General features: G+C 43.7%; 1 protein-coding gene and 1 pseudogene across 2 annotated transcripts; one reads left to right on the top strand and one right to left on the bottom strand.

Moving 5' to 3' along the window:
* The first annotated feature begins 54,551 nt into the window (after positions 1–54,551).
* Ptgfrn (prostaglandin F2 receptor inhibitor) lies at positions 54,552–121,853 on the top strand. Of its 2 annotated transcripts, none has more exons than XM_020173125.2 (9): positions 54,552–54,965; positions 83,216–83,584; positions 86,478–86,891; positions 91,713–92,093; positions 99,915–100,340; positions 104,861–105,280; positions 112,614–112,721; positions 116,639–116,944; positions 118,371–121,853. In XM_020173125.2, exons 1-9 carry the CDS (start codon positions 54,587–54,589, stop codon positions 118,535–118,537), a joined length of 2,970 nt encoding a protein of 989 aa, XP_020028714.2. In that variant the 5' UTR covers positions 54,552–54,586; the 3' UTR covers positions 118,538–121,853. The 2 variants fall into 2 exon arrangements, with proteins under 2 accessions (XP_020028714.2, XP_073906776.1); XM_074050675.1 differs by having other exon boundaries at positions 99,915–100,427.
* A 5,165-nt stretch (positions 121,854–127,018) lies between these two features.
* LOC109692490 (uracil-DNA glycosylase pseudogene) lies at positions 127,019–128,310 on the bottom strand (annotated as a pseudogene).
* Between the last annotated feature and the right edge of the window lie 15,869 nt (positions 128,311–144,179).

The following is a 144,179-nucleotide window of genomic DNA, read 5'->3' as shown; positions in this document are numbered from 1 at the left end:
TTTCCTTTTGTTGACCATTTCTTATGTTCTAGACATTCTACTGGGCATTGTAAATGTATTACTGTAACCCTATGAGATCAGCATCATCACTCCCAATTTTCCAAAAGAGGAAACTGAGGTCACAGAGTAACCTGTCCAAACTCTCCACCAATAAATGATTGAGCTTGGATTTGACCCCAGGACTGTGCCTCTCCAATTTCCATGTCCTTATTTACCAGCTAACAGGAGAGAATCCGAAATCTGTATGGCCACTCAATCCTCTTCCCTGGTCTCCAAATCTACATATGCAATCTCTCCATAAAAATCTGGACAACTGAAGGAATCTCTGTGAGGCTTGTTCCCCATAAACTTGCAGGGCAGTCTCCCAGCCTCCGCCAATCAGTCACCAAGCCCCATAGAAACAGTTCAGGCACTGAGTCCTGTCTCCTGCCCTCTGCTACCTGCTGTAGCAGAGACACTTGTCATTTCCTGCCTAGAACTGCCCATTTCCCATGGAGTCAGGCTCTGCACACTTTAGTGCACCAACTCTGCTACCAAATGCAGCTTCTTCAATAAGCAGGATAATCTTAAATACTTTATCTCATAAAGGCTTTACTTTTACAGCTCTTAAAGGAGTATGGGAAATAATCTATGTAAAGTAGACAACTCATGCTAATCCCTACCTTCTTCCAAAATGGCAGTCTCCTAAACGTAAGTCTCTGTGACCTGCATAATAATGTCGAAAGAGCCAATGGCTTCCACTATCCTGACCTGCCTCCCTGATTCCTGCCTCCCTGATTCTTGTCTCGTGCCCCCGGTTCTAGTCTATCAAATTTCTCTGTGCCTTTGCAGTTGGGATTCCCCTCCCCAACTGACCCCCCTAATTAGCACCTTTAACTCTTTAATAAGATCTGGCTGCATTAGCACCTCCCCAGTGATGCTGGTCCTGAATTCCTCCAGACCCTTCTCTGGCCTCCTTTATTTATTTACAATATTGCATTATAATTCCCTGCTAACCTGCCTCCGTGACAAGGCTGAGAACAGGGTCTTTCTTATCCACCATTATATCCTCAATAGGTGTGCAATTAACATGGTTTGTGTGCTAGTAAATACTCATCAAGCCTTCCCCTTTCCCAGAGCAACAGCCATGGAGAAAAGAAACCAAAGCACTGGGGCACAGTGACAGGACACACAAGGTGGGGCTCTGTCTGCATCTCTGCATCCTGGCCTGAGGTGGGAAGTAAGCCTAGTCATTTAGATCCTGAGAAGTTGGTCCCTAAACCTCCTGGACAATTAAGATGATCAAGACATAACATATGCAAGAAGCCAAAATGCAGTCAAGATGTAAGTAGATATGGAACTGCTAGCTGTAGGGTGAGAAACATGGGCTACCTTTCCTCCGCCATCACAAGGACCACAGCTGACACCTCTATAGCAAAAGACAGGTCAGTAAGAGAAAAGCATAACAAATCTATTTAATCAAAGTTTCACATAACATGACAGCCTTCAGAAATGAATACCCAAAGACACAGAGGAAACTGTCCTTTATGCTTAGGTTTGAGGAAGAATAGATAGCCATGTTGAAACACGATTGGATTAAAGGGTGTCCTCCCAGGAAACAGATGTGGAAGGACCCAGCAAGGCTGTCTCTGCAGATCCTTCTTAGCCTCTCTGCATAGCTTCCTTCTTCCTGTGTATGGGACACAGCCCTCTGGAATGAGCTCTTCAAGAGAGAAGAGAGGAGTGACCTTTGAAGGTTTTATGCTGTTTTGGGTGGAGAGGGGTTCTGGTCTCTATGACACACTTTGGGAAAGAGAAGCTTTGGAGGCCTGCCAGTCTCTTTCAGTTCAACCCTCAGCAGACCAAAGTGCCATTCTTTGACATTTCTCAAGCCCAACATAGCCAAAGCCGAAAGAAGAATAACCACTTTCAGAAAATGGAGTGATATCTGGAAAGAATGCAGGCTTTAGAGTCATTTAAATTCACATGGCAGCATACTTAATGGGGAAAAACTGAAACCATTTCCCCTAAATTCAGGAGCAAGACAAGGATGCCCACTCTCCCCACTCCTATTCAACATAGTCCTGGAATTCCTAGCTGGAGCAATAAGGCAAGAAGGAGAAATAAAAGGAATACAAATAGGTAAAGAAACTGTCAAAATATCCTTATTTGCAGATGACATGATACTGTACCTCAAAGACCCAAAAAACTCCACCCAAAAACTCCTAGACACAATAAACAGCTTCAGCAATGTAGCAGCATACAAAACCAACTTACAAAAATCAGTACCCTTTCTATATACCAACAATGAACTGATTGAGAAAGAATATAGGTAAACAATTTCACTTACAATAGCCTCAAAAAAAAAAATCAAATACATAGGAATAAACTTAACAAAGAATGTAAATGACCTCTACAAGAACTACAAACCACTGTAGAAAGAGATCAAAGAAGACTACAGAAAATGGAACGATTGCTCGTGCTCGTAGATTAGTAGAATCAACATAGTAAAAATGGCTATACTGCCAAAAGCAATCTACATGTTTAATGCAATTCCCATCAAAATCCCAATGACATTCATCACAGAGATTGAAAAATCTACTCTCAAGTTCATTTGGAAACACAAGAGACTACGAACAGCCAAGGCAATACTCAGCAAAAAAAGAAATGCTGGAGGCATCACAATACCTGACTTCAAATTATATTACAGAGCCATAGCAATAAAAACAGCATGGCACTGGCACAAAAACAGACATAAAGACCAGTGGAACAGAACAGAGGACCCGGATATGAATCCACACAGCTATGCCCACCTTATTTTTGACAGTCACCAAAAACATACCATGGAGAAAAGACAGCCTCTTCAACAAATGTTGCTGGGAAAAGTGGTTATCTGTCTGCAGAAAACTGAAACTAGATCCATGCTTATCACCCTGCACTAGTATCAACTCAAAGTGGATTAAGGACCTTAATATCAGACCCGAAACCTTGCAGTTAGTACTGCAAAAAGAGCAGAGAATACCCTGGAAATGGTAGGTGTAGGCAAGACTTCTTCAGTAGAACTCCAGTAGCCCAGCAACTAAGAGAAAGGATGGACAAATGGGACTTCATAAAATTAAAAAGCATCTGCATAACAAAAGAAATGGTCTCCAACAGAGTGGGAGAAATTATGTGCCAGCTACACATCAGACAAAGGACTGATAACCAGAATATACAGGGAGCTCAAAAAACTAAACTCCCCCAAAATCAATGAACCAATAAAGAAATGATCAACTGAACTAAACAGAACTTTTTCAAAGGAAGAAATCCAAATGGCCCAAAAACACATGAAGAAATGCTCACCATCCCTGGTCATAAAGGAAATGCAAATCAAAACCACACTAAGATTCTATCTCACCCCTGTTAGAACGGTTATCATCAAGAACACCAAAAACAAATGTTGGCGAGGATGTGGTGAAAAAGGAACCCTCGTACACTGCTGGTGGGAATGCAAGCTGGTGCAACCACTATGGAAAACAATATGGAGGCTTCTTAAAAAACTAGACATAGATCTGCCATATGATCCAGCAATACCACTCTTGAGGATATACCCAATGGAATGTGACACAGGTTACTCCAGAGGCACCTGCACACCCATATTTATTGCAGCACTACTCACAATAGCCAAGCTATGGAAACAGCCAAGATGCCCCACTACCGATGAATGGATCAAGAAAATGTGGTATTTATACACAATGGAGTTTTACTCAGCCATGAAGAAGAATGAAATCTTATCATTTGCAAGTAAATGAATGGAACTGGAGAACATCATCTTGAGTGAGGTTAGTCAGGCTCAGAATACCAAAAATCGTATGTTCTCCCTCATATGCAGATTATAGAACTAAAACAGTAAAATTATTGGACATGGGTCACACGCTAAGGGGAGAACTTGCACGGGGGGAATAGGGAAAGGGAAGGAAACCTAAAACTTGAATGTAGTTGGTGTGCTCACTGTAAAGGAGTGAATAAAGTAATCTTAAGCTGGCAGAGGCCACTATGGGAAGGTGACCAGGAAGTAGTGAAGAGGTCAGGTAGAGATGAACCAACATGGGTTATAATACACATATGCATGGAAGCAATGCTAGGAATCTCTCTGTATAACTATCTTTATCTCAACTAGCAAAAATGCTATGTCTTTCTTATTATCTCTTATGTTTTCTCCTCAAGAAAATAGAAGAAGAGGGTAGAACATGGTGGGGGGGTAGAGGTGGCACAAACAATGTATACACATGTGAGTAAAAATAAAAATAAACAAATTCACACGACAGATTAACATCGCTGCCTTGACACATCTAGGGTTCTTTCACTCATAGGACTTGGCCACCTCGGGGACCGTGGCTCCTGCTCGGCACAGTGTTCAGGGACCCATACTGATGAAGTGTGGCAGATTGAGGTCTCTGAAAAGCGGGCTCTGAAAGGTTTCCCTGAGAACTTCTTAAAGCATAAAAACCAACAAGCAGGATGTTAGTCAGGGAGGCTTCTTGTGGTACCCTTGGGACTGACGCCTGTGAAAATGGGCAGAATGCAATGACTGTGCAGAGCAGTGCAGCCCAGCAACAGCCTTGTCCTCACCTCTGGGTGTCTCTGGAGCTGTCCTGAGTCAAGCCAAGATGGCTAGATCTCATACCTTGCCCTTTGGTGAGATTGCTCTCTGGAGTTGAGGCAGCCTACAGAGACTGTGGCTGAAGATTGACTGCCTGCGGATAGCACTCCCAGTCCCTGGGGCCGCATGTCTTTCGATGAAGGGGACAGGGTCCCTCCCTATATGAAAAGGAATCTTGCCGTGTAATACCTGCACCCAGGGAACACACACCAAAGATCTTCGCTTGGGTTCTCCCAGAGGCTGACCTGAGGCTGGGATGTAGACCAGTAGTCTCACTGGAAATACAGAAGTGAGATGGGAAGGAAAGAAAATCAGTGCAGAATGCTTTGGTGAACACGTCACTGCTGGAGGACTCTGTGGGGCAGAGCAGAACATGTCCCACTCAAGGGATGAAGAAGAGGTAGTATTCATCATCAAATTCTATGTGACATTACTCAATGTCATTCTCAGGGGGAGCCTGAGAATGGTGGTGTTGGGGTTTGAACTCAGGGCCTCACACTTGAGCCACTCTAGCAGTCCTTTTTTGTGTTGGTTATTTTTGAGACGGTGTCTTGCAAACTATTTGCCTGAGCTGGCTACAAATCTCCATCCTCCTGATCTCTGCCTCCCAAGTAGCTAGGATCACAGGCCTGAGCCACTAGTGCCCAGCTAGTGGTGTTTTCGGTTTTTTGTAATGGTCTTTCACAATTCCTAGCTTATAGCAGGCAAGCATTAAATAGTAAATATTTCTATTACTTATGAACAATTGAACATCAACATCACTGATCACAGTGAAAACTGGATTTGGAGCCAGGCATCAGTGGCTCCCACCTATAATCCTAGTTACTTGAGAGACTGAGATCAGGAGGATCATGTTTCAAGGCCAGGCTGGAGGTAAAAAAGTTTTGAAAGACCCCATCTCAATGGAAAAAAGCTGGGCATGGTGGTATGTGCCCGTTATCCCAGTTACAGCAGGAAGCATAAATAGGAGGTCCAGGTGGTTTTGGGCAAAATGTGAGACCCTATCTCCAAAATAACCAGAGGAAAAAAAGGCTAGAAGTGTGGCTCAAGTGGTACGTGTCTAGCAAGCCTGAAACCCCAGGACTCCAACGTCCCCCACTAAATAAAAAGTGAATTTGAAATGTGAGTTGCAGGGATAAATAATGAGCTCTGGGGTTGAGGGATGGGGTGCTGGCCTACGCTGGATTCACCAGGTAAACACAGCCAGGGTAATTCACTAACAACAGGATCCATTTCCTGCTAAGCACTTCCTGTCCAGGCTCCCAGCTGAACACAGGGAAACATGCTTCTTTCTACCTTCTGAGCCATCCAGGCTCCTTGTTGCAATGTCATCAAATGAGGCTTGGAAACGCCTCATCTGCCATAATAAGCTAGATGGAGGTTTTGAGAGGCGAACCATACACAATTCAGAGGAGAGGCTGAAACCAAAGGGACAAGTCACTTTCAAAGCACCACCCCTTCCTCCCCCTTCTATACCCACGCTAAGCACACACATCACTCTTGCAATCTGCTATGAAACAGAATTTTAAAATAAGCCTTCACCTACTCTCCCAAATCAAAATCTAGAAGAATATGGATTCATGTAAGGTGAATTTGTAATCATTAGTTTCACTCACCATATATACACACATACGCCCTCCCCAACTCGTGCTCACAAAACACAGCCCTCCTTACTAGGCCAAATATGGAAAGGACCAGCGTGCCCTCTGCAAGGGAGAAACATGGCTGACTTGGAGGACGGGCTGGGAGCTGCATAAAAAGAAAACACACAGAAGCCAGCAGATAGCACTTAACCATATTTTTCTTATGATTTCTATTAACTGTCAATGAGTCTTCATTCTGTCTTCCTGATAAGACTGAATCAGGATATGTTAATATTGGCACAGTAAGTCATGTTTTCCCTTTGAGAGATTAAACAAGCTTGTTACATAAAAACTCTCCACCTCCATAACTAGCTCTGTTTTTCTCATGCATACATTTATCATAGCACACGATGCATATGTATGCCCATGTATCTCTGTGCCTCCCAGCAGGCCACACTCGATGAATGTATAAAGGAAAAAGTAACACCTTCATTTGTCTCCAGAAGCAAGTCCAAATCAAGGAACTGTTGCTCCTAAAACAGTCACACACACAAAAAAATCCATTTAAACCACATTGTCTGCCAGAAATAGAAATACCTTAGGGAAACCCTGTGCAATTTCCTTCAAGGCTCCTATTACAAGCATTAACAAGGTGCACGACCCTTCCAGGCTGTTCTGCCTCACCTGCCAATTCTCCCTCCTGCTCCCCACACTTCCATAACGCCTCTCTCTTTTCTGCTGTCTAATTCTCTTTCTTTATTCCACTTCTGCTTTCATTCATTTTCCTCTCTCCCTCTTCAACACTGGTCTTGGTTTTCTGAGTCTTGTAAGGACAGATGCCGTACCAGGCAGGGTTCTTAGTTTCTGACACCAAAATTTGACTCTGTTAAGCAGAAAAAAATTTATTGGAGAGCACTCCAATAATTCACAGAATCAACAGGAAGCCTGGAAAATCTGGCTCAGCCAACAGGAGGGAACCAAAGAAGTTGGCACCCAAGAACACAGCCAAGGTCACACCACTGAAAGCCACTAGGTTGTGACCACCAACCAACAACAGTTCAGCCCTGCACAAGCCACTCACTTATTTCAGACACACTTTGTCCTAGACCAAGCAAGGGCCTGCATTTGCTAATGTGAACACTCTTTGTTCTCAGGTTCTATCGACCAATTTACATTCCAGCCCCTAAACCCTCTTCCTGTGACCCCTCCCCCCCCCCATCTTAACCCTTCACAGAGCAGGCCCTCTTTCTAGGGATGAAATCAGTAATCTGACTCCTAGTCCTGTGCAGGGCCTAGCACCCAACCGCCCAGCCGGTCTCAATTATGAGTTGGTTTGGGTAATTTGAGAGTGTGAGGGCCTGCTCAGTAGGGGGAGTATTTTTAAGCACTTACTTTCCCTCAGGATCCGAGGCCCAACTAGAACTAATGGAGCCTTTCATATGCTGAATTATGAGGTGATTTTTGCTGGTTTTCCAAGAAAAGGAAATAAAGTATATAAATAAAGTCACTCGGCCACATGCCTAATAGTCACTACCAACGTGGAGTGAGAAATATGGCAGCTGTTGGTATCATTCTGGCACAGCTCTGACATTGCCTATGTTTCTTGGGCGGATCTCCATTTTTCTCCATGTGTAACGGAGGAACTCTGTGCTGCTGAAGTTCCCTCTGTGGTAGGTGGCACCCTAGGTCTCTGGAGGAACTCTAGTCGGATGTTAAAAGAGCTGCACACAGACTTGTGCTCAGTTTTATGATTTTTTTCAACTTAGTGTTTATTGAGCACTTATTACCTCCAAGACATTGTGTGTTCTGGGAATTTTAAACTGGAGAAAAACTCACAATCTAAGACGATGGATCTCTTTCAGCCAGTGACATTTCACTGGGGCGTGGAAGAGTCAGCCCTTGGCTGGGAGGAGCATGTTGTCACTGATGTTGTTTAGAATTGCCAGGGCACATGGTGATTATACAAACCAGATGGCTTTTAGTTGGTTTTATTATTATTTTTTAACTCTCTACAAGCTAGTACACCCCTTATTGCCTGCACCTAGGCTGGCTTTTCCCACTGGCTCTCTCCCCTTCTCCACACCTAATCACTCCTCCTCCTTTATACCATCATGTGTATTCTGGGTAAGTAAGGGAGAAGTAAACTGCACTTAAAGGCATAATGTCACCCAAACACCAGTACCCAGGGCTAAGTGGGTGTGTCTTCCTTGAATGGCTAATGCCAATCTTTGTTGCTTAGACTTGGTGTTTCTGGGGCCTGAGGCACTCCCTCCACCCACACAAACTGCTCCCAATAAAAAGAGTCTGGGGACAGTCCACTGACCTGGAGACACTCACATGTCCTCGAGTCACATTATCAGCATTTATAAGTCAGCTCCTTTTTCTCACTGTTATTATTTAATAACTGGTCTAAGTGATCTCATTGGTAGAGTGTGGGTAACAGTAGTTTTTCCTGGAACTGTTGTAAGGATTCAAGGAGAAACTATGCATAAAATCACCTAGCAAATGGCTAAGTGCCCAAGGTAAGATAGCCATTATTATATCTTTATGCTATAAGAAGATGTTATAATATTGTGCTTAATTTCAAGGAGCAGTTTTTAAAAACTTTGTATAAAATTCTGCTCAAGCTCACAAATGACGGAGCCCAGGAGATGGCGAGGGTTGTGCACTCAGATCAACTGTATGGATTTGGCAAAGGTGCAATTTACGAGGCACATCATCCACATGGATCTCAACCGTGTTGACCCATATTCACCATCACCCACTGACAATTCTTGCCTGAATCAATTACTATAATGATAGCTCCTTAATGGTGATTTTTTTCCCCCATACCATTATTTATTTTGCATTTACTAGTCCTGCTATAAAAAAAAAAATCTTCATTGGCTGAGTGCTGGTGGCTCATGCCTATAATCCTAGCTACTTGGGAGACTGAGATTGGGAGGATCATGGTTCAAGGCCAGTCCACACAAATAGTTCACAAGACGCCATCTGCAAAAACAGGTGCTGGCGACTCAAGCCTGTAACCTCGCTATTCAAGAGGCAGAGATCAGGAGGATCATGGTTTGAAGTCAGCCAGGGCAAATAGTTTTCGAGACCCTATCCCAAAAATACCAGCACAAAAAAGGGTTGGCAGAATGACTTGGGCAGTAAATCAAATACGAAGCCCTGAGTTCAAACCCCAGAACCAGCAAAATAAATAAATAAATAACCAGAGTAATATGGGCTGGAAGTGCGACTCAAACAGTAGAGTGCCTGCTTTGCAAGTGCAAAACCCCACAAACCCACCAAAAAAAAAAATCTTTGCATTTACTTGTTTGTTTATTAAACTGTAATCTGTATAAACACATGGCCTGGCATCTGTGGCTCACGCCTGTAATTCTAGCTACTCAGGAGGCAGAGATCAGGAGGATCACAGTTCAAAGCCAGGCTGGGCAAATAGTTCATGAGACCCTACCTCGAAAAAGCCCTCACAAAAAAGGGCTTGTGGAGTGGCTCAAGGTGTAGCCCTGAATTCAAACCTCAGTACCGCAAAAATAAACAAACACATGATCGTCTATTTAATTCAGTGGATCCTTATTATTTATTTTGATCCTCAAATTGTCCCAAATTTAGTGAGTAGAAGCCCATTAAAGCTGCTTTCAGAGTCCTTTCAACATATCCTTACCATTCTTGGAAAATTTCTTTACATTCTGGTAGATGAGATGCTCCTGCTTGGACCAGGAGTGTATCTCAGTGGTAGTACTTGCCTAGCATGTGTGAGGTCCTGAGTTCACTCTCCAGAACTGAACGCACACAGAAGAAGTTCCAGGCTCATATTGCTCTTTTTTGGCCCCAGCTATCTATCTGTCTATCTATCTATCTATCTGTCTATCATCCATCCATCTAGCTATTTATCTGTCTATCTATCTCATAACTTATACTAGTAGCTCCACTTTCAATCCATCACCACCAAGTTTGCTTTGGTTTCCCCCTTCCCATATTTATGCCTTCCTCTGTGAAACCTAACTCCCATGCTCTCAATCTGGACTCACCCTCTTTGAGCCAGCACCCTCTGCACTGTCTACTTACTTTGTCCAGGTTTTTCATGAAGAAAGCAAGGGTGCCAATGAATATTTTTAAAAGACAAGAGAAGGGGAAGAGATCAGGAGAAAACAGAAAGGAAAAGGAAGGGAATGGAAGGAACTGAGAAAAAGAAGAGAGGAAAAGGAGAATGGAAAGAGTTGGACTGCATTTTGATTTGTGTTTTTAAAGACATCCTAGCAGATTTTTAGGGAAAGAATTGAGAATCCACAAGAGTGGATTCTCCTCTTACTTCCCATGGTATCCTTAGTGCTTTGTAACCTGTTTTAAGGAAGACACTACATAATGTCTGGAAGGAAGAAGGCATAGGGATAGAAATGAACAGAGGGAGGGAACCAGAAACTTTCCCCGAGAAATCACCACCCAATACACTTGTGACCTTCTTTTCTGTAGTGGGATTTTTTTTCTCTCTCTCTCAATACTGAAGAGTATCTTCCTTATTCTATGAAGAACCTGTTAAGATTCATTGTCCTATACAAGGGCACAATATCATGAAGTAGATATTTCTAGTACTGTGACAAATCACTTAGAATCTTTTAGTTATATAAATGTATGTCAAGTACAATCTTTGTCCTAGGAGAAGTTACAACAAGAGTTTCTCTCTCTCTCTCTCTCTCTCTCTCTCTCTCTCTCTCTCTCTCCATCCCCAGTCACAATCTTCTCTACTCTTTCATATGCAGATCTGGACATTCTAGAAGTTGAGGACCTATTTGTGTGAGAGCCCACTACCTCCTGGGAAAGAGGAGATTAAAATCCAAGACTCTGCTCCCTGAGTTCAAAGTTAGGAGTAGAGAGCATGGTGGTCTGACCCATACTGAAGTTAGAGAGCTATTGAACAAGCAGGTCAGATCCTCATTAAGGCCGATGGATCTACCAGGTGGCAAAACTGGCTCTAGTCCTCAACCTGCCAGTCTGGGCCAGACTGAGACCAGGGACATGGCTGTGTGTTTGTGTGGAAAAAAGACATAGCTACTAAGTGCTATAAACCATTAGTGTTCTAGAGTGGACTCATACTGGCTTGTGTGAACTGAAGTTCTCTGAAGAAACCACAGCTATACTGAAGAGTCTGCAAACTGGTTGACTTTGGCTAATTAGAACACTGTGATTGTGAAAAAATGAAAGATTATAGATGGAGAGCCATGTCAGCTTGGGCTATCATTAGTCCCTTCTAATAGCTAGTTACTGTCAACCTCTGTATCTGACCTACCATCCTCCCTCCTTTTGGAGCTATCAGAACCAGACCCTCTACCAATCCTAAAGTTAAGAATGTGATGACATGAAAACTTACAGAAACAGAGCTGTTATTTTTTTTAATCAACACTTGCAAGAGCTGTTACATTTTAAGGAATTTGGCAAGGTGGCTATTTGTTAAATATAGTTATTATTAATTTATAAATTATGTAAGGTTTCAGTGAAATAATTATATTTAAAACTGTTACTGGAATTGAGGTCCAGTGTCTACCACTTGAAATCCACTATTCAGTAGATGAGAGTTCTGGTTCGTTCAAAGACAGAAGTCTTGAGATTAGGGAGGGGCTCTCTCCCCAAAGGTCCATCTTGGAGGACTGGGGAGGATAAAGGGCTTTCACAGAGAGGGCAAGGAGGAACAGAGCAGGAAGGCTATGTGCTGAGTGTGGTCTTCTTCATCCATGGCATGTGTCTCCTTTTGTCTTCTTCTTCTCTGGAATGTTGCAATGCATCTCACCCTCCTGCTTCTAGTTCATACAGGCTTCTAGAGAGACAGAGAACTAAAGACTAAAGGAGGACATTACAGAGGTCATCAGATGTTCTGAGCCCCACAAATCTAAGGAAAACCTGGCAGTTAACATCTTCACCGTTTCAGTGGCATTTTCTTTAGAATTTCTTGTGATGGGCAGTAGGGAGGGGATGTAAAATGATCAGAGAGGGGTTCAGCCTTGCAAAAGAGCAAAGAAAGGAACTCTTCCAAGGACAACTCCAAGGAGTGGCCTTGTTCCAAAACAAAGGTGATTACTGCAAACAAATCACTGAGTATTTATTTTATCACATTTGACTATTATTCCTGTGCTCTCACAGTTAATTTGCACCTATCATGGCTGTTTGGTGGAAATGCAGTGCATAGCAATGAGCTCCTGAGTGCTCCCAGCACTGCCTTCCATGATATTACATTGGTCGTTTCAAGTGAGTCATGGCGGGAGCATTTACACCAGGAACATTGGCAAACTCTGCCAGAGTCCCTCTAAATCCCCAGGGGAGCCAGTTGTTAAACATTTAGCAGTACATTTCTGTCTGTCACCCTTTAGACTTATTTATTACTTCAGTATATATTGCCTGAGACCAGCTAAATGTGAGATCTCATGACTTAAGAGCACAATACTGAAGGGTCCCCTTTCCTCAAATGGCAGCAAGAAGGCAGTGAGCAAAGGACTTGTGTGCTGCCTCTGCTCTCCAGGCTGGAATGATGCTGAAATTGTTTCAACTTCCTGAAACTCTTACCAACACCAGAAGGCCTCCACCACTAGAAAAGTTCTGATTTACCTTTTCTTCTACCAAGTTGCTAAGTCATTTTGCTCCTCACATCTCTTCTATTAGCTGTGCATAATTTATCTAGCATCCCTTAGGAAAGCAGTAGAATGAGGGAACCCAAGGATGTTTTTCTCTTGAGAAGGTCTGAAAATTTAGTTGAGTCTGTCATTGAGCATGACTCTGGCATGTGGGCCAGCCCTCAGAAAGATGATACCACCAAAGGAAAGCATATCACCTCAGTATCAGTGACTGCTACAGGAGGAGGGAACTTTGCCACTGTGATGTTAGTGAGTCTTGTCAACTTGATCAGTTAAAGAAGACCTCTGGGTGTGTCTGTGAGGGTGTTTCTAGAGACAATTAGATCATGAGGGTTCTGACCTAATGAATGAATTAATCTCTTGATGAATTTGTAGCAGTACTCAAACTGCTTTTGCTGAAAAAAAAAAAAAAAGACTCCATAATTGGAGTCTAACTAGAAGCAAGAGAAAAACTTTCCATCCTGCCTCTATTTTTGAATCTTTCTTTTCTCTGAGCCATTCACCTGGCAGCCACCATGGAATCCAGGAAGGACAGCACTGATGGATGACATCTTTACAAGGAGAGATAGAGAAAACTGTCCTCAAGAAAAGGAACAACAGAGCCTTCTCAGGAGAGACCACCCATACCAGGCAACAATGACTTGCTTATCCTAATCAGGTTGCTCCCCTAAGCAATAACAGCAATAATGACTTCTCCAAAACCCCGCCCAAGACCAGGACTGAGCCAATGACCAGCCAGGCCATATTTTGACCAGGACCATTTAGTCCTTATGCATACCTTTCACCTCCTGCCCCAAGTTTTTTCTCTATTTAAACTTCAGGCTCACATCTGGGCCCAGAAGATGGGGTGAAGTGCTTACTTTGCCTCTTTCCACAGTGAACCCATGCCATGTAAGGCTCTGCCCTTCACCACCACTCATCTCTTTATTTTGCCTATCCGGTCAAGTGGCCAGACCTCACTATGGAATCTCTGAAATTGGGCCTGGGGCCTAAAACGCTGCTTTCAGCTTCAGTGAGCCAGACAGGAGAAAATGTGCCCACTAGCCATTAGCTCCTTACAGCTAGTCAACCCCAGACAGAAAGAAAAGATTGAATTGGTTCCCAGCAGCTGCAATAATCACTGTTATTCCAGGGACCTTATTTTATCTTTCCACTTTGGTCGGGATTATCTGCTTTTTCACCACCATTTGGTGAAGCAAATTCACCATTTGGTGAAGAAATTACCAACGGTAATTTCTCCCTGACTGGTATAACTCAGGCTTTCCTCTTCCTTTCCCTTGTTGTCTGGCAGCTCTTTGGGGCCATTTGGGGTTCATCTGAACTAACTTGGGGCTTTTGCCATTTGTCTAAGTGGAAAATTTGGATTGTTGCTTTGGAGGTTCTTCAAGTATTCTGGTTCATTTTGAAGTAATGTAGGTTTCTGCCATTTGTGACAGGGAAATTTGGATTTCTTTCTGGTAATTAGCAGGGAAGGAATGTAAAATATATAGAGAAACCAGGATGTTTGTGTTGGAGATTTCTGTTGTGATTTGCTTAAGAATGAAATGTGTTAAGTCTGTCTTGGGAGAATTCTAGCTGACTAGTCTATTAAGAGAAAAAAAGAAAAAAGACAAAAGGATAGTTTATCTAAGAGTACACTCTGTTTTAATGTCAGTGTTTTCATGTGTCCTTTTGTGTGTGTCTATTAGCCTGTGTCTATGATGAGTGACTTGATGGAGGCTGAGATTCTGATGGCTGTGGCAACAGTCCTGTTGGAAACTGACCTAAAACATTGACTTTACCACAAACCTGTAACAACACAAGTCCTAAAACAGCATTGGGCACAACTTAATCTCCTCCTAAAATTCCTAGAAATAAGTGAGCAATGTGAACTTGTGGACATTAAATCTTTGCAAAATGCAAAAATCTTGAGCTCATCTATGCATGCTTAAATCAATACTTTTGGCATGCCTAATTAAAACTGTTTTTTGTGAAAGTGTATGAGTTAGTGAATGTCTATAGGATAATTCTTATTTCTAGAGTTAATGTAGAGGAGCTGTTTTTATTTTGTTGTTGTTGTTTTGTTTTCTCTTTTCTACCCTATCTTCTCTTGCTGCTTCTAAGAAAAGCAGTTACTCAAGGTTCTTATCTCAACCCTGTCTAACTAAAATGTAGGCATTCAAGAATTCACACCCAAATTTAGGACTGAAACAAAAAGGATTTCACAGAGAGTAATCTTAAGTGTTTCATTCTGTCATAAGTATACCGTGGATTCAACTTTCTTTTACTATTTACAGGTCTATTAAATATGTTTTTGTTCATTGTTACTGCATAGAAAGCCAATTTGAGATTGCTTTCTCCCTGGGTCTTCATCAAAGTAGAAGGGTACTAAGAGTAATTTATTTTATTTTAGAAAAGAGAGAAACAATTTTGTCTAAGCTCCAAAATTTTACAAGTTAAAAACAAGAGCAAGACAGAAAAGAATGAGCAAATAGGAAAGAATTATTAAAATGAATGGGGATATATTTTTCAAAAAGAAAATACTTTTGAGAGGGAAAAGATTTTATAAAAATAAGGTTTTATTTTAAAAGATTGTTCCAAAATGGAAAAGGATAGGAATTCTGCAAATTCAATAAAATTGAAAACTGTGTGAATAAAAATTAAGAGATATACAAAAGATGGGAACATAAAGCATTTATGTGTGGGATTAAATTGGCTATAATTTAAGAATTATGTAAAAAATGCTAAGGTCATAATTAAATATACTATTGTAGAACCAACACCTAATTATCTGTCTATAACAATAAGGATTTTTTAAGAATGCTGTTATAATCTTCACAATGATTACCAAAAAAACTTGGTTTGTCAGGCACCGGTGGCTCACACCTGTAATCCTAGCTACTCACGAAGCAGAGACCAGGAAGATCACAGTTGAAAGCCAGCCTGGGCAAGTAGTTTGCGAGACCCTGTCTTGAAAATACCCAGTATAACATGGGACTAGTGAAGTGGCTCAAATGGTAGAATGCTTGCTTAGCAAGCATGAAGCCCTGAGTTCAAATCCCACTATTAAAAACCTGCCTGCATCTATTTGTCATAACTAAATAAGTATCATTGTATGTATGAGATGTACTTGTATGTTAGAAAATAAGGCTATTTGTGGTCATTAGCACTGTTCCTTAAACCTGTGCCTAAAGTTTGAAATTTTTTTTGGTGGGACTAGGGTTTGAACTCAGGGCTTCATGCTTACAAAGCAGGCACTCTACCACTTGAGCCACACCTTCAGTCCATTTTGCTCTGGTTATTTTGGAGATGGGATCTCACAAACTATTTCCCGGGGCTGGCTTTGAACCATGATTCCCCTGATCTCAGCCGCCCAAGTAGCTAGGATTACAGGCATGAATCACAGGCACCCAATTAAGTTTGAATTTTTGTCAGTGATGTACAACTATTATCATACCTGACCAAAATTCTGAATTGTATCCCAATGATAAAAACTAAATTAATATGTCTAATGACATCTATATAACTATGATGCTAATTGTTGCTGGCCCCTTTGTGTATTAAATGCATTTGTATTCCCCAAAGATGCAAGCCTCTTAAAATACAAAATTTATGAGAACACTTCACCAATGTAGTGTTCTCAAAATTAGTTGTTTTTTTTTTTTTTCAGTACTAGGGTTTGAAATCAGGGCCTCAATGCTTGCTAGGCAGGTGCTCTACCACTTGAGCCATGCCTTCAGCCCTTAAATTGTTAGTGATGCTACCTTTTTGCAAACTGTGCTCATACTTTTCTAATTATAACAAGAAAAACCGAATGGGTCTGATGTAATGCTATCAATCATAATCACTATTATCCTAAAATGCTGTGTGCAAGGGAAATGACCACATTCTTCTGTCAGTTGCTAAACAGTTTTTCAAAATTTTAACCACAGCTATTCTTAGTTTTTTGTCCTTCTCTGGAGCATTTACAGTTGAACTCAGAGAGGATGACTCTTACAAGTACTTGTTTGTCAAATAAGCTTTTTAAATATTTGATTTGTTGGTTTTGTTTTCTATTTTCCTTGGAAAACTCTATAACTTGTCTGTTCACATTCTGCAGAAGTACAACTTCTAACAATAGCAAGCTGGGAAACATTTTTGTTTTTTTCGAGATGCTTGGGCAAACAAGTAGAATTAACCTTAAGAATGGACATAGATAAGCCCAGTCTTACAGCCCCTCCATCTAATCTTTTATTGCTTAAATTTGGCTGAAAAGGTCTTGTTAGCACTGACTCCCACCTGACTTCTCTATTACCTCCCCTCTGACATAGGATCAAATCAAATCGTCCGGGGAAAAAAACATCCTGCTGATGAGGGAGCATTAAAGCCAAACCACAGAGTGGTTAATCACTGGATATCTTCTGAGAAAACTTCAGAAACAGGTTGAAAAAAGAGAAAAGGAAAAAGAAAAAAATCTCAGAAAATAGGAGATGTTGTCAGAACCCAAAGAGTCACTTGTGCCCAATGTTCCCAAAGTAACCATAGCTGAGAAATTGTGAACAAAGGGTTGATAAGCATGGATACCTCTGATTCTAAAACTCTTCTAGGGAACTCTGACAGAAGGTAAATTCATAGTTTTGACCAAGGCCTTCTACTGAAGTAGAGACAAAAATAACTATTTCCACTGGCTCCAAACATATCCTTTTAGTAGTCCATACTCATGGAGTTATTTAAAAGAAGATTCCCCCACAGAATTCACTTCATTGGATGTCTTCTGACTTTCACTCCCTCTTGTATTCTGTTTTATAATGGTGTTTCTAGTTTTAATCTTAAACAATGGGTTCTTTTGACTCATATACATCAGCTATTACAATTTGTCCCATTTTGTGAACTAGTTTATTCCCAGCCAGGAGAAAGCCAGATTGGCTGACACCCGAATTTCCTCAAGACTGAGGAATGTTCAAGCATGAGGGAGAATTGTAAGAGGTACTTCAACTGCTTTAGCTGAAAAGCACTGAGTCCTATTTGGGCCCATGAATTAACTAAAAGCAGGAGGAAAGCTTGGCACCCTGCCTCCGTTTTTGACTCTGTCTTTGCTCTGAGCCATTCACCTTGCAGCCACCTTGGAATCCAGGAAGGACAGGATCGATTGATAACATCTTGTCAAGGAGGAATGATGGTAACTGTCCCCAAGGAAAGGAACAGTGGAGCCTCCTCAGGACAGACCACCCTCCAGGCAAGGATGACTTGCTTATCCTGACCAGATTGCTCCTCTCAAGTGATGACAGTGACAACAACTTCTCCAGAACCCCTCTCAAAACCAGGGCTGGGATAGTCCTGACCAACCAGGCCACACTTTGACCAGGACTGTATGTATTATGTATTACATGTATTTCCTTTGCCCCTGCCCCTAATTATTTCTGTGTTTAAACCTAAGGCTCATATCTGTCCCAGAAGACAGGCTGAAGTGCTCACTTTGCTTCTTCCCAAAGTATGCTTGGGACATATGCCATGTAATGCCCCTCCTTTCTCTGTTCTCCATCACGACTCATCTCTTTATTTGGCCTTGTGGGGTGAGTGACTGCACCAGACATGTCCTTGGAACCCCTGGAGTTGGGCCTAAAACTTCAGTTTCAGATTCACAATATAGTGGCATTATTAGGAGATGGTACAAAGTCAGAGGCGTGGCCTTGGGAGGAAGAAGGCCCCTGGGGGGCATGTCCGTGGGGTACATCTTGTCCTGGCCCCTTTCTGTATTTTCCCCTTTCTCTGTCAGCTTCCTGGCTGCCATGACATAAGCTCCTCTGCTCTACCACACTCTCCCTAACCATATACTAATACCTCTGAAACCATGATCCAAAATAAATATTTCTTCCCCTTATGTTGTTTATGTCACAGCAACACGTGAGTAACTAATACATCCTCTTTCCATGTCTTAACTATGACCCACATTAGCCAGCTTCTTTCTATTCAGCAGCCAGTATCTCTCTGCCAGGTGAATATATGAAGATAGGAAAAAACTGGACCAGATACTTGTTTGTATTCTGGGATTCCTAGACATAAATGGTAGCTATAGATTTGAAGGGGGAAAGGCTGCCATCCTTCTTTGGAATTCCAGCTATTCCTGACATGTGGGGTCCTGAACCATATGCTCTGGGAACTGACTGCACACATTGTGTACATCTCCAAGTGGGAAGAGAGATATCCCACTTCGATAGAAAGGAAGGAAGGAAAAGAGGAAGAGAAGGAAGAGGATGAACTAGGAGATTTGAAGAGCCCCAGAGATTCTCCCTAGACCGTTCCATCTAGATCAATGGTACCATCTTTTTCTTGGTACCATCTTTGACTTCTCTGTTCCTCTCCCAATCCAAATTTAACCCATCACCAATCACACTTTCGAAATGAACCCACTACTTAGTTCTATCCCCACCCAGATCCAGGTCATCTTCTCTCCCCTACACTGTCACGTAATCTCCTAGTGGGCCCCTGTTTCTACCCCTGCCTCCTCTTGTTTCAGATTTAACAAGACCAGAGTGATCTTGTTAATTCATAAGCCAAATGACATCACTCCTCAAAGTCTCCCAGTGGTCTGATCTTTTCCAGAATGAAGGCTGAAGTCCTTCCCCAGACCTTCAAGGTCCTACCAATCTGCACCCCCAGTCTCTTTAACCTCACCTTTTTAACCACCTCCATTCACTCAGCCCCAACTATGTTGGTCTCTTTGCTGTTCCCTGACTAGACCAGACATGATATCATTTCAGGGCCTTTGCAGTTACTATTTGGTCCCCTGGATACTTCTGCCCCAGATAGCCAAATGGCGAATATCCCACTTCTCTTCATCAAAAGATGACTTGAAAATCATCTCAGTGAGTTGTTTCCTGGCTACCCTATCCCAAATTTCCCATTCTCTGCATATTTCATACCCCCCTTTTCCTTGGCTTCTCTCTCTCTCTCTCTCTCTCTCTCTCTCTCTGTGTGTGTGTGTGTGTGTGTGTGTGTGTGTGTGTTAACTTTCTCTCCCACCAGCATGTGGTTTGTGAGTACACTGACTTGCTTTGCTCATTCTGCAGATTCTAGAACAGATCGTGAGCCTGGGATGAGTAAGTACTCATCTTTAGCACCATCATAAACCATTCTAAGAATATAGTGACTTCAAACAATAGTTTATTATAATCTCACAATTCCATGGGTTGGGATCAGTTAGGCAGTTCTTCCTTGGGAATTTCTATGTGGTTAGAGTCAAATGGCAGCTGAGACTGGAGTCACCTGATGGACATAGTTGTCACAGGATGCTGGCTGTTGACTGGGAACTCAGCTGGGGCCGCTGTCTACAGTGCCTGCTATAACCCAGCCAAGTTCCTTGGGGGCACCATATTTAAAGATTAGGTACCACAGCATTCAGCGAGAATCTGTGAGAGACAGAAAGGCAGGAAGGGAGGAGAGGTGACACCAAAGAAGAAATTGGGAAATGTAGAGATTAATGAGGGAAGGAAGTGGGGAGGGAGCAATGGAGGCATGGATTCCTTAGTGCAATGTTACCACAACGCTCCTGGAATTCAGCTCATCCTTGCCTGCCCAGCTCTCCTTTCCCATCTCCATCTCTTTCAAGTTGCAGAATGACCTGGTTTAGCTGCAGAAACTCATTTGATGCCGCACATCAGAACTGGAGTACTCTTGGCGGAATCTTTTACAATTTATACCCCAAATTCAAATTTGAGCCAAGGCATCATTCCAAGGGAAGAACAACACAGCACTTTATCTTAATGTTGCTCTTTCCCCTTGGTAATTTCAAAGAAGTTTTATAAACAACTGTTACCATTGTACAAGAGAGGAAACGGAAGGGAACTGGTAATATTTAGGTAAAAAACCCAAAAATCTTCGAATCAATATTATAATGAAGCGATGAAGTAATTACGTTGGATGGGAGGCAGTCTATAACTGCATCAAATTAATAGAATATAATTTGGAAGAAATAAAACACAAAAAATTCCACATAAAAACTGGAGTTGGTCAGGGAATGGAAGGAGCTAGGAAGTAAAAATAGACTTATTACCAGACTCAGTAGGACAAAATTTAAGTGGTTGCTGGGATATTAAAAATGGATTAAGTTTTAAAAACAGTTTGGAATAATTTAGTCATTTTCCAGAGCCCCAGATATCCTGTGCCATTTGGGCACTTCCACCTAAACCAACCTGGCAGGCAGATGTCTAATAAGAGGATTTGCAGGCCTGCTCCTGGCTAAAACCCAGGGAAGAAAGTGAATTTGGGTTTTGGGAGTTCCAGGATCAAAATGCAAACAGGGATGGATATTCATTTTCCCATCAGGTGATATAAATTGTGGCTTAGTAGAACACAAATTTCTCAAGCTTGTATTTGTAACTCGTGTTTCCTAGGATAAGGTGGTGTTGTGTTTACTTCACTTTGTGGCCTTTCTAAGCCACTCTTTGTCCTTAGTGCCCCAAATTTGCTCATTTTAGAGAAACTGGGGTAACTCAAAAAAGCAACTTTTCTTGTATTAAGAAGGGGGGATGGGAGGAAAGGGAGGGGGCAGGTGGGGAGAGGGAGGGGGTGGGGGGTAGGGGGGTAGGAATGGCCCAAACAATGTATGCACATATGAATAAATGAATAATAAAAAAAAGATTAGATTTGGGGCTGGTGGAGTGCCTCAAGTGGTAATAGCGCCTGCCTAGCCAGTAGGAGGCCCTGAGTTCAAACCCCAGGGCCTCCAAGAGAAAAGATTAGATTTGACATCTCCCTCCCAACCCCAGAGCACCCCCAGAAAACAGTGGATTAAACAACATAGAGGACTTTCTCTCTCTCTCTCTCTCTCTCTCTCTCTCTCTCTCTCTCTCTTTCTCGGCTTCACCCTTGCAAAGCAGGCACTCTACCACTTGAGCCACACCTTTTTGCTCTAGTTATTTTGGAGATAGGGTCTCAAGGACTATTTGCCCAGGCTGGCCTCGAACTTCGAGTCTCCTGATCTCAGCCTCCTAAGTAGCTAGCATTACAGCATGAGCCACCGGTGCCCGGCGATTCTCCCATACAAGACTGGATAATAGTTCACAGGTTGTAAAGTGCACCACAGTGTCAGGCACTCGGATTATTTTTTCTTATTTTTCTGCCTTATCTGAATAATCTTCACTTACTAAATCGTGTCATGGGCCAAAGTGACTGCTTTAGCTCAGCTTTCAACCTTCCTATTCCATTAAAGAGAAAGAAGAAAAAGGTAAAGGAAAGGAAATGCCTCCTTCCTTTAAGGACACTTGCTAGAAGTTGCTCACAGGACTGTCCTACATCCAAGTGACCAAACACCCAGTCACGTGACCTTACCTGGGTAGGGAGGGCATCAGGAAGCCTGGGAGGCGGAGTCTGTCTAGGAGCATAAACCTGAATAAGCATTAATCATTCTAGTACCATGGAATAGAAAAAAATAAATGTAGGGTAAGTAAAGTCTCTGCCACAGGTTACCCCTGTGTACCCCACTTCCCCCACAGGGACACATTCTCTCTTCAGTGGAAGAAACCACGAAATCTTACCAAAGGACCGTCTCTGCTAGAAAATCAAGATTTCTACGTGATGTGCTGTCTTCCCCTTTGAATCCAGACATGAGGTCATACACTCTTGCAAAATGACAATACCTTAAACTAGGTAACTTATACACAATAGACATTTATTCTAGAGGCTAAGAAATCCAAGATCAAAGTGCCAGCAGATTCAGTGTCTTGATCCATCCTCATATAGCAGAAGGACAAAAAAAGGGGGCCAAGCAGATTCCCTTAAGCCCTTTTTATAAGGCTGTTAATTCCATTAATAAATACAGAGCTCTCATAACCTAATCACCAGCTAAAACTTCCGCTTTTAATGCTATTGCATTAACCGGGCACCAGGTTCACACCTGTGATCCTAGCTACTCAGGAGGCAGAGATAAGGAGGATCATGGTTTGAAGCCAGCCTGGGCAAATAGTTCTTCAGACCCTATCTCAAAAAAACCCATCACAAAAAAGGGCTGGTGGAGTGGCTCAAGGTATAGGCCCTAGTACCACAAAATAAATAAATAAATAAATACTATTGCATTGAGGATTAAGTTCAACATGAATTTTGGAGAATCTTCACACCATAGCACAAACCATGAACAAAAAGACTAGTTATCCCCTCCCCCCAGTCTACTATGGATATATGATGGAATAAGAAGCAGAAGCCCACAATTAAGACTCTTCAGAGAATGACAGAGAATCAGTAATATCATATAACATAAGATGTAAAGGGGGGTGGGGGAGAGAAGGAGGGGGTGGAGTGGGTGGTAAGGGAGGGGGTGGGGGCAGGGGGGAGAAGTGACCCAAGCATTGTATGCACATATGAATAATAAAAAAAAAAAAGATGTAAAGGTAGAGGATATGAGGATGTGTATTGAAAACTGTTGAAAAACGGGGCGGGGGAGGGTAAAGGGGTAAGGGAGAATAATGGAAGGAGTTGAACAGACCAAAGTAAAGCACACCCACAGAGGGCATGCATTGAGACACCCCTTTGAATGTCAACTTAAATATTAATAATGAAAACCAGGACTGTAAAATAGGCATAGTGTGTGTGGGCGAGGCGGGGAGCGAGGGTGAAGGAAGGAGATTAAGATGACGGTGTATGGTAGATGGACTCCATATACCTAAATGAAACAAAGCTAAAAAACCTCTTGCAATTGCTCTAAGGGGCATGGGGGGGAGGGGGAGAGATGACGGGGTTGATGAAAATAATGTACAATAATGATCAGAATTGTCACTGCAAGTCCCTCCCGCCCATATAATAAATAAATCCTAATAAAAAATTTATAATAAAAAAAAGAAAGAAAACCCGAGTGGATCAAAACTATAAGGAAAAAAATGACTAATGATAAAAAAATTCCACTCCCTCTCAAAAACCATAACTTTATAATTTAGCATTCTTAATTATTTCATGTCTAATAAGTACACATTACTGGTATACTATAATTAATCCTGAATAAGATATAATGTTTTTAAAACACTATACTTCTCTAAGTAACTAGTAGGCCTATTTAAAACAAAAAACCTCTTCAGAAAAGTGAACCCTCAGAAATCCCAGCCTAAAATAATGATCAGATTCTGCTGAACAGAATGGACTTTTCTCTAACAGAGGGGCCAGCTGATTGTCCTGGGGGAGGTGTGTGGGTTCAGGGTCCTCCACTGCTGTTTCTGAGGCAAGAACTACAAGTTCACTCCCTGGGGACTGCGTCACCCTTCAGAGCCTCTGTCCTATTGATACAGGTTTGTAGGCCCAGGCTAGAGGTGCTAAAGAGTCTTAGATTTTAACATACTGGCTTTATGGATTGGAGGCCATACAATTCCTCAAAACTCTGGTGGCATCTCTGCCATTTGCTCCTTACGAGTTTTGTGCATAAGTAACAAGAACTGAAGATCTTATCAAAAATTGTTTCTAAACTTACAGACTTAGGTCTTTTGCCGATAGACCTTTGTCCTCTGCCCACTACTTCTCCAATTTGATGGCAGTGAGTTGAGACTATCTGCAGCAGTACGTTGTGCAAGGAAAGCAACGGTTTTAACTGGGCAGTTGCTACTTAGCTGTCACCCATTGCCTAGCAGAGAGCTTTTAATGGCCCTTTAAGGAAATTTCGCTTTGGAGCCACTACCTATGAATGTATCTGTTCAGGGTCATAAAAGGATTTTTCTCTCTCACTTTTAAGCTCCCAGATCACTGACCTGCTAGTCAATTTAGATGGCAGACAAAGGCAGAGAGCACAGTCCACGTCACTTCCCTGGTATCTTAAAAATCGGGTAGACTTAGCTTTTGTTTCCTACTGTTTTGCTGTTCATAGATTTTAGGATTTCATCATGATACTTCTTTATCCATATTAGGATTGTATAATGATACTCCTCCACCCCACACCTGATACAAATTCATGCTTCAGTTAGGATAAGCTAAATTGCTTCTAGTAATAGACTAAGAATTAGTCACTATAATACAAAAGAAAGCGTAAGTCAGGCACTGGTGACTCACTTACACCTATAATCCTAGCTACTTTTGGGAGACTGAGCTCTGGAGGATCACAGTTGGAGGCCAGCCCCAGGCAAATAGTTCAAGAAACCCCATCTCCAAAATAACCATAGCAAAATGAACTGCAGTTGTGGCTCAACTGGTAGAGTGCCTGCTTTGCAAGTACAAAGTTCTGAGTTCAAACCCCAGTCCCACACTCGCAACCCCTAAAAAAGAAAAGTATGTCCCTTTCATGTAACTTTTATATCCCGGATAGATGCTCCAGAGGTTCAGAGACCCTGACTCCTTGAGTCAATGTCTTCAAAGCAAAGCACCCATCCTAATATGGATTGTCCAGTAAAGTACTCCTGTTATGAGACATGATCTGCTGAGTACGGCGGCTCAAGCCTATAATCCTAGCTATTTGGGAGGCAAAGATCAGGAAGATTATGGTTCAAGACCAGCCTGGGCAAAAAGTTTGCAAGACCCCTATTCATCCCACAGATGAATAGTTGCATGACAGGCATGGTTACATACCTGTCATCCCCACCTAAGCAGGGAAACACAAATAGGATCACAGTCCAGGCTGGCCTGGACAAAACGTAAGACCCTATCGCAAAAACAACCAACACAAAAAGGGCTGGCAGAACAGCTCAAGTGATAGTGTGTATGCCTAGCAAGTTCAAGGCCCAAAGTTCAAACTCCAGTAGTCAAAACCAACCAACCAAGCAAAAAACACAAGTGAAATTCTGTGATCTACCTAGCAGAAAAATAAATTTTGCTAGGTAGTCAATCCTCAAGAATTTTTGATGACTAGAGTTCTGTTTTTGTGATAATGTGTCATCTGTACACTCATTTAATTAAGGCTTCTCTCAGTTCCCACAGAATCTAAGCCCATGGCCCTGTGGCACTGCCATGAGCTCTACAGACCTGGATTCAAATATTTCTCACTTTATTACTTACTACCTATGACTTTGGGCAAATTACTTACCATTTCTGAACCTTTGTTCTTAACTATGGACTACAGATTAAACCTACTTCCTGTACGCAGTTGATATAATACTTATCAAATAGACATATCAGTTTGGCATTTAGTAGATGTTGAAGAAATGGTGGCTCCATTCCTTTGAGGCCCACATGGTGACGATGTTAGAACTCAGGTTTGAAGTTTTACAGATCAGTGTTCAGCTCCTCATTCATCTCTCACTGTGAAACTAATCTCTTCCTTGTCACTTTCCTCATCTGTTAGATGGGGACCATAATACCTATCTCAGTGTGGTTGTGAAGATTAAAAGACTCCTCATACAATGAGCACAGAACAGTCATTCGGTACAAGGTTTTCATCTTGTTTTTATTTTTTATTGCTTTCTTTTCTGATTAAGAAGGCGACATGTGTTAGATTTAGAAACATAAAAACTTATGAAGGAGGAAAAAATCTAATAAACACCTACTCAATGACACTGTTAGGATCATACATGGTAATTTTATACCCATCTTTCTTTTTCTATTAGCTATTATTTTTAAAGCTGAGGACCATGGGATTTCCTTTGGTTCTACCCACAGAGAGTGCTTTGCACTGAGTTATGAAAGAGAAGCCAGAAATCTCTGCTGGTGTAGAAATAACTACCAAAAGACTCCAGTTAATATAGACTGAGCATGGAGTGAAGAGAGAACAGTCCGTCTTCATTTCGTCTGGAGTTGCTGCCATCTTGGAAAGAGGAAGCAGCCCCTGTGGAATAGGATGGAGGCTCTGGGAAGATCCAGGATTTGAGAGACTCTGGGGCTTCTTGAAACTAGATACTTGACCCATTGCAGCCTTGCCCGGGGCTGGTTCTGCCAGGGGAACATCTAGTACTCATTCCAGTCAATGGGGTGTTTAGTCAGAGATGGACTGTGAGCATTGGCAAAGACCACAAAGCAAAAAGCAGAGACACTTATGAATGGCAACTTTGAATGGGGTAGAAATAAAACCCCAAACTCTGATTCACATATTCTGTCATATCTAGTCGGTCTGGGACAAAGATCAAAAATTGAAAGTAGACAGCCACCAACCAGGACTAATCTCTTCCCCCAATAGGCTATGTAGTATTGACAACTAAGGATTCTTTTTTATGAAAATCAGTGAGAATCTGATAATAGAAAAACAGACGAACTTGTCATTTTTAGTTTTAAATCTCCCTTCTATTATCACCTCCTCAACATTTTGCATTAGTCTTTAGAATGTAAATTTACCTACAGTGTTCCTTTCTCCTAATGCCTGTCAAGTCGAGATGAAAGAAAGCTGTACCAAGGCAAATCTGAGATCTTCCTCTCAATCAGTAAAATCTTTGGTGGAACCTTGCATTACTCAAGCAAGACAGATCTGAGCTCTTGATATAGTTGGAAGATGTGACCTACTTTAAAACCCAGCAGAGTGTGTGTGTGTGTGCGTGTGTGTGTGTGTGATGAAATGAAAGTGAATTGTTTTGCTGAAATCTGACACTAAAAATAGGGCACTGGATCCTTCCCCTGCTGAAAAAAAAAAAAAAAAAGGCATTAAAATGAGTGTGTGTCTGTATGTCTGGGAATATGTCTCCATAGCAACCATTGTCCCACCTCCCCTATCATCGGCATTACCCCTCTCTACGGAAGGAGGGCATGTGAACGCCTTTTCCAGCACCCTCCCAATCCCTTACTCCATGAAATCTAATTAAAGAGTGAAATGAATTTTAGTGAAGGTTCTAGAGGCTGGGAGAAGCCCAAGGTTGGGGGTGGGGGGAGGGGGAAGAAAGGAGCACCGAGGGGAGGGACAGGGAGACCTGCCCTTCCACATTGTTGCAGCAGCATGCAACTCTGTTCTCATTTTTAAAAAAGAACTACAGCTCTCACGCTGAGGAGCTGCAAGGGAGTGATAAACCTGCCATGCAATGATGTTATTACTTTAATGGATACAGGACTGGCTGGGCACTTTATTTCCACCAGGGCTTTTTACTTTGCATCTTCTTTCCTTTATACGACAGACATCCACTTTTCCTCAGACCCCGCCCCCTTTATTAATGAACGTTGTCCCCATTTCTCATCCCTCTCGGGTTTAGGGGGGAGTGTCATTTGAGATAATAGGTCTGTCTTTAGGGTGAGTCCATTACATGTGGGAACCACCCCAACCCCCAACCTCAAACACCCCTTCTGTATAGATTGAGAATAGGAGGGCACAATGGTGAGGAAGTCACTCTGGGGAGGTGAAAGCTGATTTGGGCAAAGCAGCTTCAGGGTCTTTTTTTAGCAGCTGCTGGGGACCTTCCTTTGGCCCTTCCAGCAGCTGCTGCCCCTCCTCCCTCCTTCACCCACCTTCAGTGTCCAGTCAACAACAGCTGAGTACCTCCCTCTCCCTCCACTCTGGCCATCCCTGCCCCTGGCTGTCTGCATCCAAATCTTTTCTGCAGGTTGGCTCACAGTCTGGCTTTGTGCTGCACAGGTCCCAGTGGAAGCAGAATTGCCCTCACACAAGCATTCAGTCTTGTCTGGGCTTGTCGCTGTGACAAGCAGGAGGTGGTGGCAGGAAGCCTGTGGGGTCTCCTGGGGGAGAAGGGAAAGTTAGTTGCATACTGTCTCCAAGCCAGCATGTTTCAGCATGGAGAGGAGGGCCACTACGAAGAGCAACTTGCTGTTCCTCCCTTAGCCTTGACCTCCATCCTAGTGTGGTGCATTGCAGGCTCGTGACAAATCAAAGATGTGCTCTCATCCAGGACTGGGTGGCAGGACCCAGAATCACTGGCATGGGGCAGCCAGCGTGTGACTCTGGGCATCTGCAGGAGACAGTCAGCTGTAGCTTGTGCAGTAGCAGCCACCTCAGCTGCCAGCCCTGCAGCTGCAGCACAGGCGCCTCTGTGTCCTTGGACCGGATACCCAGTCTCCCTGCCGGGGGTAGGGCCTTCCTTCTTGCCAGCCAGCTGAAGCACGAGGGCCTTTTGCCTGCCAGATACCCCTGAAGCCTCCTGGAAAAAATCAGGGAAGACCCACAAGAATGGGGTCACTGTCCAGCCAGAGAGATGCCTGTGACTTCAGGGCTTTTGTGCAGGCTGATGTGGCTTAGGGCACAGTGCACATCCTCAGGATAATTAGGAGAACTAATATTTGCCGAGTGCTTGCTCCGAGCGAGGAGTTTTTCGAAGTACTACACATGCTAACTCTCTTAGACTTACAAAAGCCAAGGAACTAGATATCATTCTTGTCTCTGACAGACAAGGTAAAACTCAAGGTGATACAATTAGAAAGCGGCAAGGCCAAGGTCTCAATACAGACACTTTGAACCCAGAACCCACACACTGGCCTCAGACTAGAACCTGCTCATTTGGATGACAAATCTCCAGTCTTCGTCAGATAATCTTTTTTTTTTCTCGAAGTGCTTAGGAATTTTTTAAACACCCCCAAATTCATTAAAAGCATGTTTAAATGAGAAAAAGAAGTCATTGCTAAGCTTACCACCCCAAAGCAACTGATTTTATATATACATGTTCGTATTGTTTTTTGGGGGGCCCTGCATTCATGTTTCACCTAGTGAAATACAATTCTTTAGTCTGTTTTTTTCTTGGTTTTATAACATTCTATTGTAAGCATTTTCAGAAGGTGATTTTGTTCTTTTAATTGCAACAGAGCTTTCCTTCAAGTTGCTGTACCGTAATTGACTTAGCCAGTCTCTTTCAGATTGTTTCCAGTTTGTCACCATTTAAAAAGTAAGAAAAACAAACCCTTTGCTTCAATTCTTTTTCTTTTATGGATTCTTTCCAGACAGAGGCAGGCCAATTAACCTGGACATTCAGGACTCTTTTGATAACCTTTGGCCTATAGTCAAGGTTTACTCAAAGATTAAAAGGATGTGGGCTGGAAGGATTTCATGAGGTGCTGCTCTTTGCTGAAGGACTTGGACGGAATGAAGGAAGGAGTGGATGGAATTTTGCTCAGAGTACTGCTGCCAGTGTGCTAGAAATGGTGTACGCACCAGACTTGGGCCAAGGAGACCAAGTAGCCGTCTTGCACAGACATTTAAATGGTAATAGATGGCCCATTGGCCAGAGCTCAAAAAGCCAGGCAGGGCTCCTTAAACGAATAGGATACAGGCCTGTGGTTCAAATGCGCCACGTGAACTAACAGGTAGCAGTAACACAAGGGCCTAGGCTGACCTCCTTTTATGACCAGATGGAACACAGAAGTCCACATATTCCAACGCCAGGCCTAGGCACAAAGGACCAGGGAGCCCAGAGCGGGACTTGAGGAAGCTCTGGCACTTGTGTTCTTAAGCCTGCCGAGAGGATTAGCATTCAACAGCTGTGCGTATTCACACTGCTGAATGCGTATTACACAATATTATCAGACATGCTCCTACGCAGACCAGCAGTATTGGCCCATCGGGTGATTTACCAGGTTCCAGCACAAGCCACCAGAGAAAGGGAGCTATCAAGATTTGGGTGATGAGAGAAATCGTAGCACATTGGTAACAGAGGAAGACAGACTGGGTATCTTTTCAGGCTGGATCAAGGAAAAGCTTTGTCAGAATGAGACATGATTTTCCTTTATTTGAAGTATTACAGGTCCACAGATCTGCAATTTGTTCAGTGTAATGGAATAACACAATGAGGATTCCGCCCCTCAACAGCCAGGAAAGGAGATGGGTGAAAACGGGAAGGGGTCCAGGTGAATGCATGCTTAAATAATAGATTCTCTTGGTAACAAAACCATAGAGAGGGCAGAGCCTGCCCAGGTGTAGTCTCCCCCGCTTACATTTCCTTATGTGCCACTGTGAACAAGGCTACTCTAAGTACAAGACCCTGAGAAGTTCTCCTGTTGTCTGAACCAGTGGCCTCCAAAGTGGGATGTGAGCACACAAATCTTCTGAAGTGTAGAAAAAAAATGAGAATTATCTTTAATAACTATCATTAATACTTATTCCTCCTCATCTGTCTTAATCTCTATTCTTTTTTTTTGTGTGTGTGGTACTGGGATTTGAACTCAAGGCCTGCACCCCTTGAGCCACTCCACCAAGTCCTTTTTGTGATGGATTTTTTTCTAGATAGGATCTTGAGAACTATTTGCCCAGGCTGACTTTGAAGTGCGATCCTCCTGATCTCTGTCTCCTGTGTAGCTAGGATTGTAGGAGTTAGCCACCAGCACCCATCTTAATTTCTTTTCTTGAATAAATTTTATAGTGTGCATCATACATTATATAGCATTGATGAGTACTCATTTTGACACGGAGTGCTTAAGAAAATTTGTACCAATGAGTTGCATGAGCTGGAATGTTTGGAAGTCACTGGTCTACATAAGAAGATGAAACCTCTTAGTTTGATGATCCAAGTCCTCTGCAGTTTACCTGGTATAACTTCTTCCTGGTTAGTTCACTTCTTGGACCACTCGCCACAATAAAATGGATGTGGTTATACAGCAATTCCTCTTTTTTTCTTTCTTTCTTTTTTTTTTTTTCCAAACACTTTATCACTCTGAGTCTTTGCTGGTGGAACTCCAGAAAATGAAGTCACATTTATTGGGATACATTGAGCTTCCAACTATTTTACTTGCAAAAATTCTAGTCCTTATTTAGGATAAGCTCCCGTTAGAAGCATGGGGTAGCTACCATGTTCCTGATTCTCAATGCTAGAGAGGGTGGCTCAGGTGTAATCAACATTAGGACCACTGCCTCCCCCACCCAGCACTAGACTACAGACCACTGGCATGATTGTCTTAATGCTGAGCACCCAGCCAAGACCTTGGTCATGCAATGTAAAAATGATTCCAGCAAGTATGGTATACAGATCCATGAAGCAACCCCTGGCTCTGTCATTCTCAGCCTGGGTTCATTCCCCCAAAACCTGCTGGGAGTATGGGGGTCATGTTTTTGCATTGTGGTCTCCAGGCAGGTGACGGATTGAGACCTCAATCTATGAATCTTTTCACAGGATATCTAGAGGCAGATTACATTTTTCCAAAGATGGCCGCCATGATGTTTCCTCGAATCTTCTACCAATGTGACGTTGACATTCTTCCCATGGAGTGGCCCATTCAAATGTCCCTTCTCTTTTAACTTGAGTTTGGCAGGAGTAATGGTTTGTGACTTCTGAGGCTAGGTCATGAAAATGTCATGACATCCACAAGGATCTCCGCTGATATGTTATCATCTGTGACATCAAGCATGGATGTACCAGATGAGCTGTGTGACTGCAGGCACACTGCTCAAGTCCTTTAATCCTCAATTTCCTTATCCATAAATGGGATAATATTAATTCCTGCTTCATGAGGATTAAATGAGGTAATCCACACCAGCATGCAGTATACTATTTGCATAGTAAGCACTCAATGTTAGCAATTCTTATTATCACCACCTAACATTTCTTAGGATGGTGATTAATATTTGTCCATTGTTGAATCACATTGTGCTCTACATAGACTGAAAAGGAGGTGAAGATCCAACCCAGTAGCCTAGAAGATTCTTCGTGTCCAGGCTCCGTGAATGTCTCCATTCTCAAGCCTTGTGTGTACCAGCAGCCCTGGACAAACGACTAAAGGACGTCCACTGCTCACCCCATGCCTACCCGAGTTTTCTCTGCTCTTGCTCTTGAATTTCATTTTACCTCTCAGGATTTCTTTTGCAGCTCTCTTTTCTAAGATGCTCCCCTTTCAACTAATTTTCACTGCTACTTTAGCCCTCAGCCTGGAGGACATCCTTTGGAAGCCTTTGAAGACTCCCCCAGGTTAGATAAATCTCTGTCCATTTGCCCTGTCATGGCAATAGGTGACCAGGGGCAATTGCTTACTATCTGTCTATTCCCTCATCTCAAAGCTCCTAGAGGGCAGGATTTGGTTTTTTGTTTGTCTGTGTTGTCATCGTTTTACAGTCCTAGGGTTTGTAAACATTTACTAGGTGAGTGCTATACTACTCATGCCATGCCCCTAATTATTTTGCTTTTAGTTTGTTTTTCAGAAAGCCCAGGTTAATTCTGCTCTAGCTGGCCTTGGGCCTCGATCTTCCTACCTGTCTCCTGAGTAGCTGGGACTACAGGCATGTGCCATCATGCCTAGCAGAGGACAGGTTTCATGTAATCTTTACCATCATATTCCTAAGAGTTAGGAATGTCCAACAAATAGTAGTTACTCAATAGACACTTGTTGAACAATGGTTGCAAGTGAACACTTACTCTGAAACAGCACAGAAAGGTAACAGTGTTCATTACCATCACTTTAAGAAAACAGAGATCCATGTAACACATTTCATAAAGATTTCCGTCAAAACTGGTTCAAATATAATCTTGGCACTTAATGTAATAAGGTTCGGTTATCTGGAAAAATAATTTGCTTGCAATACTTTAACAGAAGATGTTAAATGAATGGGAATGTTGTTTTCTAGATTTTTCATTGGCCTCTCAAATAAACTCCTCAAAGGACAGGGGACAGGAAGAAGAATCCATGTCACAGTGCCAAGGTTTGTGCCTTGAATACTTAGCTGCTCAATGAATATTTGGTGACAGACTCATAAATTTAGAGCTGAAAGAAACCTTGGTGACTGATTGAAGATTGATTGAAAACTGAGCCATTAGGATTCTGGGGAATGAACCACAAGCTGCTTTTCAGTAAAAGAAGGGAATACCTACTGCTACTCCAAGGACCCAGTCCCAGGGGTCTACACTGAGTGGCTTCCAGGAAGCCAGCCATCCCCCCATCCCAGCCAAGACTGCATATTCTGGTTTAACTAGAAAGACTTTCTGTATGGAACAAGAAAATATCTGCAATGCTTTTGCTCCAAATGTGTTTAGTACAGCATTCTGTAATGTTCCTTTCCAAGGAAAGCACATCACACTTTTCATCTGGGAAAATGCCCAGAATTTTTGTTGTGATAGGATGTGCCAGGATGAGGCTAACAGCAATTTCTAATGTAACCAAGGGCACTTTAATTTCTCACAGAAAGGATTCCGCCACTCCAGACTCCGCCCTGGTTTGTGTGGCCAGAACCTGTTGGAGCACCACATGCCACAACCTGTGCTTTTCAGCCTATTGCTTGTTCTTTATTGAAAATCCCAAGACGATGGCATAATGGCAGTGACCTTCAGAATGAAGGTCTTCACCAGGACAAGGCATGTTGATCTGGGAGGGTTTAGGTCAAGCTTTTTCTGCCATCGTCCACTCCTAGGCTACACCCATCACTTCTAAACCTTGCTCGGTTTCTTTCCAACAATTCATAGCTCTAATGACATTCTCACCCAATGAAGTCTACTACAGGAGATTCAAACACACAATCAAGTTTTAGAACAACATGGAGAGACGTGAGGTCCCCAGTGACCAGAGCTGCTGTGTTTCATGACTCCACCATTCACACATGGTTATTTTGAAAGTTCCTAGAATTGGTTGCTTTACTTTATTTTTCGGTTCTCTTGGCACAAGTGTAAAGTCTCAAACATCAGGCTGCTGACTGTCTCTGTTGTTTTCGTCTATAGCCCTTTCTAGCTGACCCCAGGTATCGACATTTCTTCTGGTTAAGATAATACTACTTACTTTCATTTATAGTTGACAAAGCACTTGCAAGTACTTTATATCATAGGAAACTCAATAATCTCGTGAGGTGTCTGGCAGTTATTAAGGGTATGTTTTACAAGGTTCAGAAAGATCATTGGCTTGCCAGTGGTCCTCCAACTAGAAATGAGCAGCGACTCCTGACTCCTAATGAGCAAATGAGCTTTGGATTATAAACAGAATGACACCAAAAATTCTATTGCTGATTCTCCAGTCAGCCCCAGTCTCTCCTCCTTACTATTATGAACCCATGTGAACCCCTGACCAAGACCTTTCAGCTGCCAGGTGCGATCCTCTGTCCTCCTCTTCTCTTGTCCCCATCAGTCCCTTGATGCTACACAGCTGGGGCCTGCAGCCAGGAAGACAGACCGATTCTCAGCATCAGAGCCACTTCTGGGTCAGTCAGCTACCCTATAGGGAGAAGGGGGAGGGGAGGGAGCAAGGAAGTATCCTCAAAGCCTGTCCTGTTCTTGGGAGGTCCTGAGCCGAGTTTATGTGTCTGACTCTTTCTTTAGGGTGAGTCTCTTTTCCACAACTCTCTTTGGTCTTTCCTACATATAGCGTCCTGGGGGCCTGCCCCTTTGATCTTCTAAGCAAGCCTGGATACATCTGAATTCTAATCAGACCTGGATTAAAAGATCCAGACACCTAACTGCTCAGGGCACCAGAACATCACTGATGTAACTTGTAACAACTTCTGTTTAATTCTGGTTCCCTGCCAGTCACATGAATATTGGTTTCTCTACTCTAGGAGCTACTCTAGACCCAGCCTGTGATTTGCTGAGGAATTAGGGAGGAGCTTAACAAATGTCTTTTGACCCATGATCTTTAAAATCAGATGATTCATTGAAGCTCTACTTGAAAGAAGTAGACAGTCAGTTGGAATTTAATAATTTCTTAGGCAAAGGATTTGGCCAGGACAGCATTGTTGTGGTGATAAGATTTGATCTGAAGAAGCAACAATTGTTGTGTTGTCCCACCTAAGCAAGCTGAAACCCTCTCTTTACTCAGCTCATTTTCTTCATTTCTTGCATAAGCCCAGTTCAGGGCAAAAGTGGGGGTGAGAGAAGATGTTTCCAGAAACTACCATTTAGGATCTCCTCAAAAAAGACTCCATGAAAAGTGTGTGCGTGAACTCACACCTCCCCATCTGTGCTCAGCCCCGACCTGAGCAAGCCTTGAACCCAGGGCTTCACAGGTTGGAATGTGTATCCAGATCATCTGGGGATCTAGTAAAAATGGGGATTCTGGTTAAATAGGGCTGGGTGGGACCTGAGAATCTGCACTGCATATCAGCTTCTAGGTGTCACTGATGCTGCTGGTCCAAGACTACACCTTGAGTAACCAGGGCCTATCCCACACCCTCCATGTCACACAGGAATACAGCATTCGTGGAAGTAGGGCCTAGAGATGGGGTGAATCAGGAAGATCAGAGTCTAGAAGAGGAGATAAATACCAATGATTACAGTACAATGTTCTAAGTGTTCATACAGGTACAAGTAGATGAGTGTCAGTCTGGGAAAAAGGCACTATAACAGATATCTAGAGACTGCTTTTGCTAAAAAGCACTGATCCTCACTTGGACCCACAAGATAACTAGAAGCAAGACAAAGCCTGGCATTCCTGCCTCCTTTTTTACATCTGTCTCCTGTATCTTTAAACTTGGGGTCAGGCTCCTGCCACTTAACCCTGCAAGCAGGCATATTAGACACTCAGCAGTGGCTCCCTAAAAACTGGTACTACCTAGCTAGGTACAAAGAGTAACTGAGGCATCTCACCGCCAGCTTTTATAAGGTCCTGTTCCAGAATGCCCAACGGCACCTGAAAGTCTCCAGTCATTGTCCCAAACCCACAGAATTTACCTTGGATTCCAGGAACATCAGAACCTTAAGACAGATCACTCCGCAATCAGGTCACTCCAGACAGAAGCAATTATCTTAGGGGAATGGGATTGCCTCTCAAGCAGTAAGGACTTCTTTGAACTACCTTATAGAACCAGGTAATGGTTCTATAGATAATGATCAATTAGGGTCACATTTTGACCAAGGCTGTTCAACTGTGCACAGCTCTCACCCTTTGCCCCAATTCTTCCTCTATTTAAACCTAACGCTTGTGCCAGTACATGGAAGATGGACTGAAGTGCTACTTTCCGTCTTCCCAACACTGTATGTTGAATAAAATCCTTTTCTGTCTTTTCATCATTATTTCCATTTGTTTTCCTTGGGATAAGTGGCCTGACCTGACATGTTAGAACCCCCAGAGTCAAGCCTCTGGCATAGGAAGAAAAAGTCTGGCAGAAATCAATGGCTTTCCATTCGTGGATTCTCTTGACAAGGTTTAGGAAGGAAATGAGGGCAAAACCATATTTCATATCTTGGAAAGTGTGTTAGCTAGCTTGCTGTCGCTATAACAAATCACCAGAGACTACCAACTCATAAAAAGAAAGGGTTTATTTTGGCTCAAAGTTTTGCAGGTTATAGGACTGCATTGCTTGTGGGTTTGTGGAGAAGCAGTACGTCATGGTGGGAGCATATGACAGACCCAAAGTGCTCACCTCATGCCAGGAAACAAAAGAGAAGGTGAGGAAGATCTGAGGTTGCACAATCCCTTTCAAGATCTTGACCCCAATGACCTAAACACCTCCCGTTAGGCTCTACCATATTTCCATCACCTCCCAATACCACCACCCTGGAACCAAGCTTTTCAGGCCCACACATGAGCCTTTGGGGGACATTCAAGAGCCAAATTATAGCAGATGGCAGCCTCCCTGGGAACAGCGATATTGTTTAGTCACTTTGCATTCTCTGCCTAGTGTTGTGCTGGCATATATGTGCTCTATAAATGCTTGTTGACAGAATGAATAAATCAGTTACTTATTACATTTCATCTAATTCTTTTTATTATTGTAAAATATCATAAGATAAGTGTGGATAAGTGTATAACTCACTGGCATTAAGTACATCACATTGCTGTATAGCCCAATACCATATCCATCCCCAGAAATTTTTCATTGTCCCAAATTGACACTCTGTTCCCATTAAACAATAAACCCCTGTTCCCAGACTCTGGTAATCATTATTCTATTTTCTGACTCTGAATCTGAGTCTTCTGGAGCCATCATGTAAGTTCAATCCTGCATGATTTCTCCTTTTATGTTTGGCACATCTTGATTAGCATGTGTTCACAGGTCATGCATGCTTAGCATCTGTTAGAATCTCATTCCCCCCTAAGTCTGAACACTGTTCCGTTGTATGTACACACATGCCTACTGTTACCATTCATCCACTGATGACTACTTGAGTTTCTTCCACCTTTGCACTGTTGTGAATAATACTCTATGAACTTGAGTGGAGGAATATGTACAAGTACCTGCATTGAATCTTTTCCCTAGAGTCCTAAAGGTGGAACTATTGGATCATATGGTAATTCTATATTTAAGTTTTTTGAGGAAATCCTTACTATTTCACTTAAATTTGGCTTGGTTTTAGAATAGCCATCATCAGCAACACCACCAACAACAGGTGTTGGCGAGGATGCGGGGAAAAAGGAACCCTCTTACACTGTTGGTGGGAATGTAGACTAGTACAACCACTCTGGAAAAAAATTTGGAGGCTACTTAAAAAGCTGGACATCGATCTACCATTTGATCCAGCAATACCACTCTTGGGGATATACCCAAAAGACTGTTACTCCAGAGGCACCTGCACACCCATGTTTATTGCAGCACTATTCACAATAGCCAAGTTATGGAAACAGCCAAGATGCCCCAGCACTGACGAATGGATTAAGAAAATGTGGTATCTATACACAATGGAATTTTATGCAGCCATGAAGAAGAACGAAATGTTATCATTCGCTGGTAAATGGATGGAATTGGAGAACATCATTCTGAGTGAGGTTAGCCTGGCTTAAAAAACCAAAAATCGTATGTTCTCCCTCATATGTGGACATTAGATCAAGGGCAAACACAACAAGGGGATTGGACTATGAGCACATGATAAAAGCGAGAGCACACAAGGGAGGGGTGAGGATAGGTAAGACACCTAAAAATCTAGCTAGCATTTGTTGCCCTTAACGCAGAGAAACTAAAGCAGATACCTTAAAAGCAACTGAGGCCAATAGGAAAAGGGGAACAGGTACTAGAGAAAAGGTTAGATCAAAAAGAATTAACCTAGAAGGTAACACCCACGCACAGGAAATCAATGTGAGTCAATGCCCTGTATAGCTATCCTTATCTCAACCAGTAAAAACCCTTGTTCCTTCCTATTATTGCTTATACTCTCTCTACAGCAAAATTAGAAATAAGGGCAAAATAGTTTCTGCTGGGTATTGAGGGGGGGAGAGGGAGGGGGGGAGTGGGTGGTAAGGGAGGGGGTGGGGGCAGGGGGGAGAAATGAACCAAGCCTTGTATGCACATATGAATAATAAAAGAAAAATGGAAAAAAAAATTTGGCTTGGTTTGGTTTGGTTGGGTTTTTTGAGACAGGGTTCCACTACATAGCCCAGGCTGGCTTTGAACTTGTGATCCTCCTGTCTCTTCCTCCCAAGTGTGGAGATTACAGGCATGTACCACCATTCCTGGTTCTCATTTAATTTAAAATTTTTAAAATTTAAGGTTTTGAGTAGTACAGGAGTTAAGAATTTCACAGCTAAGTGGGATGTGCTAGTGCACCTGTAATCCCAGCTGCTTGGGAGGCAGAGGCAGGATTGCATGTTCAAGGCTAAGCTGGGCAGATTTAGACTCTGTCTCAGAAACAAACACACAAACAACAACAAAAAGGCCTGATGTTTGCCTTAAACTTTAGAGCAGTCACCTAGCATTCAGGAGGCCCTGGGTTCAATCCCCAGCATGGGAAAAAAAAAAAAAATTGTGATCTGGTTTTTCCTCGCTTGGAGTGCAAGGCAGTGACCTTGGAACCTGCTGATTTACAAAATAGCTGTACCCTCTGATGAGATGTTGTCATGGTGAAGCTTGAGGGAGGTGCATGTCACTGTCACATCATTTCATCTACACTGAAAGGACCACTGCACAGGACTGTTAGGCCTTCAAAGTTCTGGGTGGACCAGGCGAGGTCTCTGCAGTCTCTCTGCTGACCCTGCAGCCAGTTGCAGAGAGCGACAACCCCCCCTCCCCACCCCCACCATGCTGGGTGGGCTTCTCTACACAGAACACGGGTACAGCAAAGCTGGCAAGGGCCCTAGTATGGTGCCCTGGATGGTGACACTCGGTAATATTTTCCAGGGGCCTATCTACTCAGAGGCCGCCAAGCCTGGGGAGCACTGGCTGCCCAGAAGCAGAGCTCAGGGAGAATGAGGCTAAGGGCAAGGCGGGAAGGGCTGGTCTACAGCTGGAGGCTGTTAAACTGTGGCAGAGGCTCCCCTCTTTGTTCTAGGATCAATTTAAAGTGCTACCAGCCTGCAGGGCAGGGAGTGAGATTCCAGGAACAGGAGACTCAGGAATATCCAGACAGAATCCGGACTTTCAAACACAGGATGTCGTTTTTTAAAAAGCTATTTATTGAAAGAACAGACTTTTAAAAAATCATCTGCTATCCCACCCCCATAGCAAATTAACTGTTTGAGTTTTTCTGGGTTCTCATCCATAACTAAAGCCATTTTTATTGCTTTTTGGGTTTTTTTCAGCACTTAGAGAGGAACTCAGAGCCTTGTGTATTTTAGATTTCTCCTGTCTCCTCCTTCTGAAGGTGATTCCACCCCAATATTGCTATTTTTCAGGATTTTGGGATTGGAGGGGAAAAGGTGAGTCTCCTTCATGTTTGATAATGTGTTTTCATTCACCCAAGTTCATTACCAACATCTATGGGAAAGGCACCACGTATGAATGCAAATGTGCCTTTGAACCTTCTGCCTGTTCTGGTTTTGTCTGACTTGAGTCGATCATTGCAAAAGCAGGCACAGGTGACGTTCACCTGGCAGAGCTCCAACACTGGGCGTTTTTACACTTGCCCAGTAGAGTCCTGTCTGTTCCTGCTCCTGAGTGAGTGTTCTCTCTCTCTCCCCCCCCCCTCTTCCTCTCCACTGATGGTAGCTTTCAGAAGTTTCACTTGCACTAAGTGGCTGAGGTAAGGCTTTCCTAGATTTACAATATTTATACCCCACCATAACATTTTTCACATTCTCAGTCTTAAAACTATAGTTTTCCTAGCAGAGATGGAATAAGATTTAGGGGCCACAGGCTCTTTCCAGCCCTCTAAACTAAGGTCGTTCAGATTCTTGCCCAAAGCAGCAGAATATGGGTCTTGAGCCTTTTCCCCAGCAACTTCTGTTTCTGTCTCCTGTGTCACTGACTCTGACCTGAAAACTTCAGTTCAAGTGGTGCTGGCGCTTCTCCCTGGTGGCTTGTTCTATCCTGGCCATGCCTCCAGATCTCTTGCCTCTGGGGACCTAACTTTCTTGCTTCAGTTTTCTGTTTCAGGTACTCTTCATGATTAAATTAAAAAGTGCACAGTCCTTTTTCCTTAGAAACAGGCAGAGGAAATTAGGATGAAGGACCAAGGTTTGAACTTTCTCTTTCCTGCTAACTTTAGGATAACATTCAGGAGTCCCTGATCCCCACTCACAGGGTAGATTTTTTACTTTTTGTTTCTTTTATTGGTGGTGTTGGGGTTTGAACTCAGTAACTTGTACTTGTGAGGCAGACACTTTACCACTTGAGCTGCACCCCCAGCTCCTTTTAAAAATGAAAGGAATTATGGTCTTAAGTTATGGGACTTAGGAAGACTAAACTACAGTATATCTTTGAAAGTAGAGAGGCCTGGCTATGCCATAGGTTAAACTTTGTAAGTTTGAAAATATACAGGTTTTCTTAGCATTAAGTTTGGCATCTGTAACATGGGGTTAATTCTACTAGACTTGCTGTGACATTAGGTTAAGACAGTGTATATGAAACTCTTAGTATAGTACATTTAGAGCACAGTATTCTATAATTGCATTTAAAATTTTTCTGCTAGCTGAGTGCCACTGGCTCACACCTGTAATCCTAGCTACTTGGTAGGCAGAAATCAGGAGGATTGCAGTTCGAGGCCAGTCTGGGAAAATAGTTTGTAAGACCCTATCTCAAAAAAAACACAAAATAGGGCCGGCAGAGTGACTCAAGCGGTAGAGCACCTTCCAGGCGAACATGAAGCCCTGAGTTCAAATTCTGGTACCACCCCCAAAAAAAAAACAAAACCAAAAACCAAAAAAACTTGCTAACAAGTACTGAGTATTTACTATTGTTGAATCAGTACACTAATTTGTATTAACTAGGATGATTTCAATGGCAAATAACAAAAATCCCAACCCGAGTAGCCTAAAAAATTAAGAACTTTCTTTTTCTCATGCAGCAATAATTTTCCCAGCAGGGCTATCTCAGAACTGCTGGATTCAGTGTATCCTCAGTGTCTTTAAGGATCCAGGTGATTTCCACCTTTGTTTCCTGCCATTTCTGTCATGCTGGTTTTGTCTGCAGGACAACTCCCTTCATCCCTATAACCTGGCTTACACACAAACAGCATTACAACTAGACACAACAGCCTCCAAAAAAGAAAAGCCCATGTAAAAGTAAAAGTACTGCTTATCAAATTTGCCCTCCTGCCTAAACAACTAGAAAACTAGATGAAATACATGAAATGATCATTCTCCACATCATTCACAGACAGTTCAGGGTAATCCCTGACAAGGGCAACAAATTAGATGAACTCTCAATTGCCCAACTTTCTTCCTGGAGTACTTTCAGACCACAGAAGAGCAGAGAGACCCAATTAGAGCATGGCAGGCTCTCTGAGGTTTGGAGACAGAGATCAAAGCTTGGGAAGGTAGAGGTTCAAACTGTGGGGCAGAATCTATGAGGAGGAAGCTTCACAGAGAAGGAACCCCAAGAAATACACATAAAATGAAGCTGTGAGTGTTTGGATGAATAGGAAACTGTCTGGCTCAGATTAACACTGCACAAGATGGGACAATAAAACAAACCTGATGACTTGTGAGCTGAGCAATTCTCCATGGTCACACAGGAATGGGAATTGTTTGGACTTCAGCCATATAGAAAAGAGAATTTTCACTGAACACTGGCCATACAGTAGAGGCCCCAGAAATACTTAGATTAAGTTAACCCTAGAGTAAAGGTGACCTGCCTCCACAAAGCTTAAAACACAATCTTGAAGAGAATCAAGAAACTGATCCACAGGTAACTCAGCTGTCTACCCATACAGAGCCCATCATTCTTGAAAGGAAGACACCAAAATTCAGATCTCCAACAATATAATAGTTGCTATGACTAGCATCCAATAGTTACTAAATATGTGAAGAAGTGTAAAAGTATGGCCCACACAAGGAAAAAAAATCAGTCAACACAAAGACTTGTAAGTGACAGTCATGGCAGAATGTTCCAAAAAGGGGTTCAAACAGTCATTATATGTTCATGAATTCAAAGTAAAGCATGAAGATTACGAAGACATAAATGGAGACTATAAAAATCATGAAATTGAACTTCTAGTTCTGAAAGTAAATACGATATCTGAAATGAAAAATTCATTGGATGGGCTTAACAGCATAGTCAACATTACAGAAGAAAGAATCAAGGAATTTGAAGACATAGCAATAAAAGCTATCCAAATTAAAACAAAAACAGAAAATAGTGTGGAAAACAATGAATAAAGCCACAGTGACACATGAGATGTCAAGTGGCTAACATACATATAATTGGAGTCCTAAGAAGGAAAAAAAAAAAGGTAATGGGAGCGAAACAATAATAAGAAATGATTGCCAACAAATTTTTAAAGTTCATGAAGTCATAGAAAAATATAATAAAATTGCTGAAAACCAGTGATAAAGAGGAAACCTTAAAAGTATTCAAAAAGAGAGACACACTGTATGTGGGAGAACAGAGATAAGAATGATGATTGACTTGTCAGAAACATTGCAAGCCAGAAGACAATGAAATGGTGCCTTCTGTAACAGAGAGAGAGAGAGAGAGAGAGAGAGAGAGAGAGAGAGAGAGAGAGAGAGAGAGAAAGGAGGGGGAAGGGGAGAACTTACAAGCTATAACTCTATATCCATGAGAAATATCATCCTTCAAAAATGCAGATAAAATAAAGACATTTTCAGACAAACAAAAGCAGAGAGAAGTTATCATAAGCAAATGTTAAGGAAGTTCTTCAAGTGCAGGGGAAATAATACCAGATGTAATTTGGGAACTACACAAAGAAAGAAAGAGCTCTGGAAATGTAAACACATGAATGAACATGAAAGACTTTTTCTTAGTTTTTTTTAAAAAGATAATTGATTGTTTAAAACAAAAATAACAATAATATAGTGTGAGATTTATATGTAGACGAAAACAGCACAAAGGAGGGAAAGAACAAAAGGAGTAGAGTGTTGTAAGAATCTTGTGTTATATGTGACCTGGTATGAGCTGATGTGGAGGTAGACTGTGACAAGTTAAACAGAAACCACTCTGGTAAAGGATAGCAAGCTGAGCACAGTGACATATGTCTAATCCCAGCTACTTGGGAGGCAGAGAGATAGGCGGTTCAAGGTTTGAGGGTGGTCCTAGGTAAAAAACACAAAACCGTGTCTGGAAAATAGCCAAAGGCCAAAAGGGCTGGAGGTGTGGCTCAAGTGATAGAATGCTTGCCTAGCAAGCATAAGTAAGGCCCTGAGTTCAAAACCCTAGCACTGCAAAAAAAAAAAAAAATAGCAAAGTGGGATAGCTAAACGCCAAAATGAAATACTTAACAACAAAACAAAACTCAATAAAAAAAAGTCAGAAAAGGAGAAATGAAACAAATAGTAGACTCCTAGACTTAAACCCTCAACTGTATTGAAATTACATTATACGTAAATGTGCCACAACCCTGGTTAAAAGGCAGAGATTATCAGACAGAGAAGGAAGCAAAGCAATGATATTTTGCCTACTAAAATTACATTTTAAACATAAAGCCATAGGTAGGAAAGGCAAAAGGATGAAAAAAGACATCCATACAAACATGAATCTAAGAAGCATACCTGCAAAATGTGCATCAGATAAATGGTTTTTGTTGCTGCTGCTGTTGTTGATTTGGGCTTTTCTGCAGTGCTGAGGACCAAACCTAGAGCCTCACAAATGCTAGGCATACATTCTATCACTGAGCTATAACCCAACCCCCTGACAAATGGTTTGCCTTTGAAATATGTAATGAAAGCTGTGTGTGGTGACACACACTTGTAATCCTAGCCCTTGGGTGGTTAAGGCAGGAAGATCTCAAGTTCAAGGTCAGCCTGGGCTACATAGGAAGCCCCTGTCTCAAAAAAACCCATATATATGTGTGTGTGTGTGTATACATATATGTTCAGTTATTGTATATCATACATATAATGAACTCTTAAATTATTAAAAAGCTAAAATTAAAATGAGAAAATATTTTAACAGGCATTTTACCAAAGAAAAATGTGTGGATGGCAAATAAACGCATGAAAAGATGTACCATATAGAGAGGGTGGAACAGGTTCTGCCTGGAAGTGTGGGGTGTTGGGGTGGGAGGGAGGTGGCACAAACAATGTATACACATGTAAGTAAATGTAAAAATGATAAGATAAAAGCAGAAAAAAAGATGTACAATATAATTAATCACTAGAGAAATACAAATCAAAACCACTACCCACCCACTAGGATACCTTAAAAATATCTGACAATACCAAATATTTTCAAGGGTGTAGAGGAGCTGAAACACACAGATTTTTCTGGTGGAAATGCCACATAATATATTCCAAGCTATTACTTTGGAAAACAGTTGGACCCTTTCTTATAAATTTATACATATACCTACAATATGCTCCAATAATTCCACTCCCAAGGTATTGTCCTTAGAGAAAGAAAACATATGTGCACAAAAAAGCTTGCTTGCAAGTGCTCGTAGTATTTCTATTTATAATAGGTTAAACTAATGCAAATCTGCACCAACTGGTAAATGAATAAATAAATTGTGTTATAGCTACACGATGGAATACTGCTTAGTGCTAAAAAGGAATGACTTGCTGTTACATACAAAAACGTGCCTGAATTGCAAGGCCAAGATGGCATGTGAAATAAACCATCTCTCTATAGGAGTCAATTTATATGATATGTTAAAAAAGGCAAAGCTATAGTGCTAGAAGGCAGGTTAGGAGGAAGGGTATTGACTATAAGGAAATTTGGGAGCTTTTTGGAGAAATAGAAATATTCTTAATTAAAATTGTGGTGGAGGTTGAGGTTATGGGACTGCCAAAACTCATCAAACTGTACGTTTACTTTTTTTTTTTTTTTTTGGTGGTACTTGGGTTTGAACTCTGGGCCTCATGCTTACTAGGTGGGTACTCTACCACTTGATCCACTCCTTGCCAGTCCTCAAATGTACATTTAAATGTCTGAATTTTATTGTATGTAAATTGTACTCGATAAAACTTAAAGATAAAAAGCAGTAAACAAGTAGTCATCATAGGAAAGCTGAAGTGGCCATACACTATAAAACAAAGCTCTTTCTAAGAATCCTAATCCTTCCTTCAATACTTCTCCTCAAATCTCATTGGCCAGAATTTCCTCAACTGTCCATGCTTAAGCCAATCACTGACAAGGAATGAAACTTAGGAGGCTTAGAATTTAGAATTAGAGCAATCGGGAATCACCTGTTGGGACTGGGGATGGAGCCAGCTTCCCTTGAATACAGGTTCATGGATCCCTCGAAAAAATGTTAGGTTCTGTTAGAAAAATGGAGGGTTGTTTTTTAGGGTAACTACAGCAGTCAAAACAAGTAAGGCCTACATTTCAATTGCTTAACACCTTCAAGACTGTTTATCCCTAACATAACAGAACAATGCAGGTATTCTTGGTTGGGGACAACTCTCATAGGTGGAGATGCAGGGACTTACGCCCTGTCATCGTAGTCCTCTCCTTCCACCTAGTAAACAAAGGCAAGAGAGGATGGAGAAGCCACAGTTACTTAACCTGACCCCTCGCTGAAGGGGACATGTAATTTCCACTCATGATTACTGGCAAGAGCGAGTCATGTAGGCACAGCTAGATGAGAAGGGAGCTGGAAATACTGGTGAAGACCAGAGAGTCCATGATCCCCAAGGGGAACTGCGCCCTGAGGAATGGGGCACGGATTTTGGCGGATAGCTGGTTGTCTGCCATGGTGGGGGTAGGGCAGGTAGCACTAAGTGTTGAATAACAAACTGACAGCTCCTCTAACAGACTTCATCCTTTCTCAATGATCCTCCAAACAATCCTTGGCCATACATATCATTAGTGTCCCTATTTATAGACATGGGACCTTGACCCGGAAGAGCTAAGCCACTTACCCAAAATCAGATAGCTTGTGTAATTAGCAGAGCTGGGCTGTCCCCCCAGCTGCTAGGACCACAACCTCGCCATTTGTCTTCATCATTTGACTTTATGGTTTCTTCAGGTGAGTGTCAGAAGGAGCAGGTGTAGGTGTCTGTCTCACATCCCCTAAGTACCTTCTTACCACCATATCTTGGATTTATTTTTCATTTATTTATGGGTGTGTTTTTTGTGGTGGTACTGGGGTTTGAACTCAGGGCCTCACATTTGCTGGGCAGGCAGGTGCTCTACCACTTAAGCCACTCCACAAACCCTCATCATCGTATCGTGGACCATAGAAACATTACACCAGCCCTTCTTTCTACAGTAATGTTGACCCACGTCTGGGCAAATAAGGAAAGTTTAGTATGAGTATGACTGTTCAAACAAATCCTAACTCTCATTTGGCAGGAATGGCTAGTTCCCATGACTTGCAGATTCCCCCTCCCCCAATCAAGTGTTTCCTTGTCTTTTTTTTTTTGATTAGCATGTGGTGAGAAGTCGTAAACTTTTTAGTCATCATAATCTTTGAGTGTTCCTGGCATTCTTTCAAAGGTCACAGCAGAAGGACCATATAGCAATAAGAAGAGAGAAGGAAGTGGAGAGGGCTGGTAGAAGGCTCTTACAATTTATTGAGATAATGGGACAATCCAGACTTCGTTTTTCATTAAAAACCAAAACAGAACTTGTCCCATAGTTGCCATTGTCAGCTGAACAGGTGGGAGGAAGAGAATCCTAAGTGAGTGAATTCTGATTCAAAGTCCTTGGTATATTACCTGAAATGTGTTTACAGAGGGTGAGTTTCTTCCACTGGAAGGGAGAGCCTCGCTCAAATTGTTCACCTCCTTAATCAGAACTAAGGAACTTTCCAAGTTAATTTATTTTAAACAATTTCCTGCTGAAAATTCAGCACAGCGGTGGTCAAACCCTCCATCTGAAGTGCCAATAATTCACATTACAGCTCTAGTTGGCTCCCTTGTCTGCATTTGGCATACTTTGTGGAATTGTTTTAATATTCCATAATTGCTTTATTATACTGTGTAATCTTGGACAAGTTACTTAGGTTCTCTGAGCCTCAGATTCCCCATCTGTGAAATGAGAGGGTTGGGCTAGATCAGTGGTTTTGGATTAATTTTTCCCCAAATAAAATTTTCGGTGGCACTCTTATATAGTAAAGTGCTAAAGGTACAGTGCTCTTAGTTGGAGCCAAAGCATTTATTGAGTGGACCTACTGAGTGTCTGGCACTGTCCTGGGTGCTGGGAACACAAAATTCATTCTAGAGGAGCAGATGGATTAGTCAGTTTCTGGACTGACCAGTGCAGACCAGAGGGCAGAGAGATCAGTGTCCCTGGGGACCAGCTCAGGGGTGAGGAGGATGCTCAAGGATCAAAAACCCAAGCTCCTGTCCCTTGTGGGACAGCTCTAGAGCCCGTTCCACACAATTTGCCTATGTAGCCTCACACCTGACTTTCTCTGTTTTCCCTGTTACCTCATTGCTGCCTTCTGAGATCACTTCCCAATAAAGGGCTCACATCAAGTGCTGTCTAAACTTCGCTTTTCAGAGAGCCTCATCTAAGGGAATGGCCATGTGAAGAAGGGTGAAAGGTATTTTCGAGGGAGGGGATGGCAGCAGACAGCAGGACATGGGAGCAACAGACTATTCTCACTCTGTGTAACCAATGGCCCGGGATTGAGGTAGACTGCCATCCATTGCCCTGGCCACTCTCAGACCACGCCAACCCCTCATCCATTGTGTGCTTAGAGAAAATACGCTACTTCTAATATTTGCCCATGCCAGGCAGAGGATCCTGGGGTTAGGAGGAGAGCAGCCGCTGTCTGCTGCTCCTGGAGACGCCGTCCTTGGACTGGAGCTCCTGGGTCACTGTGGGTCCCAGCACCCTCCTCATCACGTGGATAAGCAGAGCAGGCTTTTCATGGGCACAGGGCTCATTGTGATTATGACCTCATTGTCTGCAACCTGCAGATGAAGAGCTTGCATTTAAAATATCTCTTGAAGGGCAGGAGCTGTGCACTGGAATTTTGCATTAGGGCAGATAGGAAAACAGTTCCTACCTGGTGAAACTGAATGAACATAATAAAGGAAATGAAAATGAGAGAAAAGGAAAATAATATGGCAGCATAAGGAGGAGCTGGAAGACAGGTTCTGCAAAATTCATGCTGGAAGTCCTGTTTGCCTGCTAGAGGGAAGCAACAGCTTTGACTGTGAGCTTGCTAACCACTGTGTACCATGAAAAGGAAAACACTGACAGTTATATTTACAGAGTCCACAAGGTGGAAAGAAACCAGTCGCTAAAGAAAATCGTAACTATTTGCAGGACTGAAACCTGAATACAGTTTCTCCATGGTCTTAAGCAGACAGGCTGCTGGCTGACATAATGAAGAGCATCTGTAAACGTGTCCTGGGCAAAACACAATGACAAAGTACACAGGGCTGTTTCTTAGGACATCCTTCAACACAGGCTGATGGCGTCATGACAAATTGCAATTCAGTAAACGCAACTTTATGGGGATGCTGATGTGATGTATTTGGGTATTAGGCTCCCTGACAGTCTGCTTAATTCATAAGTCAGGGTAGATCTTAGGACTTCTAGAAGAACATACAGGCTGCATTTTCTTCAGGTAATCTTCCATAAATATTGTTTTCCTCTGCTGAGCTTTAAAAAAAAATATTGAGAGACGGTAAGTTTGAAGTTGTCATCCGGATGGTGACTGCTCTTGGTGGTTGGTTAAGCACAAAACCACCTGCACTGGTGATCAATCATGCCAGCGAGGCAGATCTGACATCCTCTTGTGAAGGGCCACATGAGGACAGCCAACATGGCTCAGAAGTGGACCACCCATGTTTTAGTGGGTAAGATGTCCCAGGTTATCCTCAGAAAGTAACTATGCACTCTGACTTGGAGGTTGATGGGTGACCAGACTTCATAAGATTTGTTTGATAAATGGTAGATACAATCATTTTAGGTTGGAAAAAACACTAAGGCAGGTGCAATAAAACTACTTCTGCTCTGTGTGTATGTGTGTGGTGTGGGGATGGAAATCCACTTAATACAGTGCCTGTGAAGTGGCTGGCTGTGTAAAATGCCACTTCTGTATACCCTCCATGACAGACAAAACTATAAAATGTACCCTGCAGCTAAGGGATTGCTGAAGAGGATTCTGAGCTGACAAGTGGATAAACAATGGGGAGATATCTATCCAATATGGCACGTGGTTCTAGAACAGTAATTGATCCATGGGTCCTCTCCAGTAAAGAGCCGGTCAGTAGCAAGGTGGCAATCTCAAGTTTTCACAATAAAGAGTGGCATCTCCATATGTGCTTCCCTGTTCCTTAAGTTAGGGCAAAAAGAAGAGATTTAACTTTGAAAGAGGGACTAGAAAAGACAGTTGGCACCACTTGAATGACTCACAGATCTGGAGGTTGGTAGTTTGTCGTCTGTGCCCCCTCTGCTCTCTTTATTTGTAGGTGTTTAACCTCTGGCTGGATGATTTAAAGAGGAAGAGTCACCATGGTATAATGTAGCTCTCTTCAGCTATGAGCTAACTCTGGTTATTACAAACCAGGCCAATTCTCTCTTGGCAATTTTTACACAGTGATTCAAAGGAATTCCCCCAAGCAAAGTCTATTCCTTCTTTAAAATGCAAAACTTCACAACAATTTGAAGGTAACTTACTCAGTGTTCCACATTGGCTTCACCAATTCTTCCAGTGGAGTTTATTTCCTTATAGGGTAACTCTTCACTGGGTGAGGGTTTCCAGAGTGAGCAATTAGAAATATTAGGATATTCAGTTGAACTTGAGTTTCAGATAAACAAGGAAGCCTTTTTTAGTATAAGCATGCTCCATGTAAAGAAGTACTCCTTATTGATTTGAAGTCCAAATTTAGTGGGCAACCTATATTTTAGCTAGCAACCCTACTCTGGGTGCATTTTAGTTTGTAAATGTCACTGTGATGACATAGTGCCTGGGACTTATAGATCAGTCAAACCCAGGAGTTTGATTGGGGTGGGGGTGGAGAGGAGGGCTGTGAGAAGGGCTGATGGGGAAAATGGAAAGAGAACTCCCCACTACACTCTTTCTATCTCTGTACCCCCTTAAGCTTCTTGTGAAGACTAGCGAAAAGACCATCCTCAGAGGACATAAAGCTCTGTCCTTGGCATACCAGGCTGGCTCCCAGGGCACAAGATTGGCCAGATAGGACACCAATCACCACCACACTTGGGAGCCGTGGCCTGCTTCCTATCCCCTCCCCTCCAGCTATTTCTAACTTCTGGTATATGGCAGCACTTCTGTTTCACCTTTGACTATGGTGCCTCTGTTCATTTTAGGAGAACTTTTCAGCTCCGATGATGCCATTTGATGCCTCTCTTATGTGCCTTCCTTTCCTTTTATGTTCCTTTGCCCTTCTGGTACCCATCTTCTCCCCATCCTTTGCAGCATCTCAGGTCTTCTGACGGTAAATGAGACAGAAGCTCCTCCAACAGCGGGACCATGTGTACTCTTAATAATATGGCCTTGGTCTTTCTTACAGAACGCTTTTATTGCAAAAGTTTACTCTCATTCCATGTCCTGGTTTTCTCCTCACTCTCTTCCACCCTGGTGTCCCGACAGGCATAATGCTACATGGGTAGGTGTTCGTGGGGGTGAGGCTTGGGAGACGTCTTTGGCTGGTGGAGGTGGAATTACTTTAATCAGCAGAGAGGGTGGGAAGGATTGATAATTGGGTGGTCACAGAGCGGGACTCGCCTTCAGGCAGAAATGTGTTTCACCGGGACCCTTCCTGTTTTGAAACTTGTCAGGGGGGGCTTCCCCCAGGCTTCATCAGAAAGGAATGACTCTTACTCATCAGGACGTATGGGCTTCCTCTCCCCTTTAACTCTTAACTCCATTCTCTAATTCTATGATTAAATCTTAACATTTTCTTTTCGGCAGTGCTGGGGTTCGAACTCAGGGCTTCACCCTTGCTAGGCAGGCACTTTACCACTTGAGCCACACCCCAGCCCTTAACATTTCCTTTTTGGTTAGTAATCTCTTGCTTAACTTCAATTGGGGAAATACATACCTGGGCACAGAACAAGGGGTATTTTAAATGAAAATGATTAATGGAATGGAATGTTGCCAGGGACCATACTCAGTCTCCAGGGACCCTACTGCAATAGAGGTCAAGGTCATTTGGAGACTGTGTGCCTGGGCTGGGAGAGTGGCAGTGTTAACATACCATGTCTGGGTGACTCTTAGAACAATCAGCAACATTAACCACTGGAAACCTTTTACTATCTTTGTTTTCAAAGTTAAATAATACAGTGTTTTTGCCCATTTTCGGCAGGAAAACCTGTTTGTAGAGGAGAGAGGGTAAGAACCCTCATGGAGTTTCCATATCACTGCAGACAAATATGTGGAATCCTGAGATAATAAAGGCTGGTTGTGGCCAGTGTCTCTTGGGATCACTGTGATGAGGTAAGGAAAACCCAAGTTGGGATCACCTTCCTTGGAAGTGGGGTGGGTGAGTTAGAATTACTGGAGCATGAGTCTTCCTGCCCCAAGCAAGCCTACATGCTAACCAAACTGAGGACAATTGTCTAGGACAAAAGGTTTACCTGTCTAGGAGGTTACTCATTCTGGCAAACAAATATATCATAATGAACGCATCATCAGATCCCAGAGTCAGGAATTAACAAATCGTGTTAGTTTGCTGCCGGTGCTGTGTTTCTTTAGTTAGAAACTTACTTTATCTGTTGGTAGTCAGGACCATGCAAAGGGGATGGTAGTTAGGATCAACTGTCAGGAGTTATTAATTTCTGCTTGTTTTCTGGTTCAAAAATGGCTCTTTTGTTGATTCTCATGACACAGTTGACTTCCTGCCACCAACAGCTATCTACTTAGTCCCCATTCCACTAGCCTTGCCTGGACAGTCTTATTTATTCTTGCTATTTCAACCATTCACCACTGTTACTTCTGATTGTAAGATGCACCATTAATTTAATGACACCCGGGGGCAAGATGAGGGGAGGGAAGAACCCCTGTCATATTAAATGTACATCATCTGTTGTAAGGTGGTCCCTCCATGTACCTCACAGCTAAAGACCTACTGGTCTGCAAGACTCATGGCACAGTCAACCCTTCAAGGGAGTGATTGCTCCTCACTGGTGTCATGACTGACCTTTGCACCTGCTGCCACACCTACTAAGTCATGCATGGGCTGAAAGCACCTCAAGAACAGGACCTTGTCTGACTCATTTTGTTATTCTAGGATCTAGCCCAGTGCCTAGCATTAATTCACACATTGAGGGCCTACTATGTGCTAGACACACTGACAAACTTACATTAGTCTGTTTAACAGGAGTTTTTTTTTTTTTTTTTAAAGCAAAGATCTACCCTGCAGCAACGTGGCGTGGGGAGTACTGGTTAGGCTTTCAGTCCTTGCACTATTAGACAGACATGGGATTGGTACACATGCTGTGCTAAGCTAAATGTGACCAAGTGCCAAAATGTGCAGTCCAGACGTTAAGCATTCTGGGTGGTTAGGAAAGGGAAAGATTGATGGGCCGAAATCTGAGCTTCTGGAGTCAGGCCTTATACTCTGTAGCTCCAGAATATTCCAAGACTTAGGTTAACAAGATTGATTGAAGGAAAACAACTTCCCCCAGAAATTCTAGGGAAGGAAGGATTGCGCTGGGAAAAGGAAAAGAATAATAAGTGGATGGACTGCCCTGGGGAAGGCTTGGTGGCAGGAATGAAATTGAAGAAGTTTCTTTTTATTGTGGTAAAATATATGTAACAGTAACATTACCGTGGTAGCTGTGTTTAAGTAGATGGTTCAGTAGCCTTAAGTACATCGGCATTGCCGCATCATCAGGAATGAATTTTTAAGTCTTTTTCTGAAGGGCTCTCACCTGGATAATCATACCTTGGTTAGAGGAAATAAGAAACACTTGGTGGTGGAAACAATACTGCACCAGAATAAAAGCAGTGTTCATCCCCCCAACTCCTTCATTTGCCCCATAAACATCTGTGATTTGTTTTGCATATATTAATGAAAGACTGGTGAGGGGGGCGGTGGGTAGCCCTGCTGCTTCTTTAATGTCTGAATCATCCTTGTGAAATTTCAAACAAGGAACACTAAAGTTTTTCCAATACTGTAAGGCCTTTTGTATTCAAATCAAAAGCACAAAAGTCCATTGTAGCGAGAAAATAAAGTCTTTATTGGCAACCAGTTGTGTTCACTTAAAGCAATGAATATAGTTTGAACAGTATATACCATATGAAGTACTACAGTAATTAATGTACTTGGTGGTTTTTTTTTTTTTTAAATGGGTGTTTTCCTGGGAAGTCGTTCTATTCAGTGCCGCAGGCATCCTGGAGAGGAGGAGGTAGATCTGGAGGAAGGCAGCCCACCCAGCCACAGGGTGGTGGGCAGTTGGGAAAGGCTCTGGTAGTTCTCGCCCCTTTGCTCTGAGTCCTTGGAGAAGTCACCCAAACTCTTGGGGCCTCTGTGTCATAAAGAGGTTGGAATTCATGGGCTTTGAAGTCCTTTCAACAATTACAGCCCCATTTAAATCATTTTTAGCAAGGGCCAAGCTGCTGGCTGGTTGGGCACTTAGCTTAAGAACCAGAGGATGACTATGAGGGTTGTGGCAACAGCAGACACACGTGGGTGCGTCCATACTGGAGGAACGCCGGGTGTCCCGGGATACCGCCAGAGCGATGGGATTTCCAGACGTGTCTTCCAGACTAACTTTTAAAGGTCGGAGGAAAGTTTCTCTTGGGGTGGGGGCCAGCGGGGAGGGCTGGGTGGGCTCGATCATCTCCTCCCCTTTAAGCGGGTGGCCCGGGCGCCTCCTCCGTTACCTGGAGCGGGGAGGGGCTTGGGAAAGTTTGTGTTTGTAGCTGGCAGAGCGCCGGATGGGAGGCGCGGGCGGGCAGGCGGGCGGGCGCTGCGGTTCTTCCCTTTTGCTTTCGGGAAGCGGTCGGGGCTGCACAGAGGGATCGGCGGGGCCGGCTCCCGGGGCCGGCCGGCTGGCGGAGGGAGGGAAGGAGGCGGGCGGGCGCGATCGGAGCCAGGGGCGCACGTACGCCCCAGCGCTGGGATTTCTCGGCTCGCGAGCAGAGCGGAGCAGGCGCGCGGCCCAGCGGAGGAGCGCGGACTCTGGAGCAGCCGGAGCTGGAGGAGGAGGAGGAGGAGAGGCGGCGGGGAAGGAGGAGGAGGGGGAGAGTCGCTCCCGCCCGGCGAGCATGGGGCGCCTGGCGCCGAGGCCGCTGCTGCTGGCGCTCCTGTCGCTGGGTAAGTGCGCGCAGGGCTTGGGGACACCGGCGGGGACCCCGGGAGGGGGATAGGCGGGGCGCGGCTGCTGTACGCGGCCTGGGGCGCTGAGGGTGCCCGGGAGGCTCCCGGGAGACCCGGCCGTGGCGCGGGCGGCGGGGAACGGCTGCGGGGCCGCCCCGATCCCCGCTCTTATCCACCCGGCCCCGCACGCCGGGCGCAAGTCGCCGCCGTTCTGCCAGGCCGAGCCTCGCCCCCCCACCCCATGTGCCGCCGGGGGAGTGGCCCGTGGCCGACTGAGCCCCTCTCCACTACCACCACCACCACGCACTCCCTACCTGTTGGCCGCCGGGAACCTGGCTCACCTTGAACTCCCGGCCCCGGAAGGTGCCGGCGGTCCCGGCCCGCGTCCCCAGCTCCGGAGCGGATATGGGGCTTTCATGTGCCCCGCCATAGCCGCGAGCGGCCGGATCGCGCTCCACACTGGCAAACCTCTCTTTCCAGGGAAAAGAGAGAATCTACCAACTTCCTTCGACGAAGGTCACGGGGTGACCCAGAGCTTTTTAGTGACAATCGTGTGCGATGCTTCGGTCATTCTAGTCGTGGCCAGATCTGCCACAGTCTTGTCCTTTGGCTTTCCCTGCAGCTCCCTAGCCTCATAATTATACACAAAGACCCAAGAGCCTAGCTCCTCCAACTTTTCATACCTGTTACTTTTTGTCCCCACTGTTCCTTGTCTTCTACCCTCTAGAAACCCGTGGTGCCTCTCCATGGTTTGGCCCAGCGCCCTACCCCCACCCAAGGAATCTTTCCTGGCTTGGCTTTTTTTTTTTTTCCCCCTCTCCATTTTCCATTCACTCCTTACACAGACACCATCTTCACGTAGATACACATGATCTTAACCAGCCACGGAAATATATTTATTGAGAGCTCACCAGAGCACAGGAAGACTGTCCCTAAATGCTTTGATATTCTTGGGTCCCCGTGGTCAGTGTCAGCAAGGACCAGTTGAATCCGAGACCCCTTTAGAGCCCTTCCAAGCTCCTAGAAAAGACACATCTGAATTTTTTGCAGAGCACATGGTGTGTGGTGTCTGTCTGCCCCTGCCAGGCCCCAGCTGCACACAGGGTAAATGACTACTCTGCACTTAGGGCCTAAGGGTCCCAGTGGAGGCCTTCCCTAGCCACTCCCCCTCCTGCTGGCACACTCTCCCAGCCTCCCAGACTCCTGCTGTTAGCAAACCAGCCTTTCTAGCTGCTCCTATATGCCTTCACAGTTGAGGGGTATTCTCGAACTCACTCCCTTAGAGAGCTTATCCAGCCACATTGCTTCAGCTGTGCATCCCTGTTCTGGAACCTTTGTGTCTTCCTTTGACTTTTAGAGCAGATCCTTTGTGGTCTCTGACACTGGTGCTTTTAATTTTTTCCATTTCACTCTGGGACCTTTGTAAGTTCAATGTTTGTTGCATATCGCTGGTGGTACTTCATACTGTTTAACTGGCCTAAGTGTCAGGACCAGGCAGGTCTAAGGTTGCATTAATTGTGCACTGCACAACTCAGAGCTGCTATTCACTTAGTGGTTTATGTGAAAGACTCCCTCTAGAGTTGTCAGTTCACAACCCATGAACCAGTTAAGAGGTAGACATTTGAAAAGAATGCCCTTGGACTGGAGGTGTGGCTCAGTGGGAGAGCACTTGCCTTGGATTCCATCTCCATCACCACAAAAATAAATGAAGAAATAAATAAAAATTTTAAAAAGTGCCCTTGACTATCTAAGTCATTACGGTATGGGAGCAAAAGGGAGAGACACTGGCCAAAGCAAAGTAGTGGTAGAGAAATCTTGGTGGTACTCCAGTGTGTCCTGCCCTGGCAAGAAGACATCTCACACCAACTACACAAGGAATTTTTGGTGTTACCCGCCATTGCCTTTTCTTCTAATGGTTCTCTGAACCATGGATGTCTCTCACCAACTCTGCTCTTTGGAATCTTAACTCGGTGCCACTTCAGTCTGACCCCTGGCAAGGTGGCCCTGTCTTCCACCATCCTAACCCTGTACTGATTGCTGAAAGTTAATGTGTTGACAAGCAAGAACATCTTTCCTCTGCCATTGCGACTGTCATAGAACCTCAGTGATACTGCTCTTGTGACCTCCACCTTCACATGATCCCTCTCTTCTGTGACTTTTCCCATGGCACAGGCTCCAGCTGCTTCCTGTTCTTTGGTTTCTGCAGCTGCTGTCTTAGTCGTGGGCCTGAAGGTTCCCAGACACAGATAACTTCTGACACCTTACCTGTGATGATTCTCTCCGGCTTCCTTTAGGTTCATCATTTTCCTAGAGGATCATTTTTGGGGCTCCCATCTGTGCCTGTTGATTCCTTATGATTTTCCTTCAAGGAGCTGCTACCTGTTGTGTTTGCTCCCCTCTCGTCTTCTTTCTAGTTCAGACACTTCATCCTAAGCACCCTGTTTACTGCCCTTTACATAGAGTTTACACCTCTTGCCTGGTGTAAACTCCTTTCCCCCTAAAACTCACTTCCTCCTTGGAGCCCTCCTAAACCTATCTACTAGGATCACATCAGAACCACTCAGCTTCACTGGCAGCTTTGCACTTGGCCTGTGTCTGACCTGCCTTGTTCAGCCATTCAATATGGTGTTTCTTGAACGTTCACTGTGTCCATACAGTGTAGTCAGTCCTGGGAGTCCTAGGCAAATGACCCGACAGGGCATCTCCCCAATGAGTGGGGTAGGATGGACAGGTGATAAAACTGCTGCCTACTGGACAGTGAAGTAACCTGACACAGACCAAGTACTGGTAGGAAGTGAGGAGGAGGAGGATTCATGTTGACTTGGGGGGGTTGGGGGCTGCTTTTGCTGAAGAGGTGACATTTGAGCTGAGCCTTGAGGATAATTAGAATTTTGAAAGAAAGGATAGAAAGAGCATTCTGGGCTCTGGGGAAAAGCATAATGTGTGGATGCGTGAAAGTGCGTGGCTCACTCAAATGGCACGTGAGTTTCATGTAATGAGGTGGGAGGAGGAGGAGGAGATAATAGGGGAGCAAACTGAAATGTGGGTTTGGGGAGGTCTCAAGACTTCACATACTATGTGGAGAAGTCTGGGCTGTGAGGGGTGAATTTGTTGGTACTCTGGGGGTTGCCAGGCAGCCTATGCCTCGCTCATCATGGCACCTGTTTATTGCACTGAGTATCACTGTCTGTTCCCTTGTCTAAGTCCTGCCCTGATTATATCTTGAGGTGTGTGTTTGGGTGCAGGACCACCTTGATTTACTCACTCTTCTATCCTGCTACTAATAGGGTATATAACACATCGTGGGTTTTTGATAACTGTTAACCTACAAAGTACATACAAATGGCTGTGTCCTTTTAGCTTTGGGAAATGAGTAGCCATTAAACGTGTCAGATTAACACGACAGGGGTGGGGCGTGTTTTATACATCCTCAACAGTGTGCAGTGTGAATTGAGGGTGGAAGTTCTAGAAACTGGAGAGGGATTAACATATCCTCTTTATGTCTTTTAAGGTCTTTTTTGCAAATCCACTGAAATACTTTTGAAATGGCGAGAGTATTACATCTGTATTTTAAAATTCAAATACTATAGAATGGTGTTATATTAATTAGGTAAAGTTAAATTACTCTAACAATAAACTCAAAGCATAGTGGTTCAGACAATGGGACTGTCTAAACCGGGTGTTGGTGGCTCATGCCTGTGACCCTAGCTACTTGGGAGATTGAGATTGGGATTCAAGGCCATCCTGGGCAGGGAGTTTTTGAGACCCCATCTCAGCCAACAGCTGGGTACTGTGGTACATGTGTGTGATCCCAGCTACTCAGGAGGCTGAGATCGGGAGGATCATGGTTCTAGAACAACATGCATCTGTCATCCTAGCAAACAGCGGGAAATACAAAATGGGAGGATCATGCTCCAAGCCTGCCTGGGCAAAAACCAAGATCCTATCTCCATTGTAACCAGAGCAAAAAGGGCTGGAAGCATAGCTCAAGCAGTAGAGTGCCTGCCTAGCAAGTGCAAAGACCCTACTGCCATCCCGCCCACAAAACAAACGCCATGGGAGTGTGTTTTATAACAGTGCCCAGGAGATGTGTCCTGTGGAAAGCTTGGGTGGGCACCTGTTTCCTATAGTCATTCTGGCTCCCAGTCTGGTGGCACTTCTGCTGTCTTTACCTCTCGGTTTCTAAGATCACTGTAGTTGTCACCATCACTGCTTCAGCCCCACAAAGGCAAAAACATCATGGAGTAGAATATATGGATGCTTCATGAGCCAGGCTTGGGTGAGGCCCATCATTTCTGCACTTACTCTGTTGGAGAGCTAAGTTCCATGCCATGCTTGGTGCAAGGGAAGCTGGGAAATGTAGAGGAGCCTGGCAGCCATGTGCCAGCTACCAAGAAAGAAGGGAAGGATGGTGATGGGTCGGGGAGGGGGGACAGCCAGCGGTCTCTGTGTCAGTTAGAAAGGATGTAAGATTTTTTTTTTTTGGTGTGGTGTTGGGGATTGAACTCAGGGCCCTCTGCATGCTAGGCAAGTGCTCTACCTCTGAGCCACACCCCAGCTCTGTTCTTTTCTCATGGCTTCTGTGCAGACACTAATAGTCACAGAGTACTAGTACCATTTTTGGAGTGCTTATCAAGCACTAGTCTTTTACATACTTTCTGTCATTTATTCCTCACAGTGACGCTTTGAGTGAGGCACCATTATTTTCTTCTTATTATAGATGAGAAAACTAATGCCTGGAAGAGCTAAATAACTTGTCCATTCATACAGATACTGTATGGCAGAGCTAGGATTTGATCTCATGACTCCATTCTGCCCCGGCTAAGGAGAAGCTGGCCAATGTTCATTCATCATAACCTTCTGCTATGTATTACTTGAGATTAATTTAGGTGAAAAAGGATCATAGTGGTTTGAAAACAAAAGTGTGGTTAAAAATAGAAGGATCTAGGGTGAATGGAACCAAACACAATCCTGAAGGGAGTGGTGGTGCCAGTTTGCGCCTCTCAGCTGTCACAACCTGCCACTCTTAGTAGGTCCCCATGCCTGCTCTGAGGAAAGAGGTTGAAAAGCAGCTTCCAGAAGGCCCTGGAGGAGGAAGAAGGCTAGCAGGAGAAACCCCAGTGAATCCATCCAGCCTTAACTGTCTTTGAAGTGCTGCAGCCTTCAGAGATTCCTTGGCACTCATTTTAGTCTTGTTAACAGAATTCCTGTATCTGCCAGGCTGATTAATGCCTGTCCTGGCAACAATTATTCTTATTAGCCTGCTGAATAAGATCTAGTTGTCAGTTATCATTCCTTACAAGGCATTTGGGCTAGTCGGCATTTATATAGCTATTTGGTTTTAGTGATGAACGTCTGGGCTGATATTTCCCATATAGATTGAATGTGCATTTTCATATTGGCACTGCATCTGGCAGTTAAATAAAAGCATGGGCTTGTCTGTCGGTGTGTGTCTGCATCCCACTTTATCAAGTGAAATTGGGGGGAAGCTGACAGGGGTAGCTCATAACTATTCAGTTTAATTGCATTGGTTTCTTAAAGACAAGGCCATTTGACTCTGCTTTGGGAAAATAACTTGCACTGGCAAAAATTCTTCTTAATTTATCTGCTGGAAAAGGCAAAGTGCTGTAGTTGGCACAGTCAGTGGTTTTTTAGACCTTGGGCTCTTTCTCTCCACACCAACTGTAGAATTAGCAGCAGAGAATGCTGTCGCCTCCCGTCAGTGTGACCTCAGGTAGGCCAGGCACAAGGGTACTGTGTACACATTTGTGTTCTTCGAGTGCTGGTTTCTCTTCAGAGCTCCCTGAGTGTTTGTGCTCCATTATGGAGTCGCTAAGTGGCATGGTTCAAGTTTACGAACGACGTTCTGATGCTATCACTGCATCCTGTTTCATGCCTTTATAAGCAGCTGGAACGTCAGAGCATGTATATCACTTGGGATGTTTCAGGGCAGGGAAGGACTGTGTGGCTAGTGCTTCCCCATCCAGGACACGTTGGGCTTAAAACAGTGAGAGGCAGAATTGTGCTTGATGGGTTCAGGGCACATTTCAGAGTGCCTTTGAATCCTAATGAAATAGAGGCGGTGTGCAGACTAGGTGGATTACTTCTTGGACCTTAGAAGTGACACCAAGTCAAGAATATCCTGGAAATGGCTCTTCCTTGTTATTAAAATGGAACTAAGTCAGTTCTTCCCAGCTTGTGGGCTGTGGTAAGGGAACCCCGTGAGTTTTAGGTGGGTAACAGGTGAGTCATTGTACTGTGCCCCAGAGCCCAAGGGCAGAGCCTGCCTCTGCCCAAAGGCCTGTCCTGTGTGTGTTGTGACTGACGAAGGCTGGCAGTTATCTCTTTCACTCGGAGAACCACTACCCTTTTGCCTCCATTGTGGGATGAGCAGTTTGAAGATGGAAACTGAGCAGTTCATGGGCACAGAAAGCAGCTAACTTAACCATTCAGGGGACGCAGAGTCAGTGCCAATTGCTACAGGCCAGTGCTGGGAATTCTGTAGTGAACAGAGCCCTCAGAGGGTGGTGGCATAGGTGCACTGGTTGTGTGGTTGGGAATACCTCCAGAAAGTGGGTGATTGAGATGAGGGTGGAGGCAGGGTTGTTGGGAATGCTCGCAGTTTGGGGGACAGGAACTGGAAGAGAAAGTTCTAAAAGAAGTAGTTAAAGGGATGGGAAAAGAGCCAGGAGAGCACCCTGTTGGGAGCCAAGCAAAGCTGGGTGGGAGTGGACTTGCTAAAGAGGGGTCAGTTATTCTGAGAAAACCAGAAGAATAAAGACAAAGAAAAGCTCTTAGGTTTAGACACTGAAGTCTGACCAAGCAGTACAGGGGGAAACAAAATCACACAGGTTAAGAAGCAAGTGGATTGGGGAAAGAGCTCTGAGTCAGGACTGTCATTCACCTTCTCAAGTGGTGCTACGTAGAAGACCACTGTGCGGGTACCTGGGCCTGGTGGGACCCAGGAAATGCCAGGCTGGTGAGAGGGGACCATGACTGCTAGACATGGGTGGACACTCAGGACCCAGTTCAACCTGCTGAATCAGAGTCTATGCGTGAACAGGATCCCTAGGGGGTTCAATAAAGTTTGAGTAGCCCTAGTCTGCAAGGGTGCTCACCACACACATCACTAGTTAGGTGGCCTGAACTTTTCGCAGTAGGTATTGAGGCAAAGGTCATGGTCAGACGCAGAGCTAGAAGGGAGTTGGGTAGCTCAGGGCTTGGTGGATGGGATAGACAGTTAGTGATAAACACGGAGTTAGTGGATGTGATCAGCCTGGTTTTGTGCTTAATCTACCAAGTTTGGCACCAAGGAGAGATGACAGCATGTCTTTTCATGGAATGGGGTAGACAGCTGAGGATGAAGATACAGAGGTGTTGTTCTTTCATAGAAAAGAAGTCTTGCTCAAGAGTCCAGGTGGGACAGGTGGGTGAGGGGGACTTCAAGGCTTGGTGAATCTTTAGAAGATTTATGGGACCAGAGGACACAATTAAGAAGCAGGTTTAGGGGTTCAAAAGTGTGTGTGTGTGTTTACAAAAGTAGGAGGTGAGGATCAATAGAAGAGGCTTTTAAATCCAGAGTCTAAGTGGTGATAGGTAGTGTGGCCAGTGATCAAATAAGCACTTAATTGGAGCCTTTTCTGCCATTTTGGTCAGTTTAGCTCCAATATCAAGCTGGGTTGGGCCCGGATGGTTTAGAGACAGTGTGACTTTTTTAGAAGGACCAGTCTCAGGGATTGAAGGGTAAAGGTAGCATTTGGTGGCTAAGATGAGTTGGGGGCTGGGGAAGAGGTGTGCTGAGGAGGAAACCAATCTGAGAATTATTTCTTCCCTAAGAAATTCCTTCCTGCCTTTTATAATAAGCATTTATTTTGTGCCAGCACCAAGCTTGCCATAGTGGTATTTCACTATGCCTCATTTATTAGGCTTCAGAACCCACTGCATTAGGTACTGTTAATATCTGCACTTGATGGGGGAGGAAACTGAGGCATAGTAAAATAACTTGCTCAAGGTCACAGTGTAAGTGGCAGAGCTGCTGTCTTGGTACATACCTACAAGCAGGCTGTTCTTTCTGTGTTCATTCAGGTCATTATTCAGTCAAAATGTTTCTATGAACACCTGGAAAGAAATGGATACAATTAGCTAAAATGTGATAACATTTGTTTCCTTGCTTTTTAAGACAAGAGACTGGGATTCTGGACATAATTCTTAAACCCACTAGTTTTGTGACCTTGAACAAATTGCTGAGTAGCTCTTAGCTCCTGTAAAATGGATTAATCTAGCTGATCTCCAAGGTCTCCCCTTCCATCTCCAGAATTCCTTGAGCACGCGGACTCCTGCTGTTGGCCATATGGACCTGTTGGTTGGCCCTGGCTGTGGTGGCTCCTTGCCCATCTTCCCCAGTACTGTTCAGGTCTGCAGCCTGGGCTTATCTCTCACTTGCCTGGCACTTTTCTGTCACCAGGCTTGGGCTGGTCGCTGCTTCCAGGGCTCTGGGAATTGTTTGGTGCTCTGTCATTGTATCAGTAACTGCTTCCTCATTCCAGCCCATTTCCTGTGCTCGGAAATGGGATCTTTCTCTGTGGTTCTCTAGTAGGAGGTGTCCCTACCAAGCTAACTGGGCTTTCACATGGTCTTCTGGGGAAAGTGACTAAAATGATAAAATCAACAAGACATTGCTAGATGAAAGACTATTTCTAATGATTACTGACTTTTTCATTTGCAAGTTTTCATTGAGGATGTCAAACATGAGGAAGATGGGGCTGAGTAATCAAATCTCAACCGTCAGAAAAGTGAAAGTCCAGGGAAGGGTCTAGCTGATCGCTCTGTTTCACAGGTTCTTGTTTACCTAGTACATCCCAGACACACTGAGAAGAGACACAGACATTCTTAGAAGTGTCTAAGTATTGACACAGCATCTTCCCTGAAGAGCAGGAGAGATGAAACTCTGACATCTTGATCAATATCCTTAATTGGCTAAGAAATGAGGCCTAGTTTGGGGGAACTTTCTTCTTTTTCCCTTAATCTGAGAGGGGCACTTAAAAAAATAATAAACTTTTAAATATGCAGCTATTGGTATATAAAACATTTTCAAAGAGAATACGGTAATAGTGTATTGACTTTATTTTTTAGTATATTGTTGTACTGGGGGTACATTGCAACATTAATAAAAGTGTTTACAATATATCACCTCCTCCATCACTCTCCTTTATCCCTCCTCCACCATTCCTGGAACAGTTTCAACAGGTCTCATTTTTTCCATCTTCATACATGAATATGCAGTATTTCCACTATATTCAAAGGGGAGCTTTCAGCGTGGAGCTGGCCACCAACCCTGCCTAGGATGCATTCTAGAAAACCTGTATGATGTCCGTAGGAAGCTGGGTTTCTGACCTCGGTCCTCGTAGCATCTTGGCTGCTGCTTAGCCCTCCCCAGCTACTTTGAGAGACCACTGTTGGATCTGCTGCAAACCCCATAGTGCTGTTTCACAGGTAGGCCTTGCGTGCAGATGTTTTTGAGGCTTACCAAGAGCCCTCCAGGAGTGAACTCTGGGCTGTTTGTTAAGTAGCTTGCTCTCCAGTGCTGTTGCAGAGGTGAAGGGGCAGGTAGTGCTCTGTAAATTCATTGTCCCTGTCGTGCGTACCACGTTAGCTGACTTGATGTCTATCCAGGGTGCTGCCACTTTGCTTCTGTTGCAGTAAGGGGCTAAAAAGAAAAACAAGACAACAACAACAACAAAAACACTTTTGGCACAGCTATTCATTTGTCCATTTTCTGAAAGCTGGTACATCCAAATGTTTTCTTATTCATTAGAGGACATTACAGTCTGTCATCTTTGGTATGGTACAAAAATCCATATAGTAAATTCCCAGGTAAGACCATAATGCTCCACCCCTAGCCAGAGTCTGGTATGTGGTGAGCACTTAGTCATCAGTGCTCTCACATTAGGTCAAAGTGAAAGAACATGCAAACATGATTGTGACCTTTTTTCTTTTGTGGTACTTGGGTTTGAATTCAAGGCTTTACTTTTGCTAGGCAGGCACTCTGCTGCTTGAGCCACACCTCCAGCCTTTTTTGCTCTGGGCATTCTGGAGATAGGGTATTGGTTTTTCCCAAGCCAGCCTGCAATCTTCCTGTTTTACCCCTCCTGCCAGCCCTGGGATGAAAGGTATACAGTATTACACCCAGCTTTTTGCTGTTGAGATGGGGGTCTCACAAACTTTTTGCCCAGGTTGGCCTGGAACTGCAGTCCTTCCAGTCTCAGCCTTCCATGTAGCTTGGGATGATAGGCATGTACCACTGTGCCCACTATTGGTTGAGATAGGGGTCTCTTGAACTCCCTGCCTAGGCTGGCCTCAAACTGCAATCCTGATCTCAGCCTCCCAAGTAGCAAGGATTACAGGCGTGAGCCACTAGTGCTTGTCTCTGGTTGTGACCCTTAGAGGTCCAAATAATTTGTGCCTGACTTACTCTACTTACAATTCAAGACATTCCTACTTTTCCTTGCATCTTGATTTTTTAGCAATTCAGGAGCATCTGGAGAATATTTACCATATTTTGACACTGTTGGAATTTGGAAATGGAACCAGTTGTAACTGAACAGCAGAATGGATCAGAGGTGCCTTTTAAGGGTCTCAGTGATCACACAGAGGCTGTTCTTATGGAAAAACTCCACAGAGCAGGTGGGCTACAGTGTAGACAGACAGGAGCATGAGAGGCATTTCATTCAGGAAGGAAAGTGACCAGTGCGATTTCTCAGAGGCGGGAGTCCATGCATGTATCCAGCATCATGGTGTCCCATTTGGGGATTAGCTGACTTAAGCTGTAAAAGTGAGAGAGTCAGGGGATAGGGATATTGAATTCTGGGGAGGAGGGGAATGGTGGAGAGGAAGATGTGAGCAAAGTCACCCTGAATGGTGTTGGCAGCACTGTCAGTGCCCATGGAGCAGCTCGGCCACATGGATGTGGCTCGTGAAGTCTGCTGGGGCCCCCACGAAGCAAGCCTGCTAAATGAAGATGATAAGTCAGCCCATAATCCTACTTTTGGATCTTTGTTAAGAGGAAAAGAGCTCACAAAAACAATTACTGATGTTCCCATCGGTAGTTTATCAGAGCATTTCCTCAGAGTACCAACACCTGATAAGAGACACAGCTAAGTTTTAGAGCAAGGGTGGGGAATATTAGTAGGTTTTCTATGGAAACAAGGTTTGTGTAAATCATGTGGTTTATTCATTGGAGCCCTGTTTTAATAACCATTTATCCCACAAACAAGTCTCATCTGAAGCATCTTTGAGTCCCTGGAAGCTTAGCGTGGTACCTGCTGCCTAAGTAAGGTACCTCCGGTAGCTTATCTCTGGGGTGTCACAGAGGCAGCGAGGTTTCTATACAGCCCAGGAGACCCACAGGGATCCCACGAGCCAGTACTGAGCTAATTTACACCTCAGCATGCTACAGGATGTCAGTTCAGCCCCAGGAAAATGGCAGTGGTAAGGCAAGCTCTGCATTTTGTCCAGTGTTTTCTTAGAGGCATTTGGGCCTCAAGACAATGAAGAATGAAAACTGAGCACACAATCAATCCAGTTTGGTGATTCCTCTGTAAGCTTTCCCATTTCCCTCCTTGCATGCACTTAGAAATGACGACAGAGCACACACACACACATTGCCCTTCTTTGGTTTGTGTATTGTCCTGGAACTGTTTCTGGTTGCTTGATTATTTGGGTCTCAAGTGAAGCCTCGGTTCCCCAGAGAGATGAGGACACATTTGGACCCAGGAGTGTGACATGTCTTTGTCACAGGCTCCTAGGGGGTCACATTCCTTGAAGCCCAGCCCTCAGCTTGTGATGACCTGTTTATTAGGATGAGGGTCCGTCTTACCCTAGACAACTAACTCTAAGTACCATGAAAGCTGACCTGGGTCGTTTTTTTGCTTATCCTAGTGGGTAAGAGCTTGAACCTTGGAATGATTGAATTAATGTGGGTGTTTAGAAAACACTGATGTGATATCTGTGTATGATGTAACAATGCATAAAATGCACATAATATGTGATATGTACAATACCTATATGAATTGTGATTCATAAAGGTGGCAGAAGTTATCTGCATCCTGTCTTTTGTATGTATGCTTATTATCTGTTTTTACTGCCATAGTATTTCAGAAAGAATTGCTTATGACTTCATTGCTGTAGATAACTTTTTTTCCTTTGCAGTACTGGGATTTGAACTCAGGGCCTCATGCTTGCTAGGCAGGTGCTCTACTTGAGCCACTCCGCCAGCCCATGACTTCATTTCTAAGACAAAGGTTTGAGTGGTAGAGGAGAAGATGGAACCCACATGTGGAAAAGAAGGGATGAGATCCCAGTAACACACACACAGACAGAGAAGGGGTGAGAAGACTCCATTCTTCCTCCTGTAGATTTTGTTTTTCCCTAGGCAGCCTGTGTGTCAGACAGACCACTTACGGGTTTATTGTCCCATTGCTTGGCCTTCCCCACCTCCCTCTGTGGGGTCAACACAACCTTTCCATTCCAAAATGGCATCTGATCCCTCCCTGGACTTTATCCTGATGTTCACAGGATAGAGAACCAGATTTCCTTCATCCTAGTGCTTGCTTCAAGTGCCTTGTGGCTGGGTTGGTCCAGACCACAGACCGTCTGTTTGTCATCACTGTTCCAGCAAGCCGCCAGCTCTGAGCCACGTCTCAGGGCAGGGCAGTGGGGCTGCTGCCTACAGCTGCAGCATGTTCCTCCCCTCACTATCTGCCTCATCGGAAGCATTTATTATCTACTCTGTGCCAGTCATTATTTTAGAGCTTGGGGCACGTAAAGACACAGACAGAGTCCCTTGACTCCTTAGTTGACAGTGTAGATGTGGAAGCATGACTTGTCTACAGGAAGAGAGATGGCATTGGAGAAATGTCCAAGGATTGTTAGAGATAAAGAAAAGCTGGACCTTCTGAGCTAGTTCAGGAAGAGGTGCTTTTGCAGAAAAAGTCAGAAATCTGATAATGCTCCTTTGTACCTGTTTGTGTCACTACCTATGTCTCCTTTCTACATGTGCATGCATTCCTAAGAGACTTTAGTGCCACGTCTAGTCTAAGAACTCTTCCTAAAGGGTCTGAAGCATGCAGGTAGTTGGCTTTTACTTGCCCTAAAGAGGATTGTTAATAAAATTGATGCGGCGAAATTTGGGGTTTGGACTATTGAGATGGTCAATATGTCACTTCCTAGTTTGCTTAAAACCGATCCCTTGACTGTGCTCTGTTTCCTAATTGCCCCAAACATATGCCCTTCACTTTTTATGAGTAGCTGAGCCAACAGGTCTTTTGAAAATGTATTAATGAAGGATCGTTTCTGAAATTAATGAGATTAAGTAACTCCTGTTAACCCACCTATGTGATGATCTAAAGGTCAGTTCTGAGTTCCAGAAGCCCATTGAGATAGGAGTGATCACAGTCATTGTGTCACCAGATCTGTAGCTGGGCTGGGGATGTCATGCGAGCAGAGAGCTATCTGCCCCCTTGAGGGGCTCCCAGTCTAGTGAGGGGGCAGACAAATTCAGGGTGATCATGGCTGAGCAGGCCTTCAGCAAGTGCTTCTGAGCTCTGGACTGGGGGTTGAGGGTGGAGAAGGCTCAGGAATGGCTCATCTGAGGTCATTAAATCTTGACCATCAATAGGTTTTGTCAGGCAGAGAGCATGGGTAATTTGTTCCAAGCAGAAGGAAGCGTGCAGGGGAAAATATATCGATTTATAAGAGCCTACCACTTGAGCTATGCCTCCAGTACTTTGCCTTTTGTTTTGTTTTGTTTTCTTTTTTTTTTTTTTAGAAAGGGTCTTGCACTTTCATCCAGGCCAGTCTTGGACTGTGCTCCTTCCTCTGCCTCTCACCACTAGTGTGAGTCATGTCCAGCTTAACTTTTGCGTGGTCTGGCCTTGAAGTGCATTCCTCCTGCTTCTGCCTCCCAGGTAGCTAGGACATGGTATCTTTTAATGAATGAAGAAACCTTCTTTGCTACCCTCTCCTGAGTGGAGCCAGGGTATAGGGAAAGGACTGAGACTGGAGAGAATGCCATGATTGTGAAGTACCTCATGTGTCACCTGCAGGAGTTGAACCTACATTGTAGGTTACATTACTTGTTTTGTTTCTTTGGTTTTGATTGTGTCTTCCCTGAAATGTTCTAGGTCTCTCATTTCCTTTGACGCCTTAAAAGACTCTCACCCTGTTGGAGGACTTATCTCCTCCCAGCTGTGCTAAGAAGTAGCCACTCTCCATTTCCATTGGCTCTGACACTTGTCTAAGAATTGGCTCATCAACTTCATGTGATGATGTGGTTCTGCACATAGTAGGTATGCAAGGAAGGACTGCTGAATGTGAAGGCATTTCCATACCTATTGAATTAATGTAGTTAATCTTTTCCTTGAAGAACATGTGAACCCAGAGTTGTTATTTTTTGTTTGAAATTCCTTGCAAACCAAACTATCATACTCTACTCCTTATTGAGCCTCACTGGGGAAGCTGGGCATAGATCCCACCACCACCCAGAGAATCTGACAAAGTCTGCATATGTTAAGGGCTGGCTTTGGGTGTTGATGGAAAGGAGAGGAGAGATGGACAAAGCAAAGGTCAGAAAATGGGTGTAAGAAACAGTCAGACAAAGGGAGAGAGGAAAAGGCTGCCCAGTGTAGGGAGAGAAGGAGACTCTACCAGCAATTATCTCAGGTACTTTTCATGTTCATATGCAAGTGTAAGCCTGGAATGAATCCCTCATTCCCTTTAAACTAGAGGCTCAAAGGAGGACCAGGTGTTCACAGAGAACTTGGCAGGCAATGTTGGCTAGTTTGTACATGGAGAGGATTGAAAATGGCTGAGTGGTGAGGGATGCTGGGCAGTGCTTGGGCCTCTAGCAGCTGTTAATTTTATAGAATGTTCTAAAATAATCCTTTTGGATAGATGGTGCCTCAGCCTTTTTTGTCTGTGGTCCTTGGACCGAGAATTGTTTAAATCATTTCATGTTTTTGGGTTATTTTGGTTACTCAACAGTAGATTGCCTTTAAGTGGGTTTTGCATCTAATATATATATATATAAATTATTATCATTTGGTCACAGAACTTCTCGGAACCTCAGTTTCCTTATTTAGTCCTCTCAAGGTTGAGTATTAAATCATGTGAGCATGATTTGCAAACTGTAAAGCAGTGCTATAAATGTAAGATGGTTTTGGTCAATTACTGAGTCCTTAAGAGCATAGCTGCTTACTCCATACTTGGTTTGCTATTAGTTTGGGTTCCATCAGGGAAACAGAGACACTGTAAGTATTACGGAATAGGTATTTATTAGCGGAATCAGACTTTATACAATTATGGGAGGAGCTGGAGAGGTAAAGGCCTGAATAGGGGGATTGGAGGGTCATGGAAAAGTTACTCCTAATTGGGCCTCCTGAAGCATGGATGGGCAGACAAGTTGAAGCTTATGGGAGGATCTGGAAGCCAAGCAGGGTAGAACCTTGAAGTGGGGCTGATGTAGGGGTTTGAAGAAGGGTAATCACCTTGTCCCTTATGTCTGAGCCTGTAGCCAAGCATCTGGTGGTCCTGGGTCATGTTGGTCCAGAAGAATAGCATTTAGGAAGAAACAGGAGCAGAAAGACAAGGACAAGCTGGTGCCCACTGGCACATCTTCTCTGTCTCTCAGTGCCTTCAATGCAAGGACCACTAGAGCGTAATGGCTGTTGCTTTGGCTTCTGCCTCCCATGTCTCACGTGAATTTCCATTGTTGGAAATGCCAATGCCATGTTGGAATTACAAAAAGAAGATGATTCTGGGAAGTGTAGTTTTGGCTTAGCCAAGCTGACAGATTCTTAATGCAGAATTTAAGATTGGACATAGCCGTAGCCTTCCAGGATTTCCCAAAGGCCACAGAACTGGAAGCAATGTCATGGTTATATGATACAGTTGTGCTTTACTAATAAGAAGTTCAGTTAGTTAAAGATCCAGTCTTTCAGAAGTGACTTGAATTTTATTCCATGGTTGTTGGTGGGCCTCCATCCCTGTCTGACTTCCTGGCCTTCCTTGTCCATCATGCTGGTGACGGTTAGCATGGCAGCAGAAGCTAAGTAAGCTTGCATTGACTCTAGTAAGGCCATATTTCTGATGGCGTGCAAAGTCTCCTTCCTGTCACCTTCTTTCTCTCTTGTTTGTTTGAGGGTAGGGATGGTACTGGGGTTTGAACTCAGAACCTTATGCTTACTAAGCAGGCGTTCTACCACTTGAGCCACTCTGCCAGCCCTCTGTTCTCTCATGTTTGACTCAGGGAACATAGTGTGAAGGCTAAGGGATTTCTGAATGTAAGACACTACAGATAATAGTAGAGTGAGAAAACATCCTATAAATGTTGAGGAGAACAGGCTCAACTCTCTGGGCCACCCTCCTCCCTGGGGCCTGTTAGTTACACTGTCCCTTCCAGCTACCTACTGGACTTGTCTAAATCTCTCTGGTTTTCTCCACTGCATTTCCTTCAGAAAGTCATTTTTACCAGCTGTTAGCTTCCCTTTGGCTTTCTCTCCCACTCACAGGTCTGATCCTTTAGCACGGCTAAGAACTGAGGTGGCCTGGCCCTTGTTTTGACTCTTGTTACCTGTCCCTGTCATCTGAGAGGAGAGAGGCCCTGGAATGATCTGTAGGCTCTGTGTCTGCTGTAATGCATCCTCCACATGTGTGCCCACCTGGGTCTTTGCTTATGTGACTCCCTTCATCTCTGTCACCTATCCTCCTCATTACCCACACCCTCACTCAACCATTTTTCTTAGGTTCAATTTCTATAGTGATCCGCAGGCGTCCTTCACTGATCTCCGGATGGGAGTGCCCTCCCTTTCTTGTGAACCCTGTAGTACAGGTTAGCATCTGTCTCTGGTTGCTTAATCCCCTCCTAGTGCAGTGTCCCCATTCACCTTAGGACTCTGCACACCACATGTGCCTTCCAAGAATATCCTGGGGCTGGTTTACCTCCTTCTCACCTGTCAGCCAGCACAGGACCTGCTTATTGAATGAGTAGCATTGTCATCCTTTATGGTGTATTTCAGGTCTCAGCTGCACTTTTATATATATATATAGATAGATAGATAGATAGATTATAGTAGAACCTTATTTGCTGTAGGATGGATTTTGAAATGCTGCCATCTGTGACTTCATTCCATGTTCTCTGCTGGTTGTAACTTGTTTAATATGTACATTGCTGCATTTTTGTCATTTAGGGACTGTCTGGGTTAAGTTGGCGGGATCCCCTCCTGCCAGGCCTCTCAGTGGCAGACTCGAGGAGACAAAGGCTTTTCATCTGTTGAGTCAGCTACTCTGGTAAAGGCACCAGAAAAGTTTACCAGTTCGGGCTTCCCCATTCATTCCTAGCTCACATGGGGACTGGGAACTCCATGTGGAGATTCATGGGCCCTCAGTCTCCCCTACAGGTTCTGTAAGACCTGGGAAGAGGGAGTTCAGTGCCAGGTGTGAGGCAAACTAAAATACCATAAGCCCCTTGGTTTAAGTGTTTTAGTCCTACCTGTCCCCCTGTGTTCAGTAACTGCTGATGCTTATCTTAACAAATAGTTCAGATCGGAAAGGGACCATTCTTTGCTTGCAGGCAGCTCAGGAAGGTGATAAAGCTTGAGCAATAATGGGAACAGTTGCAAGAATGCTTTGTAGCTAGGCTGCACTCTGCAGGGCTTGATTTAGAATAATGTGGAGACTCACCTAAGAAATAAAATTACTTCCCATGGCTATCAGGAGGAGGTGGGAAGAGGTAGATAAATAAAGTTTAGTCTTACTGGCTGGCTTCTCTTAACAGTTCCTTACAGCTGCCGTAGCACTTATGGCCTAAACATTAAGTGGATCTTGAAAAAGTTTCCTGACTTTACCTGCCCAGCCTCATCTGGGCCATGATAGAAGAAGGTTGAAGGCATCTCATTACTCTCCTGAGTATTTCAAAAGTGGGAGAATGGTAACCTGGAAGCAATTAGCTCCTGGTTAATTATCTACTGCTGAGAAGTCAGAGCAGAGGCTTCCAAAACACTTCTGATAAGACTTTCGAGTAAAGTTCTTCTCACCTTTGTTGATGTCAATGTGTGATGTTAGAGTTAGTGTCACTTTAAGTAATAGATGTAGCATATCAGAAAAAAATTAAACTTGAAATTATTATTATTATTATTTTTAGTGGTAGTGGGGTTTCAACTTAGGGCCTCACTCTTGCTAGGCAGGTGCTCTGCCACTTAAGCCACACCCCCAGCCCTTTCTTGCTTAGTTTTTGGATAGGGGCACATGTTTTTGCCCAGGGCTGGCCTCAGACTTCAGTCCTCTTACCTATGCCTCTTGCATAGCTGAGATTCTGTTAAACACACACACACACACACACACACACACACATACAATATCTGTTTTGTTTTTTTTTTAAAGTTTGTTCGGGGGTCTCAATAACTTTTTGCCTGGGCCATTCTCAAACCTCAGTCCTCCTGATCTCTGCCTCCCAAGTAGCAGATTATAGGCTTGAGTCACTTGTACCTGACCAGGAAATTATTTTAACAAATCCTCTTTTTTTCTTTTTTAAATTTCTCTCACCTCTCTGCTTCACATTGTGAATATACACCGTTCTCTTAGTGACTCGTTTCTTTGTCACTTTGCTGCCTGTCTAGTTCACAGTGCCATTGGAGAATATGACATATTTTCATGGGAACAAAATCGACAGAAGTATAAGCCAGTCCAACCCATTGTGCTTGATCGGCCGGCCAACCCTGTGTTCGGGTCTCTCACTTCCTATTTGTTATGACCTCTGTCAGATTATATTTTCTTCATGTCATGGTAAGGTGTTAATATCTACCTCCTGGTTGTGTTTAGCAGATTAGATTGATTATTGATTGATTGGTTGGTTGATTAATGACAGTACTGGGAATTAAACCCTGGGCTTCACACTTGAACTATGCCCCCCAGTGTTTTTGTTTTTATTGAGATAATAATTTTGTTAATTTTGGTGGCCTTGAACTGATGATACACCTGCTCGTGCCTCCCAAGTAGCTGGGATTACAGGCATGTACCACTATGCCTGGCAAGATAACTGATGAATAATAACCTGGCTCCAAGAATGGGATGTAAGAGGTACTGCGTTCATTCCTCTTACTCTGCCCCATTCTCTTTTCTGGGATAAACATAGATTCAGAACAAAAGAAATCAAACTGTATACATTGCAAAATAAATACTTGAGAAATGCCTATGTGAATCCAGATGAAACTGTGGGTTCTTTGATTACTCAAGTATTTATTACTCCATCCTTTCAATTTTTACCAGTTCTTTCATTTTTGTGTTTACTTTGGCGATGAGAACAGACATTTTTGACTTATCAGTGTTGACTAGTGATCTTTTTGCCACTTCCAGAATGGGGAAACATCTCGGACATTAGTCTCTAATTTATTCCCCCTCTTCTCACTTCATGCTGTCAACATCAGATATTTTCATGTACATATTTTTAATTCCGAAAGACATCACTGATATGATATTGTGAATATTCAGAACATCTACCCAAGCAGCTCCCTTCCCATTACATTTTCATGATTCTGAAGTGGGATTGGTTTCCTTCTACTTGAAGAACTCCTGTCAGTATTTCTTTTAATTCTCTTTCCCTGTGCATTGGTTAAAAGCATATTATTTTGCCTTTTTTTTTTTTTTTTGCAGTATTTGGGATTGAACCCAACACTAAGGCACTTGAGCTGTACCCCCAGCCTTTTGCCTTCCTTTTGAAGGCTATCTTTTTGTGTGGAGAGAACCTTAGGTTGGCAGTTACTTTTCCTTGGTATCATCCTTGAGGGAGGTCTTTCCGTGGTTTTATAAGCATCCTTGGCATTGAATGTCAGCTAGCAGTTGTTCTATTGCTCCCTTCTCTGGCTCTCAGCAGTTTTACTGTGATGAGCCCCGGTGAGGGCTTCTCTGTATTTATCCTGCTTATGATCTGAAAGATGTCTTGCTTCTGTGGCATGATATCTTTTGTTAACTTAAGAAACATCTTAGCCATTATCTAGCTCTTCTAGAATTAATTCTGCTTAATTCTACTTCATTCTTTCTCTCCTTCTGGAACTGTTAGATGTGCATTTAACCTTTGTACTTCATCTCCTTTCTGTATTTTTAGCCCTTTTTTATACTCTAGACCTCAGTTTGGATTGCTTATACTGGCGGCTTTTATGCTACATCTAACCTCTTACCAGACCCATTTATAAACTCTTAATTACTGTATTTTTTAGTCCTGGAACGTCAATTTGATTACTTTAATACATTCCAGTTTAGGGAATAAAATCCTGTTTTCTATTTCTTAATTATAAGTAGGTTGTGGTCACATCCACGCCTGATAACAGTAACATCTGGATCCCTGTGGATGTTTGCATTGTCTGTTTTTTCTTTTTTGTTTTAGTAACTTGGTTCTGTCATCTTGTTTTTACTTTTACTTAACATTTGTGATGCTGGGAATGGAACCCAGGGTCTTGTGCATTATAGGCAAGTGCTCTACCACTGAGCTACACTTTCAATCCTGCTTCTGTTGTCTCAAATGTCTGGTAAGTTATGATTGAACACTGGAAAAGCATAGAGCCCCTGTGATGATATCTTCTTCTGAAGAAGATGTCCTTTTTTCCTAGCAGGCCAATAGAGTAAGAAGCTTACTGTTATCCAGTGAAGAATTAATTGCAGGCTGGATTTTTGTCTTGGGAAGAAGTAGTTGCTTGCTCTTACTCCAAGAGTTAGGGCATAGCCCTTCCAGGGTTTTAAATAAAAGGCTCAGGGTTTATTTACAGTCTACTTCCTTTTTTGGACTCAGAATTACAATTTTGGTCTCTCCATTCTGTGGGATGTTCAAAAACTTGGCTTCACCTTTGACCTTTTAATCTGTTAATATTTATTTCCCGCTTTGCCTCTCAGACACATATCCTCTACCCATCAATGCATCTTTCATGATATCAGTGACCTTGAGGGGAAAGCAGTGTAGTATGTCAGGCTCACCTCTGTGTTCTCGCTCTTTCCTCCTCCCAAAGGGATCTTAGTTCTTCAGACTCTTTCATGCTTTCCTGAACTCCAGACTTATGTTCGCGGCCCCTGGAGGTGTCAAAAGCTTGGAATTCTACCTTATACTTGGTCTCTGGCATGCACCACCTAAAAATTGGGAAATCTCTCAAGAGAAAGACATGCTTGGGTCCACCAGGTGCTTCTCCGAACTTGGCCCTTCCAGCCTGACTATCTTGATTACTCACCAGTGTGTTCAAATCAGTCTTTTCTTGTCTTTTATAGTTCTTCTCAGAGGGGGAGTTGATCTGATATGAACTACTTTATCAGAGCAGAAAGCAAAAATCTGGAAGGGCAAATTGCAATTATTGACCTCTCAAAATTTACACCCATCTATCCCCTCCCCCAAATATTGGAGGTAACTTGCAATGAAATACATATACATCTGAAATGAGGGCCTTAAAATAAGATAAAAGCCCAAAAGCATGAGGCAGTGGGGAAGGCAAGGTGCAAAGATAGGAGACAATTACTAGAAATTGAAACTTCATGGTCTTCACAGTCAAGTGTCGTTCTTAATACTGATCTTCCTTGAAGCCAGGGTACAAAAAGAAACACAAATTTCCTAATTGTTGGGAAAAAGAGGTCTTAGAAATTGGGATAAAGGGATGAAGTTAGCAGTGACAAGTATATTAGATTATTCTTTTTTCATGGGTCTAAGTAAAAACAATTTTTTAAAATGGGAATTAGGAGACAATGGGAGTGGAAAGGTAGAGGTTCTGAGACTTATCTAAGAGGATCTAGGGCTGGGAGCATGGCTGAAGTGGTAGAGCACCTGTTAAGCAAGCTTGAGGCCCTGAGTTCAAACCCCAGTCTCACCTGGGTGGGGTAATAATAGGGCCTAATCTGAGCATGGCATTCCAGTATAATGATAGACACTTAGTAATCAATATTACTGCTGGTTTGGCATAGAAGCTTTATTGTCATTGCATAAAGTGCCTTTACTTTTGTCTGGGGCTGTCGTAGCAGGCCTGAGAGGTAAGAGATACCTATATAGTCCTGTTTTCTGGAGAAAGTATGTATAACTATCCATCAATAGGTTTTTTGGGGTTTTTTTGGTGCTAAATTTTGTCGGATGGATTCCTGTGATACAACACGATGATAGATAGCCTCAATAATACTTGGTTTGTTCTGTTTGTTTTCTGAGACAGGGTCTGGCTATTCAGTCCAGGCTCTCAATAGTCTTTTTTTTTTTTTTTTTGGTACTGGGGTTTGAACTCAGGGTCTCACACTTGCTAGGCGGGCGCTCTACCACTTGAGCCACTCCTCCAGCCTCAGTAGTACTTTTAAAGTTGATAAAGAACTATTTTGTCGGGCTTGGTGGGCATGCCTGTAAGCTTAGCACAAGTAAGGAATGGTTTTCATAGGAGGGTTTCTTATATCAACCCCTGAAAACAGACAGAGCCGTAATTGTAAATTGCTATTTATAAAAGACATTTTTATGGGGAGTTAGGCTAACATTGTGTGCATAAGAAGTCTTGGGGCTCTTAGTTTGAAGCACTGGTAGAACTTGGAAAAACCAGAAGAAAATTTTCTTTTCCCTTTTTTCCCTTCAGTTATCAGTTCTTAAAGAGGTTTTGACAAAAATTGGCAACGTGTGGCTGTGTAGATATTCTTTTTGATTTGAGAAGAGCCATATGCTTTATTTTTTACAAGTTATATTTATTTTTAAGTATCATTTGCTGTTATTTAACAATATTAAAGAAAATCTGTACTAAATACCAGATTGCTGATGGCACGTTGAAATTCTGCTACGAAAATTTAAAATCTTGATTTGCACGGATGAGGGGACCTCCAGTTCTGCATGTAAGACATTGCTTAGGTTTCTGTCTTTTCAGATTAGAATTTGATCTTTCAAGCATCTGTTTGTATCTGTTTTATTTTTCCCAGCGGCACTGTCACAAAGCTATTGTCTAGGTACTTTTGCAGGTTGTGCTGGAACATGGAGGAAGGAATGCCCAAGTGATCCCCCAGGTGGGGGAAGGCTGCAGCAAGGAGGGTATGCTGCAGCTGCCTCTTGTGAGGATTGCTGGGAAGGAATGAGGGGAAGGAGGCATGGGAACAGAGGCCGTGGAGCCCCAGAGAGGATAGCATTTCCAGAAAGTGAAGGTGGTTTGTTTTGATGAAGGCATGAGGTATGGGAGAATAGGAGGAGATGAAGCTAGAGAGGTAGTCATGGGCCCATCATGAGTGATTCTGTCTGTCTTTTATTCATTCATTCACTTATTAAACAGCTAGTATGAGCCAGGTCCTGTTGTAGACACCAGCATTTGACAGTGGACAAAACACACAAAAATCTCTGTTCATGTGGAACTTACATTCTAGTGGGAGGAGACAGGCAATAAATAATAGTAAAAATACATAAGTGCACACAAAGCATGCTAGGGATAACTGAGAAGAAGAAATTTAGGGGTGAATAAGAATGGAGTGAGGTTGGGCTGGCAAAGTGGCTAAAGTGGTAGAGTGCCTGCCTAGCAAGCACAAGGCCCTGAGTTCGAACCTCAGTACCACCAAAAAGAAAAAAAATGGAAGGAAGTTGTCATTTTAGTGAGTCAAGAAAGGCTTCACTAAGAGGCAACATTGGAACAAAAATCTGAAGCTGGTAAAGGAACCAGCAGGTGAATGTCTGGGAGTGTTGTTCTGGGCTGAAGAAATGTGCAAAGGCCCTGAGGTTGGACTGGAACTGGCTTGTTCAAGAAAATCTGAGGAGGAAAGCGTGGCTGGGTATAGTAGAAGGAGAAGAATAGGATGTGAGGCCCAAGAAATAAAAAGGGGCTCTGTGAGGCCATCGTGTCCTTTGTAAGGATTTTGCTTTTATCTGGATGAGACAGGAAATGACTAGAGCGTTCTGAGCAAAGTAAGATATAACCTAAGTGTTCATAAGATCACCTTGTAATGGGTGGAAAGCCAGGAGACCTGTAATAAACCTGTTGCCAGAGTGCAAGTTAGACTTGGTGGCGTGGACCAGGGTGGTCACAGTGGGGTGTTTGGACAGTAATCAGTATTACTGCTGGTTTGACATAGGATTTATTTCTTAAAAAGATTACCCGGGCAGCCATGCGGATGAAGGATTGGCGCATCAAGATAATGAGGTGGAATAGTTCCCAAAGCCCCAGGCCCCAGGAATAAAGATGAAAACCTCACAAGGAATTCAGGCTCAGCCTTTTTCATAGGTTGAGAGCCAACTTTTCGACAAGGGATAGGAATAGATGAGACTTACAAGTTTGGAAATTACTTTGTTAATCTTGCCAAGGAGATCAGGTGAATAACATGGTCAAGTGTGTTCATAGACCCTCCCTCTTTGGAGCAGTGTCCGTGCATTGTCTCATTTAGTCCTTGCCATAACCCATGGGTGACAATGGCGACCTTGGTCTCCATTGAGGAAAGTCGGACAGAAAGGGCTGAGCTGCCTCTGAAGGTCTTTGGTATGATGCTTCTTTCTGAAAGGTCTCATTGGCAAATTCAAAATTGTCTGCTCATCTCTAAAATTAAAAGTAAAAGGTGATCACCTATTTCTATTTGTGGTGGTGATAGTGCCACGTGGTTGGCCCCTCCTGGGTAGAAAGGTATGTTATTTCAATGCTCTTAGTTGCCAGTGATGGAAATTAGCTTAAGAATCATGAGTAAGAAATGACTCAAACAATGTATGCACATGTGAATAAATTAATAATAATAATAAAAAAAGAATCATGAGTAAGGATGGGTGGAATTGCAAGAAACTGCCCTGTGCAGGGAGGGAAAGTGTGTTGGGAAGGGGTCTAGGAGACACAGCTGGATCCAGAGGTTCCTGTGCTGCCCTCAGGTCACAGGTTGTGTCCTTTCCACCTCTGCAGTGCAGAGCTTGGTCCGGGCATCTTTTACAGATGGCTTCCACACGTGGCCAGGAGGGCTGCCCACTTGCATCTTCAGAGAAAGGAATGTTCACCCCAACTTGATTCCACCCCGGAGCAAAACTGTCTTTCCAGCAAGCTTCAGCCAAAGTATGACTTATGTGGTCTCAGCCCCAGCTCCCATTCCTGGGACCTAAGGTGCAAGATCAGCGCCTCTGAGGGATAGTTAAGGACCATGGGGCAGCTGTCGCCAGCCCAGCACTGTATGTTTATCAGAAGTAGTGGGTGTGGGATGGTGGTTGCCTCTACATTGGCACTGTGGGAGGATGTGTGACAGTCCCTCAGTTCTTCTGAGTTACCGTTTTGTTGTTGTTGTTTTTGTGGGACTGGGGTTTGAACTCAGGGCTTCCCTCTTGCAAAGCAGGCACCTAACTGTTTAAGCCACACTTCCAGTCCATTTTGCTGTGATTGTTTTGGAGATGGGGTCTCGAGGACTGTTTGCCCAGGCCTGCCTCAAACCTCGGTCCTCTCAATCTCAGCCTCCCAAGTAGCTAGGATTACTTGTGTGAACCACCAGTGCCTGGCTTGGAGTTAGCAAATTTAAAAAAAAAAAAATTTTTTTTAAGTTTTTGCTGGTACTATGGATTGAACCCAGGCCCTTGCACTTGCAAGACAAGTGTTTACTGCTTTGAGCCTCACTCCCAGGCCTCACCTTTTTTTTTTTTTTCTTTAAATGGAGTCTCGCTATGTTGCCCAGGCTGGTCTTAAAACTTCCCTAGGAGCTTGGGACTATAGACGTGAAATGCTTTATTTAATTTTATGTATGTATGTGTTTATCTTCGGTGCTGGGTATGGAACCCAGGGCCTTGTGGATGCTAGGCTAGTGCTCTACTACTGAGCTACACCCTAAGCTCTACTTTATTTTTAAGGACAGTAATGTGATTTAGGGTCCAGAACCTTTCCTAGAACAGATGTTTGGTCTGGATTTGCCCCAGCTGGGCTGGCAGGGGAAGGCGGTCAGTCTCTGCTCAGAACCCACACTGTCCTTTCACTATTTCCCTTAAAAAGTTACTTCCTTTTTCCCTTCTCAAAGGAAGTGATGACAGGTGGAGTAAACACAGATCGCTTTTTAAAAGTATTCTTCATCTTGCTGTTTTGAAACCCTGGTCCAAATGTAGATACTAGGTTTTAATTGTAATCTGACACACACATAACTTTGTTTACTTAACGAAACACTGTATAATAAAACAATATTTACCTCTTACTAAACGCAGTGCACTCTAATCATTTCTGTTCATTTGAGATGCAATTTAAAATGAATAGAAGCATCAGATACAACCACTATCAATTTATTCCCCCACCCACTAACAGGCAGCATCAGAACCCAAGAAGCCTGAATTAAACCAGTGAAAAACAAGCAGTGATTCCATCTTACTAGCAGAGCTGTGGCAACAAACTAACTGTAATCCATGAGGCTCAAACAACATGCTCTTTCTTTCATGGTTCTGGAAGCCAGAAGTCCAAGATCAAGGTATTAGCAGAGTTGATTTCTTCTAATTGCTGAGAGAGAGTCTGTCCTGTGCCTCTCCCCTGGCTTCTTCTGCTGGCTTGGTGGCAAATTTTGGTGGTCTTCAGCCTGTGGATGTACCACCCTGACCTCTGCCTCATTGTCACATGCTGTGCTGCTTGTGTGTGTATATCTGTATCCAAATTAAACCCTCTCCCTTCTTTTGGTGGTACTGGAGTTTGAACTCAAGGCTTTGCCCTTGCTAGGCAGATGTCCTGCCGCCTCCAGCTCTGCTCTGGTTATTTTTGAGACAGGGTCTTGCTTTTTGTCCAGGCCAGCCTGGGCCTGATCCTCCTTTTTTTATACTTTCCGCTATAGCTGGAATGACAGATACACACCACCACACACAGTTTTTTTTTTTTCCTCTTGAGATGTGGTGTTCTCATGAGCTTTTTTTCCTGGCTAGCCTGGAGCAATGATTCTCAGATCTCAGCCTCCCAAGTAGCTAGGATTACAGGTGTGAGCCACGGGCTCATATTAATTCCTTTTTAAGACTACCAGTCACATTGAGTTAGTGGCCCACCCTCCTTCAGGATGACCTTTTCACAGCTAAATTAACTGCATCTTCCATGACCCTATGACCATATGGCTACATTCTGAGGTACTGAGGGCTCTGGGTGGAGAACATAATTCAACCCATGACAAATTATGAAAACACACAATTGAAAATAAATTATAAAAGTTCCCTTTTACTGATCTCTTATCATGTGGCAGGTTTTCAGCTAAACATTTATTTCATTAACTCAGTGATGCCATCTTGCTTCATTTTATATAGCCGAGGAAGCAGAAGCGAAGAGACATTTAACCTTGGGTGTCCTTGATTGTGGAGCCCAGGCTGTCCCCTGTGTACTTCACTACTGTCCATGTTCATAGACGATCAAGAAGGAGCCACACTTGGCCATTTGATAGTAAAGCACTTCAAAACCATGCTGATATTCATTGTAATAAAACCTCCTGAAAGGACTCACAGGTGCCAGTCCCTAAAACCCCTGCCAGAGAGGTCTGGATCACTCACTCTTGGGAGATGGCCAGCAAACCAATCCTTAGTTATCTTGTCCACTGGGCTTTTCCTGTGCCACACACCATTGCATTCCTAGTGAAGCCAGCGCCCAGCCACAGGGTCCCTGTATGCGTTTTCATGCTCTTTCTGAATTTAGATCAGGGTGACGAGTAGAGAGAAGGAAATGAGCCAGAAAATAGAAAATTAATACTTGGTAAAATTGTCATATTTTAAAATGAATTTATAGGCAATGTCAGATAACAGGAGTTAAATCATTTTACCAACAGGCCGCTCTTGGATTTAAAAAATTGGCATCCATCATTATAAATCAGGTCTGGGGAGCCCCAGGGAATGTTCCCTGGGGATGAGGGCTGATATAGGGTGGGCAGAAATGTAAATACTCAATTAGCTGGGTCCTTCTCTTTCACACAGAACCTAAAATATTTCTACATCATATTGAGTGATCATGGTATGTTAAATGGTAATGGGAGGGTTTAGGTTTATGGTGAGCCTACATTTAGTACTTAATCTTCCTCCCTGACAACCCTGGGAAGCCGGTGAGAAGACAGGTAAGTGCTCATTTCAGGGTGGCATTCCTGGCTTGCATTTCTAGGGATGACTTAACTTCCTTCTGCAGAGGTCCCTATTTCCCCAAGGTTGGGGTACCATATTTCTGGCCTGGGCCTGTGGGCACGTGCATCCTCTAACTGCCCACATTCATTCTGGGAAAACCTTCTGTGATTAAAGACCTGCCTTTCCTCTCCTGATGTTGCAGCTCTCTGTCATGGGCGTGTGGTGAAAGTCCCCGCAGGGACCTTGGTCCGCGTGGTGGGCACTGAGCTCGTCATCCCCTGCAACGTCAGTGACTACGATGGCCCCAGCGAGCAAAACTTTGACTGGACTTTCTCATCTTCGGGGAGCAGCTTCGTGGAGCTGGCAAGCACCTGGGAAGTGGGCTTCCCAGCACAGCTGTACCGGGAGCGGCTGCAGAGGGGCGAGATCCTGTTGAGGCGAACTGCCAACGACGCTGTGGAGCTCCACATAAAGAACGTGCAGCCCTCAGACCAAGGCCACTACAAGTGCTCCACCCCCAGCACAGATGCCACCGTCCAGGGCAACTATGAGGACACAGTGCAGGTTAAAGGTACAGTCCTCATACGAGGGTCAAGACACTATGGGCCAGACCTTCCTCAGCCACTCTTCTGCATGCGACTTTGTCACCAGACTTAAAGCCACTGTTCAATCGAGTCAGAGTGTCTTTCCTGATTAAAGGCAGAGGGTGGACCCGTGACCTCTGGGGCTCTTTCTCTCCTCTCTAGGGTGGTCCTGAAGCGTCCATGGCGCTTGGTGTGGTGGTAGAGAGTCCAGCCCTGGAGCCAGGTTGTAGTCCAGTTGCTGGCTTGTCACTTAGATGTGGTGGGCATGTTATGTGCCTCGGCTTCCTCCTTTGCCCTGCAGAGCCTGCCTCAAAGGGTGTGAGGCCTAGCGAGTTAACCTGTGCCAGGTCTTAGAGCAGGGCTTGCACTGAACACAAGCAACATTCAGTGGCTAGTGACAAGAAAGTGATGGTCACGGTGACACCATCCCGATACTTCAAGCTTTATGTCTTCCTTTGTGACCTTCATTGTTTTAAGTACCTGCTTGCACCAGAAGTTGTATGTGTTATACGTGGAGAAAGGACCCCGTGGTCATTGCTAGCTCACTGACCCAGCTGTGCAAATAGCCACAGTGTACGGATCTGAGATGTCTTGGGTTTTGTTTTTTTTTTTTCCCTGTAGTCCCAGTCCTTTAAGAATTGCTCACACATTCAGTTCTCTAAACCCTATGAAGACGATAGGGCAGAATATTTTCCTGATTTACGTATGAAAAAATGGAAGAGCATAGGTTAATTACTTGCCTAAAATCACACAGCTAATTAGTAAATGAACCAGAACAAACCATTTTAATTTGAGGCTAACAAAATAGAAACCTTATTGTTATTATTATTATTACTTCATTATGCATTTATCTGTGCCCTGCTTTGTTCCCAAAAGGACTTGTATCAGGGTAGGAATTCATATAATTATCAGGAAAGCAGAAATGGTGACCTACCATATCTCAGATTCTCTTCCCTCCTACATCCGTGAGGGGATAAAATATCAGCCATATTAAATATGTATCAAAGCCTTATCACATCAAATCTACATCTTCCCTTACCTATTCCTCATTCCCATAGGAAATCCTGAATAAGCATGCGTGTATGTTTGGTTTTTGTTTTTTTGGTTTTTTTTGAAAGATTTTTCTTTTTTAAGATTTTTTCATTAAGACTTTCTTGCTTTGGAGCTAAATAATTCTACACAACACCCCGTCCCTTAGCTCAGAGGCACCTTTGTTTCCTCTGATTTTCATCTGGAGGTGTGGGAAGGTGCAGAGAAGTGTTCCCCACCTCCCGTACCAATGTCCTTCTATTTCTTCTTTGGTCCTTGGAAGGCAGGAGAACCAAAGGGAGGCTTTTCTTGACTCAGGAGAGTGGGTGGATGACCATGAGTGAAACTAGTTGGCTACCCAGGGGTGGAGCCTGGGACGGTTGCTATGCGTGGTCCAGGTCTGTCTGGCCTTCAGTTCGGCTTCACGGGTCTTAAACGTGTTCACCCATGCCCTGAGAATGGAGCTGGTCTTGAGAACCAACTCACATTAACCAGACTCACAGATTGATGTATATACTAGGAGACCATCGTACTCATTATTGTAGAAGAGATGGGTCTTTGGGAGGTGTCCTGAAGAGTTCATGGTTTTCCTGTTATCTAGAGTAGTCCCAAAGACACTGAATTTGTTTCTGAGTGTGGAATTGTGGTGAAAACTAAAGAGAGAATGTTGTTTGAGGATTCTCTTATCCAGCTCAGAGATAAGCCCAGTGGATTTTCCTGCCCCTTGGAGTAGTCCCCCTCTCTGGTTACCAGAGTACAGCAATCTGTTGCTTATTACTTTTTCTTTTTCTTGTTTTTTGGCAGTACTGAGGTTTGAACTCAGGGCCTCACACTTGCCAGGCAGGCGCTTTACCACTTGAGCCACTCTGTGAGTCCTCCACTTTTTCTAAATCAGCCCATGGGTGCTTCTTTGATTTTGGTCTCCTTTCTAGATTCTAGAAAAGTGCTGTCTTCTTCTAGTAGGTCCTGATAGAGGGAGCCGTCAGCTTTCCTTGGCCTGTTCTACCCGAGGATACGTGCCACTCACAGTGGCCATTCTTGGGCAGTTCCTGGGTCACGAGCCACGGGCAGCTCCTACATCCCTCTCACCCTGCATGTATTTCTGCTTTAACTCTTAGAGGGCTGCCTCTTCGCAGCCTATGGGCTGCCTACTCCAGCCCTCTGTCCTAACCAAGGAGTGTTTAGCAGTCACATGTAGTTATTTTACCATCATGCCCTGAAGAAAGTCTGGTTGTCACCCCCTTGTGAGGAACACAGGGGTAGAATAATGTGCCTCAGAGTGACAGAAGCACATCCCCGAAGCTCCTCCCCCAAAGGGAGTTTTCATTCACCACCCCGTTCAGTTCAGAGAGGAGTTTTATTAGCTCCCTCCCTTTCTCCCTCTCTCTCTCCCGCCCGCCTTCCTTTATCCTCCCTCCCTCCTTTCCTTCCTTCCTTCCTCTTTTTTCTTCTTCAGATGGGAAAATCAATCATGATTATAAGTGAATCAAAACGGGAAGGCTCTACATGTATGAACTGGAACCCTGAAACCTGTCCAAGTCATTTCAAGAGGGGGAGAGGGAAATGAGGAAGACTAATAGGGGGCACGAGCCAGACCTGTGTACAATACATGTATATAAGGAAATGTCACAAGGAAACTCCTGTGTAACTATCATATACTAATAAAAAGCGTTTAAAAAAAATGAGCTGCCCACCTGGGCATCAGAACACAAAGGAAGATGGACTTGTCCTTGGTTGCAGCCTCCAGCCTGACCTAAGGCCAGAGTCCTGGAAGGTGGCAGGGCCTGGTGGCATGGTGGCTGTGGACTGATGGTGGCCATGGACTGATGGCTTTTCTCTCTCGTCCTGCAGTGCTGGCCGATGCCCTGCACGTGGTACCCGGCGTGCGGCCCCCACCCAGCCTCAGCCTGCGGGAGGGCGAGCCCTTCGAGCTGCGCTGCGTGACGTCCACTGCCTCCCCGCTGCACACGCACCTGGCGCTGCTGTGGGAGCTGCACCGGGGCCCCGTGCACCGCCCGGTCGTTGCACTCACCCACCAGGGCAGGTTCCACCCGGGCCCAGGCTACGAGCAGCGCTACCACAGTGGGGACGTGCGCCTGGACACCGTGGGCAGTGATGCCTACCGCCTGTCTGTGTCCCGGGCACTGTCCGCTGACCAGGGTTCCTACAAGTGTGTCATCAGCGAGTGGATCGCCGAGCAGGGCAACTGGCAAGAAATCCAAGAAAAAGCCGTGGAAGTTGCTACCGTGGTGATCCAGCCAACAGGTGAGCTTCGGGAGACGATGTGTTATAGACTGTCCTTTGTGACCTGTGACGGGGGTAAGAACCAGGCCAGGGAGCCTGCTGCTTTGTGCCTGTGTGTGAAACCTTCCCTGGGGTGCAGGGAGCAGGACGGTGGTGGGCGTTTGGGGAGGGGTGCATCTGTTTTGAGCTGTATTCTAGTTTGTATAGCACCTGCATTTATCTGAACCTGTGTCTGTGGGGCATCCCCACTCCATTACAGGGAGGCGCTTCTCTCTCTCAGAGGTCAGGAAGGCAGCTCTTCTCAGAATGAAGTTCTGCCCGTGTCCCCTGAGGATTTAGGGTGGCTCTGCTCACACCTGCTCCCTTGGCTTTATCTTGTTTGCTATTTCCTGAGTGCTTGGATTTCCCTTTCCTCATGGCTGTTGGGGTGTGTATCTGGCTGACCCCCCAACCTTTTGCCTAACTTGCACCCTCTGGGTGTCTGCCTTTTGCGCCCCCCTCAGATGTGCCATCCCTGTTAGGTGAGACTCTCCAGACCTCTTGCTTGCTGTATCATCCAACCCTGGAGTCTGTACAGAAAGTCCCTTGTCCTCTCACCTGTGACTCTGTGAGCCCCTCTACTCCAACTGTAGAAGTAATTAAGAAAATAGAAAGTGCGTGTGTTCTATTTTCTAAACACTTAAAAATGGAATTATTGACTCACAGTTCAACAAGCACTGATGGAGAACCCTTTGTGTGCTCAGTGCTGGGTTGGGCACTGGGAGCCAAGGTTCTTGAAGTTTCGTTCCCAGGCCCTGGGAAGCTTGTAGCTTTGGTGGGGTAATATCGTTGCCTGGGATGCACGACGGACTTAGTTTCCTGGGAGTGTAACATCTTCAGATCTCAGAGTACTTTGCTGTTATTGCTGCTACCGCCTGTTTTTAAACTGGGAAGACCTTGGCTGGACTCATTTCCTGAGCAGAACTGTGAGTGTGTGGCCGCCCTGTTGCTCAGATGGGATGGGAAGGAAAGCAGGAAACAACGCACGGAGGAAGTCTCTTGTCTCTGCAAGCCACATTGTCCTAAGCACTGTCCTCTCTGCGTTACACCACTGCCTGGAGCTGGATTCAGTAGATGGGGGTGTGCAGAGCAGGAATGAACTTCACGAGTGACTTGTGGCCATCAAGGAGAGAAGCTGCCCAACACGGTCAGTCTTGGTTCCATTGGCTGCAGAAATCTCTGTCCAGATGGACTGAGGTCACCCTCCTTAGCAGAAGTGGCCTGTCTGAATCTGCCTTAGGAAACCTCCAGCTCTTCAGCTGTTTTAATGAGGCAGGAGGGTGAAGAGTTTCAGCTTTGCAGCCAATTAACCATTTTATGCAGGAATTATAATTGTAAAGGTGTTGTTTCATCTCAAACACACCACAAAACTCATAGCATCTAGTTATAAGACTGGAATACTCTGAGTCCACCAGGCAGGTAATAACATCTAGCTGTTACCTGGGACTAGGATTGAGAGTTCATAATCTTTTTTTCTTTTCTTGTAGTGGGAGTTGAATCTAGGGCCTCACACATGCTAGGCAAGTGCTGTACCACTGAGCTATCTCACTGGCCCCTTTTCATATTTTGATACAGGGTCTCACTGAGTTGCCCAGGGTGGCCTAGAACTCGTGATCCTGCCCCAGCCTGCTGAGTAGCTGGGATCACAGGCAGCCTTCTGATCTTTTTGTGTCGTGGCCCTCTTTGAAAGTTTTTTGAAGCCCATAGATCCTTTCTCAGAATTAACATGTCTTGATGCATAAAATACAATACATGAGATGACAGAGGAAAACAATTTTATTGAAGTACTTGTCAAAATATTTAAGACAAATTTGTGTTTTAGTAATACTGTGCTTCCTTATCAACACATTAATAATAAGATATAATGGCAGGTCTAACAATTATTATAATTTCTTGGTAGCAATGTAAATGAAGTTTCCCATAAATGAAATGTACAGCGACTAAAATGTGAAAATATGTGTTATTTCTATTGGGGACAAAGTCCCAGGCACAGGTCACACTGCACTGGTTTGTCCCTTACTTTCACAATGGGAAGAGATTTTGTATTTCGGGAAGGTTAATGAGAATAAAAGTGGATTTTTTTTTTTCTCATACACATTCACAGACTCTAAATTCTCTTTGTGGACTCCAGAGTAAGAGCCACCACATTTAGCCAGGCACCAGTGGCTCACGCTTGTAATCCTAGCTACTTGGGAGGCTGCGATCAGGAGGACTGTGGTTCAAGGACAGCCTGGGAGACACCATCTCCAAAATAACCAGAACAAAATGGACTGGAGGTGTGGCTCAAGTAGTAGACCTGCTTTGCATATGTGAATTCCTGAGTTCAAACTGTAGTCCCACCAAAGAAAAGGAAAAAAAAAAAAACCCATCACACTTGGACGATGGTCTTTATCTTGTCAATACCTGACGGTTTATAGCTGACTGTTTGATGGTATTGTTACTGTAAACCACACAGAACTGCTTAGACCTCAGAGCTGTGTCACCTGTGTGGCAGTACCCTATCACTCATCATCGTAGTGGTCAAGTTGATACAGATTTTAACACCTACTTCATGGGTTCAGCCATGTTCCATGGGATAAAGCCTACAACACCACAGGCTTCACCTGAGTCCCTTCTTGCATTACAAATTCTTGAACAATTCTTTTCTCTTCAGTCTGCTCCATCTTGTCTCCTATCAGTAATATATGGGACCTGTGGCTAGTGATGTGACAAGATATTTAGCTGCCTCTTGCATGGAGAAGATGACAAAGTGAATTAATTACACAGTTGTAGAGACATTCCTGTCACAGTATTCCGAGGACCCAAGAATCCATTTTCTTGGTGGATATAGGATACAGGTGAAGTTCCTTTTCACTGATCAATACCCTCCTGAGTCTTCTCTTTCTCCGTTAGTTGATGGACCAACAGTGGCAGCTCTGGCAGATGTCAGGGTCTCTGACCACAAACATTGCACATGGGTGGTTTAAACTGCAGACTGTGGCTACAGGCTGGTACTTTGCATGAATCTTCTGAGTCCTCTCAAAAGATGCCCTCAAATTACTGCTGCCCTTTTGAAGGGGTGAGAAAGGAGGAAGAGCTTGGAGGGAGGGTGGACTTTAAGGTTTTTTTTTGTTTTTTAAGTTTCTTTCTTTAATATTGTTCCCACCTCATTTTCTTATCATCTGTCAAGATGGATGTCGATCTTGACTTGAAATATTGTCAGGATTTGGAAATACTCCTGTGGAAGTAATGTACACCATAGGGTACTGGCTTTGGGCTAGGTCTTTTGTGAACTGGGCACCAGACTTTGACCTGGAACTTCCTGAGGGATAGTGGTTGGTGCTAGAAGGCCAGGGGTGGCCTCCACTTGACTCCCTGGGAGAGGCTGGCTATTTAGCATTTAAGTAATTATTCCCAGAGCATCATCACAAGTTGGCTGTTCGAACGCTGTGAATACAGATGTTCAGAGTCTTCCCTCAACCCTCCTGAATCGAGGAGAATGTTTCCATGTAAAAAGCTTTGACAGAAGAATGCTGAAACTAAATCTGCCTCAAGCCTGTGACACCAAATACTTCAGTGCTTCATCTAAATAGAGTCTGCTTTTAATTATCCACACGAATAAGAAAGGACAGTAGCATGGCTAATCCAAAAATCATTGTGTCTTGGATTTAGAATATGTGTTTTATGCTTGACTTTTAGGTGCGCATGTCTGATGAAATAAATGATCCTCTAAGTACATTACATTTTGAAGAATTGACTCATAAAATTGTTTCACTTTCCTGGCTCTTCTATTGAAGAGTTTTCACTTTGCAATGCTGGAGATCAAACCCAGAGCCTTGTGCATGCTAGCAAGTGCTGTTCCACTGAGCCACACTGCCAGCCATGCATTTTCACTTTTTTCCAGAAGATGGTTTCACTGTCTCCTTCCATTTTCTGTTCCCCAGCCCCAAACTGACACTATGCACCTAGCAGAACTAAGCTATTCCTTCTCTTTAAAATCTTCCAGGTTTTGTTGTGCATATGGGATAAGTATAGTTTTAATTTTTTTATGTTTGGCAGACATCCCATCAAACAATGGCATAAGAATTAAGAACAAAGCCAGGCACCAGTGGCACACACTGTAATCCTAGCAACTTGGGAAGCTGAGAACAAGAGGATCACAGTTCAGGCCAGCCTTGGCAAATAATTCCCAAGACCTCATCTCCACCAATGGCTGGGTTCTGTGGGGTACGCCTGTCATTGTAAGATCTAGAGGATTGCAGTTCAAAGCCAGCCCAGGCAAAAAAAGTAACCAGGGCAAAAAGTACTGGAGATGTGGTTCAAGTGGTAGAGTGCCTGCCTTGCAAGCAGGAAGCCATGAGTTCAAATCCTGGTACCACCACCAAAAAAAAAAAAAAAAGTTAAAAACAGAGTTTCTAGAGGCAGACAGTCTAAATCTGAACCTTAGGTCTGTCATATGTTAGCTGTGTGACCTGGTGAGGGTTGTTTAATCTCTCTGTGCTTTAGTTTCCTTACCAGCAAAATAATCATAATAATATTACCTACTGCATAGGATTAATGTTTATAAAGCAGTCAGAAGATCTCTACCGTACATCTAAGTAAGCATATGTAAGTGTTTGCTACTCTTTTTGAAATGAAAAGAAATATGAGTTTTTCACTAAGTATTTCTCTGGCACTTAGCATTGTATAAAGCTGTCTAATTTTAATACCATAAATCAGAACCTGAAAAGCGATGATCTGAAAGGAGGTAGGGTGGGGAGATGGCAGGTAGAAGCGACAAGCCTAATACAGACGACTTAGCTGGATTTCCTTTTAATTTTCAAGTTCTGCGAGCAGCTGTGGCCAGGAATGTGTCCGTGGCCGAAGGAAAGGAACTGGACCTGTCTTGTAACATCACAACAGACCGCGTGGATGACGTCCGGCCCGAGGTGACGTGGTACTTCAGCAGGACACCTGACAGCACCGTGCCTGCCTCGCACGTGTTGGCCCGGCTAGACCGAGACTCCCTGGTGCACAGCTCTCCCCACATTGCTCTGAGTCACATGGACGCACGCTCCTACCATTTACTGGTTCGGGATGTTAGCAAAGAAAACTCCGGATACTATTTCTGCCACGTGGCACTGTGGACTCCTGGGCACAACAGGAGCTGGTATAAGGTGGCAGAGGCCACTTCTGCCCCAGCCAGCGTGGGTGTGACCTGGCTAGGTGAGTGGTTCTGAGAAGTTTCTTAGCCTTTCTGGCTTAACCCCCTGTGAGCTCTGTGGAGGAGTCTGGGTGCTCAGTGGTCTGCCTTATGTAGGATTTCTTTCTATTAGGACGAGTGTGTTTTAGCTCAGACAGATCCTAAGCTGGAGGGGAAAGCAAAACTGGCTGAAATAGAATCTGGCAGACAAGGGAAATGTTTAGATAAGGTGGCCTTCTGTCTCAATACCCTCATTTGAGAGGATATAGTTTCCTTTTGTTGGGAGATTTGCCGGGTGGTAGAGTGCAGTTGAATGGCTCTTTGAAATGGATCTTTATCAGAAGGAGGGGCTGCCAGGCTCCCTCTCTGTGTCCTCCATTCCTAGGTGCTCCCTGGCAGGGGCTCCTGCTTTCCAAAGCCCAGTGGGCAAAGAGAATCCAGTGTCTTTTTTACATCACGCCCACAGTGATTTCATCTGCAGGCACAAGTTACATGCAGGGCATTCCTGATTCCTGAGGCTCTTCTCTGGGGCTTTCTGAGCCCAGGTACTCTATTCACTCCGGGGTAGGAGCAGAGTTGCCCACCTCGCCCCACATTTTATGGCAACTTGTCATTTGTGTGAAGGTCACCGCGTGTCCTCAGTGTTGTGGCTTCTTGTTTTCTGCCATGCTCATCTTCCCCATCCATCTCTCTCTCTCTTTTTATTTCCCCCATATGTTTGTCCACAGGGCAAAATGTACACTAACTTTTCCTGATTGTTTTTAGTGGCTTACAATTGCAAGTAAAGTTAGGAGGGGTTGGGCCAAGTAGGGTGTGGGGAGCCTCGCTTCCCAAGGTGGGGCAGGCCTCTGGACCCTTCCTGCCTTGGACTCTATCTCTCTACTGTCTGTGAGGGCTTGGGGCCCGGATGAAGGCATTTGGCATTAGCTTTGACTCTCAGGAGGCAAAAGAGGTCTTTAAAGCCCACGAAGTGATGGCTTCTGTTATCTGATGCTAAACTTCCTCCCGCTAGGACATGTAGCTCTTACTTAGCCCTTCCTTATCTCTGCGTAGAGATCTTCTGTGAAGTTAGTGACGGATTCACTGACTGTTTATCCCTAGTAGGACTTTATTTGGCAAAGATGGGGAGTTGGCAGGCAGGGACAGAGGGGGCAGGGAGAACAGTAATCAAGTAAGCAGAAGGGACAGTCCAGTTGCCATTGAGACTAACAGGGTGTTCGTCATCCCTGTTAGCAAAGTTGTCCTTTGATATCTGGAAAGCAAAAAGCTCTTATCCGGTGAGCTTTCATTCCTGCCGTCTGAACCGTGTGTGAGAGACTCACTATGAAGTACTGGACTGGAACAATACTGTCCCTGCTAGAACTCTCCTTAGCAACCTTCAAAATAAAACAGATGTTGTCAGCACTAAAAGAAAATTTTTCATCTCTGGAGCTGAATTTGTCTCACAGCTCTGATCCTCCGTGCATTGTGTGGCACTGTCAAATCCCAGAGCTGGCTCACCCTGGCCCCTCCCCCTCCAACTTCTGAATCCCAGCTTGAGAATTTTTTTTTTTGAAAGTGCTGCCTGCACTCCAATTTGAGGATTTCTTTGAAGTATTCATGTATTGATCCCGGCATACCCTGGGGGAGGTTCAGGCACTGTCAGACAGCTTGGGAGGGAGTGGGCTCTTTTCACTGGAAGGGATTTGATGGTGGCTGTGTTCTCCAGAGAGTGAGAAGAAATAAAGCAACTCGATTGTGGAAAAGGTGCACTTATTATCCTAAGGATCCTGTCTGTCACTTGTTTTCCCACGGAGTGCCAGCACCATCATGGTGACAGTGATCAGCGTGCTAATGTAGAGGGAACCCCAATGCTTTGCAGAAAGTAGCGTTCTGCAGATATTGGCTGAATAGGTAAATAAACCAACGTGGATGGTGCTAAAATATGTGTGCAGGAAAACCAAAATTGCAAGCACTAATGTTCAGATTGTAGAATGTTCAAAGATGTTTGCACACGAGTTAACCTACCAGGCGTGTAAGTGGGATGAAAAACAGCAAGATTCTTTGCTTTTCTTCCCTTGATCATCTCCTTCCCCATGCCTATGACTCACACCGCTGCAGCTGCTTGGACCCTTGTCAGGAGATGACTTGGGCAGGAACACAGCAGCAGTCATTTAGTCAGGACCTCCAAGCTGCAGTCTCTGCCCAGAAACCGAGGTGCCTGGCCTGACACTGAATGTCTCTGGGAATGGAACCTGTGTATATATGCATATGCATTCCATACTCCATACATCTTGGGGCCTCTAGGAGGTAATGAAAATGTGACCAAAAGGCCCAGGAAAACAGGTCACCTGACAAGTACATAGGTCATCTTAGGTGACTATAGAATGTATCACAGAGTCACTCTTTTCTTTCTTTTTTTGGTGGGAATGGGGTTTGAACTCAGGACTTCATTCTTCCAAAGCAGGTGCTCTACCACTTGAGCCCCAGTCCATTTTGTTCTGGTTATTTTGGAGATGGGAGGGAAGGAGATGGAGGGGAGGGGAGGGAAAGGGAAGGGAAAGGAAGAGAAGGGGTGCTAAAACTGGATTCGTATGCAGGTATGACACAAAACTCAATTTGCCACAGGTTGAGAATCATAATTATCATTTATTGAGCACTTACTGTGTGCCAGACGTTGGGCTAAGGACTTTATAGGCATTAAACACCCCTGTGAGTCAGATGCTGCTCCCTATCCCCATCTGAAGCTATTTTTTTATTTTGCTTGTGATTTTGAGGGTCAGGAATTGGGGAAAGACTGAGTGGCATTCATCTCTAATATATAGAATAACAACCAGGCCTCTAGTTTTCAGGGTCCACTTCAAGGTGGTTTTTGTGTATGTGTGACACCATGCTCCCAGGTCTCTCTCCTCACATCCACGTGGCTTGGGCTTCTCCTGGCACAGTCTGGGTAGTCACATTTTCATGGTGGCTGCCTTCCAAGAGACAAGAATCTGCCAGGCCAGTTAAAAGCGATGCCTGGAACCAGCCTTGGTCACTTCCACTTTTTTGCATTGAACAAAGCCATCTAGAGTCATCCAAGTTCAGGAGTGGAACAAGAGTCCCCTTTAGTGGAAGCAGAGTCATAGGGCAGAAGGGCGTGTAGGATCAGAAATGCTATGGCCATCTTCGGAAAATAGAATCTACCGCTGTGGTTAGTGCTTGTTTCTTTATTTCAAAAGAGGTGTTTGGGATGGCTTAGAATTACGGCCCAGAGTCAAGCCTGTTTTAAGCGTTGTCATCTTATGTGTGAACATCGGGAATCGGCTGATCGTTCCTGTCCTCATCTGTTGGGAGTTGGTGCCCTGGGTTAGATGAACGGCTTGAAGTGGATCGAGAACTTCTCAAGTGTAAGCTGGGAAGACCTCAAAGCCATGATGTAGATGGGTCTGGCAAACCAAGAAATGCCTGTGGCAGGATCATGATAAGTTTTTTAAAGGGTGAGAAAGAAAGAGGCTTTCCTACCAAGGATTTATGTGTACTTTGAAGGGGAAAAAGATTTAAGTTGCCTTGCAAAATGAAGCACAAAGCAGGAGACATAAAAATAAAATCAAGATCAAAAGAAGTGAAAAAAAAATCAGAATAGATACTGCAAGATGGTTGGGGTGAATTAGTTACTGCATTTTGAGCACTGAATTTCCTTCTGAAGTTTTGAAGGGTTGAGACAAAAAGCGATGTCATTATACAGTTGTCCTCTGAGGAAGGAAAACATAAACTCTTTCAGGGAGACAAACTTTTTCTTGGCACTGAATTTATCACATGCTTTTTTCATTTCAGGGGCCTCGGATGAGATAATGGACAGTGCTTTCGACTGTTCTTTTCTACAAAAGGCCCTAAATGATTGTTCAAATGGATGTTTCTTATATCCACCCTCTCTAAAAGCTGAGGGCGTAAATCTTAAGTGTGTGAAGGAGTTTCTGTAAGGAACTGAATTACCACGGGGGACAAATGTGCCTTTGTGTTGATCCAATTTAGTGTATGGGTAAAACTTAGAGAGCCTCACAGAATGGCTAGTTAATCTGCACATTAAGCCATCTCTCTCTGCTATCAAATGTCTTAAATGAGCCTTTGGCAAGAGCTGGATACTGATCAGTTCATGGTTGAGTTCTCTGCCCGAACTCTGCAGTGTTAATTGGAGAGGGTGCCACGGGCTTCGGATGCGAGAGCAGGAGGAGGCAGAGCTGAGTTCTGCTGTTCTGTCTTAACCGATTTGCATTCTTCCCCACTGGAGGGCTGTCCCCTCTTCCAGCCGTGTGCTAGCAAGGAAGGTAATTATTTTTCTTTAACAGGAGCTGTTGATTGGCTGAGTACTTTAGAAACTTCAGAGTTCTGTGCCATCTATAGGAAGTCTATAAGGTTTTTGAGGATGATTGTTACTGGCTGTCTACCCAGGATTATCCCTGAAACCAGCAGGGCACGTGGCCAAGCACTGTGTTGAATTCTGCTCCACTGTCTCCTAGGTGTGTTGTCTGGGCATATTACTAAACAGTTCTAAGCTTTGGCTTTCTTGGTGTAGCAGAACAGTGGGTATAAAGTACTTAGCACAGTACCTCGCACCTAAGTGCTCCATACATTTCTTGGTGGTAGTGATGATGATCGACTGGAGTTTGATGGTCTTCCCCACCAAGTTCTTGGGGCGTAGGATTGTGTAGTTGGGCGTGGAAGATCAGCCTGGAGGAACTAGGAATGTGTGTGTTCCAGAAGCAGAAATTCTGAAGACAATTGAGTTGAGCACACCCAACCCTTTCCTGCACTCAGTGTTCTGTGGAAGGACTCACAGCATTTGTCTTTCACTTTTAAAAGTAGGAATTTACAAATATTCATAGTAAAAAAAGTAATCACCAGCTTCAACAACTATCATTTTGCTGATCTTATTTCTCTTTCTGTTCCTGGGCATACACAGATGCATAAATCCACACACACATACACACACTTTGTTTTTAAATCTACAAGAGCATAAAATGTACCCTAGACACTAGACATCATCCTTTTTTTTTTTTTTTTTTTTTTTTTTTTTTTGAGACAGGTCTCACTGTGCAGCCCTTGCTGGCCTTAAACTTGTGATCCACCTGCTTACACTTCCCAAGTGCTGGGATTATAGGCGTGGAGCACCACTCCCAGCCTCTAGACATCATATCATTTTACCATTAAATACTTCAGTATGCATCTTAACTGATAAGCATTTAAAAACTGTAGCCACCATTGCATTCTTAGCTGTTTTCTTGATGAGATCAAGCAGACTGTAGCAGTAATCAGTGGTGAGATGCTTGTGCCCAAAATGAGCATTTTTATGCAAAGTATTAAATTTTAGTTCAATTCAGCAGTATGTTAATATCTTTGATGTACAAGGCGCTGCACGCCTAGCACGTGCAGAAGAATACCGTGGGTAGGCCCTGGCTCAGGGAAGAGTCCTGTAGAAGGTCCATGCTGACATCCATACAAATAGCTGTAGTTCAAGGGCAGTGTTCAAGTAAAATCCTCAGAGATTGAGGAGGCCGACAGGTGGTTGGTTTTCTATGAACACTTGCCGAATAAGAAGTAGACGTATGATGTGCTAGGCAAGTTCAAAGACATTTCCTGTTATGGAGGAGAGGCTACTCAGAACAGGCATATGCACTGGGGGCCAGAGAAAGGCACAGTCTTGGAAAACCATTTTTAAAACTGCAAAAGAGCATGAAAGGACAATTTCTACACACATATCAAAAATGAAGTAAGAATGTGAAAGTAGGAAAGTTCACTAAGCAAAAGAGAGAAAACTCCCGCGGTAAGGGAGGGGCTCTGAATGGGTTGCCCATTCTTCGCTTTTAAAGGCTGTCTAGAGTGAATTGTATGCATATGGACCGCGTGTTCTTTACCCACTCCTCCACTGACGGCCACTTAGGTTCACTCCATCTCTTGGCTGCTGTGAAGAGTGCCTCAGGAGCAGCTGCCATCTTCCATCATGATTTTAACAGCTTTCGAAAAGGTATCATCTCAGAAGAATATGCCCAAGGGGTGGAAGTAAACCATGAAAGACGGAAGGATTTATTATTAAAGCTTACTTAATCTGGTAAGGGACAGAAGAGAAGTCCCCAAGGGAACATGCTGGCATTTTCGATTGCACTGGTCAGTTGGAGTGCAGTGACAGTTGTGTGGTGGTGTCAAAGGACTCCGCAGTGTCATTGCTGGCATGGTACTTCATGTTCCTAAAAAATCTTTCTGTTGGTCAGTAAAACTTAGAAGGCACAAAGTTTGGAAAGTAGTTTGTTTCACTATCTTGAAAGACAGTAGATGGGATACAGCCTTGGGACCAAGTCTGCCACTTTTGAGCTATGTGAGTACATCATTAACCTTTTAAAGCTCTATCTTCTCTGATATGAAATGGGGACTATGAATGGTGAATGATAGGAATTTGTTCATGTGTATATATATGTGTGGCTGTATTTACACACACACACACACACGCCACACGCCACACGCCAGGCACCCACCTAAGCACTTTGATACATGTTTTAACTCCTCATCCTTACCATAACATCGTGAGGTGTAGTTACTGGATTATCCCCATTTTTACAGCTGAAACACAGAGAGGTAATGTACTCACAGTTACACTGAAGGACATGGCAGAGCCAGAATTTGATCACAGCCTGCCTCTAGAGCCCTAACCCTTCACCACTGCTCATTAGGGCCTCACGCACGGTGTGTGGTTCAGGTTGAAGCTGGGATGCACAGGAGGGATCTCCGTGGTGCTTGTATGGACTTGAGGTTCTGTAGGTGACTGCCACTGCTACCTGCAGATGGTTGACATCGCAGTGGCCACTTCAAACTTACTACTTCCATGTTCGATGACCTTAGCTGTACAGGTCTGTGTCCAAACTTAGACTTGACAGAGTTGTTGCCAGGGAGGCCTGTGGTGTGCCAGCCCCCTGTCCCCTGGCAAGATGCGCCCAAGAGGGTGACCTCCATGCACTGGGCTGTGCAGGAAGAGGCAGGCAGGAGGCTGCTCAGGTCTTTTCCAGCTCTGCCACTCCATCATCCAGTGCTGTTTCTCCAAGGTGTCCACATCAGCCAGTGTGCTCTCTGGATAGAAGGGGCAATGTTAGTTTAACTCTCTGCCGAGTCCACCCCACCTGCAATTAAATGCTTGTGAGGATGACATTTTGAGGGAATTAAGATTTCGAGGTCTTTCTATTTCCTGGCTCAGTGAATCGTTCTTGGAGGAGTCGTGGTGTTATAAATTTCATTAGATGTGTAAATCACAAAAGAACAGTTCCTGACCTCAGCAATTTGTAATCTGTGTGAGTCATAAATAAAAGCAACGTTACATAAAAGTAAACTGATGGAGGCACTGAAGATAAAGATAGTGTTGGCAGATGGAAAGTTCTAGTTAGGGAGAATTATTTTTCTCCTAGAAGGCAAAGTGCTACAGAAGAAAAATACATCCTTTCCCAAAAACCACAGCATAAGGTCAACAAATGTACATTGAGTGCCTACTGTATTCCAGAGTCAGTCTTGGTTGAGCATGGACACTGAGGTTCTTATGCGGTCTTCCCAGGGACTCTAACCTCCTGGGGAAAATGACAGGTGACCCCAGTCCCATGGAAAGGTCAGGGTTCTGATTGAGTACATTTGGCTTCTGGCCTTGGGAGTTCTTTTAGGGGAGATCTAAGAGGAAGTTCAGCTTTGCAGAACTCTCTTACAGGACCCTTCCCATCCAATGCAAAGACTGCTTTCTGTCCCACAGGATACATGATGTAATTCTTAGAATAAGAACAGTCCCTTGTCATGTTCCTTTTACTAATTCTTAGTATGTTGATTTTAACCTGGCCCCTCTCTCTTCTGTTCAGAACCAAACTACCAGGTGTACCTGAATGCTTCTAGGGTCCCTGAATTTTCAGATGATCCCACAGCACTGGAGTGCAGGGTGGTGGACATGAAGAGCGTGGAGGCGAGTGTCCGCTTCACAGTGTCGTGGTACTATAGAGTGCATCGGCGTAGTGACGATGTGGTGCCCAATGAGCTTCTTGCGGTCATGGACGGGGACTGGACGCTGAGGTATGGAGAGAGGAGCAAGCACCGGGCCCAGGATGGAGAGTTTATTTTTTCTAAGGAGCACATGGACACGTTCAATTTCCGGATCCAAAGGACTACAGAGGAAGACAGGGGCAATTATTTCTGTGTTGTGTCTGCCTGGACCAGGCAGCAGAACAACAGCTGGGTGAAGAGCAAGGATGTCTTCTCCAAACCTGTCAGTATTTTCTGGCCATCGGAAGGTGGGACATTCTTCTGGTTCGTTGTCCATTTTTGTTTGGTTTTGTTTTCTTTCTTTAAGAGTGAAGGAAGATTAGTAGCCACAGCAGGTAAGGAGCACAGGAGTTTTTGTTTTCTTAAGTCATCCCACTGCGTGTTTTTGGATACCCAGCCAGCCTACAGGTTACACGAGGAAGCCAGGCCCTTACACTAGGGAACTGAAATGACCACGTGCCTCTCTCAGCCCTCTTGGACTCACTGCTACCTCTCCTAAACCCCCAAGCCCCAGCAAGGGCCCTCTGCAACTCCCAGTCATTGGTAAAACCTCTTCTTTCCTGAACCTCCTTTGTCTGAAGTTCTTTTCTTTTTCTTCCATTAATCATTACCAACCTCCCACTGAGGTCACTGCCTGCCTAAGTGGTGGCATTTTCTTCCCACATTTCTCAGATAGCTGGGCCCTCCCTGTTCCTCACAGTGACTTCCAGACCATTTTCCCTTGGGATTATTCCCCAAGAATATCCACCTTCTCCCTAATACCCCAGATGGTACTACTTCAGCACGTCACCATTGCCTATTGACTCCTCCATTCATTTGTTGGATATGTCAGCCTTGGTTTCATGGCCGTCCTCTTCATTGCTGTGCCTGTCTTGCTAACATCACTGGGACGTTAAAGAAAACAGCCCTGCGTGGACCTCACCAAAAATTCTGCTCTAATTGGTCTCAGCACAGTCTGGGCACTGGTATTTGATCCTTACATGCAGCCATGGTTGAGAGCCTCACGTAGAAATCTTTTTATTCCTAGTTGGTGCCCTGCTTTCCTCTTTCTAGGCATTATGTCCTCTGTCCTATTTTGGTCCTTCTTTCAAAATACTCTACATTAGACTGGCTCATTTCTGATAACTGAAACCCCATCAGAGTCAAAATTTCAAGCCTCAATTTCTCTAAATAGCTCATTCCTTCTACTACTTCAAAAACAACCTTTTCAACCCTGCCAGGACTGATTGTGCATGGGTCCTACCACCTGCCATTGTGGTAGGTCATTCCTGTTTTGTCTTCCCTTCTCTCTTACCTAGGGTGACCATTTACTCCACCCAGTCCAACTTACACCTGTTGTCCTGGTGTAATTATTGTAACACTCTCTTTCATTCTTAGATGTGTCTAGGGGTGGCAGGTAGGGAGGAGTTATGTCAACTATTGTTAATTAACCTAAATTCTAGTCAGTCTTGTCACCATGTCACTCCCTCGCATACATGCTTTTCTTTTCTTTTCTCTTTTCTCTTCTTTTCTTTTTTTTTCATACTGTCTCAATATGTAGTCCAGGCTACCATGAACTTAAGATTGTTTTGTCTCAGCCTCGCAAGTCCTGGGATGCATTTATCTTTAACTCCCTTATCCATCTCTTCGTTTGCCTTATACTGTGACTAAACCATAACCCCATTCAAAGCCAATTTTGGGTGCTAGAGGTGTGGCTTAAGTGGTAGAGCATCTGCATAGCAAGCACAAGGCCCTGAGTTCAAACCCTAGTATCACACACGCATACACAAAAGCCAACTGTGCTCCTACTGAGCTAAATGTAGTGGAGAGAACCATTCAAACAATGGTAACTGGTCTCTCTTTAACTGATCTCATACGTCAGGTGGCTTCTCTACATTGCCTGGCAGTCATTTTACCTTTCCTTAATTAATATGTTAACTTCCCCACTCCCTTAAGTAATTATTGCACACCACTTTCTCTGTCTGCAAACCTCATCTCCCAGCCTCTATCACCTACTGACCCTGCTGCTTCTTTCCCTAAAAAGAAAAGACAGTCAGAGAAGTTCGACTTGCTCAACCCCAGTGCTGAACCCATGTTCCTTGGCCTTAAGAGCGAGAGGCCACCCTCTCACTACTCAGGCACATGGCTTCTCTCTCTTATATTCTCTTTCCTCTGGACTTTTCCCATTGGCCTGTTAACCTGTTAGATCTCTCTTGATCTCTCTGTCTTCCTCTCTTCTCTTCTCGCTCTCTACCCTCATTACTCTTATCTCTCTTTATGGTCCCTATAGTCCTTGCTCACCTATTAACTCTCTCTTTCCTTTTGTAGCCACAGTATTAGGTTGACCTATATTTGATTTCTCCAGCCCTCTCTGGTACCTACTGTAATCATGCTTTTCCTCTAGTACACGTGTTAAGATTGCCAGAGATCAACATATTGCAAAATTCAATTGTCAATTATCTTACTTGGCAGGAGTGAGCACAGGTGATTGTTTCCTCCTTCCAAAAATACTTTGTTTTTCCCCCTGGCTTGTGGGCATCTCCTCCTCCAGGCTTTCTTCCACCTCACTGGCTGCTGCTTCTCAGCCTCTATTTCTGGCTCCTGTTCATCTTTCCAACCCCCAAACATTACACAACCTCAGGACACAGGCCTCAGATTCTTTTGCTCCCTTGGTATTCTCTTCTAATCCCTGAACTCACATACCCTCTCCACATCAGTGACTCCCAATTTTGCATTTACCCCAGAGCTCTTTCCAGAACTCCAGACATAATATTATGTTGCCTTCTTGTCTAATTGTCTTGTCTAATGGGCACCTCAAATTTCTATTCAAAATGGTGCCTCTGGTCTCTGCCAACTGTCTTTCCTCAGCCTGCTCTAGTTCCATTGTTCTAATTGTTCCAATCACAGCCTTCATCCTTGACTCCTCATTCTTTTCATTTTGTTGTGTTTTGCTAGGATTGAGTCCAGATCCTTGAGTCTGCTACATCAGTGCTTTGCCTCTGAGCCCCAATCCCGTTCTTAACGGTGACTTAGAATCTGTCCCGTGCTCCACTCTTATTTAGCCTCTGTCCGTCATCTCTTGCCTGTGTTGTATCTCCAGCCTCCCAGCTGCTCTCCTGGCTTCTGTTCTTAACCACACCCTTAAGGTGCAAATCTGACCATGAAACGCCTCGGCTCTAAACCTTCACTCAGCAAAGCCCAGCATCCTGTCAGTGGCCTTGGGTGCCCTATACAGATTGACCCCCATTACCTTCTGGCCTCACCCACAAGTCTCCCAGCACCCGCTCCACTTGGCCCCTCTGCCCTTTCTAGGGTTTCTAACATCGACATGTGTCTCTCTGCCTGGAAAGCTTTTCCCCAGAGGGTGCAGGGCTCCCTTGCTCACCTCCTTTAGATCCTATTGAAAGGCTGCCTTCTCAGTGGAACTCTTATCTGTAATTGTGACTCCCACACAATTGAAACCTATACTGTTTTCTCTTCCCTGTCTGATTTTTTTTTCTTAAATTATCACCACCTTGCCAAGCCACATATTTTGCTGACTTGTTTGGTTTATCTTCCTCCACTACCATATAAATGAAAGGCTTTCCGTGTGTTCAGTTCACTGTTGTATCCCCAGTGCTGGTAATATGGAAGGCTAACCATAACCAGGCATCTAATTAGTGAATGGATGACCAAATTCACAGGAGGCTCAAGAATGTGGATGGCTCAGGGAACCTCAGACACCAATGACCCTAAAGAGACATGTAGCATTCATGTTCTGCTAATGGATTTGGTGCTAGAACAGCTATTCCCCAAAAAAACTAACATGAAACTCTTATAACTAGGTAGATTCTAGGATTAGTCATTGTAGTAAAGGATAAAAAGAATGGGTCTAGGGCTGGGATGTAGCTCGGTGGTACAGCGCTTGCCTAGCATGTGTGAGGCCCTGGGTTCGATCCCAGCACCAAAAAAGAAAAGACAAAAAAAAAAATGGGTCTAATTCATTTATTCATCCATTCGTCAGATATTTAAGAGCTTTCCAAGTACCTGACACTGTGCCACTAAGTAGATGGTTTCGTGGTTTCAATGTGTATATGCTTAGAGATTACTGTTTTGACAGAGCATCAGAAAGAACACACTGAAAAGCAGTGTCACGTAGCCATAGACACCACTCAAAATGTTAAAGCAGCATTTCTGAAGTTAGAGTGCAAACCAAGTGTTAGTGATCAGATCTACAACCGCATACACTCCCAGAATTTGAGTAATAAGTCTGTTCTCTGTGTTAACATCAGAGGATTAGGCAGAAGAAAGCCATTCTCCTGTGCTGTGCTCCCACATGGGTGCACTTAAGCTCTGGGTACTTTCCCTGCACTCAGCAGACACTCAAGAGTTGGAAAGGCAGATGGTAAGGCCATCAGCCTAGCCTTGGTTTCAAGTTCAGCTGTGGTCCCTCCCCAGCCCACTAAGACTAAATTCTGTCTTCATGCATGTGTGTGGGGGGCACCTTTAGCTCCCCAAATTATCTGCACAAATTGTCAAAAAAACCTTGAGATTCCTCCCAACCAAATTCTCACCATCAATTGCCTATCTCTGTGCACCATCAAATTATTTCAGTCTGCTTCTTCCTGTGTGCTGGTTTTCAGCCTGCTTTCAGAAACGTGATTTTCTTTCTCAGTTTTCAGATTTTCCCCAGTGCTTCTTTGTGGCAAATTGCAAATAAATTGCTGTTTCTTTGACAGTTTGCTCTTAGATGCACATCCACTGCAACCAGTCTTAATGGTCCTCACCTGCTTCTGATTCTTCATTCCAGATTCTGTGCTGGTGGTGAAGGCGAGGCAGCCAAAGCCATTCTTTGCTGCAGGGAATACATTTGAGATGACTTGCAAAGTATCTTCCAAGAACATCAAGTCGCCACGCTACTCTGTTCTCATCACGGCTGAGAAGCCCGTTGGGGACCTCTCCAGTCCCAACGAAACCAAGTACATCATCTCCCTGGACCAGGACTCTGTGGTAAAGCTGGAGAACTGGACAGATGCATCACGAGTGGATGGCGTTGTGTTAGAGAAAGTACAGGAGGATGAATTCCGCTACCGAATGTACCAAACTCAGGTCTCAGATGCAGGGCTGTACCGCTGCATGGTGACAGCCTGGTCTCCTGTTGGGGGTAGCCTGTGGCGAGAAGCAGCAACTAGTCTCTCCAATCCTATTGAGATAGACTTTCAAACCTCAGGTGAGCAGGGGCACGCTGTCGCATCACGGGTTGGGCTGGAAGAGTGTCTGAGGCTGTCATTACATGTCCTCATTTTTTTTAAACAGCTTTATTGAAGTAGAATTCATATGCTATTCAGTTTGCCTATTTAAAGTAAAAGTTCAATGGCTTTTCATATATTCACAGGACTGGACAACCATCACCATAATCAATTTTAGAGCGTTTTCATAACACCCAAAAGAAACCCCAGATCACTTAACTGACACCCTGTGACCTCACCTCCTATCTTCCAGCAACCAGTAGATCTACTTTCTGTTTCTACTCTGGATATTTCACACAAGTGGAATGCAATGTGTGCTCTTCAACTTTAACTAAGTGTCCTATTTCAAAGGTCACCCACGTGGTAGCATGTTATCAGTATTTCATTCATTTTTATGACTGAATAGTATTCCATTGTATGAATATGTCACATTTTCTTTAACCTTTCATCCATCGATGGACATTTGGGTGTTTCCAGTTCCTGAATGTTTTAAACAATACTGCTGTGAATATTCATGTACAAGTGTTTTGTACATGTATGTTCTTATTTCTGTTCTCATTTAAAAAAAAAAAGTGGAACTCAGGTATATGGGATTCTTCAGGAAACATGGTGGAGTATAAAGAAAGAGTGGAGGGAACTGAGCCTCCAAGTTGGGTAAGTGGCTTACATGAAGTGAGATATTCAGAGCTGAGTCCTGAGTCTTTTCCAGTTGCCTGGCTGTCCAGCCTTCTGGCCCTCAGGACTGAAGGAGGTGACTACTGTTCTTAGCCCGCCTAATCAGAGTGGGGCTTCCATACGGGGATGATTCCCAGCCTTACTCCTTACCTTGCTTTTGGATTGGAAAACAGATTTCCTACACCTAGTCGAGTCACAGAGCTGCAGTGATAGGGGTGGACATGTCTGTCAACTTGATCTGTTAGGAATAGGTATTAATGAACACAAGGACATTTTTGTGTCTGTTCTGGATGATACTATCTTTGTCAGCTAGATGTCGTTATGCTGTAAGGCAGAAAGTTTCACTTTTGTTGTTAGTGTAGGTACAAGGTACATATTCTCAAATAGAAATACGTCTTACTCATGTCATTCATTAAGGTCTCTGACAAATTGTATGTGTGTGCACTTCAGCAGAAGATGAAAGTTTAAACCCTCAGTCTCATTTAGAATATCAGTGATGAATTATCATTTGTGAATTGAAGACCGAAAGTTTTCAGTAACTCTGCCCTGGGTTCCAGTTAGAATTTTTATTTTGTTATTTTATTTTTTATTTGCAATGCTGGGGATCAAATCCAGGGCCTTGCGTATGCTAGGCAAGTGCTCTGCCACCAAGCCAGATCCCTGCTCCCCCGACTAGAAATTTCTGGGTGTTTAAATTCATACTCATCTATAAAAATTCAGCCTTTAATTGAATCAGCATAACAAATATGTTTGAATTAAATAAAATTGACATTTATTTTGTTAGGTAAGTTAGGCACTAATAAAGTTTATTTTCCATAATATTATTTTGTATTATTTTGACCTTTTGTATAGTGAGATAATCTTCTAGCATCTCTTGACCTTTAAGTTAATAAAGTATAAATATGGATTTTTAGCTCTTAGATTTGGAAAGGACAGATAAGCATAGACCTCTCTTATTGTTATCTGTTCATTTTAAATAACAGCTTTATATTGAAATACAATTCACATACCATAAAATTCGCCCATTTGAAGTGTACAACTCAGTGGTTTTTAATATATTTACAGAGTTGTGCAACCATCACCATTACCTAATTCCTGAACATTTTAATCACCCCAAAAGGAAACCCCATTCCCATTATTACTCACTCCTATTCCCTCATCCTTCCCTTAGAAGCCGCGAGTCTACGGACAGAAGAAGTCTGTATAGACTTGCATCTTCTGAACCCTTTTGAGTTGACATGTGAACTTTTGTCACTGGCTTCTTTTACTTGGGCAGAGTGTTTTCAGGGTTGATCCATACTATAAAATACTCACTTCTTTTCATGACTGAATAATATTCCATTGTGTGGATATACTGCATTTTGTTTACTCATTCATCTGTTGGTGGACATTTAGATTTTTTTCTACTTTTTGGTTACTACGAATAATGCTCCCATAAACATTAGTATTTGAAAATAATTCTGTCATTCACTTTTGTAATGGTATCCTTTGAAACATCAGTTTTTTTGAGATACTGAGGATTGAACTAAGGGCTTCACACTTGCTAGGCAGGCCTACACCTCCAACCCTCTTTTTCTCTTGTTTTTGAGATAGGGTCTTGCTCTTTGTCCAGGCTAGCCAAAATCACAATCTTCCTATTTAACACTTCTCACCATTGCTGGGATGATAAGCGTGGTCAGCCATGTCTATCTCTTTCCCATTGAAATGGAGTCCTGTGAACTTTTTTGCCTAAGCTGTCATGGAGCGATGGTTCTCTCAATGTCACCCTCCTGTGTAGCTGGGATAATGGGTGCATGCCACCACACCCAGCTATTGGTTGAAATGAAGTCTTGCAAACTTTTTGTCCAGGCTGGGCTTACACCATGATCCTCCTGATCTCAGCCTCCCAAGTAACTAGGAATACAGGTGCAAGCTACTGGCACCTGGTCAAAGTTTTTCATTTTATTGATGTCCAGTTCATCTGTTTTTTCCTTTGGTTGCTTGTGAATTTTGACATCATGTCTAAGAAATCATTGCCCAATTCAAGGTCATGAAAACTTATGCAAGTTTTCTTCTAGGAGTTTTATAGTTTTCACTTTTACATTTACAGCTGTGATCTATTGTGAGTTAAATCTTGTGTATGGAATAAAGAAGAGCTCCAACTCCATTCTTTTGCTTGTGGCTCTTCAGTTGTCCTAGAAACACTTGTTGAAAAGTTTCTGTCTTCCCCATTGACTTGTCTTGGCACTCTTGTCAAAAAGATCATTTACTCATAAGTGTATGGGTTTATTTCTAGACTCTCAGTTCTATTCTGGTGAGCTATGTTTCTGTCCTTAAACCTGGTTGAAGGAGCTTTGTAGTTAGTTGAAGTGAAGAAATGTGAGCCTACTAACTTTGTTCTCTTTCAAGGTTGGTTTGGCTGCTCTACATCCCTTGCATTTCCTTGTGACTTTTAGGCTCAGTCTGTTAATTTCTGTGAAAATGATAGCTGGCACCTTGATAGGGTTGAATCTGTAGACTACTTTGTGGGGTATTGCCTTTAACAGTATTACCTTCCAGTCTGTATGTGAGATGCCTTTCCTTTTATTTATATCTTCTTTAATTTCTGTCAGTGGTATTTTTAGCATATAGATCTTCAACTTCTTTTGCTGAATTATTCTGATAAATGGAATTACTTTCTGAATTTGCCTATCCCTCTGTTCATTGCAGTGTGTAGAAACTCATCTGGTTTTTGTATGTCGATTGTATATCCTGCAACCGTTCTGAACTTAATAGTTCTAATTGTGATTTTTGGGGTGTGTGTGGAGTCTTTACAATTAATCTTATTTCTTTTTCTTGCCTGATTTCCCTGCTAGAACCACCAATACAGTGTTCTCTACAAGTGGACATCCTTGCCTTATTCATGATCTTAGGGAAAAGCATTAGGTTGTCTACCATTAAGTATTATGTGAACTGAGTTTTTCATAGAAACCCATTATTGGGTTGAGGAGGGTTTCTTCCATTCCTACTTTGTTGAATGTTTTTATTATGGAGAGGTATTGGGTTTTGTCAAATGCTTTTTCTGTGTCTGTTGAGATGAAATGGTTATATGGTTTTTGTCCTTTATTTGGGAAGCTATTTTGCCATCTGTAGGGGTCAGTTCCATCTTGTTATACATTTGTTACTTGATTGCTCTTTTAAACTGCTGTGTGCAAGAGGGGAGATATAAAATCTTTTACATATATTTCTGGGTAAGAAATAGATATTGAATCTATTTCTCAATTCTTTAAGTCTCAGCGAAACAGATAAAGTCACTGTGGCTTCTAGGCTGCATAGACTTTCAGGTTTCTTCTTTCTTTAATTGATGATGTTGTCATGGCCAGTTACATTTGAATTAGAAGATACTATCAAATGAGTGCCTGTCCCAAGGCTGTGGCCCTGACCAGCCCCCAGCAAATACTAATTTGAAGCTGAGATCCTGTACTTCGTAAAAGTGAGCAGGCCCCTTAAGACGCCCAACACAGAGGTCCTTCCAGTGCCCACTTTCCTGTTCTCTGGTCTCAGGGCACCTGCCACTTGTGACTGAGGGCTGTGTTTCCCCAGGGAACCTACTCAGTCATGGATTTTACTGACTTGATGTCAAACGGGGAAGTAAGATTTAATGTGATGGTACAGGCTTTGGCCTTTTAAAAGAATAATAATAAAAATTTTTTCCTTAATGTGGAAAATTTGAATATAGAGTAGTAAGGTAGTAGGAAGAAGGAAAAATAGAGTCATTTATAATCCTAGCAGAGACAAATCTGTATTGTTCCTCTTCCTAGAATTTTTCCCTTGTATATTTTCATCTTGGCTGTATATATTTGTTATGACCTGCTTTCTCCCCCTTTAATGTTGTAAGATAAGCATTTTTCCTGTTACAATAAGTTCTAGGTAAATATTATCTTTAATGTCTGTCTAGCAGAATCTGCTTATCCATTACCTTATTGATGAATGTGCAGATGGACTGTAATTTTTGCTTTCACAAAAATACTGCCATTATCATCCTTTTTCTAGAACTGAGATTAGAACATGGTTTATGTCAGTGTTTGTGTAAAAAGCTAAGTGATTCCTATACTCTTTGCAGACTAGGAATCAGGGGACCCCTAGTGACTGGTCATTCACTTAAATTCTCTGTGCTGTCTTCTGTGAAGTTAACCAGACAAATCCCTGCACAAAAATAGCATTACCACAGAAATTGGCCATAATACAAATATTTCCTTTTTTCCCACTTTTTCATTTATTAACTTTAATACATATGTATTTGATTTGTTACATTGTGTCATTTTAGCCTTTCTTCCCGTGCTGTGAAAAAAAGACACTGGCTATTTTTATAGTGATTACATTGAATCTGTAGTTTGCTGTTGTTTTTTTTGAATGAGTTTTTTTTTATTATTGTGCTGGGTGGGGGTACATTGTGGCATTTACCAAAGTTCTTACAATATATCAAATATATCATACTTGAATTCACTCCCTCCCATTCTCCTTTATCCCCCTCCCCCTCCCCCCAATAAAAATATTTCTAAGCCTGGGATGATGACCCATATGAACAGTGAGCTATAGATTTCATTAGACGGACATCCACTACTGTGGCTAGTTCACCACAATGAAGGCCTTCTTCCTGGTCCTTGTCTGCATGGTGAGCCATAGTGCAAACCTTCCCTTGATTCCCACAGCCACAACCAGAAGGGGAAATGAGAACTAACTTGTGACCTTGAAGGCATTTTGGGTTTTCTTTGGAAATACAAAGAAAAAGTGACATTTTTCCAAATTAGGTAAGTCTTTGTTGTTTCAGATTAAATAAATAGAAGCATAAATCCATTATGAGGATTTCTTAGTGCTTTGACATTTTGTTTTCTCTTAGAAGAGGCCTGAAGAAAACCTCTTGACATACAGTTCCATTTATTACCCTGTTATTTCTAATCTGAGAAAAAAAATACAACCCCATTGTTCACCATGGCTGGTGAGCCCTGAGCTCACAGATGGACACGTATGGCATAAAGCTTCCCAGTCATCACCACAGAGCCACCCAGGGCAGTTAGCCCAGTCCTTCCTCACTGTTATGACAGACCCACATCCAGGGAGGTGAGGGCCTAGGGGAGCCAGCGCCAAGAATTGAGATAGCAGAAGGAGGTGATATCCAGAAGTTCACGTGTCCTCGCCCTCTGTTTTCATCCCTTTTCCTATGTCCTGAGTGGCCATTCTGTCATATTCTCTATCCTTCTAGAGTTAAATCCCTCCTGCTGCTCTCTGGCTAATCAGAATTCTTAGCAGTTCCCATCCTGGGCTGCCTAAACCCCTCTAGCCATATTCTAAACCACCCTTTACCTTTCTCCCAGGGAAAATATATTATTCATATACTTGGTGTTGGGGAAGCAGTCTAATGAATTTGTCTTATTAGTCATCAAGTTGATTTGAAAATGCAGCCATTTCAAACAATTGTCTCATCAAATTGCCTGACCTCTATCTCCTGAATGCTTTTTTAAAAAATTACTTTGGGATATTTTTCATTTCTGGTAATCTGAATAAGAAGATAGTGACACCTGTATTCTTAACTCTTTTTTTTTTTTTTTTGGAGGTACTGGGGGACTGAACTCAAGCCCTCACTCTTGCTAGGCAGGTGCTGTACCACTGGAGCCACTCTGCCAGCCCAGTATTCTAACTTCTAATGAGTTTTAGAATCTGCGTCCAGGGCCATCTATCTTTGCTTCCCAGGAAACTCAAGGGGAGTGAATCCCTTAGCACTGATGTTCTGGAACCTTCTTTCAGCTTTCCCTATTCTAGAGTTTTAGGAATTGGGGTAGTAAGGTAAACATTGAACCCTTAGGATTAGCTTGGCTTAAAGCTAAGAAATGCGCTCACCTAAGATATTCATAGACATGTTAAAAGCAATACATGACAAATACTGTATAGATGGAGGTTTTATTTTTGTTTGTTTTTTTACTGGATCTTATATCTAAGAGCATTTGTAGGTTCAAAGCAAAATTGAGCAGAAAGTATAGAGAGTTCCCGTATACACTCTGCTTCCCTGACCTAGGTGGTCTTTTAAAGGAATATCCTGACTGCCTCAATTTCTCCTCACGGGCTGGAGTCATCCATGCCTTCAGGGCTCTCACCATACTTTTTAGAAATGTCTTTGTTGGCATGTCTGCCTCCTTACTGAATTTCAGCCTTTTAACAACAGGTCCCCGGTCCCCACCAACCAGGACAGCACAGTGAGGACACTCACTCCATTGGAACCAAAAGCATCTGTGATTCAGTCCTTGTCCCTCTGGTCTCCGTGCCACTTTGGCCTAGAATGAGCCACACAATACCAGAAACAACCCTAGCTCTACCAACATGGGAGGTAGAGGCCTTCAAATAAGACTTTCTGATTGTCATCAGAAAGAAGAAAAAGGAAAAGCCAGAGGCAAAAGTACCTCTTTAGGAAGAGTTCTATTTTGGTTTAATCTCAAGACACAGTTCATTGAATTTGCCTAATGCACACATCTCTCTGAATAGAAGAAAGGCAACCTTAGGTACCTATTTTGTGAGTTTCTAGACCTGTTCCCAGGAAAGGGAACCATTTAATGCCATTAGAGTGCCAAGAATGGAATTTGAACATGTGTGAAAGGAATTAATGAGATCGGCATTCCTTTCTTCCAGGTCCCATATTTAATGCCTCTGTGCATTCAGACACACCATCAGTCATCAGGGGAGATCTGATCAAACTGTTCTGTATCGTCACTGTCGAAGGAGCGGTGCTGGATCCAGGTACCTCCCTCCACCCTTTCCCCTTGCCATACTGCTTTCCATAAATGTTTCTCCTATCATCCCCTTTGTGTGACATAGATGTGGGGACCAGGGATTAAGTAGTCTGTTTATTCCCACAATGCCTGGCTAGGTATTGACTCTGTTGAATGGATGTATGTATCTCTTCCATGATTTGGAAACATGTCCATGTAAGTTTTCAGGGCAATCAATAGGTCTCCTCCAGGCTTGATGCAGGCTGCTTTGAAACTCACTGCAGGATCCTACTCCTTCTCTGTGTCATCCATTCATTCATTTAGATGTTACTAAGCTCTCATCCAAGGCACAAGTACTGCTGTGGGTGCTAGGAATAGAGGAGTAAACGATGTGCTCAGTGTCTTCCCCCAGAACACTTGCAGCCTAGTTAAGGGCATGGGCAAAAAAAAGAGCAGTTAGCACTGTGAAAAAATACAGAGTAAAAGTAGCACCTGCGGGTGCTATTACAGAATTTTTAGGAAATCTTGTAAGTATTAGGAAATGACAGCATTGCCAACAGGATGCCAAAGAGTTGTGGAACCCATCCATGTCACATCTTTTCTGCTTGTCCCCATTCAGTGATGTCTCTCTTGAATCCTTAGAGCTTGAGAGTCACTTAAGGTGTCTGTGTTGCTGAGCAGTACCCACTCTGCCTTTTCCCACAGACCCCATGAAGAACCTTATCCTCCTCTGCCTGCTTTAACCCTGGGCACTCTTGTCCTGCTCCACCCCACCACAAACAGCCCTGGCTTCCGGCAGATTTGCACCTTGAAAAGACCAAATTGTGCTGGATTCCAGCATTTCTGTGTGGAGACTGCTGGAAGTGTGGCCCTGGGTGGGGAGGGAGGAGGACAAGAAGCAGCTTTCATTCTGTATGAGGGGTCAGATGCTAATGCAAATGCACAGTGGTCTACAGTGAAGCCAGAGTGAGTACCCAGGGCCTTGCTGACATCTGGGAGTGAAGATCTAGATGGCCACTACTGTCCAGGAGGATGTCTGGCTCCTCCGGGCCTTCCAGTTGCAGGTGCAGGTAGCAACAAACATTTTCTGTGAAGGACACAGCAGGAAGGAGTTTGGCTCTGTGGCAAATGGTCTCCACTCTGTTGCCATAGCAAGAAAGCAGCCACAGACAACAGTGTCAACAAAGGGCGGAGCTGTGCTCCAGTGGGACTGTTTACCAAAACAGCTGTGGGCTGAATTGGACCTGCAGGCCACATCATCTGATTGATATCCACCTTGGCTGTCTTGGGGAAAGTGGAGATGGTGCTTTAGAGGTAGGAGGAAGAAGCTTGTAGAAGATGTAAGAAAAGGAAAAGAAAGAAACCCCTCCAAACCAGTGCACCTGGTTAGTTCTATTTATGGGGGGTCAGGAATGAGGACCCTGGCCACTGAGTGAGTGAGGGCCACTGTGTGCTGAGACTGGGAAGATTGGGGACACAAAAGTAGCATCAGAAATAGAACCGATGGTGAAAGTAAAACAGATTGCCTGGGACAGGGCAGGGGCATTCTTTATAAAGTTAGTATAATGTAATGCCATTTTTACCCTTGAAGCTCATTTGTGTTATATCAAAAATAAATCCTTTAAATGCTCTTTCTCAGTAAATTAGCAGGTCACAAGTTGTGCTTTTCATATAAAAATTCCTTTCTTCCAGTGTAATTGTAAAAGCCATAGATAGCTGATATCTTACAGATCACAATTTTCCAGAACTTTGCCTCCTGGAAGTGTGGGTAGAAGATTCTGAATAATTAAACATAAATTATAATTTAGTTTTCCTCATGAGTCCTGTGGGCTGAGGGAATTCTCATTTGGAAAGTCGGGTAAGTGGGCTGAGGGCCAAGACACACCCGTGCCATGAGGGGATGGGAGCAGCAGAGCATGGGTTCTTTAGGGACTGAACCTGAGCCAAGGTGCCAGTGATTGACTGAGGGATGCTCTCAGGAGAATCCAGTGAGAATGCAAGGGAGCAAAGGTAGAGCTGGGGAAGAAGGCAGGCAAAGATATGAATTCAGAGCAAGTCTACCTCCACAGGAGCTCTGGAACATGAGTGGTACCAGAGCCCTGCCCACCTTGAGCTAAGGGACCTGGGCTTTTATATCCGTAGCAGTCTGTCTGTCCAGAGGCTGAAGGGCTGAGGAGTGAGAGTGTTTCCATTTGGCATGTCCATGCGGTGACTTTAGTCCTTGGGAGCAGGTACAAGTGTGAGAGCTTTCGCACCTAACACCTGCAGCAGGGGGAGGGCAAGCACACCAGCTGGTCCAGGTGGGGCCCTGAAAGCATTGACTGTAGGTGCTCATGCAGCATCTACTTGTAGGACCATGGGTGTCCTACTGTGGTGATCATGACATTCATCCAGGTCACTGCAACTTAGTTTCCTCACCTATAAAATGAAAATCACAGCACGATAGCTTAGAACAGTACCTCGGAGCATAGTGAGTGCTTAATAAAAGTTGGTCACTCTTAATGTCGTTATTAGTCAGGGAAACATGGCTGCTGGGATTCTAGCCCTGGTAGCCCACCCTATGCTACATGCTGGGGAAACGGGGACTAGGATCTGGCCACAAGTAGTGGAAATGCATCGTGCCTTCCTTTCGGTTAGCCACCCACACCTGCAGGTGACAGCAGCGATGAGCTGTGCTCCACTGAGCCTCACGGATGATCCGTGAGCTCATTCTGCCCCTTGGCACCACAAGCAGATGAGGAAGTTTACAGCACTGGCTCTGCCCCCCCAGACATGGCCTTCTTGATTAGAGATGACTTACGCACTGGGAACAAGAAAGTTTTATGCTTAAGTACCACAGTGGGTCACCGGAGAGAAAGAGATGGTACTTTTCAGAGTCAGCTGAAAAGACATTAATATGTAAATGTCTGAATATCATCTGTTTGCCTTATGTGCTATTAGAAGTTCTTCGTCTACTTCAACTAAATCAATCAATGTTACTTTTTGATCAGCAAAAACTGCATTATTTACCATTCATATAAAAAGCCTTGGGCTGGGGGTGTAACTTAGTGGTAGCACACTTGCCTAGCATGCACAAGGCTCCGGTTCAATCTCCAGTACTGCCCAAAATAACCCAGCAACAGCAACAAAAAGATTGTGGCTCATGGTTTCATGCTTACCTGCTGGTGACTCTCAGAGGTGACACATCCGGTATCAGTTGACCCCAGTCAAAAGAAGAGGTCTGGTTTTTAGAATGTGTGCTTGGTTTTCACATTCTGTGAAAATTACTACTGTGTTGAAGTTTTCTTTCTCTCCTGCCCATATTAATTTATTTAAGGCTGTTAGAACCTTAATTTTGCAGGATATTTTATGACCCAGCAGCCTTACTCTCTGGGACTGTTAATTGTGTTTAATTTTCTCAGCTTGCCATTTTTTACCCCTCTTGTTCTAAACTTAAGCACTTCTGAAAGGGAGGGAAAAAAAAAAAAACCCCCACAGAGAATGGTAACATCTAAACTGTTTACAACTCTGAATTTTGTATAACTCATTTTATGTGAAGGACCCTGATTTCTTTGGGACACAAAGCATCTGATGCTGCCACCTGCCAGTTTTACATTCACTGTTGTCTGTGGGAGGCACCATGGTCCTGAGTCTTCTTCCTGTGGCTCCTTAGACAGGGTAGTGGCAGTAGGGTGGTTCAGAGGCTGGACCCTGGGACTGGGGATGTGACTCAGGCTCAAGGCCCTGGGTTTGATCCTTAGCACAAGAGGCTGGACCCTGAAGATGGACTCCATGGGGTACGCTGTGCACACTGCTCCCTCTGGCTGTGTGACTTTACCACAGGGAGGGACTATGATGGGATCCATCATAGAACAGAGCTGGCTTGTATCGAGGATTGCGCACCACACTCTATTATTACTTCTGCTCATTGCACTGACCCCGGTGTTTTGGTTTGGTAATCCTTAGATGACATGGCCTTTGATGTGTCCTGGTTTGCGGTACACTCCTTTGGCTTAGACAAGGCTCCTGTGCTCCTGTCCTCCCTGGATCGAAAGGGAATAGTCACAACAGCCCAGAGGGACTGGAAGAGCAACCTCAGCCTGGAGCGCCTGAGTGTGCTGGAATTCTTGCTTCAAGTGCATGGTTCTGAGGACCAGGACTTTGGCAACTACTACTGTTCCGTGACTCCATGGGTGAAGTCGCCAACAGGTTCCTGGCAGAAGGAGGCAGAGATTCACTCCAAGCCCATCTTTATAACTGTGAAGATGGATGGTAAGAATAACACACAGCTCTTGTGCTCTGTGTTTGGGGAATGTCTTCTCTCTGTGCCATGACGTAGCTGACAGAATCCAGGCTTCCACAGTTTGTGGAATGTGCCACAGCACATCCAGCTTACTGGCTCTCTAGGGCTGGCCTGGGCTTATACCCAGAAAGAGCAGAAGCAGTCCTTGCCAATTTCTGGGTTTGCTGTCCCATGCTGGTGGCACCATCAGGAAATGATTTTCAAGACTTACTGGAAAGATTTTTCCAGCCCTTGGCTCTTCTGTCATTCTGTGGAGCCCACTTCGCTGTGTCCTGAGGTTGGCTGGATTCTGCCATGCAGGAACAGAGTACAGTGTCGAGAGAGGGTAGATTAAGTGCCAGCTGTTCTTGCCTTCCTGTGGTTTCTCCTTCCTGGAGAAGAGAGGCTCCCTGGGCACAGAATGGGGACCTTATGGAGCTTGAGATGGGAGGGTGACTTCCATCTTTACTGGCCCGCACACACCACCAGTGTCAACATAACTAAACAGTCAGACCTGAGTTCCCTGACCATCCCAGAGTGGGGACCGTTGATTCACTAAGAACCATGGCTCCTATGCAAAAAGTGTCAGAAAGTAAATGATGTTTGAATAACCATGGAGAAAGATAAAGTCAGGTGCCTCCAAGGATCAGCAGAAGGCTTGGGAGTGTTTCCCCAGTGATACCTAGGAACTCCCACTGGTCCAACCCTTCCACTCATGGATCATGTAGCCTTTTGAACCATCTCCTCCCTTGTGAAGTGAGATAGTAATCTCTCACAGGACAGTTGTGCAAATTAGACCATGCTAAATGTAAGCACCTGGTCCGGAGACAGCATCTACCAACAGAGTGCTGGTACTTCGGGGAAAGGGAAGATGGGGCTTCAGGAGTGGAATCTAGACGGTGTTTGTGCATTCTGAAACTTCTGTCATCCGTACCATATTTGCATCTTAAATTCTTTGCTTGAAGTAACTCCATATGAAAACCCAGATTTACCGAACAAGTAGGGGAATGATTATTCACTTTGCTTGGTAATTTACCATAGTGTTACTTAAAATAGCTCCCTCAGTACACTTCAGTTATTTGATACATAGAATTGATTTATGCACAGTTTTTTTTTTTAAGAACGCATCTGCTGCTGAATGTGCGGTGCCCTTATACTGACTTTTAAAACTCAATCTCCTGCCAAAACCCTAAAAAGCAAGCTGACATTCAAAGGCAGAGAGTGAAATCTTTTCACTGCCCCTCCCACCACCCAACAGAACTGGGTGGGGTAGACATTTGCTCATTTTCAACAGATGGCGCTGGGTGCTCCGGTGTCTGCAGTGCTATGCTGACATAGGAGACCCGATCTCCTGGGAGAGCCCCAACCTGGCAGCACTAATGGCCTCCTCCTTGTTGTCTCCCTCTACCCCCCTAGTGCTGAACGCCTTCAAGTACCCGCTGCTGATCGGCGTGGGGCTGTCCACTGTCATTGGGCTCCTGTCCTGCCTCATCGGGTACTGCAGCGCCCACTGGTGCTGCAAGAAGGAAGTGCAGGAGACACGCAGGGAGCGTCGCAGACTCATGTCCATGGAGATGGACTAGACGGCCACTGGGGGTGGCCGACAGAGGGATGTTCTAGGAACGGTGGGGGTGAGAAGAGGACAGTGATGTTTTTAAGCGAAGTGTGTCACACTACAACCAGTCCTCTCTAATCTCAGGTGGGACTCGGCGCTCTTTCTTTTCTGCATGTCAAGGTCCGAGCGCGGATATGTTTACCAGCACACAGCTCTTCTTCCCACGGCACTTTCTGATCTGTAACGATCGAGTGTGTGTTTCTCAACTGCAGCTTTTTAGCGGTTAACCTTTGTCTCATTTTTGTTTTTTTCCTCCTACCAGCTTATAGATCCTCCGACTTGTGTGTGTCAATCGCTTTGGTTTTGAGGGGTTACAGTGAGGAAGGACAATGGCTTTCAGAGTTCTTTATGGTGGGTGCAGATGTGCCTGCCCCGGAGAGCCAGCACCCACGCTGGGGTCTGGGGGTAGGAGAGATGCTGACTGTGCCCTTCCATCCCAGCCTCCAGAAGACACAGATCTGACAGATCTGTGCCAAAGGCTAATTTGTGGCTTTTACTTACCCTGCCCCATCCCCTATTTTCAGGGGTTTTGACTACACTTAAAATCTCAACTTGGAGTATGTAACATCTCCTTGAATCCAGATGAGTTGTTTTATCTTTTATTTTTTTTTTCTCTGCCCCTCTTCCATTTCTTCTGTATTCATTTCTGTGAGAGTGAGGGAGTGGCAACCCTGGAGTCTGGAATTTGGCTTTCCACCAAGCACCTTATCTTGCCACCTTAGCCTTAAGAATGAATATGAATTAAAATACAGTGCCACCTGTCCAAGACCATAAGGATGTCTGTAAGGAAGAGGTTGGGGGCAAGGAAAGGAACAGGCACTCTCTCTGACAGTTGCAAGGTCACCGGGTCTCAGCGGGGAGACCCTGGGGAGAACACACTGGGATCCTGGGGCACCAGGTTTTTGCAGCCTAACTTGGGAGAGCTAATGCATCCAGGGCCATATTTTGCTGAAGAAGTCCCTCTGTCTCTGCCACGCCCCGCTTGCTGCCCCTTTCAAGAGGCAAAGGCTTTGGCTACCAAGGGACTTACAGGGAATGCACAGAGAAGCTGTGTCCTTCACGTGCCACTTGGGCTTCTTCACATGAAGGCACATTGCTGCTTAGAAGACTGACTGACTCCAAGGAATCAAAAATTGCCCAGAGGAACCGTGTGCTTTCTATGACCTTCTCAGTCCTTCATGCCTTTTTCAGCTTCCCCACAGGGGGTTAGTGAAGAAGGGTACACTTTGTGGAATGGTTACTTTCCTATTAAGAACACGAAGGAAACCCAGCAATTTACTGTCACGTGAACAGCCTGTAAAATAGGGTTGAGAGGGGTCCTCTTTGCCTGACTGCTCCCATCAGGAATAGGACAATGGGCAGAAAGAGATCCGCCCAGCTCCCTGGGCTGTACCTCCCCCCGCACTCCCCTCCCCCCCCCCCACACAAACAGCACTTCCAGAAGTATCCCAGTGGGTTCTGAGGCTCACTGGTGACTTGTGCCCTAGTTGCGGTCCTCTGTGCTTTATTCTGGCTCTGAAGAATCTAACACTGCTCTTGTCTTCCAGAGGGGGAGAAAAGAGATTCATTTGTTTTGAGCAATAAAGTAATACAAAATGATGGCCATTCACGTGCAACTCTTTGTCACCATGGACTGGATGAGCCATGCTTCTCCCGGCTCCCCATCTCCTTTGCTCACTCTCTCTGCTGCCCATGATCAGTTCTGTGCTCAGCACTGACTTGTCCTCAGAGGCAGGTCCCACCAGGCTTTCCCTTTTGGTTTTGAGCACTGTGCAGACCACTCCTGTGACAGAAGCTGTAGGTTCTGTGCACAGGTGGAGTTTGGCAGGAAAACAGGGAGCAGGTGCACCACACCTAAGTGTGAGGGTGCAACTAGAAGAGGAGTAAGCTCTCAAGGCACTAGATTTGGGTATTTCCTACTCCTGTCATGTCCTCACTGTATTTTTCAGAGAAAGTGGGATACAAGTGATTTTACAAATGGGAATTAAAGAAAGAACACCATAAACAGGTGCTGCATTAGTAACAGCCAGTGTGCCCCTTGTGCCCTTGCAGTTACTAAAAGAAGATTCAGGAACATTGTGGCCCAGACCCTTCCTAGAAGGATGAGAGGGACTGTAGCTTTGTATGGTACCAGGTGTATGCAAAACCACAGACTGGGGATGCCTTGATGGTGAAAGCTGCGTGTGCTCACACGTTGTGCCTTTGCCTTTCAAACCCATGTTGTGGTTCAAGGTTGAGTGATAAATTGACCTTGGCCTGCTCGCCCCTCCCCTCATGTCCGTGGGGCTGCCCAAACCCCAAGTCAGCTGGGGACTGGGAAAGGGGCTGGAAACCCCAGGACAATTGTGCTAAGGACCTAGCTCCTTCCAGGGACATAAACTTTCCTGGAATGTGTATCTTTTTAAAAGTGTGAGATACACTCTTCTGTTGTAGCAAAAAGGGCTCCCACAAAGTGCTCTTCTGGAAAGGCCCTGTGTGCAGCACTGGGCAAAGGAAGAAGGGCCAAGCCAGGCCTCACACAGAGGACATTGCACTGCTTATCAGAACGCACCTTCATAGAAGGTTGGGTTTTTTCTAATCACATACATATTCCCACAAAGAGTCTCTGCTATGTTCCAATAGAAGCCTCGAAGTTACTTCAAATTTGTTTACTTTATGATGTTTACATACACATTTCACTTTTTAAAAGAAGAAAAAAATGCAAACTCTGGCTTTTTAACAACTTTTCATGGGAGGGTGGAACTCTGACTCACCAGCTGGATTAAATCCTAATTTAGAAATGTATTTATGTATATTTCCCCTCCTAGCCACGTGGCTCCCCCTGCCCAGACCTCTGTCCATTTCCCTGGTGGCTCTTGCCTCTTGCTTTGCAGACTGTCTGCAGCCATGATTTTGTCACTGACATCTGTGAGCCAAAGACTGAGCCTTTTGGCAGGAACAATAAGCAATACTACACAACTTGCTCTTTCAGAAAACTTTTTTTTTAGCTTCACCGATGACAACAGAAGAAGAAGGGAACTTGGACTTGGTAAGTTCTCCTCTGCTGTTCGACCAAATTCTCAGTGATAAATACATGTGCAGATCACTAGGAGAACGAAGTTGACTTTCTTTTTTAGTGTGGTATATAAGGATCTGCAGAATTTTCCATAGACAAAGAAAGGGTCCTGTGTATTTTTGTCCATATCCAATGTTACATGAACTAATTGTATTGTTTTATACTGTGACCACAAATATTATGCAATGCACCATTTTTTTTTATTTCATTAAAGGAAGTTTAAATTGAAGTTGTGTGAGGAACTTGATATTGGCCTCTGTTATCCTTTTATCTCTCCAGCATGAAGGATTGTAGCTGAATTTCTGCTATAATTTAGCTCGTCTGGGTCTCTTTGAACCCTAGAAAAGCACTGTAGACTTTCATCTATGAGAGAAGAAGACATGGATGTCATGGAATCCATGTTGAGGTTCCTACCAGGCAGAAAGATCAGGGCTGGGATCCTGTTTCTTCTGAAAGGTCTCTTGGCCTGGGTGAGTTCTCATGACCTTAACACGTCTTCTTGTAGGAAAGAGAAGTTAGATATTGTTCCTCTTTGCAGATGAGGAAACATATGCCAAGGTTCCATAACTAAATTATGACTAGAACAGAGTGGTTTTTCTGACTCATGATGCAGTCTGGAGCCAAACTGGGCAGAAGACACCAGCCCCTGAGACATCGAACCCATCCTCTTCTCCAGACCCTGGGCATCAGCAGACTTGGGCAGAAGCAAGTGCCACGAGCCCCAGCTCCCCATGGCTAGCCTCCCTGCTGACTCTTCTGTGACCTCCTTTTTTGTTTCCTGTATCTTTGTGTCCTGTTCGGGGACCGCCTCACATTGTGAGTTATTCAAGGGCTGCGTGTGTGTCCCAGTCACTCCCATTGCTCAGTGATTGGCATGTGGAAGGTACTTGGACTTTGTCAATGTACAGTTAAATGATCTGCTGTCAAAAATGACCTGTCGTCCCATGCGTCTCAGTGAGCTGTGAGAATTTGCTCATGTCAAAAGACTGATGCAGACACAGCTGGTCTTTAGCAATCCCTGCCTATTACTAAACCCATTCCTTCCTCAACTTAAATAAAAACAAACAAAAACATACTTGCACAGCTACCATGCACACAGGCATTATGCTCAGCACAGATACCTGCCACACACTTGCCTGTAGACCTCAGTACATACCATTCTCTGCAGAGACCTCTTCCCCTGTCCAACCTGTACTTCTTCAGCCCCCAGGGAGCCTGTTCTGTCTTCTAGGGTGACTGAGGATCCCAACAGAGGGCCTAGTGGTCTGAAATTTCCGTTAGGAGAGGCACCATTCACCACTGTGGCCTACAGTGTTGCCCAACTATGGAAACAGATAACACATAATGTGCTCGAATTGAAACAAGTACCTTGTAGTTGGTGTGGGTGCAAACTTTGAGTCAGCTCAAGGGGGCCATGGCAGAAGCTCTCAAGTGACAGCCACTCTGTTTCCTTTAACCTGCAGACCAGTGTGCATTACATACACCTAAGAGTTTTATTCTGATTTAAGCATGACAGGTTCAACCCATCAGGAGTGAGTTTGTTAAGCTCACAGGTCCCAAGGGAAGGAGACCTGCTACACCATGGGGACAGCATGGGGGGAGCCAGTGGAGACAGTTAGAAGGAAGAGAATAAGAAACACAGGCAAAAGTCTTCATTGCTTTTCACAGGGAGGAATTGGCCAGGTAGCGTGAGCAGGCTTGGGATTTGGTTAAGTTGAATAATTTCAGCATTTTTTGGGGCACAGGAACTACCTGCACCTGACCTTGGGGTAATTAAGGCATGAGGATAATAAGTCCTGAGTGTGACCAAGGAGGTGGTGGGTGTGGGACTGGGATAGTTGGTACAGAGGAAAGGCACACAGTTAGTTGTACAATCTGTACTGTGTCTAAGACTTTGCTAGTTCTGAGATGGATTAATGGAAACTGATGGTAAAACATCAAAAAACAGAAAGTAAAAGAACATAATTAGTACACACTCCCTGCTTAGGGTGTGTAGCCTGTTGAGATGTCCCTGGGTGGCCCAGTTCAGCCCATGGAGTCTCCTCACCTGAATGCTTTCTGTTATTTGTGTCTCAAACCAATTTGTGCCAGCAGTACTATGGTTACTATGATTGTATAAATCTATTTAATGGTATGTGAATCCATGAAATACCTACATCACGGAACATCAAGAAACGCTGTTTGAGATCTAGATGTAAAAGAATGAAGTTGGACTCTGACTTTACACCATATGCAAAAATTAACACAAAATAGATTGAAAACCTAAATGTAAGACTACAGTTGTAAAAATCCTAGGAGAAAATGTAGGGGGAAGCTTCAGAACATTGGGTTTGGCAATGATTTCTTGATTATAACACCAAGACACAAGCAGTAAAATAAAAAATAGAGAATTGGAACTATATCCGACTGAAAACTCCATCATCAAAAGAAACAACAGAGTGAAAAGGGCAGCCAGCGGAATGGGAGAAAATACAGATTACATATCAGGTAAGAGGTTAATATCTGGACTATCCAAGGAACTTTTTGTACAACCCAATTAAAAAGAGGGCAAAGGAATGAACAGATGATTCTCCAAAGAGAGTTTTACATACAAATGGCCAACAAACATCATTAATCAGAAAAGAAATGAAAATGAGAACCACAATCAAATAATCACTGGACATGCATTAGGATGGCCACTATCAACAGAAGAGAAAATGACGAGTGTTATCTTTGTGCAGGAATCCAGAGAAGTTAGAATGTGCACTGATGGTGAGAATGTAAAATGGTACAGCCATTATGGAAAGTGGTCTGAAGGTTCTTCAAGAAATCAAAAATAGAACTACCAGGATGATTCAGCACTCCCACTTCTGAGTAAATATCCCAAAAAAATTAAAGCAGTATCTCAGAGACATCTGCACATCCACACTCATTATAACACTCACAAACTCAGTACATGAATGAGTAGAGAAAATGTATACGCATATGCTGGAATATGATGCAGCTTTCAAAAAGAAAAATCCCAGTGTACATCACAACATGAATGAGCCTTGGTGACGTTACAGTAAGTGAAATAAGCTAGTCGAGGACAAATACGTGTGAGTCCTCTTATAAAGTGTTGAAAGTAGTGAAGAAAGTATAGCAACAGAAGGTAGAAAGGTGATTGCCAAGAGCTGGAGGAAGGGAAAATCGTGTTTAGTGGGTTTGGAGTTTCACTGTTTTGCAAGATGAAAGAGTTCCAGAGGTCTATTATACAGCAATGTGAGTATACTATTAAACTGTGTTTAAAAATTGTTAAGATGGTAGATTAAATGCAATGTGTTTTTACCCACAATAATTTAAAAAGGGATATCAATTTTTTTGAAAGGTTAATTCTCAGGGAAAGACTCAATAGAAAGTAAGCACTTTAAAAACAAAACATGGTACCAATTTAGGCATTGACGAATCAACTGTAAAAGATTGGGGGCAGAGGAGCACAAAAACATGGAATTTTCTGTGGTCCATTGATTTCACAAACATTTTTTTAACTTCCTCCATTTTTAAGAAACCAAACTGAAAGTTGTAGAAAAGACAACATAGGTTCGGTTTGTGCAAGAAAGTTCAGAGTTTCTGGCAAGAGTCATGTTCAAAGCAACCTCCGGGGCCTGTGTTAAGAGATTGGTAGGAAATGTGCATGCATATGGTTTAGGTGATAATCAGTGTCACCTTTTATTATTCCTGACTATCTGACATGGTCTCTCTTTTGTCACATTTTTATGAGCACATATTAGTTGTACATGGGGGTACATTTCCAATCACTCATCTAGTGTACCCCAGTCAGATTCATCCCCGTACCATTCTTCTTCATCCCCTCTTGCCAGCTTAAAACAACTTCGCCAGGTTTCGTTGTTCCGTCTTCATACATGTTTGAAGTACTTCGATCACAGTCAACCCCCGCCTCCTGCTCCCACTGGTACCCAGCCCTAAACAGAACCTCTTTAGCATTCTTATCATTCATGTTCAAGAGCTCGATTCCATATGTGAGACAGACATGCAATATTTGTCTTTCTCAGTCTGGCTTATTTTGCTTAACTTGATGATTGCCAGTTCCATCCATTTTCCTGCAAATGAAATGGCTGAATAATACTCCACTATGTATATAGGCCATTCATCAGTTGATGGGCACCTAGGCTGATTCCATATTTCGGCCACTGTGAATAATGCTGTGATAAACATGGGTGTACAGGTGTCTCTTGTGTATGCTGGCTTAAATTCCTTTGGACATATGCCTAAGAGTGGTATAGCAAGATCATGTATTAGTTCTATTTTTTAGTTTTTTTTGTTGTTGTTTTGTTTTGTTTTGTTGGTGGTACTGAAGTTTGATCTCAGGGTTTTGCACTCAAAGCAGGCACTCTACTGCTTGGGCCACACCACCAGTCCATTTTGCTCTGGTTATTTTGAAGATGGGGCCTTGAGAACTACTTTCCCAGGCTTGAATGGCGATTCTCCCAGTCTCAACCTCCCAAGTAGTTAGGAATACAGGTGTGAGCCACCTGCACTCGGCACATTTTTAGTTTTTTTTTTTGGCATCTGTGGTAAGTACTTTATTTAAAAAGTTAGAATTCTCCAGTGTTGTGGAAAACAAAAAAAATCCCTAAGTGATTTCAGTTTATAAAAAATAGCATTTGGTTAGGCACCGGTGGCTCACACCTGTAATCCTACCTACTCAGGAGGCAGAGATCAGGAGGGTAGAAGATCTAGGTTCAAAGCCGACCCCCGGCAAATAGTTCATGAGACCTTATTGCGTGAGTTCTCAAGTTCAAGCCCTAGTACCACAAAAATGCAACAAAAACAGCATTTGGGCTGGATGTAGCTAAGTAGTAGAGTGCTTATCTAGCCCTGTGTTGGATATCCAGCACCACAAAAACATCAAAAACAAACAAACAAACAGCAAAACAAAACAGGATTTAGCAGTTTGTGCTGCTTAAAAATTCCAACTCTGTACAGCCCTAGGAAAATACCCACCCCTCAACACAATAAAAAACCCTCTTTCCTCCTCTTCAGTCAACTTCCACCACTTATTCTAGGAGGCAAACAGGAAAAGACAAGACAAAGACAGTTGCTTCTTCTGCCTGCCTATATGAAGCCTTCCACAGTTCCCTCTACCACAATCAGGAATGCTCAAGCCCAAGTCTGCCTTGACAGTTGGAGGGGACCTTTCTAAACAACACCCCATGCCCTAGGACCTAGAAAATCTAACCGGTCAGGTAAAAACGAGTAGCAGCAGGTGCCAAACTTTTTGCTGGGCCAAAAAAAAGGTGCGAATCTCCCCCTTTAACCACAAAAGAAAAGGAAGTGGAGAGAACCGAGTGAGTATTTGATCTCATATCTCTTGTAAGAAGCATGTGGCTTTTAGACCAAGCTGCCTGCGCCTGGGAGGGAATTGCTCAAACAGAGTGGTCAAGAGGACCCGCTGTTTCTGGCTGGACAAAGCTGTTTTCCCCCCAGCTACCTGGTTCCTGGCTGCTTTCTGAAAACTTCTCTCCTTATACACAGTACTTAAGAACAGGGAAAATTTAAATGACCTCATAACTAAAATAGCTCAATAGCAGCTCCTCAAGACAGCTCCTGTCCTCCAGTCACAGCTCCTTCCAGTTGATAGGCTTCTTGCCAGACTTCTGCAGCAGTTCGTTGGCCTTGGAAAAATGTCTACATCCAAAGAACCCCCTGTACACGGACAACGGGGAGGGGTGGGCAGTCTGCAGGACATGATGCCGCTTCCTATCGATGGCACTGCCCTTCTTCTGAGCATAGGAGCCCCAGAGCAAGAAGACAAGGCCGTTCAAGTTCTGATTTCAGCCAGGACACAACTGCGTCGGTGAACTCCCAGCCTCTCTGCTTGTGAGAATTGGCTTGATGGGCGCGGTCAGTAAGGACGGCGTTGAGGAGGAGGACACCTTGCTTGGCCCACCCAGATAAATCTCCGTGGCCAGGATGGGCAAAACCATCTACATCTGTAGAAAGCTCTTTGTAAATGTTTTCCAAACTGGGCGGAGGTGGAACAGGTCTTTGGACACTAAAGCAGAGTCCGTGAGCTTGACTGGGTCCATGATAAGGATCCTGTCCCAAGATGACAACCTTCACATCTCTTATGTCACACATTTGGGTCCACGTGAAGACTTGGTGCGGGGGGTGGATAAACAGTGTAATGTTTTCTTTCTTCTGCAACAAATCCCATTAGCTTGATGAAATACGGCTTCCCGAACTCCCCGCTGAGCTGCTTCTTCCAGCTCTCCCCGAAGCCCACGGGCACATTGCGGGCCGCGAGTTGGAGCAGGGCCGCGGCTTTGTTCCTCTGGATGCGGACCAGCTGCTCCGGGCTCAGAGGAGAAGAGGGCGGCGTGCGGGGCTCGTCCTGTCCCGCACATGACTTCTTGGCGGGGCTGGCCTGCGAGGGGTCCCCGTAGCGGCGGGTCACAAACCGGATCGGCCCTTTCCCGGGCGCCCGCAACTTCTGGGCCAAACATAAGGGCCAAGGGCGAAAGGCGCCCATAGGTGCGAGCAAAACCAGACTCTGGATACCCAGGGTTGCGCCCACTCCGTAAGATTTGGTACTAAAATGGAGAGGAGCCGAGAGGCAGATGCGCGGCGTCCCCTGGAGGATTGCACCGTACTGGGGTACCCGCATCCAGGCGCCCCGCCGTGCAGGACCGGCCGCCACTCGCGTTTCCACGTACACATTTTTAGTTTTTTAAGGAACGTCTATATGATTTCCATAGTGACTGTGCGAATTTACATTCCCATCAGCAATATTAGGGCCCCCTTTGTATTTTAGTCTCCATTTCATTAGTTTCTGCCCATATCTTTACTATTTCTGTTGCCTGCTTTTAGGTTTGGCTTGTTCCCGTTTTTCAAAGATAATTATCTCTGATTTTATTACGTAGGCATTCATAAGTATAAACTTTCCTTTTAGCACTTCTTTTTATCTGTCCCAAAGGTTCTAGTAAGTTGTGTTTTCATTTTCATCTACAAATCTTTCCCTTCCGTCCCTCCTGTCTTCGGTGACCCCCTGATCATTCAGAAGTGAATTATTCAGTCTCCATGGATTAGAGGATTTTTTGTAGTTTCTCTTGTTGATTTCTCATTTCATTCTATTGTGGTCTGATAAAGTACAGGAAGTTATTTCAATTTTCTTGTATTTGTTAAGACTTGCTTTATATTTTAAAATATTATCTATTTTGGAGAAAAGTCCATGGGCTGCTTAAGAAGAGTGTGTATTGTTTGGCTGTTGGGTGGAACACTCTGTGATGTCTATTAAGCTCCTTTATCTACAGCATCAATTCGTTCTGAAGTTTCCTGGTTGATTTTTTGTCTGGATGACCTGTCTATTGGCAAGAGTGGGGAATTATTATTGTGTTCAGGTCGATCTAAGTTTTTATGTCTGGCAGTGTTTCCTTTATGAAATTTGGTGTGCTGGCATTCAGTGTGTATGCATTTACGATAGTTAAATCCTATGGATTATTCCTTTATCAATATGAAGTGACTTTACCTCTTCTGACTAATTTTAGCTTGGAGTCTGCTTTTTTCAGATTCTAGTATCACTACTCCTGCATGCCTTCAGGCTGTATTTGCTTGGAAAACTTTTTCCATTCTTTCACTTTAAGCTTGTGTTTTCCTTTGTCAGTGAAGTGTGTTTCTTATTTGCAACAAATGGTTGGGTCTTTTTTTTTTTTAATTCAATCACCAGTCTGTTTTTTGATTAGAGAACTGAGACCATTCGCATTCAGAATTCTTACTGAAAGTCATGTAGTAATTCCTGACATTTTGTTGGTTTTTGTAGTGTATGGTTCTTTCCTGTACTTCACTTGCTATCTACTTATCTGGTGCGATTCATTTTTTCCCATATTTTCATGGTTGCTTTTATCTTCCTCTTCTGTGTGTTGAATTCCTTTGAGTATCTTCTGCAGTGCTGCTTTAGTTTTTGTTTATTGTGGAATGTTTTTATTTCTTCTTCAATTATGAATGACATCTTTGCTGGGTGAAGGAATCTAGGTTGGCTGTTATTTTCTCTCAGACTTTGAAATACGTGTTCCATGCCCTCCTTGCTTTTAAGTATTGCTTTTAAATCTGCTGTTATTTTGATGGGTTTGCCTATATAGGTGACTTGACACTTCTTCCTTGCAGCTTTCCACATTCTTTCCTTATTCTGTATTTTTAATGTTTTAACTATAATATGATGTGGGTTCTATTCTGGTCTTGTCTGTTTTGGAATCCTAAAAGACCTCTTATACCTGGATGGGTATATCTTTCTCAAGATTTGGTAAGTTCTCTGCTAATACTTTGGTTGTTTTGACAGTACCAGAGTTTAAACCCAGGGTCTCATGCTTGTTAGGCATGTGCTCTGCCTCTTGAGCCACTCTGCTAGCCTTTTTTTTTTTTTGGTGTTGAGTAGTCTTGAGGTAAGGTCTCAAACTATTTTGGACTGGCCTTGAGCTGTGATCCTCCTGATGTCTGCCTCTCAAGTAACTAGCATTACAGGTGTGACCCACTGGTGCCTAGCACTGCTAATACTTTTTTTTCTTTACTATGTTTCCTGTGCCTTATCTTACACCTCTTCTCCCATGACTCACAAGTTTAGTCTTTTAGTGGAGAACCAAAGATCTTGCATATTGTGCTTATACTTCTTCATTCCTTTTTCCTTATCCTCATCTGATTTTTCTATTGCATCCACCTTGTCTTCAAGCCCTGATATTCTGTCTTCCATTTGATTCAGAGAGGCTTTCAACTAAATTCAAAGAGAATATGATAAATAGCTAAATGAATCCCAAGATGTTATTAATAAACAGCTGGATGAAATAAGACAAAAGTGCAAGACATGAAAGGGGAATTCTATAAAGATACAGAAATCCTAAAAAAATTAAATTGAAATTCTGGAAATGAAAAACATTATAAGTCAAATGACATGTTCTCTTAATTGATCAACTAACAGTCTTATGGGCTGGAGGTGTATTTCAGTGATGGAGCACTTGTCTAGCATGTATAAGTCCCTGGGTTTGATCCCCGGCACCAGGAAAAAAAAAAGCCTTAATTAGATCAGGTAATGGTTTCTACTGTTATTATCCCCATTTTTATAGATGAGAAATTGAGACAAATTGAGTCATCTAACCCAAACCTTTCAGACTCCACAGTTGTTTGTATGTTCCAAATTGCTACACCAGCCTTGGTGCCTGAATATTCCAGGCGTTCACTAAGTATTTGTTGAAAATCTATAAAAAAGAATAAGCAGTAGATCCTGCCCTTAGGAAATCTGTAGTCTTCTATGAGAAAGACATGTAAATAATTTATTACTGCTTAACAAGTAAATTATACAAATTCACTTGGCTTAGCACAGAGGAGGGAGTCTCAGAGAGCTCCAGCCCAAGTGTCAAGAAAGGTTTCACATGGGAGATGCGAAACAAGATTTAAATTTTTTTAAAATGTATCAGATAGGGATGAGGCAAGATTGGGGTTTGCAAAGTTGAAAAGGGAAGCAATGATCAGAGAGAGGAAGAGAAATACACGTGGTTCTCACTCCTGAAGGGTGAAGGTTGAAGGTTGGAGGTGCTGGGAAAGCTCCCACGGCCAGCTTGCCCAGGTCATATTACTGAGTTTGAACTCGACCCTCTAGGAAGTGTGTGAGAAGTCATTGGGAAATTTTAGTCTGGAACGTCTATGGCTATGTTTCTCTTAAAGTGCCCTGGCAGCAGGGCAAAGGACAAGGCTCAGACCAACTAGACTGCATTGGTCCAGGTGGAAAATTAAGGCCCTAGGTTGTGCCAGCTCCGGCAGAAATAACTCAAAGATCGTAGGGCCAGGCAACGTGGTGTGCATCTGTAATGCTCGCTGCTTGGGAAGCTGAGGCTGGAGGATCACTTGCCTAGAAATATGAGGCCAGCCTCCCATCTCAAAAAAAAAAAGCGGGGGTGGGCGGGGAGGGAGTAGAGAACATGGTTTTAGTGTTACCCAAGACCCTGAGTTCAAACCTCAGTACCACAAAGAAAAAAAAATGATTCTGTTTTCCTTTATTGTTGTGATGGGGGGAGGGTGGAGAATGCTTATGGCATTTACACAGGTTCTTACAATGTATCAAATATATCATCCCTGAATTCAGCTCCTCAACCACTCTCCTTCATCCTCCCCTGGCCTCCAGTTTCTGGAGTAGTTTCAACAGGCATCATTTTTGCATTTACTTCCATATGTACACATTTTATTTCACTGTGTTCACCCTCTTTCCCCAACACCTCCCTGCTCCCACTGGTGCCATCCATCCCCCCTAGGCAGGGTTTGAGAGAGAAGATAAAATGAAAAACATGACATTTTAGCTTGAGATAAAGGTAGCTACACAGGAAGTTTCCTTGTGATATTTCCATGTATTTATGTATTATAGCCCCAATTGGATTATCTCCTCTAGTTTTCTTCATTCTGCCTTATCCCTTTCTTATGGTGGTTTCAGTCAGTTTAAGATTTCTATGTTCATTCTTGTATAGTGAGTATATCAACCTTATTCAAGTTCTTAGTTTCCCTACCTCTCTCATGCATGACTTCCCCTTAGTGTGACCAATATTTCATAATATCGCTACATTCGTGTTAGGTCTATATTCCACAAATGAGAGAGAACATGCAGCTTTTGACCTTCTGAGTCTGGCTAACTTAACTTAAGATGATGTTCTCCAGTTCCATCCATTTGCCTGCAAATTACAAAACTTCATTATTCTTTGTGGCTGAGTAAAATTATACTGTGTATAAATACCATATTTTCTTAATCCATTCATCAGTAGTGGGGCATTTAGGCTGTTTCTGTAGCTTAGCTGTTGTGAATAGTGCTGCAATAAACATGGATGTATGGGTGCTTTTGTTGTAAGTTGACTCACAATCCTTTGGATATATCACTAGGAGTGGTATTGCTGGATCATATGGCAGACCTATTTTTAGTTTTTAAGGAGCCACCATACTATTTTACATAGTGGTTGTACTAATTTACATTCCCACCACAGTGTATGAGGGTTCCTTTTTCCCCACATCCTCACCAACACTTTTTGTCATTTGTGTTCTTGATGGTAGACATTCTAACAAGAGTAAGGTAGAATCTTAATAAGGTTTTGATTTGCATTTCCTTTATGGCCAGGGATGGTGAGCATTTTTTCATGTGTTTTTTAGCCATTTGAAATTCTTCCTTTGAAAAGGCTCATTTGCCCATTTCTTCATTTCAGTTCATTTGCCCATTTCTTCATTGGGTCATTGATTTTGGGGAGTTTTGTTTTTTGAGCTCCTTGTTATTCTGGTTATCAACCCCTTGTCAGAGATATAGCTGGCAAAGATTTTCTCCCATTCTGTGGATGGCCTCTACAATTTAGAGACCATTTGTTTTGTTGCGCAGAAGCTTTTAAATTTCATGTAGTCCCATTTGTAGATCCTTTCTCTTAGTTACTGAGCCACTTGAGTTCTACTGAGGAAATCATTACCTATGCTTATTGCCTTCAGCATATTCCCTGTTCTTTCCTGGGCTAGCTTCAAGATTTCAGGTCTTATATTAAGGTCCTTAATCCACTTTGAGTTGATACTAGTACAGGGTGATAAGCATGGATCTAGTTTCAGCTTTCTGCAGACAAATATGCCGTTTTCCCAGCAATATTTGTTGAAGAAGCTTTTCTTCATCATATGTTTTTGGTGCCTATATAAAAAATTAGGTGGGCATAGCTGTGTGGATTCATATCTGGGTCCTCTGTTCTGTTCCACTGGTCTTCGTGTCTGTTTTTGTGACAGTACCATGCTGTTTTTATTGCTATGGCTCTGTAGTATAGTTTAAAGTCGGGTATTGTGATACTACAGTGTTACTCTTTTTGCTCAGTTTTGCCTTGGCTAGTCATAGTCTTTTGTGCTTCCAGATGAACTTTAGGGTTGATTTTTCAAGCTCTGTGATAAATGTCATTGGAATTTTTATGGGAATTGTGTTGAACATTCCTTTTGGTAGTATAGCTATTTTTACTCTATTGATGCTGCCAATCCATGTGCATGGGAGATCTTTCCACTTTCTGTAGTCTTCTTTGATCTCTTTCTTCAGTGGTTTGTAGTTCTCCTTGTAGAGGTCATTTACATCCTTTGTTAAGTTTATTCCTAGTTTTTTTTTTTTTTTGAGGCTATTGTAAATAGAATTGATTTCCTATATTCTTTCTCAATCTATTCATTGTCGGTGTATGGAAAGACTACCGATTTTTGTAATTTATGGTGTCAAGGAGTTTTTTGGTGGACTTTTAGGTATAAGATCATGTCATCTGTGAATAGAGATAGTTTGACCTCTCCTTTACCTATTTGTATTCCTTTTATTTCTTCTTCTTGCCTTATTGCTCTGGCTAGAAATTCCAAGACTATGTTGAATAGGAGTAGGGAGAGTGGGCATCCTTGTCTCATTAGTGACTTTAGGGGAAACGGTTTCAGATTTTCCCCATTAAGTATGATGTTGGGTATAGGCTTGTCATATACAGCCTTTATCATGTTGAGGTACATTCCCTGTATTCCTAGTTTTATCAGAACTTTTATCATGCAATGGTGTTGAATTTTATCAAAGGCTTTTTCTGCATCTATTGAGATGATCAAGTGATTCTTGTCTTTGCTTCTGTTAATATGCTGATTTGTGTATGTTGAACTACCCCAGCATCCCTGGGATGAAGCTGACTTGGTCATGGTGATCTTTTTGATGTGTTGTTGGATTCGGTTTGCCGTTATTTCACTGAGGATTTTTGCATCTATGTTTGTTAAGGAGACTGGCCTGTAGTTCTCTTTTTTGGGTGTGACCTTGTCTGGTTTTCGGATGAATGTAATACTGGCTTCATACAAGAGTTAGGCAGTGTTCCTTCCCTTTCTATTTCATGGAAAAGTTTGAGAGTTGATATTAGTTCTTTAAATGTCTGGTAGAATTCAGCAGAGAATCCATCAGGTCCTGGACTTTTCTTTTATGGAGATTCTTTATTGCTGCTTCAATTTCATTGTGTGTTATAGATCTGTTTAGGTGGTTAATATCCTCTTGGTTGAGATTTGGATGGTCATATGTATCTAGAAATTTGTCCATTTCTTCTAGATTGAATATAGGTTTTCAGAGTAGTCCCTGATGATTCCCTGGATTTCCTTGGTGTTTGTTGTTATCTCCCCTTTTTCATTTCTGATTTTGTTAATTTGTGTCTTTTCCCTCCTCATTTTAGTCAGATTTACCAGGGGCTTGTCAATCTTGTTTATTTTTTCAAAGAACCAGTTTTTTGTTTCATTGATTTTTTGTATGTTTTTTTGTTCTCTATTTCGTTGATTTCAGCCCTTATTTTTATTATATCTCTCCTTCTGCTTGTTTTGGGTTTAGCTTGTTCTTGTTTTTCTAGGAGTTTGAGATGTAGCATTGGGTCATTTATTCGTGATCTTTCTGTATTTTTAATAAATGCACTCATGGCTATAAACTTTCCTCTTAGGACTGCCTTTGCTGTGTCCCATAGGTTCTGATAGGTTTGTTTTCATTTTCACTAATTCCAGGAACTTTCTGATTTCTTCCCTTATTTCTTCTATGACCCACTGATCATTGAGCAGCATGTTGTTCAGTCTCCAATTATTTGCATATCTTCTGCTGCTGCTTTTGTTGTTGAGTTCTAGTTTTATTGCATTGTGATCAGATAGAATGCAGGGGGTTATTTTAATTTTCTTATATTTGTTGAGACTTGCTTTGTGCCCTAAGATATGGTCTATTTTGGAGAAAGTTCCATGAGCTGCTGAGAAGAATGTATATTGTGCTGTTGTCAGTGGAAATATTCTGTAGACATCAGTTAAGTACATTTGCTCTGTGGTGTCATTTAGTTCTAGGATTTCTTTGTTGGTTTTTTGTCTGGATGACTTAGCTATTATTGACAGAGGTGTATTAAAGTCTCCCACTACCACTGTGTTTGGGTCTATATGTGGTTTTAAGTCCTTTAGTGTATGTTCAATGAAGTTGGATGCGCTGACATTGGGGGCGTGTAAGTTGATAATTGTTATTTCCTCTTGAAGTATTGCTCCTTTTATTAGTATAAAGTGACCTTCTTTGTCTCTTTTGACTAATTTAAGTTCAGAGCCCACTTTATCTGATGTAAGTATTGCTATTTCTGCCTGTTTTGGGGGGCCATAACTTGGTAAATGGTCTTCCAGCTTTTCACCCTAAGCCAGTGATTGTTTCTGTTAATAAAGTGGGTCTCTTGTAAACAACAGAATTTTGGGTCTTCTTTTTTAATCCAGTTTGCCAAATGCTGTCTTTTGACGGGGGAGCTGAGTCCTTCAACATTCAGTGTTAGTATTGAGAGGTATGTGGTGATTCCTGCCATTGAGTTGTTTTTGTTATTTAAGGCTTTGAGTGTGTGCAGCTGATTCAATGCTGCTCTCTGCGTATTTGTCTGTTCTTCACATGAGGTTTGATACTTCCATCCTTTCATGGTTATATTTGTTTTTGTCTTCTGTGCGTAGGATTCCTTTCAGAATCTATGGTAGTGGTCGCTTGATGGTCATATATTGTTTTACTTTCTCTTTATCATGGAAGCTTTTATACCTGAATGATAGTTTTGCTGGGTAGAGTATCCTAGGACTGAAAATTTTTTCTTTCAGTGCTTGAAATACATCACTCCATGCTCTTCTTGTTTTTAAGATTTCTGTTGAGAAATCTGCTGTTATTTTGATGGATTTACCTTTATATGTTATTTGTTTTTTCTCTCTTATAGCTTCCAATATTCTTTCTCTGTTCTCTGTGCTAGTTGTTTTAATGATGATATGCCATGGGGAGGTTCTATTTTGGTCAAGTCTATTTGGTGTTTTGAATGCTTCCTGTACCTGAATGGGCAACTCTCCCTTGAGATTTGGGAAATTTTCTACTCTTATTTCGTTGGACATATTAAGTATCCCTTTGGCTTGCACTTCTTCTCCTTCTTCGATGCCCCTGATTCACGGGTTTGGTCTTTTGATGGAGTCGCTGAGTTCTTGCCTATTCCTTTCTCAGCTTTTGAGTCTTGTCCAAGAAATCTGCTCTTTCTTTATTATCTATTTTGCCATCAATCCCTGAGAGTCTGTCTTCCACTTGTTCTAGTCTGTTGAAGTGGCTTTCCGCTGTATTTTTTAATTTGATTTAAGGAAATTTTTATTTCCAGAATTTCTGTTTAACTCTTTTCTGCGGTTTTCCATATCTTTGTTAAACTCCTCTTTCATATTTTGTGCTGTCTTCCTTAATTCAATATTTTTTTTATGGTCTCCTTTGTTTCACTTTGAAGTTTGTTCAAGTCCTCTCTGAGTTCATTTAGTTGTTTCTGCATCTTCTTGAGTTTTTTTTTTTTATTTGTGATGTCTTGATATTCTTTGAGTTCATCCTGTGCATTCTGTTTAGCCATCTCTTGTAGCTTCTCCATAAGTATTTCAATGGACTTGTTCATGATTTCCTCTTTGAGAAATTTTTATAGATGTCATTGGGCTTATTGGCCATATTTATCATCATTTTGTTGGGGTCAGGAACTGGGTATTCATTTTCTTCATTTCCCACTAACTCCTCTATTGGATTGTTGGTCTTTCGAGGGGTGAAATTCCCTTGCCTTCTTCTCCCCTTGCTTCTATTTTGTGCTGTGCTCCTATGTTATTGATTGGCTAGTTGGGGGTTTTGATCTCGCATTGTCTTTCCCTTCACTTAATTATTGTGTTGTGATGGGCTTAGTTGTTAGCTAGGTTGATGTGCTATTTATGTGCCTGACCTGGAAATGTAAATTAGCAATAACAAATTTACCAAGTTCAATGCCAGACCAGTTGTTTATAGTATATAGAGTACCCCCTGGTGATAATATCCTTAAGCAGTGGGAACTGGGTGTGTGTGGGGGTAACAGTTTGGCTAGAGATAGATACTTGGGTAATTTGGAAAGGTGGTGCTAAAAGGGGAAACAGAAGCGGGAGAAGAGGTATGGGGGCTATAGGTTTTTAGGGCCCTTGTGTGTGTCGGGGTATAGTCCTGTTGTAGTGGAGGGTGCTTGTGTCAGGGATTGCAGAGGGATAGGGGTGTGTAGGGTTGGTATAGTAGACTAGTCAGCGAGTGGTAAGTGTGGAGGAGGTAGGGGCAGTGAGGTGAAAGGTAGGGGAAGGAGAGGAGGAAGTGGTGAAGTCACCAGAGGTAGAGAATGGATGAAAAGGAGCAGGAAAAAAAATAGTTGAGGAGGAGAACAATGGATTATGGCACAAAAAAAGGAGAGAAAGTGAAGGGAGTAAGAATAGAGATAAGAAAATAGTAGTAATAAAAATAAAAATACTAAATAAAAAGGGAAAAACTGAGAAAAAATAAAAATGACAAATGGAATAAAGTAAAAGCAACAACAACAACAATAAAATAAAATCAGTTTGGCGAAAGTTCTGAAATTATTCCTTTGGCATCAAATCCAGGCACTGGTGCTTATGATTGGGGCTTTCTCAGTGTCCCTGTCTCTTCTCAAGGTTGGTGTTCTGGCCTGTATGGAGAAGGGTGCTGCCCCTCTTGTTGAACAGCTTAGTGGGAAGTCAGCTGGGGTTTTTTCTAGTCCTGTTTTCCTTGGTCTGATATGCCATCTGTTGTAGGCAGGAGCTCTGAAATAGTCTTACCAAAAGGCAGGCATGTGTGCAGTAGTTGGTTCCTTCTGCCCACAAGGCAGGTTGCAATTAAGGTCTTTGATTGCTTACTACCAGATTGTCCAAGGTGGTCAGATATGTTGCTGTTTTCACCAGGTGGCAGGTGAGTCACTCCATATTCATTCCTCTGGCTAGTAAGCTCTTCCCCCAACAAGGTGGCAATTCAGTTTTGTGCAAAGTCCACAGCCCCAGGAGATTAGCTCAGCAATCTGCCTTGCCACTGCTCTGGGAGGTTGGCTTCTCACTCCACTCCTGCTGTCACTGTTTGTTCCTTGCCACCCCCACTTGCAGAGTTCACTCCTTGCTGCACCCCCACTCTCCAGATTTGGTTGAGCATTTCATTCTGCCCCCACTGACAGTAAATTATACTCACTGTCTATGTCATTCAGTTTTGTTCAGGGGACTGCAATCTGCCTATGAGCTGCCCCTGGGTGGGCATGTGGTGTGCAGTGCTCACCTGTTGGGTTTGCAGATTTGGATCCAGGCCAGTGGGGAGAAATGGAAGATGCTCACTGGAACTGAGTCCAGGCCAGGGTGGCTTTCCACAGGTTAGGAGTCCAGTACATCACAGAATTAAGTTCTATTTGATCCTCTGTTTTCTGCTTTTTAGGGGTAAAAAAAAGAAAGGGAGAAATGGCCAGAGGCTTTTCCCAAGGCAGGCACGCCCTAGGGACTGTGCTGTGCCAGGATTTTCCTAGCAATTAAAAGCTGTTTTAAGGCTCAGTCCTTGAATTTCATGTGCACCCTATGTGTTGGTGGTTATTAGGTTGGCTAAAAAGAATCAGAATTACCCAAAGGTAGCTACCATGACTCTAAGTGGTTTCTGAAATCGTGGAGCTCAGGAATTCTGATTCCCTCTCCTATCTGCCATCTTGGATCTCAAAAGAAAGATTTTTAGGGAATGCTGATAGGAATTTATACTGGATGTGGAGCATGGAGGCCAACCATGTGTCTGGGTAGATTCTGGTGACTTCAGCCACCATGGACTTACCAGTAAAAGAGAAAGCAATGGTTTCAGTTTCAGACTCACAATTGAGTTTCCTGAAGGACCTTGAAGTAGAGGTGATAGACTTCAGCTAGAGAACTACGCTGGAGCTTAAGGAAGGAGTTAGGCTAGAAAACTGTCTGTGGCAGTCAGTGTTTGGATAGGGAGCGAGAGGCAGTGGTGTGCAGCAGAGAGGCTGAGAGCCCTGGAGAAGGTTGCGATGTCAGGTGATCTGGAGAGGAGGATCTGGTGAAACACAGACCTAGGGGTAAGGGAAAATCCTAGAGAAAGTGGGGTTAGAGGGGGAAGGGAAGAGCTCCAAGAAAGTTTGCCAGTAGCCAGCCATATCTGATGCCACAGACTTTTTGAGTCAAGTCAGCAGTGTCTGCTGTGGTGACCTTGCAAGTATTAATGGATCCAAGTCTAAACTTTATTCATTGAAGTACCAATGAGAGAACTCAAACAATACAGACAGGATACCTGGAAACTCAGAAGTTTGAAGAGAGGATGGAAGAAGTTATGGGGGACTTGGAGCTAGAACAGAAGCCTAACTATTTGATAGGATAAACACTTGAGTAAGCCATGAATGGGTGTTTGAGCCTATAAGGGGTGGGAGGAGCCTAAGTGCTAGTAAAGGAGCTTCCTGCCCCTCCTCCTTTCTCCCTCTTTAGACCCTATTCTGAGCCTCCTTCCCTCCACCCCAAAACTTTTTTTTTCATCAAAGCTTATTGCCAGTTAATTCACATAGGAAGTTTGAAGAATAGCCCCTCCTAAGGGAATGGCCACTTAGAAAGCAAGACATAGCCTAGGAATTCCTTCTGTTGCTCTTTCTTCCACCTGGAAGCTAAGTGAATCCCCTGCTTCCCATCCCCTTCTCCAACCATACCCCTACTCCATGCCCTGCTGGCCTTTGGTTCTGACCCTGAAAAATCCAGTTCCTGCTTTTCCCCATAGATGGAAGTTGTCACCTGCCTCGCAAACCTCTTCAGCCTTGGTGAACTAATGGTCGGCTCCTATTGATCCAGGTCCATGGGACAGAAGAGCAAAGAGATTGGGGATTGAGATGCAGACATTATCTTCCATCACCGGGTCAAGTTGCAATGGGGCCCACTCGAGGTCTGTGTTCCTTCCTCTGATGTATGAGGGGCTGGCTGAGACCACCATGGTCCCTTCTTGTGTAGTGACTGCACCGTGTTCTATACATGTAGACATAAGCCTCGAGCACAGGGCTTCCTATACTTTGGCAAGTCCAGGCTTTAGAGTGGTAATTAATTTAACCTGAAATACAAGAACTCACATGGGGAAGGAGTCAAAATAATGATCAGCTTTCTGCTGGCCCCCTAGGTTTTTAAATCCCTCCTTCAGCCACATGTCACCTTATGAGCAAGCAGGTTAGAAGGTGTGTTAAGGTGAGGTGGCTACCCTGGAATCCAACCATTCTAAACTTTGGAAAGTGTAGCCCAGGGCTAGGAGTCTCCGTTTGCTTATCTCTAGAATGGGATTGGTAATGCCTGCCACACAGGGATGATTTATTCTATAAGCTTCCTGTGAAGTGCCGTGCACAGAACGCAAAATGTAGAAAGACTGTTTACTTCTGAGGCCTGAATGCTTATGAAAGATCAAATACCTGAATTTCTAAGAATTTGTAGAACACTGAAGTATGTCAGCCTAGAAAAAAATCACTTTTATTAATCTTGCAGGAACTAAAACACAATTTCCCTTTAGCATAGTCCTGGCTCCTTTGCCCAGCAGTGTCCTGTCCTTCCCTTCCTCCCTGTAGATTAGGAACCACACTTTTACATTCCTTTCAGCTGGCACAGTTGCAGTGCAACGATTCCCAAGGCAAGAGAATAGCTGTCTCTTTTCCAGCTCTATTTTTTTCTTTCTTCCTTTCTTCTTTTTTTCTTTTTCTTGACAACAAAAGGCTTCTTTTTTGTCCCCTCCAGAAATGAGGCACCATCAACCTGTCAGTGTTAAATTCTGGCAGAAATGGAGCCCACTAAAATAGAAAGAGAAAAAAAATATTTTGGCAACGGCCAGGAATAAGAAAACAGTATTTACCGGGCTGTTTATATTTCAGGGATGCAGGGTACTCTGTGTTATAGGCAATGATTGTCTCTGTGGTTAATGCTTATCTCTAAAATAATTCTTTTTTCAGTACACGTGGCAGATTGATTGCACGGATGCCCCAGTTTTTTCACCTCTCCCTTTGTTCTGTCACATATCAGCTCCTCTCACTAAAGAGGCAGAGTCCATTAACTCATCTCTTGCATTTGGACTTTGCCATGTGACTTGCTTTGGCCTGAGGTTGCTACTGGTCATGATGTAAGTGGAAGCTTTTAAAAAGTACTAGTGTATTGCCCCTAGTTCTTTTGGACCCCTGACATTACCAAAAAAATGTGGAGGGCTAACCTGCCAAAGGGATATGAGACATAGAGGAGAGCTGAGTTGTCCAAGCCAAAGTTACCGTCAACTGACCATGGACACAGGAGCAGACCCACCCATTTTAATAGACTTGTGAATAAAAATAAATATTATTGTTAGACACCACCCAAGACTTGGGGTTGGTTGTTACACAGTAATAACTAACTGACACAGAGTGTTTGCCTTAAATATTGCTGCCTGGAGGTGACCCATGACTTCTCTAACTGAAGTGGTAAACAAATTCCTGTACTTCAAATGCTACTAATGTTATAAATTAACACCTTGAAGTGTTAGTTTGAAAACTCCATGCTAGGCAAACTTGTCTTCCATATTTCTGCACATACAACCTGCACATCCTTGCCTCTGCCATTGTGTATTACTGGAATCAAACCAGATCTCCAAGCACCTACTTAAAATCATCCCTTTTTAAATGATCTTGTGTGATTGCCTCCTGTTCTCCAGTCTGTTAACTCTTAGGGTATTTCTTGCTTGATCCATGAGTTGGATACGCCACACATGCTGCCTTATGTGGCTATTGTTTCTTATCCACAGTTGTGTGTTAAAGATTCCAAGTTCCTGGAGGATGAGGCTCTTATACTTCTTTTTACCCTCCAATCTTGAAAAGGGAAGAACCTTGAAAACAGAACTGTAGTGTCTTTCACTAACAACTAATATCTGTAGGTTAACTGGCATTGGGGGCCAGTTGTTAGGTATCATAACTAATGAATAAAATCAGGAGGAGGGAGGAATATTTTGGGAGGTGGGTGTAGATAGATAGATGAATGAATAAATGAACAAATGGACGAAGGAAGCTGGCGGCCTTCAGACATGAGAACGTTACTCTTGCCTGCTATCATTTCCATTAGGAAAATAAATTTTACCTTAAAATACCACCTTTCCCCTGAAGGTTTTCCAGACCTCCCATTCTCCTTAAATTAGATATGTTCTCTCCTTTAGGGTCCATCTCTCTCTACGTCTCCCTCTCTCTCTATCTGGATTGAACCGAGGACCTTGTGAATGCAAGGCAAGTGCTCTACCACTGAGCTATGTGGTGAGCCCAGAATCCATCTCTCTTTGCTTGTCTATCTCCTAGGGGACCTCACCTACTTTCCTTGTGTGACAGTCATGTTGTTTTCTGCTCACCTATGCCAGGCTGAATCTATGGTCACAAACAAAAGCTCACTGAGATTAGAGGCTCTGTTTTAATTATGTCTGTATCTTTAACATTTGGTAGCTAAGTAAGAATTTGGTATTTCATCTTCCAATCCTGTCTTTATTTTAAATGCCCTAATTCAGGCCCTCATCATTGTTTATACAAATAAGTACAAAAAAATCTTGTAAATGACTTTTGCTTATAGTCTTGTCTCCTTCATCTTTCAACCAGTTAGCAACACACAAGCATGGCATTCAATTTTAAAAGAAAATCTGACCTAGCTATACTCCCACTAAAAACCCTCTTAATAGCTTCCTCTTCTTTAAGATAAAAGCCAACGTCTTAAGCCTGGCACGCAAAGCCCACTAAGACCTGCACAGACAATCTGTCAACCCTTCTCCTTTCATACTAGTCTCAACTTCATCTACTTAGACAGGAGGGTGCAGACTGTGCCTCAGTATCCACACTAGACTTTCTCTCTAGCTGTACCTTGATCCCCTTCCTCCCTGTTTGTCTCACTTGGCCCAGCCCCATCCTGGCCTTCTCTCCTGCCCACCAACTTCCCCAACTGCCCTTAGGTGCCCTGCTGGTTGTTGACACATTGCATTGGGATAATCTGATTAAGTGGGAGCCTCCTGAGAATAAACGCTGAGTTGTAGACATCTTTGTATGTGAAACTCCTACCACAGCACCCAGAATATAGAAAGACTAAAAAACATTGTTGGATGGCTGACTGAATGGATGGATCAGGGGGTAGATGGGTGGATGGGTGGATAAGTGGATGGATGAATGGATGGACTGATGGATGGATGGATGGATGGATGGATGGAAGGATGGAAGGAGGGATGGAAGGATGGATGGATGGACAGATGGTGGGTGGATGGATGGATGGACAGATGGATGGATGGATGGACAGATGGTGGGTAGGTAGATGGGTGGGTAGTGAGTAGATGAAGCATGGAGAAATCTGCTTATAACTGGCATGAAACAGACCAGTTTGTTACAAATCCGTCTAGACCTAGGCTTCACCAATGCCCAGGGGCTGAGACTAATATTCTTACTGAGTTCATCCCTTGTGTAGTCTTGTCCTGTAGACTAGACTAAGACTGGAGTGTTATGGGTTCAGGGCCAGGTACTCCTCTACCAGCCTTCATGTGTGGGCCCATGTTGGGCTGATGAAGATCCAGCAAATGTTCTATGATGGCAGCTGATGTCCACTCAGCACTTACTACATCCCGGATACTATCCTTAGTGTATAAATTAATTAGCTCAGCTGGCTCTCACTGCTCTCTTATGGGGTACACACTGTGAGTATCCCCATTTTAGAGATGAAAAGTTAATTAACTGTTCGAAAACCACAA

This window comes from Castor canadensis, chromosome 12 (genome assembly GCF_047511655.1).
Source record: "Castor canadensis chromosome 12, mCasCan1.hap1v2, whole genome shotgun sequence".
NCBI lineage: Eukaryota > Metazoa > Chordata > Mammalia > Rodentia > Castoridae > Castor > Castor canadensis.
The sequence above is the reverse complement of the archived record's forward strand: the minus strand, read 5'-3'. Positions and strand labels throughout refer to the sequence as shown.

Bases quoted from the DNA above. Each gene is read 5' to 3' on its own strand.
- Ptgfrn (XM_074050675.1), top strand. From the start codon at position 54,587: ATGGGAGGCGCGGGCGGGCAGGCGGGCGGGCGCTGCGGTTCTTCCCTT. The intron at 112,722-116,638 runs GTACCTCCCTCC...GGTAATCCTTAG, and splicing joins AGGAGCGGTGCTGGATCCAG to ATGACATGGCCTTTGATGTG. The intron at 116,945-118,370 runs GTAAGAATAACA...CTACCCCCCTAG, and splicing joins TATAACTGTGAAGATGGATG to TGCTGAACGCCTTCAAGTAC.